Source organism: Capra hircus, chromosome 19 (assembly GCF_001704415.2).
Source record: "Capra hircus breed San Clemente chromosome 19, ASM170441v1, whole genome shotgun sequence".
NCBI lineage: Eukaryota > Metazoa > Chordata > Mammalia > Artiodactyla > Bovidae > Capra > Capra hircus.
In genome coordinates, this window is record NC_030826.1 from 22,395,352 (window position 1) to 22,531,395 (window position 136,044).

At 53.1% G+C, this 136,044-nt stretch overlaps 4 protein-coding genes and 1 long non-coding RNA gene across 11 annotated transcripts; 1 reads left to right on the forward strand and 4 right to left on the reverse strand.

Annotated features, from left to right (window-relative positions):
• Positions 1,582-25,471, reverse strand: MYO1C (myosin IC). Of its 4 annotated transcripts, none has more exons than XM_018064385.1 (32): positions 25,273-25,471; positions 17,392-17,547; positions 17,154-17,269; positions 16,327-16,525; positions 16,166-16,246; positions 14,173-14,352; positions 13,983-14,081; positions 13,650-13,763; positions 13,498-13,569; positions 13,000-13,119; positions 12,834-12,916; positions 12,516-12,621; positions 12,319-12,399; positions 11,994-12,085; positions 10,224-10,318; positions 10,096-10,142; positions 9,899-9,979; positions 7,963-8,068; positions 7,755-7,872; positions 6,781-6,894; positions 6,629-6,705; positions 6,057-6,125; positions 5,877-5,961; positions 5,619-5,778; positions 5,267-5,350; positions 4,141-4,234; positions 3,990-4,045; positions 3,736-3,871; positions 3,585-3,655; positions 3,398-3,495; positions 3,225-3,324; positions 1,582-2,845 (listed from the first exon to the last, which is right to left on the reverse strand). In XM_018064385.1, exons 1-32 carry the CDS (start codon positions 25,345-25,347, stop codon positions 2,819-2,821), a joined length of 3,192 nt encoding a protein of 1,063 aa, XP_017919874.1. In that variant the 5' UTR covers positions 25,348-25,471; the 3' UTR covers positions 1,582-2,818. The 4 variants fall into 4 exon arrangements, with proteins under 4 accessions (XP_017919874.1, XP_017919877.1, XP_017919876.1 ...); XM_018064388.1 differs by lacking the exon at positions 25,273-25,471 and adding an exon at positions 24,310-24,437; XM_018064387.1 differs by lacking the exon at positions 25,273-25,471 and adding an exon at positions 24,225-24,244.
• INPP5K (inositol polyphosphate-5-phosphatase K) lies at positions 27,764-47,008 on the reverse strand. Of its 2 annotated transcripts, XM_005693310.3 has the most exons (12): positions 46,847-47,006; positions 44,653-44,760; positions 44,221-44,329; positions 40,832-40,948; positions 40,314-40,489; positions 39,601-39,712; positions 38,848-38,957; positions 31,091-31,274; positions 30,097-30,234; positions 29,777-29,860; positions 29,504-29,608; positions 27,764-29,077 (listed from the first exon to the last, which is right to left on the reverse strand). In XM_005693310.3, the coding sequence occupies exons 1-12, from the start codon at positions 46,891-46,893 to the stop codon at positions 29,018-29,020; spliced, it is 1,350 nt and encodes a 449-aa protein (XP_005693367.1). In that variant the 5' UTR covers positions 46,894-47,006; the 3' UTR covers positions 27,764-29,017. The 2 variants fall into 2 exon arrangements, with proteins under 2 accessions (XP_005693367.1, XP_017919878.1); XM_018064389.1 differs by lacking the exon at positions 29,777-29,860 and having other exon boundaries at positions 46,847-47,008.
• On the forward strand, positions 47,279-48,252 carry LOC108638262. The gene is made up of 2 exons (XR_001919687.1): positions 47,279-47,466; positions 47,723-48,252. It is a non-coding gene; the product is annotated as an uncharacterized LOC108638262 (long non-coding RNA).
• Positions 48,147-83,792, reverse strand: PITPNA (phosphatidylinositol transfer protein alpha). The gene is made up of 12 exons (XM_018064390.1): positions 83,530-83,792; positions 79,635-79,665; positions 75,029-75,174; positions 71,667-71,758; positions 66,944-66,951; positions 65,793-65,867; positions 64,048-64,131; positions 62,787-62,864; positions 62,518-62,628; positions 61,378-61,500; positions 51,654-51,722; positions 48,147-50,731 (listed from the first exon to the last, which is right to left on the reverse strand). The coding sequence occupies exons 1-11, from the start codon at positions 83,547-83,549 to the stop codon at positions 51,678-51,680; spliced, it is 813 nt and encodes a 270-aa protein (XP_017919879.1). The 5' UTR covers positions 83,550-83,792; the 3' UTR covers positions 48,147-50,731; positions 51,654-51,677.
• Positions 95,836-135,347, reverse strand: SLC43A2 (solute carrier family 43 member 2). 3 transcript variants are annotated; one of them, XM_018064391.1, is made up of 15 exons: positions 135,289-135,347; positions 134,197-134,414; positions 125,783-125,990; positions 123,968-124,023; positions 122,775-122,851; positions 109,690-109,782; positions 107,972-108,105; positions 107,686-107,888; positions 107,168-107,314; positions 105,035-105,046; positions 104,256-104,394; positions 102,480-102,612; positions 99,394-99,467; positions 98,068-98,191; positions 95,836-97,407 (listed from the first exon to the last, which is right to left on the reverse strand). In XM_018064391.1, exons 2-15 carry the CDS (start codon positions 134,354-134,356, stop codon positions 97,246-97,248), a joined length of 1,722 nt encoding a protein of 573 aa, XP_017919880.1. In that variant the 5' UTR covers positions 134,357-134,414; positions 135,289-135,347; the 3' UTR covers positions 95,836-97,245. The 3 variants fall into 3 exon arrangements, with proteins under 3 accessions (XP_017919880.1, XP_017919881.1, XP_017919882.1); XM_018064392.1 differs by lacking the exon at positions 105,035-105,046; XM_018064393.1 differs by lacking the exon at positions 134,197-134,414 and having other exon boundaries at positions 135,289-135,307.

The following is a 136,044-nucleotide window of genomic DNA, read 5'->3' on the forward strand; positions in this document are numbered from 1 at the left end:
AAAAGCTTCTGCACAACAAAGGAAATTATAAGCAAGGTGAAAAGACAGCCTTCAGAATGGGAGAAAATAATAGCAAATGAAGCAACTGACAAACAGCTAATCTCAAAAATATGCAAACAACTCCTGCAGCTTAATTCCAGAAAAATAAACGACCCAATCAAAAAATGGGCCAAAGGACTAAAGAGACATTTCTCCAAAGAAGACATACAGATGGCTAACAAACACATGAAAAGATGCTCAACATCACTCATTATCAGAGAAATGCAAATCAAAACCACAATGAGGTACCATTTCATGCTAGTCAGAATGGCTGCGATCCAAAAGTCTACAAGCAATAAATGCTGGAGAGGGTGTGGAGAAAAGGGAACCCTCTTACACTGTTGGTGGGAATGCAAACTAGTACAGCCACTATGGAGAACAGTGTGGAGATTCCTTAAAAAACTGGAAATAGAACTGCCTTATGACCCAGCAATCCCACTGCTGGGCATACACACCAAGGAAACCAGAATTGAAAGAGACACTTGTACCCCAATGTTCATCGCAGCACTGTTTATAATAGCCAGGACATGGAAACAACCTAGATGTCCATCAGCAGATGAATGGATAAGAAAGCTGTGGTATATATACACAATGGAGTATTACTCAGCCATTAAAAAGAATACATTTGAATCAGTTCTAATGAGGTGGATGAAACTGGACCCTATTATACAGAGTGAAGTAAGCCAGAAAGAAAAACACCAATACAGTATACTAACACATATATATGGAATTTAGAAAGATGGTAATGATAACCCTGTATGTGAGATAGCAAAAGAGACACAGATGTATAGAACAGGCTTTTGGACCCTGTGGGAGAGGGAAAGGGTGGGATGATTTGGGAGAATGGCATTGAAACATGTATAATATCATATATGAAATGAATCGCCAGTTCGATGCATGATACTGGATGCTTGGGGCTGGTTCACTGGGACAACCCAGAGGAATGGTATGGGGAGGGAGGAGGGAGGCGGGTTCAGGATGGGGAACACATGTATACCTGTGGCAGATTCATGTTGATGTATGGCAAAACCAATACAATATTGTAATTAACCTCCAATTAAAATAAAATTTAAAAAAATGGATAACCAAGAAAGAATAAGAAAAACAAAAACAAAGATAAATAAATAAAATGGATAACCAACAAGGACCTACTCAGTGTATAGAACTCTGGAACTCTGCTCAGTGTTACATGGCAGCCTGGATGGGAGGAAGGTTTGGGGGAGAGTGGACACATGTATATATATATGGCTGAGACCCTTTGCTATTCACCTGAAACTACCGTAACATTGTTAATTGGCTATTCCCCAATACAAAATAAAAAGTTTTTGGGGAAAAAAAAAAAGAGTAATATAAGACCCTTGGTTGCCTTCTAGGGGGTCATCTCCCTTTTATTTATTATTTTTGGCCACATCAAGTGGCCTGTGGGATCTTAGTTCCCTGACCAGGGATTGAACCCATGCCCCTTGCAGTGGAAGGGAAGTCCTTACCACTGGACCATCAGGGAAGTCCTTCCCTTTACTAACATTCACAAGGAGACCAACATTGGCAAACACATATTGCTTTATTTAGTGTTTCTCTGGACTGCAGAAGTGTCAGCAGTGGACTGAGACCCGCAGAAGGGCAGAGGCAGCTGGGCAGCCCCCAGGCCCTCTGGGGAGTTGGGGGTGGGGGTGGGGGAGAAGCAGCAGAAAGGTGATGCCCCTGCAGCTCCTCCCAAGGCCAGCCCCTTCCCCAAGCTCCCAGGATAGGGACGGGGGTCAGGAGCCAGTGAAGGCCCTGCGTCCTTAACCTGGGGCCAGAGTATATGGGTAGGGTGTTTGTCATCCTAAGGCATGGACTCAGGTGGGCACGCTCCTCCCACCTGGTGGCCCCCAAGGCTGATTGCTGGTCAGGAAGCCACATGCATCCTTAAGACATGAGCCTGTTTCACGGGGCCCCCAGTCCCTGGGAGACGCAGTGAGGTGTGCTGAGGACAGTCTGGTTTTGCCCCAACCTGCTGGATCACCTTGGGCAAGTCCCTTCCCCTCTCTGGGCCTCTATCTCTTGCTCCGTCACACCAGAAGACTCGACTAGGTGATCTCCCAGTAGTCTAAATCCTCTGCTCTGAGAGTCCCCCCTTTACTCCAGGATGTCCTCAGGCTGGGCTGATATTAGAAGGGCATTTTTAAGGCTGGACGGAGAGGCAGGCAAGGGTGGTTTTAGCCCCCAGGGGGATATCGGAGTGGGCTACAGGTGGACAGGCAGACAGACAGACAAGGTGCCAAGGGAACGGGGAGGAGAGGGGGACCTGGGCAGGGAAGAGGGCATCAGGGCCCAGATCGCCCACCCTCTCGGCGACATTCCCTGCCCTGCTGAGTCAGGGAAAACACATCCAGTGTGTCTTGGCGGTGGTGGGGGTCGGGGTTGGGGGGCTGGGGGGAACCGGTGGGAAGATGGCTTTTTTAAAAAATAGTTTCCTATAAAGCATCAAAAAAATCTCAGAGAAAAATCTCAGCAAAAGTTCCCTTCTCTCAAATATTTGGCATTGGCAGTGGGGCTGGCGTGGCTGCCTCTGGCCCCGGCTCTTCCTATTGCTGTGGCCCGGCCTGGCCCACTCCTGGGGCAGCTTCCTGCGCCCCTGCTGCCCCCTCGAGCGAGGGCCGAGCACGAGGCGGGAGTTTGTCGGTGGGCTTCGAGGTGTCCCTGGGTCCCTGTCTGGAAGCTCGAGTCTTTGGTAGCTGGAAGGGAGGAGGGGATGAGCGAAGCACTGGGGGGCGGGAGGGTCCAGCGGGCGCCTTCATCACCGCGAGTTCAGCCGCGGAGCCACCTGCGGGCACCAGGGGGGAAGCCCAGCGGTGAGCAGGGAGCAGAGGTGCTCCGGGCACTGGTCTTCGTGAGTTAGATACCTGGTAGCATAGGCTGGGGCGGGGAGGGGGCAGGTCCGGAGGCCTCGGTGCTGGAGACTCAGCCCTTAGATCCTACTGCCCCGACGAGAGTGGGCCTCTATTCCCAAGCAGCATATCCCCTGCCTCCTCCCCATGCTGCCCTCTTTAGGACCCTCTGCACTGGTCTCTGGCGCTCAGTGGGCAATGGGATGAAGGGTGCCCTCTGGATCGAGACCCACAGGGAGGTGCCCAGGCTCTGTCCAGGACGGCCGAGGGAGGAAGGCCTGGCCCCCAGAGGCTCTGCCCCGGCCCCACACTCACCACAGCCAGGTGCCCGTTCTTGGCCTTGGTGATGAGCAGCTCTGAGCCGGGTGTGAAGTCAATGATGCCATCCCTGCCGGGCCCCCCTGCGAACGTGATGCTGCAGAGAAGCGGGTGTGTGAGGCCTGCCCCCTGTGCATGCACGGCCCACTCAGCGGCCCTCCCTGCCTCACCTGCCCTGGTTGATGTTGATGTTGTTTACTCGGTCAGCGCTGAGGGCCGTCTTGGTCAGGGTCTCGATCACGTGGTCACTCTGTAGCACCACGTCCCCCTGGGGGCCCACACAGGGACAGGGGTCAGGCCCTGCCCAGCGCTTAGAGGACCCGTGCCCTCCCTGCCTCCCCAGGCCCCGAGGGGCACCTTCTGCTTATTGTCCTCACGCTGCACGTGGAGCACAAAGAGGCTGTCACTCAGGCTGCTGACAGAGATTCCTGGGGGGAAAGGGCAGAGGTCAGGGATCAAGGGGCAGAGCAGGGCCCCCTCTCTGGACCCAACCTGGACTTGGGCTCACCGGTCAGGTTGGTGTACTCTATCCTCTGCTTGACCTTGGCGTCCTCCACGATGACCACGGCACTGGGCGTCAGCAGCAGCTGCCGGGAGCGTGGCTTGTAGCCCTTGCGGTCGTACTTCACGACGGGCACGGCGTACTGGGGACAGAGGGTGGGTGAGGGACCTCCTCACCCCCTGCCCAGGCCCCGACCCCCAGCCACGCAGCCCTCGGGCAGCTGAACTGTGTGGGACTGAGGGCTGCCAGCAGGGTCTCACCTGGATGGGCTCCGAGCCCAGGGCCTGCAGCACTCTGGGGTTGATCTCATCTGCGCCTGCAGTCCAGATGGGGGAGCGAAGGGGGTGTGAGCGGAGAGAGGGGACCAGGCTGCTGATGGAGGGTTTGTGCACTGGAGGGGTGGGGGCTCACCGAGCCGTGTGCTGATGAAGAGTCTGGGGACACTCTGGGGGTAATTGTCCTTCTTGCCCTTGAAGATCTCACTCGCAACGGCCTTTTGCTGCAGCTGAGGAGACACAGCAAAGAGGGCAGGGGATGTCAGAGAGGTGGGGCCGTCACAGCAGAGCAGGAGCCTGCTGAGACAGGGGCTGAGACCACCTCCCTCACCCTCTCTCTGGCCCTCAAAGCAGGAGGCTAAGCCCTGCCACCAACACTCCCCTTCAGCCCCTTCTCTTACCCCCATGCCCAGCAACCGAGGCAGAGGCCTCTCCAGAAGGGTCATGACAGTGCTGTCAGGGTCCAGGCCCCACTTCGGGAGTTATTCCATCATCAAAGGCCCTGGAGCCCCTGAGATTCCACTCTGGCCTGAGATCTTAAGTTGGCTGACACTAATGCTCAGAACTACTGTGGGGCTTCCCTGGCGGTCCTGTGATTAAGAATCCGCCTTACAATGCAGGGGACATCAGTTTAACCCCTGATCTGAGAAGGTCCTACATGTCTTGGAGCAACTAAGCCTGTGGTGCGCCACAACTATTGAGTCTGTGCTCTAGAGCCCGGGAACCACAGCTCCTGAAGCCCTAGAGCCTCTGCTCTGCAGCAAGAGAAGCCGTCGCAACAAGAAACCTGTGGACCACAACTGGAGAGCAGCCCCCACTCAGTGCAATTAGAAAAAATCCTGAGCATGGCAATGATGGCCCAGCATAGCCAAAAATACATGAAATTATGCCAAAAAAACACCAACTACTGCAGGTTAACTCTGCTGGGTGGGTCCTTCATCATCATCCGATACCAAGTTGGCAAATACAAGGCCCATCAGTCACCAATGTCTCTCTGGAACTATTCTAACAGACCGATGCTGCAGCCTTTTTGACACAGGACTCTGGGCAGCCTCGACCAGTCCAGTGCAGATGCTCTAGAAGATAAACTCTATTTGCCTTGCAAAATCTACTCCAGTCTCCGCTTCACACAGGAGGCCAGACAAGGGCCTGGATCAATTCAAGGTTGCATGCTAAGTCAGGGCAAAGGTCCTCCAGGCCAGCTCTCTTCCAGTACCAGCCCCCCACCCCGCCCCCCCAGTACCTGCCTCCCAGCCCCATACCTGCTGCTTCCATTCGGGGCTGATGCTCCGGCAGTATTTCCACACCATGTTCTTCCGGCACAGCTCCCGCAGCAGCTCTGAGGCCTGTGGGCGAGAGGGAGGTCAGGGCAGCCTGGCTCCCTTCCCTCTGCAGACAACAGGCATGTGCCCATCATCGGGTCTTGGCCTAAGTGACACCCCCCTCAACCTGGACCACCCTTCCATTCCTGAATTGTTTCTCTGCAAAGAACTTGTTCTCCGTGGCCCAGCTCCAAGTCCCTTCCCTTCGCATGGATCCTCGGGTCACATGGTTATTAGGTCCCTCCGCTAGGTGAGTTGGTGGTCCCCCAGTCAGCAGGGAGAGCCCACGGACCTCACGCAGGGCAGGTGGGGGCGTGGGCCAAGAAGTGTCCAGAATATTCCGGGGCAGCTGCCGCCGAAGGTTGAGCAGAAAAGAGGTGCGCACGTGGTCAACGAAGAAGGCATTCTCGGGGCAACGGGGCGCATGGCGCAGGATGAAGCCCTGGATGAGCCTGGGGGCGGGGGTTCAACATGGGTGGAGGTGAGAAGCCTGGTGGCGGATCGGCCCCACACCCTGCCCTGCAGCCCCTGCGTGGCGCCCAGTGCCCACCGCCGGATGGTCTGCGCCGCCCACTTCCTCCTGGCCGCCTTCCTCCGGCCCAGCGTTCCGCGCCACCATGACTGGATGCAGGTCGCTGTGGAGACCACAAACGGCTGACCTCCTCTCTTCCCATGGTGGCCCACCCTAGCCCCAGCCCCCACCGTCCTGAAGAACTCTGGGCACCCGAACCTGATCGCTTCACCCGGAGGAACTTCTGCCGGCAGTGAAAGCCCCTCCAGGTGGCCTGGATCTTCGTGGCTGTGGTTGAGAAAGAAAGTCACTTGGCCAGAGCACAAGGGACCGAGCTGGGGGCCCGGCCCTGTTAAGAGCTCACTGAGTAAGGGGAATGGCTGAACCAGCTTCGAGAGCAAGGATAAATAAGTGAAGGAGAGTACCGGAAAGGGCAAGGGCTGGTCTAGTGGTTAAAACTTTGCCTTGCAATGCAGGGAACATGGGTTCAATCCTTAGTTGGGGAACTAAGATCCCACAGACCGTGAGGCAACTAAGCTTGAGCTGTGCAACCAGAGAAGCCTGTGCGTTGCAACAAAGACCCAGAATAGCCAAAAGAAAAAAAAGAGCGAGCAAGAGAGGGAGTAAAGCAATGCGGGAACATGCTGAGTGTGTGTCCGGGAGCAGACGAGGCGGGCAGCCCGATGTGGGCGTGGCAGACGCCGTGGAGAAGAAGCCCGAATACATTGTGATTTCTTTCCCACTTCCCAGAACGACCCCACTGGACAGGAGGGGTGGGGCCCCTCGCTCACCCAGGCTCTGCCGTCGGATCTCCAAGGCGTCCTCTGTGGCAAACAGGGTCTTGGGGAAGCGGATGAAGATCTTGGTCCTGGGAGGGCAGCAGTGATCATCCCCTGGTTGCCACCCCCGTACCCCTCAAACCCCAGGCATGGGTGCCACTCACCTGCCCATCTTGTACTCTTCCGGCTTGTAGCCCAGGTGCCTGGCCAGCACAGTCACCCCATCCTGGGGCCGTCCTGTCCACGTGGGCCATGTCTCTGGGCACAGTGACTTGTACCTGGCGACAGGAGGAGCAGAAATGCATCCAGCGCCCCCGCTCCCACCAGCCCTCTTCTCTGGGAGCCCAGATCAGCTTTCCTGATCCCACCAACTCTCAGATCACAGAAAGTCGGGGAGGTAGCTCTGTTACTACTCCTACTTTAAAGATGAGAAAACTGAGGTTTCTCATCGGAGATCCAACCAGTCAATCCTAAAGAAAATCAATCCTGAATATTCATTGGAAGGACTGATGCTGACGCTGAAACTCCAATCCTTTGGCCACCTGATGTGAAGAACTGACTTGTTGGAAAAGACCCTGATGCTGGGAAAAGATTGAAGGCAGGAGGAGAAGGGGCCAATAGAGGATGAGATGGTTGGATGGCATCACCGACTTGATGGACAGGAATTTGAGTAAGCTCCGGGAGTTGGTGATGGACAGGGGAGCCTGGTGTGCTGCAGTCCGTGGGGTTGCAAAGAATTGGACTGAGAGACTGAACTGAACTGAACATCTGCCTAAGGTCACGGGCCTAGAAAGACATGCCTGGTGACTCCTCAGACCCCTGACTTGGGATAACCACGAAGTTGCTTTCTGAGCTGACTGCAAACTCTGTCCCCTTCACAGGCTTTTACTGTCTCCACTGGTGATAGGTATGTGAATGCATGCCTCATTGGACCCCTGACCAGCTGCTCTGTGAGGCCAGGGCCTGGGTGTGCGGAGGGCTGGTCTTTGCCCTCTCAAGCTTAACATTAGGCCTGCACCATGGAGGGACCCCTGGCGTGGCTCCCACCACAGCTGAGGGCTGTCCTCCGGCCCAGGATCTCGGAGGCTCCCACCCTCCCACCCCTTCCCCCTGGCGCCAAGCCAGGCCCCGCCCCCACCTCTGCAGGAAAGCCTCGTATTTGCGGCGGTAGGCAAAGCCGGCTCTGCGCACGCGCAGGTTCTCCATCAGCCCTAGGTACTTCACCTGGTGCCGGATCAGCACCTCATCAAAGCGGCCTGGGGGCAGAGATCACCGGCTGGTCAGCGGGCTTTGACCGGCCTCTGCAGGGGAGGCCCAGCCCCCACCGGCCTACGGGGTGAACCTACCGGGCTGCTTGGAGTCATTGGGCTTGATGCAGCGGACATAGGCAGGCTCTTTTGACTTCAAGATCTCTACCAGCTCCAGGAGGCTCATCTTGAATTGGGTGGCCACCTGGTCAGCCAAGATGAACAACAGGAAGGTTGGTGGTAGCTGGGCTGAGGCCACGGACCCCTGCAAATGCCCTTCCCTGCGCAGAACCCCACAGACACCCCTTCCTGGGGCAAAACACCACCAGTTCCCACAGCTACCCCTGCCCTTCGTAGACCTTTTTTTTTTTTAATTAACAATTCTTTATTGCAGCATCTGCAAAGGTCAGATTTCTGAAGCTGATGAAGATGGTGCAGCATTTCCAAGTGAAATGTTACAAGTTTTCTGTCTGTGGGGTAGGGGATAGCAGGAAGGGTCTTCGGGAAATAACCCTTCAGCTGAGAATGAAAGGACAAGTAGGAGACAGCCAGAGGAAGAGAGGCAGGAACGGCATTCGGGCAGAGCAAGAGAGTGAGCGAAGGCTTGGTGTACACAGGGAACTACAAGCTGCAAGGATCTAGGCGGGGAGTGAAAAAGAGCATCAGAGTGGCAGGATCATGGTAGGACTCGGGAACCACATTAGGGAGACTGAACTTTATCCTGAGGGAAAGAGGGAGCCAAAGAGGAATCTGGAGGGAGAGAGGGACAGGAACAGATCTGCCTTTTGGAGTATCTCTATAGCACATGGGGGAGGGTGGTTGGTAAGAACAGGTGGGAAGACAGAAGACCAGGGAGGAGGCTGACTGGCTCAGAGGACTAGAACTGGAATAAGGGTTATGGGGAGGGGGTGAAAGGAAGGGGTTTTCAGGCAGCAAAAACTGGCAAGATCCAGCAGTTGTTAGTATGAGGGCAATGGGGGAGGCTAAGGAATCAAGGATGCGGCCCAGGCTTCTGTCTTTCAGGACCGGGTGGAGAGTGGTCCCTGCCTTGAGTTAGGGAAATAGGAGATGCATGCCTGGGACACTGGACAGTCAGGGTGCATCACAGACTAGTGGGGTAGCTGCGGGTCCCTGGGAGGGGTCAATGGAATCTCTGGTTTGCTGGAGAGGCCGGGACAGGAGTGGGTGTGTCCTCACGAGGGTGGGGCTGAGAACCATCAGGGAAGGGGTGGGGTTGGGGAACTGAGGACAGGGTCCCAGGGAGTCAGACTCTGGGCAACACTGCCGCCATGGCCTCCCTGCCAGCATGTCTTGGCCTGCAGCTCCCTGGCTTCCACCTCTCCCTGACCTTGCTCGTCCCGGGACTGCCCTAGCCTCCGCCTGCCAAGCCTGGCAGCCACACCTCTGGGCACAGCTCACTGGATGGAGCATTCCCCTCGTCTGGTACCACTGGCCAGATCTGCCTTCCCCCCGTTGCTCTCCTTGAAAATGGCACTTTGTGGTCCACTTCCTGGTCTTTTTTGGACTGCGTTCCTGTGTGGGGCTCTGCAGGGCCCTCCCATACATCTGACAAGCATCTATACTCATTCCCAAGTTACCTCAGATGCTTCCTCCTCCAGGAAGCTTTCCCTGACTCCCCTCCCCTCTTCCACTTCCACAGGCAATTTGCTGCTCTCTATTGTAAGTTTCCATAGCACCCATGCACATTTCTAGGACAGCATGTGTTCATTTTTATATCCTAAGCGCCCAGTAATGTCCACTACAAGTATCTTCTGCAGGGGAGTGAACGCATGCAAGCGCCCACAAGGACACAGGTGTGCATACGCGCATCCACACTTAGAGACTTTACATGGCCAGACACCCATCAAAGTGGCACAGATGCACCCAGGGGCAGCCTCCCAGACACACACACGTGCACCCAGGCGCCAGCAAACACATGGACTCATACACACACTGCCAGCTCCCAGCTCAAGCGGGCACTGGGCCCGCTCACGTGTGCACGCACACAACCCCTGGGGTCCCCCCGCCTTCACACCGTCTCTGGCCGCTTCTTGTCGCTGAGCTCACTCCGGTCGAAGCACTGGCTCAGGATGGGATTTTCTGAGCTGCACATGGTCTGTGAGGGCAGGGCAGGGGTCATGGAGGAAGCACATGGACAGACCGGTCAGTTTTCTGGGGCAGAGATCATTCAGAGCCCAGACCCCCAGCCCTCTCCCTGGAGGTCCTCCTCACCTCCTTCAGGTTCCGGAAGAGAAGGTCATTGTTTTTATCCAGAAACCCTGATGGGAGAGAGCAGCCGTGAGAGGAGGCAGAGCCCCTCTCCCAGTCCACCCGGGGGGACACAGCCCCAGGGTCCTCACCAGTCACGTTGTAGGTCACCTCCCCAGCATAGTGCAGGAGGCGGAACTCCCCGCGGTCCAGAGATTTCCTGGTCCGCTGGTCAGCCAGCTTGTGCCTGGGGCGACAGGGAGAGGAAGCTGCCAAGGGCTGGCCTGAGCCAGTCCCCTGTCTGCTGAAGAGACTTCAAGAGAGGAACCAGGCATCCAGTAGGAAACCAGCAGGGCGGGGCCTCCTCCCACACAGAGGCCACCAGAGGCTCAGAGAGGTAGATGGCCTTGTCCGGGGTCACATAGTGCCAGGACCGGGACCTCAGCCTCCATGCTGCCAGGGCTCGCAGGATGGAGGGCTATTTGGTGTTACCTTTGGCTGTTGCGTGGCTCTGCTCAGAGTGCTGAGTGCTGCCCGCTACATTTTAAGAATGGAATCAGCCCCCAGGAGACTGCTGCTGCTGCTAAGTCGCTTCAGTCATGTCTGACTCTGTGTGACCCCAATAGATGGCAGCCCACCAGGCTCCCCCGTCCCTGGGATTCTCCAGGCAAGAACACTGGAGTGGGTTGCCATTTCCTTCTCCAATGCATGAAAGTGAAAAGTGAAAGTGAAGTCGCTCAGTCGTGTCCGACTCTTCGCGACCCCATGGACTGCAGCCTACCAGGCTCCTCCGTCCATGGGATTTTCCAGGCAAGAGCCCTGGAGTCGGGTGCCATTGCCTTCTTGCCTTAAGCATGTTTATACCCTTTAGCCCATTTTTCTACTTTCCAAGCAACTAACCAGAGAGACCAGGCAGAGATTTAAGGCCCAGGGACAGATATTCTGTTTTGAAGCCCAGAGGCTGGACAGGGCCCCAAGAGGCCGGGTGAGAGCAGTGGTGTGTCTGTGTGTTAGAGCCGCCAGAGGAAGTGTTCTGAGGAAAGTTTTCTGTTTGATGATACAGGAAGATACTCAGGATATAACATTATCCTGAGTCCTATATACAATAAGCTCTCAACCACAAAAAAGAAAAAAAATGTATAGAAAAAAGCAGGAAGAAAACGTCTCAAATTATTAACAGTGGTGACCTCTGGGTGACAGGCTTACAAGTGGCTTTTGCACACCTTCCAACTTTTCTCTGAGGAGGGATGTTCTTTTTACAAACAGGAAAAAAAGGTGTTTTTCTTTTTTTTTTTTTTCAGGCAAGGCTTTACTGCAACCCCTGTTGCAGCCCATGGGGAATGAGAACAAACAGGTTCCTCGCTTGCTTGCCCCAGAAAAAAATTGCTCAGTAATTCCCTGGTGGTACAGTGGTTAGGACTCTGCTTTCACCGCTGGGAGTCAGGTTCGATTCCTTGTCAGGGAACTAATCTGTGGCCCTGGGCCTGAAGCCCAGCTCTGGACTTGATGTGAGATAACCTCCGGCAAAGGGCTGCACTTCTGAGAGTCTCAGTAAAACCTCCTCCACGGGTTGCTTCTAGTTAGAGGAGGTGATATGATCAAAATATGCAAGGCAAAGCTGGGACAGAGGAGCTTGTTTCTTTTCTCCTGTCATCCCGTTTTAGGGGATTCCTTAAATAAAAAGGAATTTCCAAGTAAAGAGGCTAAAAAAATACACCTTAGCAAGTTTCATTCTCGAGCGGCTTAAGGAGGAAGAGGCATTCCTTGCTTATTACTCAGGAGGCGCCAGGAGCCTCAGCTCTGTGTGCCTGGCCACCACTGGCACCTCCCCTGGCCACCTCCTTGTGGCTGGCACTTTATGGGTGAGGGGGTTCCCAGGCTTCGACAGGCTCTGGCCCAGGACAGCCCCCAGCCCCACTCACGTCAGGAAGTGTGGATGGTGCTTGACTGTGTCCTCCAGCTTCTCCAGGAAGGTCAGGTCCGTGGCCTCCCCGGGACGCAGACACTCCTCGTCCTGGGTGGGTGGTGGCAGAGGGTGAGGGGTGTGTTTTGGGGAGGAACCAGAGAGCACAGGGACTCAGGGGCCCCGGCGGGAGGCGTAGACACTCCCTCACCCTCCACACAGCCCTGTTCTGTCCCTCATCAGGCTCCGAGGACTCTGGCCCTCTGCGGACAGGCCGGCTGGGAGAGTGAGGGGAAAGGGGTGACGTCATCCCGCCCCAGCCCCCAGAGGAGCAGATGGCTCACCAATATGGAGATGATGCCCTTGAACTTCTCCTCCACCAGGTCACAGATAATCTTGTTGTTGAAATACTGGACCGGCTCCCACTGAGGGGCACAAGGGGAGAAAGGCATCACCGTGGGGTCGTGGCACCTCCCCTGGGGACACCCAGGCCTGGACCTTGACTGCACGTGGGGCCACTCGCGGGTGGGCCTGCACTCACCGCGATGCCCTCAGCTTCATACTCCTCCTGCTCCGACTTGAGGGTGAGCTCGATGAAGAGCTGCTGCAGCTTTTCATTGCAGTAATTTATGCAGAACTGCTCAAAGCTGTGAGGGAGACAGAGGCATCCTCAGTAATTTAGTCGAGGGGTGGGGGGCGGGGCAGAACAAGGCCCCAGCGCTAGCCGAGGGAAAAAACACAGAGCGGGACCCAAGCGGCTGGAAAGTCACTGGCAGGAATGAAGGAGGCCGGGGGAGAGGTGAGGGACTAGGGCAGGGGAGACGATGAGAGAGACAGGCAAAGTCAGGGGGTCACTGACCTGTTGTGCTGGAACACTTCAAAGCCGTAAATGTCCAGCAGCCCAAGGACCGTGGTGCTCCGCCAGCTGGGGCTCTCGGCATCCTAGGGCCAGCCGACCAAGAGTGAGGGTCCTCCCTGAACCACCCTCCCTGCCACTTGGGGAGCAGCAGGGGCCAAGCTCTCACCTTGGAGGCCAGCGACCTGTTGATCTTCGCAACCAGCCAGGTAAAGGTGCGACTGTACACGGCCTTGGCAAGGGCGTCCCGTGCATACGCAGCCTGTTCCAGGTTCAGCGGGCTCAGGAGCTGTAGGTGGAGGGTGAGATGGGAGATGAATGCAGTCCCTTCCCACCCCTGGCCCCTTTGACTCAGGAAACTGATCACTCTGCCCTCCTGCCCCCAGTGAGCCTGGTGCTGGCCGGGGGGCGGCCTCCAGGGGAGGACACAGGGGCCCCACCAGAGGGAAACCGGTAGAGAAACAAGAGGTCTCATTCCTGGAGGTGAGTCTTCCTTCCAGCCTCACCCTCTTCCTGCGTGACCTTGGCCAGCTCCCTGTGCCTCTCTGAGCCACCTGCCTTATAAGCTTCCAATACTGCTAAGAGGACCAGCTGAGCAGACCAGGGCAATGGGGGGTGATGGGAGTGGGGGCTGCCTTGGAACATCCCCCCCACGCCCTGGCCTCACCTCTTCACCCTTGGCGATGATCTTCCTGTGGGTCAGGGCTTCCCGCAACGTTGAGCCTTCCACACCAAGGAGCTGCCAAGGGGGTGGGTCTGGTGAGGGTGCAGTTCCCCCGCCCCAGCTGCCCCGCCCTCGCCTTCTGCTCGCCTCCTCACCCTGGTCAGGTACTTGAGCTGGTTCTCAGTGGTGACCTGAGCGTTGCTCTCCTCATTGGCGGCAAAGTGGGTGTTGCCCAGATGCAGGACGCTGGCCACGATGCTTAGCAGGTCCTGGGTTGGGGTGAGGGCACAGGGAGGGGCAGGCGGGGGTTATGGGAGGGTCTGAGAGCCCCAGGAGGGCACATGTGGATGGTCAGCAGGAGCTGGGAACGGTATGGGGCAAGGCGTGTGAGAGGAGACTGCGGCTAGAGTAGAAGCAGGCTGTAAAGGTAGCCTGGGATTTTCACGCGGTGACAGGAGGAAAGGGTGGGCCCCCGACAGAGGTCTCACCTCCACCTCGTCCTCAGTGAAGTCGATGACAGTCAGGGCCTTCCTGACCACCTTCCAATCACTCTTGTCGTTGATGGAGGAGACTTTGGCGCACTGGCCCTGTGGCACGGGCAGAGCGGGCTTACAGCTCTGGCTGGGTGGGCTCCCTGGGTGGCACTGGGTCCCGCCCGCCCACCCCCTCTCTGCTCACCTTCACCAGGTACAGGTAGCTCTGCGGGTTCCGTTCCAGGCCCAGCCTGCGCAGCGTCTCCTCCTCACCCCCCTCCAGCAGCTGGTAGAAGATGTGGAAGTTCCTCTCCCCGTGATTTTGGTGCACCACCCGGGACTTCTCCAGGAGGTAACTGAGGATGTGGCCGCCCACGGGGGCGCCCTGTGGGCCGGGCAGGATGCAGTGACTGCTCAGGGGGACTGGGGACACAGCCCATCTTCCCCATCTCCCCCTGCCCTCTACAATATGAATTTCAGCTCTGGCTGCATGGGCTCAGGCACGTCGCCCCTCCTGGCCTCCATTTCTTCCTCTATGAAATGAGGATGCTAAGCCCTTTCTTGTGCTTCCCAGGTGGCACAAGTGGTAAAGAACCCTCCTGGCAAGAGATGTGGGTTTGATCCCTGGGTCAGGAAGATCCCCTGGAGAAGGGCATGGCTACTTGCTCCAGTATTCTTGACTGGAGAATTCTATGGACAGAGAAGCCTGGCGGGCTACAGTCCATGGGGTTGCAAAGAGTCAGACATGACTGAAGCCCTCAGCACACATGCATGCATGCCCTTTCTACCTGGTGGCTCACACCTGGAGGCCCCATAAGCATCTCAAACTCAACAGGTCTGAAACTCAAGTCCTGGCCTCAGCTCCCTCTTCCCACTCTGCTCACCCTTCTAGGTGTTCAGACCAAGAAGTCTGCGGTCCTCCTGGGAGCCTCCTTGTCTTTCACACCTCACGTCCAGTCAGATAGCCAATCCTGCTGCCCTAACCTTCAGAATATCCAGAATCCAGCCACGGCCACCAGACTGGGCCCAGCCACCGTCATCTGTCACCCAGATCTAATAATCATCAGTTTCCTAACTCGTTCTCTTGCTCGGCCTCAGTCTCTACCATTTATTCTCAACAAAGCAGCCAGAGCGATCACTTTAAGAGGAAATTGAGGTCATAATACACTTCTCTTTCAAACTTTTGGGACTTCCCTGGCGCTTCAGTGTACTTCCACTGCAGGGGGACACAGGTTCAATACCTCGTTGGGAGACTAAGATCCCATATGCCGTGAGGCCTGGCCAAAAAATTTAAAAAATATATATACGGTTCAAACTTTCAGGAATTTTTCTGGTGGTCCAGTGGTTAAGGCTCTGCCCTTCCACTGCACGGGACATGGGTTCAATCCCTGGTTGAGGAACTAAAATCCTCCAGGCTGTAAGGGCATGACCACACAAACAAACCAAAAAAAAATCCCCCCAAATGTTCTTGCCTCACTTCCACTCAAGAGTTTTAAAAAAATTCTTACAAAGACCCAAAAGGACCCACACCATTGAGCCTCCTCTTCTGTTCCTTGGCCCCTTGCTCTCTTCTCCAGCCATTCTGGCCTCCTTGCTGTCTGTGAACACATCCAGCATCTCGTTCATCCGCACCTCTGCACTGGTGGGGCCCTCTGCCTGGACCCTCTCGGGTATGTGCACAACTCATTCCTCTGTCTCCATCAAGGCTTTACCAAAAGCCACCTTCTCTATGCCCACTGTATCTGCATTATTTCAAACAGCCAATGCCCCTTCCCCTTGCCTCATTTTCTTTTTTGCTGTAACATGTGTTGGCTAATTTACATTTTTCTGTGGACTATCTCCCTGCTAGTCGCTCAGTCATGTCTGCTGTTTGTGACCCCCATGGACTACAGCCTGCCAGGCTTTGTCCATTGGATTCTCCAGGCGAGAATACTGGAGTGGGTTGCCATTCCCTTCTCCAGGGCATCTTCCCAACCCAGGGATTGAAGCCGGGTCTCCTGCATTGCAGGCAGATTCTTTATCTCCCTGGAGGCAGGATTTCTGTTTGGTTTGTTTCACTTCTGTGTCACTAGCACTTGCAACAGTGCCTGGCACACAGAAGGTGCTCAATAAATGTTTGCTGGTGCCAAAGACCCAGGCCAGTGGGTGCCCACTACATGGGAATCCCATTCTCTCTGCCCTGCCCCACCCATGGGTACCTTGAAGTCAAACTGCACGTCCATGTACTTCCCAAACCTGCTGGAGTTATCGTTCCGGAGGGTCTTCGCATTGCCAAAGGCCTAGGAAAGGGCCGGGGTGTGAGGGGTGCCTGGTGGCCTCTCCCTGCCCCTCCCACCCCCAGGGGCTGCTGTCCCCTCACCTCCAGCACCGGGTTGCTCTGCAGCAGCCGGTCCCGCACAGCACCACCCCGCTCAGGGGCTGGGCAGGTCTCGGCATAGAACTGCAGCAGCCGCTTGGTGGCCTCAGTCTTGCCTGCTCCGCTTTCCCCAGAGATCATCACTGCCTGGTCCCGGCGCTCCGTGCGTAGTGCCCGATAGACAGTGTCGGCCACCGCGAACCTGGGGCAGAGGCCCGTCAGGAGCTTAGGGGGCAGGGGGGCTGAGTGGCTGCAGGGGCTGGGAATCCCACAGGAAGGACTGGGGGTATACCCTTGAGGACAGGTGACCCCTCCAGGATGTGGGTCAAGGGAGATCCTTCACAGTTGAGAATGAGAGTCATATTCTGATGGAAAATTAAGGGGATCACTCATGGGTGAGGAGATTGGAAGTTATTCAGGAGAAGATTGAGGTCACTCATGGGTAGGGCTGGGAAGTCCTTCAGAGGTGCAGATCAGAGGGTCACTAAGGTGGGAGGGCCATGTCCAGGGAGTGTTGGGAGAATAAGTCACAGGTGTGGGAATTCCCTGGTGGTTCAGTGGTTAAGGCTCCACACTTCCATTGCAAGGGGCACGGGTTCAATTCCCAGTCAGGGAACTAAAATCCCGCAAGCCACACAGCAGAGCCAAAAAAATAGTCCTGGGTGTGAGTTGGGGTGGACGATAGGAGGATCCTGATGGGATAGAGAGATTCACCTTGGGTGAGGACTGAGGGTATTCCTCAGAGATGTGAACTGTGATTCATCCCAAGTGGGAAGTTGGGTGGCATCATCTCAGGTGGTGATGCTGGGGGGCGGGGGGGTGTCACTCACAGGTGAGGGGGAACCTCGTAGAAGCTGACGCCTCGGTAACGCTCCATGTGCTGCCGGCTGTAGATCTGCAGGTCTCGGTAGGGGTTGACGGAAACCAGCACGGGGCCAATGTAGGTCTGGGGATCGGAGCAGGAGGCTCAGAAGTTTCTCCCAGAGGCCCTGGTGCCTCTCCCCCAAGTCCCTGCAGCCCTGCATCTGTGGTCCCCGCACCCCCTCCGCCTTCCCACTCGGGCCTCACATAGATCAGGTTCTCCCGGAAGCGCCGTCGCAGGTTCTCGATGAAGGCGGCCTCGCTGGTGAAGTTCTCCAGCAGCACGAAGTCCTGTACCCCCACCCGGTCACGGGCGGTCAGAGCGCTCTCCATGGTGACCCGCACCCCGTCACTGCCCAGGGCCTGCAGGGATGGGCCACGGGAGAGAGACAGAGGCGGCAGGGTAAGGGAAGGCCTCTTCTCCCCTTCGCCACAGCCTGGAGGACTGAGGGGGCAACCAGGACACGCGGACACAGGGCACACCTGGGAAACGGGTGTACCAGGCTGGGTAGAGAGGGCCCGGATGGCAGAAAGGTGGCACATGGGACACTGAGGACACGGGTCCCAGAAGCAAGACCATCTGGGGCACATGGGGCCTGAACACAGGGGCCCCAGAGGACATGGGGCCAAGGCCACTGAATCCAGGGAGAGGCTGGCTTTATGTAGAGAAAGTTAGGGGTTGGGGGCGGTGATGTCATGAAAATAAAAGAAAGAATGCTCTGTTGACCTTGGACAAAACCCCTCCTCTCTCTGGAAGGCGTCCCAAGGAGGAGGAGTTGAGGTAGACCAGGTGACCTCAAGTCCCCTAGCTCTAGGCCTTGTGTGACAGGTGCTTTGTAGGACAGACTGCTTGGAGTGAATTCTACAATCACGGTGGGGTTGTCTCTCCCTGTCTAACTCACCAAAATCTCCAGGGGGAGAGGGTCTAGGGAGAGGGTCTAGCAAGAAGCTGCCCCAGGAGAGAGATTCCCCTGGGGCAGGGGCAGGGGTAACCTCACATCCCAGCTGGGCTCACCACTCACCCCAGAAGGGGCCCCTCCCTCCCAGAGCGGAACCACACCCTCCCCGCCAGCTGCCAGGCTCCCCAGACACCCTCCTCCACTGGGAGTCGTGAGAAGTCTCAAGGGAGCAGGGGTTTTACCAGGGAAAACCCAGCTGGCAGCTGGAGCCCATCAGAGGGTAGGAAGAAGCACAGGCTCAACAAGACCCTCACCCCTCACCACACTCTTCAAAAGGGTCTGAGAGCTCTAGGAAATTGACACCAAGAGTGTCAAGGGTCAGGGAAGAAAGAGCAAGCTGGCCGCAGGAGTAGGGATCCCCAGAGAGGCCACCAGGTCTCCTCCAACCGCAGACCGCCCAGGACTCGGGCGAGGGGCACCCCTTTGGGTCTGGCCGTGGCCCTGCCTCTTCTAGGCCTGCCCCTCAGCGCCCTCCCCCTCACCCCTCTAATTCTGTCCCGAAGCTGCTGCCAAATCTGACCCAAGCCCCCGCCCCCTTGCCCTCTGGGTGGCGGGTCTGGGCGCTCTCAGCCTTCCCAGGGAGTTATTGGCCCGGCCCGGGTCCGAGCGCCTCGCGGCCCTCCCAGCCTCGGCCTCCACTCTCCTGCAACTTTCCGGGACGTTTTTCCACCCGAAATTCCTGGGCCGCGCCCGCTTCCTGGCGGGGCCGAGGCGGCGCCACGAGGCCGGCAGGGATGCCTGGGACCCCCCGCGCCCGGCCCTGCCCCGCACCCCTCGCTCACCGACGCCCGGTAGCGCATCCTGCCCGGTCGGCCCGGCGCCCGTCTCTGCGGCCCGCGGCTCGGCGGCGGCGGCGGCGTCACGAGGGAGGGGCCGGCCCGCCCCCCGTTCCGCCTCCGCTAGGCTCGGAGGCGTGGGACTCCCCGGGCGCCCCCGCCTCGCTCGGGGCTCGGACTCCGGGGTCCCTCTCCAGTGGGCAGGGGTGGGGCAGGCGCTCAGTAGGGGGGCCGGGGGGAAATCTCGCGGCGTGGGTGGGGACAGGGCGGGGGCGGGGCTCCCGGCTGGGCAGGGGCTCCGCCTGAGTCAGGTTTTCCAGGAGGGACGTCGTCGGTTCTCCCAGGGGTGGGGCCCGGAACCCGCGCTGCTGCCGCGTCTACACCGACCCGGAACTCACTTCCGGGCTCGTGTCTACACTGCGCACTAGGCCAGGCTGGGGACTCAACTCACTAGGCAGAGAGGCCCGTGGGTCCCGGAGGAAGCAGGATTTCCCTCCCCCCCTCACCCCAACCTCGAGTCCCGGGAAAGTTAAAAATAGAACGAAATGTCCAAATACGGCCGTCGTGCCCAGGCAGGCGGAGCCTCGGTGCGGGGACACTGTCCATCCCCCACGCCGTACAGTCTGGAGGGTGGGTCCCACGTCTTTAAGTCCCAAGAAAATCTCTTGGGTTCACAGAACACGCGCCCCAGGGAGGGAGACGGCCACAGGGCGCCTGTGCCCAGCGTCGTTAGTGCAGGGCCTCCATGGAGGGCTCCGCTCTCCATCTGGGAAATCCACGGCCCGATTTCCAGCATTCGGAGCAATACCCTTCCCCTACCCCCGACACTCTGACTAGGGCCACCCCCTGCACCCCCTCCCCTGCCCATGCCCAGAGGCTCCTCACCTCTCTTCTTTTTCTGTTTGGTGGGGTGACTCCCTCTCTGGTCTCTCTGGATCCTTCCATATTTTCTGCCCCGGACACCCTCCAGCTACCCAAACCAGACTCCAGCAGCCCCATCCTCGCTGAGCTCTAGGTTCGAAGTGGGCAGCAGCCTGCGGGACAACCCTAGCTCGGATCCCAGCGCAGGCGGGGGTGCAATGGCTGTGCTTAGTCACTTAGTCGTGTCTGATTCTTTGCGACCCCACGGACTGTAACCCTCCAGGCTCCTCTGTCCACGGGGATTCTCCAGACAAAACTACTGGAGTGGGTTGCCATGCCTGCCTCCAGGGAATCTTCCTAACCCAGCGATCCAACCCACGTGTCTCGCACTGCAGACAGATTCTTTACTGTCTGAGCCACCAGGGAAGCCCGGTGTGATGGCTAGTGCTTCCTGAAGGCTGGGCTACTTCTCACAAGCGGTATGACTGCCAGCAGATCATTTCACTTCTGAGAACCTCTCCTAGAGCCTTGAAATGAGACTAACCTCTGTCTCAAAGGGCTGTTGAAAAGTCTAAGATAAGGCATCCAGGCACCTCCCAGACCCTCAGTAAATATCACTTCCCTCTCTGGCCAGACACTCTGCACAGGCTTGGAGCGGACCTTCAATGCAATGCTAAGTCCGCTTCAGTAACGTCTGACTCTGCGACCCTTACGGACTGTGTAGCCCACCAGGCTCCTTTGTCCATGAGATTCTCCAGCCAAGAATACTGGAGTGGGTTGTTGTGCCCTCCTCCAGGGGATCTTCCCCACCCAGGGATCAAACCCGCATCTCTAATGTCTCCTGCATTGGCAGGTGGGTCCTCTACCACTAGTGTCACCTGGGAAGCCAGTGGGAACAGACACACAGAGCCAGGTCCTGGGTCAGACAGGTCACACTTGTTATCTAGCAGGGAAAGCCCCTGAGGCGTGTCCCTCCGCCAATTAGAAAGAGCTCTCCAACTTTACCTCCACTGCACCTGACAGATAAGGAACCAGAGGTTTAATAATGCAGATGCTGACTTTGTCCGAGGGGGCAGAAGGCAGGGTTAGGACCCAAAGCCCTAGCCTACCCGACACTCTTGGACTTAGACTCCCCCGGGAGGGAGTGAGGTGGCGGCAGGTGCGGGCTGCAGCCTCTTGGGGAAGGCTCATTATTTTGAAAACAACAGCCCGGCCAGAGCCCGCGGAACCCCGCAGCGGGGGGCGCCAGCTGGGAGATGGGGCCCTCTGGAGGGACTGAGGGGACTCGAGCGCCACCGCGCGCAGCTGGGAGATGGGTGGGAACGGAAGGGCTGGGCTGGGTCTTAAATGCCACCAGCTTCGGGCTTTTGGCGAGAGGAGGCCCGCTCCACGAGGCCCCCAGGTTGAAAATGCAGAAAGGTGAAAGAGCGCAGAGAGGACAGCCTCCCGCTCAGCCGGAGTGGGGAGGTACTTGGGGGACGGGAGGAAGGGGGTCAAGCCGGTGCCCACCGGCAGCACGGCTCCGGGGGCCATGCAAGCACCAGGTTGGCGAGGTTGGCCATGGCCCGCGGGCCCGAGGGGAGGGGCTGGCAAGGGGGCGTGGCCTCGTCGGCGCGGCTAGCGGCTGGAATGAGGGGAATCCGCGCACCGAAGGGTTTGGCCGGCCACCCCCGCCCGAGCCGCTCCGCCGCATTCCCGGGATGCCCGCCGACGCCCCCACAGCCGCCACTTGGTGGCGGAAGGAGGGGGCGGCTAAGCAGGCCAGGCGAGACCGCAGCCCCTGGCCAGCGCCACCGGCCATCCGGCCCCGCTAGGCGGAAGCGCCTGCCCCGGGGGGAGAGGAGTTAGAAAGGCGGGGATGGGGTGGGGGTGGTGGTGGGTGGACCGAGGGTGTGAGAGACATTAGGGCTGCAGCGCCAGGCGCTTCCTGCGTTCGGATCGCTGTCCTCTGGTACTACCTTCAATGCCCTCGAACTGAGCCTTTGAGGTTTGGATTATTACCTCCATTCTACAGACGGGGATACTGAGGCTCAGCAGACGAGCGTCGTGTTCAAGATCCCAGGACTAGTGAAAGAACGGGTGGCATTGGAACTGGAAAGTCTGCCACTGTCTACTCCTGCAGGGCTGCCTGAGGGGGAGACACCTGCTTAGCCCTGGCAGGTTTCCCAGCTTCTCTGTCAGGTTAACCTGCTGCCTGCCAGGTGTGACCTTCCTTAGTGAACCTGTGACTGCAGTGCCTAGTATCCACCTTTGGCTGTGTTGTGTGAGTATTGGCGTGTAGGCCTTGGGAATAGCAGCTAGGGAGTGGGCCATGATCTTTGAGTCCCCAGCATGGCCCTGAACCTAGGGGCTGGCTGCAGGCTAGGATGCAGCCATGCCTCACCCCTGAGTGACCCAGGACTTATTTTCCGAGCCTGCCTCTAGGTTTCTTTCCATCTGGAGAGCGGTTTCCCCTAAAAGCAGGGATGGGCAGGCCCAGCAGACGTGGGTTACCTAGTTACCTAGTATGGGCCAGGTGCCTCCAAGCCTGTCCTCTGGGAGGGTAGTGAGCATCTTCAGGGGTTCCTTCAGGCCAGGGCTATGGAGGTTTGGAGAGGGTGTTCTGAGGACCCTCATATTGCCGCTAGAAACTGATTTCCATTGGGGGTAGCCTCCCGGCCTGTTGGGGCAGCAGAAAGAACCATAGCCTATCTTAGAAAGAAAGTGAAAGTGAAGTCGCTCAGTCGTGTCCGACTCTTTGCGACCCTATGGACTATAGCCTACCAGGCTTCTCCATCCATGGGATTCTCCAGGCAAGAGTACTGGAGTGGGTTACCATTTCCTTCTCCAGGGGATCTTCCTGACCCAGGGATCAAACCCTGGTCTCCCGCATTGGAGGCAGACGCTTTAACCTCTTTGCCACCAGGGAAGCCCATAGCCTATCTTACCCCCAGCCAATGCTGGGCACAGAATAGGTGCTCAACTTTTCTCTTCTTTAAATCAAACATATGTTAGGTCTGGGCCCAGGCTGCCCCACCTAGGACTGTTCCAGAGACAAGGGAACTGTTGTAAGGGGGAATGAAAAGGAAGGACGAGGACTTAGGGGTTCTACCTGATATCTCAGTGGACCCCAGTCAAAGGTTTACACTCTGGCTTCAGAACCATGGGCCTTTTGCCTGCCAGATGCCTCTACCTGGGGGTCCAGTGGAAGTAAACAAAGCACTTTGCCCCCTAACCTGTCCTCCTGGCTCAATATCCAGTCTGTTGAGAGGAGACAGGCACCTCCAGCTAGTTGTCACTGCCGGGCATCAAAAGCCCTGCCCGCCTCCCTCCACTCCTCACACGGAGGAGTCACCACTCGCCAACACACCCCCCCCCCAACTTTGTTCCCCCATCACTGCTCTGCCCCTGGACGAGGCAAGGAGCCTCCAAACTGGCATCCCTGCCTTCCTCCAATTCATTTTCCTGTAGCCTCCTGTGGTATTTACAAATGCAAACGCGATAAATTAACGTCTCATGTTAAGAGAGTGAAGGTTCCCTATGCCAAGCACACCCACTGCTTCTTGCCAGGCCCCTGTTTGTGGACTTCAGCCGCCCTCTCTGTCCTCAGTTTACCACTGCTCCTGAGTTCCTGTGTGGCCACAGGGGTACCCTCTCCAGTGCCTTCTCTCCCCACGATTCCCTCACCACCCCACACAGCCAAGAGGCGCTCTGCGGGCGCCCCTGCCACCGACCGCCTGGCTCTAAGCTTCTCGCCTTTGCACCTGCAGCTTCTTTGGCCCTTGCACCCAACCCCCTCCCCACCTGACTGACTCTTAGTCATCCTTGAAGACTCGGCTCAGGTAGCAATTCCTCCAGAACCCCTTCCTGACTCCCCGAAACACACAGCCCCCTCCTTGTCGCATTCCGTTCTAATCGAAGGTTTCCTAGTCCGTCGCTCCCAGGAGATTGCCCCCGCTCCAGGCAGGCACACAGCGGGGTCTCAAAAACTCGCGGACGCCCGCGTGAATGAATGAGTCACAGAGCCCGGGAGTGTGAGCAGAAGGCCGGGGCGTGCCGGGCGTTGGATAGGCCGTGAGCCAGCCACTCATTCTTTCATTCATCTCGGAGCCCCCCAGCCGCCGCACACACGCAGGGGCTACTCGCGCGCCAGGGCCCGGAGGCGGGGAACGGGAAGGGGCGGGGCCCGGACGGCTTCTCCGGAACCCAGAGGCAGAGCAGGCTGCCCGAGGGCCCCAAAGGGCGCGCGGGGTGCCTGAGTCCCGCGGCCCCAGGCGCTCCTCACCGCCCTCACGTTACCCGCAAAGAATCGAAGTCTCCAGTAGGCCGAGTTCCGGCGCCACCGGGTCCTGGGACCCCCGCAGCGGCCGTGCCGAGCCCACCCCCAGCCCCCGCGATTCCTGGGCCGGCGACCCTCGCCTTCCGCATGGTAGCTCCGGGACTGGGTCGCCGCCCGGCCGCTTACCCTCTTCTCCATCCTGCCTGCGAGCGGAGCACCCAGCTCCCCCGGGCCACGCGGCTGCGGCCCGCCTCGCGCCCTGTGTACCCACCTTCTCGGCTTCTCGGGTGCGCGGGCGGGGGCCAGGCTAGGCGGCGTGGCCGGCTCCGGAGTCGGCGGCCCTGGCACGCTCTCCCCGCCCAGGGCCCGCCCGGGGCCGAGCCGCTGCCTGTCGTCATCCCAGGCAGGGCCCAGGCCCCGGCGCGCGCGCGCACCTTACGGCCCCGCCCCGGCCGGCCTTGGCCGGGCTCCGGCCCCGGCCCGCGTCCGTGTCCGCTGGGGGCTTGATGCAGCACACTCCGCAGCCCGTTCCCCGGGACGAGGCGCGTCACAGTCACACACACACACATGCATGCACGCACCGTCCTCTGCCGACGACCTGGCCCACTTGCTGCAGTGCTGGGGTGGCGGGGTGTCTCATACGTTTCTCCTTCCTCACCCTAGGGCGCCTTTGCAAACCGGACTCTCCCCTGCTTACCAGGCGAAATCAGTTCTTCCCCATTTGCGCCTGCCTGACTCCCTTCACCCTCCTTCCCCACCCTCACTACCGCTCTGAGCTGGCCGGTGTCAGTTTTTCAAGCCAGACGGGAAAGCCGGGCTGTATTAACTGAGCCTATACTATATGCACCTGGAACTTTACAGGCACTGTTCCTTAGATCTCGGAGCGGTCCTGTCATCTCCGTGTTGTTAACCCAGTTCATAGCCCGGCCCACTGAGGATCAGGGAGCTGGAGGAGAAGGGAGTCAAACCCAGATCCCCACTTTGAAACACTCGGCCTCTGGTGGGCTTAAACCCATCCCCCTTCCTTCCATTTACCCCTTCTTGTCCCTTCTTGTCCGGTCCCTTCACATCCTACCAAGGACCCGAACGCTTCCCCACTGCTCACCTCTTCCCCAAGGAGTTTGCTTGAGAGAGGCTTCTGGGCACTGGGGAGACACTCCCGCCTTCCTCCCAGCCCAGACCATCCCAACTTACTAGTTTGCAGTGCCTGTGGGTAGGTATCAGCTCCACTTACTAGCTTGCAGGGCCTGTGGGGGTGGACCACGCGGATGATCTCCCCGGTGGGTATCAGCTCCACTTGCAGTGCCATCCCGCCTGTAGATAGCCAGCGCGCCGAGCCCCAGGATCTCTGAGCAAAAGCCCGCCTGCCTGCCCGCCTGCCCGCTGGCTCTGGCTGTGCCCGGAACCAGGAATCTGGTCTCACGCTGGGATGGCCACTTGGTTCAGCTTCAACTCCAGCCCCAGGGGATGGGTCTGGTCCAGTGCCTCAGGACACAGCTGGAGCAGCCCAGGTCTGATTGGGAGGCCTCTTGGCCCAGCGGGGTTGGGGCAGGAAGAGGAGGGGCTGAGGGATGGAGGAAATGCCTGTTGTCCCAGGTAACCAGAGGAGCTGATGCAGCCACCCCTGGGGGACCCTGGGCTCCAGGTCAAAGGGTAGGAGGCTGTTCCCCCCAGCAGCTCCATGACTGGGCCTATCCTGATGCCCTCTCACCGATGTCAGCTGGAGAGCACAGTGACCACTCCCCAAATCAGAATGTACATCCTTCCCTGAGCCAAGAGGGGCCATCATTAGGCACTGAGCCTTCTGCATGTCCCTCCAGCTTGCCTGCCTCCCGGAGCAGGAGGTGAGCCACGGGGGGTTGAGCGGCCAGATCTGCTGGGGACTGGCCATGGTGGGCAGAGGGAGTTGGCTGGAGAGGCAGGAGGGCACCGTGAGGAGGCCCCTATCCTACCCTCCTCTGGAGCCTCAAATGCTTGAGACGTTGGTCCCTGGGTTGCTTGGCCGGCCGTGGGGAACCTTAGTCTTGTTTGCTCCCTACTTTTCCATAGCACCCTCAGTGTTCCCCACCCCCAAATGTTCCTGTTTTTCTATCTTTATTGTTGCTAAATCACAGCTGACACTTTCCTGGCCTGGGACTGAGGCCTCGGGTCTCTGGCCGTTCCTTATAGGAAGGGCGAAGTGGATGGGCAAAAGCGACCTTTCCAGAGGAAGATGCTGGCAGGGGAGGGGTGGAGTCCCGTGGGCCTGCACTGGCCTTGACAGCCCCTCTCGGGCGGGCACCTTCCCCCAGGCACCCTTCCTTGCCTCCCCTCAGCTTCCCCCGCCCAGGAAAGGCCAGCAGAGCTTCCTTCCTTCCTCCGGGAAGCACATCTATCCAGGGCAGGATCATCCCGGCGGCCACACAATGGCCCTTATCAGCCGTGGAGCCAGGCGCAGAGGCCCAGCGCACACGAAGTCTCACATATTTCCTGTTTCCACTCGGCGGGTCAGGGCTGGGCCCAGAGCGGCCATATCCTGACTGGGGCCGAGGAGGGAGAGCACCCCCCCTTCCCCTTCCCGCCTCTCAATCACTGCTGGACTCAGCCCTCCTGGCCACAGGAGGCAGGGGTAAGAGTGTGTGAAGACAGAAGGGCAAAGGGGAGAGGTGGGCACGCACAGGACACGCATGACCCAGAAACAGGAGGAGAAACACGGGGATCCCTGGAGTCAGGAGCCCTGGCGTCCCCGCTAAGGGCTGCATCGATCAGTCTGAAGAGCTGGGTAGGATGTTTTGCAATTGTTCTCTCGCAGTAATCTTGCGAATTGGAATGCTATTTGCTATTTTATAGAAGCTGGGACTCCTGGAGTAGGGCAGAGGGAACCCTACTCGTAGAGTAGGGGGGAACAGGGTAAAGAGGGGACTCTCATTCGAGCCCAGCTCTTGGCCCCATTCCTGTGTTTCTGCATCACACCACAGTGCAGGGGATCATGCCATCTCCCTGGGCTCTCGCTCCCCCCAGCTACAGAGGAAGGGTGGCAGCATCCATGGTGGCTGTGCATGTGAGAAGGAAAGACATAGGGGAGCTCCAGGGTTGGGCTCCTCAGGTGTGTGTGTGTGTCGTGGGCAGAGAGGGAAGTTATGGTGGGGACCTCGGGGTAGAAGGATCTGGGGAGAGGTGAGGCAGAGAGAAGAGATGGTGACATTTTCGGAGAGCTTACCTGCACCACAACTACTGAGCCCGGAGTGCGGCAGCTACTGAAGCCCGCACGCGCCAGAGCCTGTGCTCCACCATGAGGCAAGGCACCGCAAGAAGCCCGCACGCAACGAAGAAGAGTCGCCCCTCTCTGCAGCTAGAGAAAGCCCAAGCAGCAACGAAGACCCAGCCAGCCAAAAACAAATACACAGATAAAATGATTAAAAAGAAAAATACTAAGGTATGAAGGAGTGCCAGGTGAGAGGGATTAACTGGCGAGAGCAGAGTGAACACCTTTTCTGAGTTCAGCCCCAAGAAGCCCACTCTACCTACTTAGCAGGAGTAAGCCAAGTGCCCAACAGAAAAGGACGCACAGCCCCCGGGGACCCAGGACCCAGAGGGCCACCATCTCAGAACCTCATTCTCCCATTCCCACACAGGCAACCTCTGTCACCCTCGTCAGACAGACAGGCCCTCATCCTGGAGTCAAGCAAGAGCCCGTGAACGTGGGCACGTTCCCACCACTATCACAAAGAAGTCACACACAGGTATAAAAGCCACTGTTTCTAATTAACCCCCAATGCAACAGCCACAGAACATGGCCAGCCATGGCCCATTAGAGGCCAGAGGGACAGTTCCAGATGGCTCCCAGGGTGGAGTCAGGATACAGAGCAACTGGTGTCCCTCAGTCTCAGGTCCTAGGATGGGCCTGATGGTCACAGAGCAGGCTCCCTGAGGTGTCTTCTCCTGGAAGAAGGTGACCACTTCAGCCACTGTTGACTCAAGGGAGATGGTGGGCGTGGGGCCAGGCCGCATCCACACAGCGCCTGGAGAATGCTCTCTGAAGACCCCCAGGCCAAAGTCTCCAGAACGTCTTGATTCCGGCTCCGCCTGCCCCCACTTCTAGGTCCCAGGGCAGAGAGAGAGGGCAGATCTCTGGCCAGTGACAGCAAGCGAGGATAGGGGCAGATGAGATGGACTGGACATGGACCGCCCTGAGAAAGTTGTGGCCAAGCTTCTCTACCAACTGCCAGCCCTTCTCAGGAGGGCACGTTGCGGGCATGGAGCCCGACCCATGAGCAGAAGCAAACTCGGGTGCAATCCTCTGCTCAGACCCTGGAACTTTCTGGGCTGGATTCCTTGAGCTGGGGGTGAAGGTGGGGGTATGTGTGCGCTGTTGGTAGGACACACCTCAGCCTGTCCGCAACAACAGGAGAGCCTGGGTGCAGTGCTCCTCCATCCTGCCTACTTGGCCACTGGCTTCTGCTGAAAGCAGGGATCTCAGACCCTCTGCCCACCCTTCAAGGGGATAGACAACAGATGTCAAGACTCCTGGGACCCAGTGCTCTGTGTGCCAACCAGTCTCTGCAGCCTGTACGAATGGGAGCATCTCCCCCGCCCAGGCAGCCTAAGGCCCAGGGCGGCGTGACAAGAATGCAGGCCTGTGCCAGATGGGGCATGTGCCTGGCAGGCCTGCCCGGGCGGGGCTGGAAGTGCGTGGGGAAAATTCAGAAGTGAGATGCGGGAGGGAGGGTCCTTCCCGCATCCAGGGGCCTGTCTCTAGATCTTCACTGTTGACAAACTAGCTGGTTTCACTCACACCTCAGCAACAAAAACCTATATTTAAGGGGCCCATTCCAGAGATCTAGACTGAAGAGAGCAGAGGAGGGTGGCCAGGGTCCCCCTCGGAGGTGGAGGATGCCGCTGCCTCCTCTGGGGTCTGGGCTGGGCCCCCGGCTCCTGGCAGTGCTGGGCAGAGCTGGCTGCCAGCTCCGGCCTCCGCCCTGGATTCACTCTAGCCCGGCTCAGATCTGTGGCTGGGCTTCATCCAGTGGGTCCTCCTCCAGGAAGGAGAAAGGCTGGATCTGCAGGGATAAAACAGGTGGTAAGTGGAAGGAGCAAGGGCAGGTTTTTGCTCCATGCCTTCCGTCTCCCCCACCCCCCCATGGATGCAGCTCCACGGTGGCGGGGGTTGCGGGGCTCCTCGGCCCATGGCCTCAGGGAACCAGCAACGGGCTCAAGTCTCCTGGGCTAGCCTTCCTTTTGTGTTGTTGCTGTTTAGTCACTCAGCTATGTCCAATTCTTTTGCGACCCCATGGACTGTAGCCTGCCGGGTTCCTCTGTCCATGGGATTTCCCAGGCAAGAATACTGGTATGGGTTGCCATTTCCTACTCCAGGGGATCTTCCCAACCCAGGGGTCGAACCCAGGTCTCCTGCATTGCAGGCGGATTCCTTGGTGCTGAGCCAGCAGGGAAGCCCACCCTTCCTCTTACCCACCAGTATCTGTTACCTTGAAGGGTTTGCTTATCCCCACCACAGATTGTAGGTTGTTGCTATAGTAAAAAAGGAGAAACTGATCCTCAGTCTCAGGGATGTCGCTGATGTCGATGTACACCTGGAAAGGAGGACGGACAGATGCAGGTCAGCTCTATGGCCTCAGGCCCCATCCAGCTCTCAGCGACTATGTATCCAGCTCTCTGCTCCTTCCAGAGGACAGAGGAGAGTCAGGCAAGCCCCTCTGCTGGCGAGGTGGAACACCTGTCTCAGGTAAAGGGGAAGGTACCTGGTTCAGCCTGTCACTGAAGGAGACCTGGTTGTCCTTGACCCAGACATAGGAGACATAGTCATTAATGTGGCGCAGCCCCACCTGTAGGAGGGGGGGATCAGGCGGGTGGTCAGTGGTTTGGAAGGACACTGGACCCATGTCAAGTCCTAAGGAAAGGATGGTCTCATTTCTAAGGCTGGCCATCATAGCATTATCTGCCTCCTCCCCTTCATGGCCAGCCCCTCCATAGGCAAGGACCCCGGGTGGTCTCTATGCCCAGCTCCCATGAGCCCTCAGAATGGATAAACCAGGGGGGTGTGGCCGATGGGCCCCGTCACCTTGTACAGGCCAATCCAGTCCCAGGGGCTGCTGAGGAAGTCTGTGGCCAGGCAGTAGCTGATCAGCAGGTCGCTCTCCATGGTGCACGGGCCCTCAGGCAGCAGGGTGATCAGCGGGGCAGACACCAATGGCTTCAGCTACACACAGGGGTCAGAGGGGGTTGAAGTCCCACAGCTGCGTCCCCTTCCCTGGGATGAGAGTCCTGACTGTGCCCTTCCAACAGGTCAGGGTCACCACGGGGGTAGGAGGGCAGCCAGCAGGGTGGGGTTAGCTCTTGCTAGGCTGCCCAGAGGGTATCAGACCTTGGCTGGCCTGCCGGAAAGAAGGGCCAAAGGCTGGTGGGGGATGGCTGGCCCCGCCAGGGAGGATGGGCCTGGGGCCGGGTGGGTGGGTAAACTGGCAGAGAGCGAAGTACTGGGGGAGGAGTGTGGGGGTGGGGGAGACTGCGGGAGCTGCTGACAGGATGAAGAAAGCAGCCAGGGAGTCGCTCTCAGGATTCCACGGCTTCTGACCCAGAGGCCCAAATTCAATTTGGGGGCCTCTGGTGAGAAGAGCCGGAGGCACGTGGAGGGACACAACGATATAAAGACACACAAGATGAGGGCAGCCGGCAGCTCAAAGCGGGCCGCAGCACCTCGGTCATTAGACGGCAAGATACAGGAGGAGGGGGCTCCCTCTGCAACCTGAGCCAGACAGGTTTAGCCCTACCTCACATGGTAGGTAAGAAGTATAATGGAACTCAGGAGTCCCAAGGGACAGTACCAGGAGGCAAGGGAAACCTTACTGACAAAGGGTTTGAACACGTTTTTGACAGACAGAACCAGCAACGGCTCCTAAGAACAGGGGTACACCTGACCTGGGAGGAAAGGCAATCGTGTCCTCCTAAAGGTCTCCCTGGGGGCCCTGCTGAGCTCTGAACCAGGGCAGGCGGGTCTGAGGTGTGGCCCGGCACAGCTGTGGCTCTGCCAACTGCCAGGCAGCCTGGAGATCTACCTCCAAGTCAAAGGTGCAGGTGACGGGCTTATGGTCACTGATGGTGTACACCATGTGGCTGATGTAGCTCCTCAGGAACAGGGCGAAGGGGGCTGAGAGCGCGGGGGTATGGAAGTCGGTCTGGGACTGCCGCTTCAGCCTCCAAAGGATGCGATCGGTCCAAGCAGGCTTGCGCTTTTTCTCACTGGGGGTGGAGGGAGAGAAAGAAGGAGAGAGAAGGGTCAGCAGGCCAGCAGGAAGGTACCCCCCCAAGCTCCCTCGGAGCCCCTAATGCCAGGGCCTGTTGGCCGCCATGAGATGCCCCAGGACAGAGCTGGAGCCCAGCCTGGCAGCGGGCAGGAGCGTGCCCTGTGGAACCAACAACAGTACATTGGTCTGTGTCAGACTCAGCCAAGGACTCTCGGTCTCGTCTACATTTTTATGAATTGAATGGTGACTCAGAAACACTCTGTCTAAAACCTTTCTTACTTCTTGAACAAAAGCAGCAGAAGATCAGAGAGGCTGAGGTTTGGAATGTAGGGTTAGAGCCGAGCTGGAACTTGGCTCCCTCCCCTTCCCTGCAACTACAGATTGACCATGGGAAAGGCAAGGGGAGTATTTAGGGAATCTCCCCACACGCCTTCGACCAGAACCATTTATCCCCTCTTCACAGGTGGAGAAAATGGGTCTTAGAGGGGTTGGGACTTTCCCAAAATTGCCCAGCCGTGGCGTGGTGAAGCCAGGACTCCGGGCCAGCCAGCATGACCACAGGGCACATGCCCGTCGTTGCCAGGCTAAACCCTCTTAGGCCTCGGCTCCTCATCAGTAGAATGGAGATAACAGTAGTTACATCTCAGGGTTACTGAGATGGTTAAATGAGATAAAACACAAAAAACAGATAGCACTGTGCTTCACACAATGCAAGCTGCCCACAGACACTGGCTCTCATGAGGCTTTGTTCTCAAGAGTCAACTGAAGACCTGCCACTCCCTTTCTGCACTCCCAGCTTCCCCGATGGGCATGAGAGACACCATACAGCCTGGTCAGATGATTCACTGCTTTAAAACTTTTAAGGACGGACTTCCCTGGTGGTCCAGGGGCTAAGACCCTGCGCTCACAATTCCAGGGCCTGGGTTCCATCCCTGGTCAGGGAACTAGATTCCACATGCCGCAACTAAGACCCGGTGCAGTCAAATAAATAAATGTATATTTTTTAAAACAACAAATCCAGCAAAAACCTTTTAAGGAGTCTTCACTGCCTCCAGAATAAAGTTCAGGTCTCCAAATGTGGCGTTCAAGGAGCCCAGGATTCTGACGCCCCTTATTCTACCTTATCAGCCACCTCCGCCCCAGCTCCACCTCGCCCTGGTGACCCTCTCGAGCCTCTGGGCCTCTATTCTTGCAGCTTTGCTGCCTGGCACTCCCTTCACTGCAGCGAGAGGCCCAGTTCCAGGGCTGTCATTGTCATAAAGCTGCCCCGACCTCTCTGTTTCCAAAGCACGTGACGAGAGCACGACTGCTGTTACACTCTATTGTAGCTTGCTGTTCCCCACTCAGCCTGTCAAGTCAGTGTGAGCTCAGAAGGCAAGGAAGGGCTCTTGGTGTCTCCTGTGTGCCCTCGGCATTAGCACAGAGCCTGGTATGCAGCAAGCACTCAACAATACAGTAATTAGTTCCTCACTTGGGTCCAGCTCTTTGTGGCAGCGTGGACTGTAGCCTGTCAGGTTCCTCTGTCCATAGACTACCTCCAGGCAAGAATACTGGAGTGGTTTGCCATTCCCTTCTCCAGGGGATCTTCCCAATCTAGGGATCAAACCCATCAACAAGTGCTCATGAAAAAAAAAAGTGCTTGTGAAATACAAATAACTGAAAAAAAACCCCAAGCTCACTCTCCTTCCTCAAAAATGCCCAATTTTAACATGGATTTCACATGCTTATAGCTTGAAAGGCTATTTTTGTCTTCTGCTTTATTCACTTACTAACAACATTCCTGCCACACTTTCATCACTTCAATTGCAACTTGGCTCTCTAGCAATAGCAGCAGAATGGTGGTGCCCTGGTGGTGAACTTTGGCTCTAAAATCGGAGACCAGTTGGTGAAAAGTTCTGTTAATGAAGAGTTCTGGGTTGGTGAATTTGGGGAGTGGTGTGCTTGGAGAGGGTGTTGAAGCTCTGTGTCCTTTCCCACACCTTGTCCGACACATCTCTTCCATCTGCCTATTTCTGAGTTGCATACTCTTAAAATAAATCAGTGATCTAGTTTTAAAAACAAAACAAAACAACAAAGTTCTGCCCTTGGCAAGTGACATCATCACTCCAAACCTCAGTTTCTTCAACTCTAAGATGGGGTGATAACAGTACTTACTTCAAAAACCTTATCGAGGGAGCGTTCCAGAAGTGGTAACTGGCTACGTCACTTCCGCTCTGTGCTCCTGGTGTGTTTTGACCTTTCACGCTTCTGAAGAGTGTGGGATGTCGGAATGTGGTAGTTCCATCCCAGAAACTACAGACACGATCTCCAATCCAACCTTGGACAATCAGTGCCTAGCAATTCTTGAGACTTAGTAGTGAACCGCATGAATGCACCACTCTCCCTTTCAAAGCATCCTCCTGTCCCCACTTCCCTATTATGGTCAGCAGCCCATACGTGCAGTCCCGTCAGAATCCTCCCCAAGTCCTGACCACAGCCCCACCCTCCTTCCCCCGCAGGACCTCCGCCTGCCTCCCTTTCCTCCTTTTCCATGGCCTGGCCCACACTCATCACTGGGCACCTGTGCTGCTCATTCTTTTGAAGACCTTTGCTGTTGCTGTTCAGTCGCTAAGTCGTGTCCCACTCTTTTTCAATCCCCACAGACTGCAGCCCACCAGGCTCCTTCTGTCCAAGGGGATTTCCCCAGCAAGACTACTGCAGTGGATTGCCATTTCCTCCTCCAGGGGCTCTTCCCAATCCAAGGATTAAATCCACGTCTCCTGCGTTGCAGGTGGATTCTTTACCACTGGGCCACCAGGGAAGCCCTCAATCACCTTTACTGAGCCCTTATTATAAGACAGGAGACTGGGGAGGATCTGATAAATGGCATTGACAAACTTGTTGAGGAGCTCGTTTAACAAACAAAAGACAAAGGAACAAATAAGCAGAATAAATATGTACAAACTAAATATATTCCCCCAGGTCTCCATTCCCGGTGACAGCTAAACGCAGGGTCCCTCCGTGCATCACGTGGCTGCGGCAGGCATCTCAGACTGTTCTCATCTTCCTAACCCTGGGAGGGCGCCACAGGCCACATCTCCCTTCCTCTCCAGGACACCGACGCTGAGGGAGCCACCATGTGCAGGGGGAGCTGGGTGCCGGCCCACGGTGCTAACCAGGGAGTCAGCTCTCCTCCACTGCACCCGTCTCCTCCCAGTCTGTCCCTCAGTGGCCGATTCCGTGTGTAACCAGAGTGGGGCCTCACGAATGCTTTTTTTGGCTGAATGGTCATGACTGAGAACAAGAACTGCTTTTCGGGTTTTTTTTTTAAATAATTTTTATTTATTCATGGCTGTGCTGTCTTGGTTGCCACACGGCCTTTTCTCTAGTTGTGGAGAGCAGGGGCTACTCTCTAGTTGTGGTGTGAGCTTCTCATTGTGGTGGCTTTTCTTGCTGTGGAGCGTGGACTCTAGGGGGCGAGGGCTTTGGTAGTTGTGGCGCATGGGCTCAGCGGTCGTGGCTCGCGCGCTTTAGAGCACAGGCTCAATAGCTGAAATACACAGGCTTAATTGCTCTGTGGCATGAGGGATCTTCCTGCATCAGGGTTCAAACCCATGTCTCCTGCATTGGCAAGTGGATTCTTTACTAGTGAGCCACCAGGGAAGCCCCCAAGAACTGTTTCTGGAGACGACAGGCACACCCCGGGTTACTGTGCTTTTCATACATTAACACTTAGGCTGAGATTGTGATTTTTTACAAATCGAACGTTTGTGGCAAACCTGCATTGAGCAAGACTACTTGGAACCATTTTTCAAATAGCATTTGCTCCCTTTATGTCTGAGTCACATTTTGGTGGTTCTTATAATAGTTCCAGCTCTCCTACGGTTATAATTGTTGTGATCTGTGACCTTTGAGGCTACTATCACATAAAGAGAGGACTTGCCAAAGGCTCCGAGACTGGTTAGCATTTTTTACTAGTGAAGTATTTTAAAACTAAGGTATGTACATTCTTTTGGATATGTTATTGTACATTGAATAGACTACAGAACAGAGTAAACCTAACCTTTCTGTGCACCAGGAAACCAAAAAGTCTGAGTGACTCTACTGTGATATTTGCTTTACTGTGGTGGTCTGGAACCAATTCCACAGTATCTCCCAGGCATGCCTTTGATATGTCTTTACTTTCTAAAAATTAAGACCAAGTAGCTCTGTAAGATTCTCCAGGCTTAAGAGCCTAGAAAACTTGAGCCAATTTACTGGCCCCAAAGGAGCAATGTGTTCCATTTTTGGGTCTGGAAGCATTTTCCTCTCGGCTCCCTATAGATGGTTTCTGAGTGTCCCACTGAACTCTGGACTTGAGTCTTGCCTAGACTGATCACAACATCCTCTGCTCACTGCCGAGCGGGGAGGTGGCCTAGGTTCCTGTCGACTGTAACAAAACCCTACTGCAATCCCTGACTTTAATAGGATTTCCTGCCCTCAGCCCTTTCACCCTCCCCTGTGACAGAGCCGACCTCGTTTCTCATTACATCTTGGCTCGGGTACGCTGCCGAGGCTGGGCGAAGCTGCGAACCATGCCCGGCACACAGCTCAGTCCTTCTGTACAGCGGGGCAGCCCCACTCAAAGTGCCTCTCATCAGCGCTGCTGCTGACTGATGAGAATGCGTCCTTCTTTCTGTGAAACCTGCTGCCTCTCTGACAGTTCTCATTGACTCCTCCTGGCTTCAGCTGGCCGCCTCCTTACCATTCACTTCGCTCTCTTTTATGACTTCCACACAGAGTTCTGGAACCTTCTACTGGCCAACTCCTGGACTCGAGAGTGTTTATTTGGCTCTCTCGCTCTGGGTGGGTCCCTCTACTAGACTGGCTGCTCCTTAAATATCTTATCTTTTCCTTTTGTCCTCTCAGGCTCTCAGTTCAAACACATGCCAGGCACGCTGTGCTATATAACCAGGGACGGTCGTAAATCGGATCCAGCCTCTGTGCTCGGGGCATTCATAGCACAGCAAAAAAGGCACGCCATGTTTTAAAAGACACACGAACGCACTATGTGCAGGCTTGCAGGCAGCATAACAGTAGGAGAGCTCTTAGCGAAACTGGCAGGGGCCAAGGGAGATTTCCCAGCAGAGATGATGCCTCCACCAGGTTTTCGAGGATGAATAACAGACTGATCACACAGGAACGTTTCTGTTCCCTATGTGGGGTCCCTGCCAACCACAGGCACTACAGCTGGGGATGTTTCAGTCGTGATGTCCCCCTGTAATGCCGTTGTTCCTGTCCAGACATTCCTTCATTTCCTGGGCTCCAGGCAAGGGGAAGCATGAGTCTGGATTCACACAGACCTCACTTCAAATTTTTGCATCACTTACTCTGTTACTACCTTACTTAGACCTTCTGAGATACAGTTTCCTTATTTGTAAGAAGTCAGTATCAACACTGTCTACCCAACGAAGATACAGTAGGAATCAAGTGTAGAGATGTGGGCAAAGCCCTCTGCCCAAAGCCTGGCCCGTGGTCAGCACTCAGCAATGTCAGTCACAGTGTGGATTGTATCTATCACATAGAAATAGCACCTGCCTTCTCCTTGGCAAGCGTTTTGCTATCCTAGCCCTGACCTCCTTTCTGCTGCTAGCTGGCAAGTCTGGCTGTGCGGACTTCCCTGGTGGCCCAATGGTTAGGACTCCACGCTTCCAATGCAGGGGGTGTGGGTTGGATCCCTGGTTGGGAAACTAAGACCCTACATGTTGTGTGGCACAGCCAAAAAATAAATACACATTAAAAATAAATACAATTCATCAAAAAAAAAAAAAAAAAAGACTGGCTGTGAACTTGGAGGCACTGCAGGCTAGAGGAAAGCCTCATGGGCAACACAGTCTGGAGAGGTCTAGCCCCGGCTCCACTACCACGAGCACAGCCACCTGGGGAAGATCGTGAACGTCTCTGAGCCTCTCTACACCGCCTGCGTGACTTCCAGTCTCCTGCGGCTTCCCTCCCGAACCCGGGGTTATGAGCAGAGTGATGCCTGGCCACGTGGCCTGTCAGCAGCTCTCTTCCTGCAGGCAAGTGTCAACTGGTACAGGATCCCGGCTTGTCCCACAGAGGCCTGACAATTTCCACGAAGATCCTCATTTCCAATGGGTGGCTGGGGAGACGGGCAGTCGCTGACCTGGGCCTGTAGGCCAGTGGGACCCTGCCCTCTTCCCTACTTTCTGGCTTGTGCTGCGGCCCAGGCTGGCCCTCGGTTCCAGTGTCTGTGGCCTCTTCTTGTGTGCACTACCCGTGGCTGTGACCCCACTCTGTCTTGCTCCACACGCCTCAAATGGCTCACGCTCTCCCCATCGCTTGGCGGGGACATTGTGGCTCTGCCATATGGCTTCCGGCCCTGGGCCAGCAGGGCCCCTCTCATCCTGGCCTGGCTGTGGACAGATCTACTTACCGCCTAAATCCCAGAGGACTGGGCTGCCCTGGGGGCACCTCCTATCTCCCTCAGAAGACAATTCTGCTAGGGGAATACAAAGAGCCCCATAACATGTAGGGGGTTATTATTCTTCAAAGAGATGAGGGTCACTGCCCTAAATCGGGTCAGGGGCTTTGGGTCCGAGCTACTTTTGCCCCACTGCCTAAGTCTAAGGTTTTAGTGGTTACCTATCCCTTTCTCAGTTCTTTAGAAAGGCTTTCAGTAAAACTCCTACCTGAAGACCTGAATCTAAAAACAACAACAGCAGTTATCATGGTGCCTACCGGGTGCCAGGCACTAGGCTAACATGCCGGGTCGTATTTATTTCTTTTTAAATATTCATTTACTTGGCTGCCCTGGGTCTTAGTTGCAGCATGTGGGATCTAACCAGGGATCGAAACTGGGCCCCCTGCTTTGGGAGCCAGGAGTCTTAGCTACTGGACCACCATGGAAGTCCTTTGGTGGTCTCAATGAATCCCAGTCCCATGAAATAGGTACTGTTATCATCCCCATTTTATAGATGGAAAAATTGAGGCTTAAATACCATGACCAAGGTCATGCTGCCGATAAAGCACAAACTGTGCTTCTAATTTCTAACCAGGCGCCCTGTCTCTGCATTGTTCCCCATTAACTGCCCCACTGACAACTCCTACTTCATCTCCCTTCACTAGTACCCAACCCACTCACAGCCAGGGCAGGACTACTCAACACCAGTGGCTGGCTGAGCCAAGCTTTCTGTCCCCGCCATCATCCGGGCAGGACCAGAAACGCTGTGGGGGCAGAAGGGCAGGAGTCTGAAGGATGCTGAAGTATAGTCCCTCCCCGATCTCCCCTGCCCTGCCGTCAGCAATCAGCTGTCTTCCCTCCCCTTTGGCTCTACCTGCCCCGGCCCCAGCCCCTATTCTGGCCAGCACCAGCTCCCCCTCCTGCTCCCTCCTGGGACAGCTCCCACAGGCAGCCTCTCATCAGGGGTGCGGAGGCACCACTCCTGAGAGGTGATGGCTGGATCTAGTCCTGCTCCCCTGACACTTCTAACTGAAGGTGACTCCCATGATCACAAGGGCCAGCATGGTCTGACTTTCCAGGCCCCGATCTGTGACAGGCACATCCTCTCCCGGTGGGGCCCTCTCACCTGGTGTCATAGTTGTTGGAGTTCTTATCAAACTTGTAGGTGGGTGGGAAGAGCAGGGAGCCTTCCTGGAATTCCCGCAGCAGTGGGTCGTGTCTCTTGGCGATGCTGAGCTGGAGGAAAAGGGATCAGCACTTGCCGTCACAGTGGGGCAAGATTCAAACCTGGCGGTGCCCTCCCAGTCAGACTGCTCCTCACTGCCCCAGCCCTGTACCCTACCCCCAGGACAGCAGCTGAATGCAAACGCAAACATCGCCCCCTCACTCTCACCCCGTGGTCCCAGGGGAGGGAACCGCCTGGCACTTTCCATTCCTTGAACCACAGGGACCAGGCTCTGAATTCTATTTCCCTAGGGGCTACCAGCAGAAGTGTTATCAGAGGGGAGGCTGGAGTAGGCAGGATGTCCCAATGGGTGGTATCTCACCCTCCAGGAGGCAAGACAGGTTGGGAGTGGGAGAGACCACAGGGACATTCAGGACTGGTGCAGGGCAGGCCAAAGCCCTTCTCGCTCCCTGACCTCACACACACCTGGTGCTGGAGCGCCTCCAGGTGGAGACCAGGCTGGCCAGACAAGCCTGGCTGCCCCGCTCCCAGCAACCAAGGCCTATTAGACTCTGCCCTGCCTGGGGTCAGGGACTTTTGAAAGCTTGGGAAAGGAGAACGGCGCTAGGGAACCTCCCCACACCTCCTGCTGACCTCCCTGCCCTTGGGCTCAGAACTCTCCTCTCTTGGGCTCAGATCTGCACTCTCAGATACCTGATCCTTCTCCCACAGGTCACTGTAGCGCTGATTTTTTATGGATTCTCGAACAAAGTGCAACCCGAAGTCCTCGATCCGAAAGTTCATGTCTCCAAACCAGAGAATGAGGCTTCAGAAAGAAAGGAAGGCAGGTGGCCTGAGGGTCTGTGATGGGGTCAGAGCAGGCAGGAGGCCACAGGGGCTCTGACCGCTCACTGCAAGGCTCGAGCAGGAGGCTTGAGCGGCGGATCAAAAGCCAGAGGCTGAGGGAGGATCAGGTGAAGACAAGGGTGGGCTCCAAAGGGCCTGTTCTCCTGGCCCCACTGGCCATTCAAGCCAAAGGGACCAGCCCTGAGGGGCAAGTGGCAAATATGGAGCAGGCTCTAGCCCTCCCTCCCTGTCCCCCAGCTGGGTACCCGGCACCAGGTACCCCACAAGGCACACCTGAGAACCAGCCCTTCCCGGGGACCTAGGAACCACAAGGTTCTTGACCTGGGGGAAGCATCCAGAGTTTCTAGGCAGGACAGAGGGGCCAGGCAAAGGGAAGGGGTCCCAGACCCCAGGCAGGCAGAGCTGGAGAGGAGAGTAGACAGGGCATCAGGAAAGAGGCTGCGAGAGGGCGGGAGATGGGGGCAGACTGACTCTGGCGGGGAAGCAGTGACCGGGCAGATCAGGCTTGCCGGGGCTGGCCTGGGGAGAGGGTCGGGCACGGTTCACAGCAGCACACTCACTCATGGTCCAGGATGTTGGGGGTATCTTGTGCCTCAAAATTCTGCATCTCCAGGATCCGGTCAAAGTGCTCCAGCCGCTGGTCATTGTTGGCCATGTGGGGGGGCAGGTGGCAGTTGATGATGCTGACATAGTAGCCGTAAAGCTTCAGAAAGATGTTGACACCCCCTTTGTTCCCCTGGTAGGTGGGCAGGAAGTGGGGGGACACACCTCTGTTTTCCCATCCAGGGCCTGAGGGCAGATGGTCTCAGTTCCTGCGGGATCTCCCAGGGTCAGCAGACACTCACCTCCGCACAGCCCAGCTCACCTACCTGCCGTCCCAGGGACACTAGGCCCCCCAGAGGAGGGAAGGCAGCTATGCGGGGCACTGGCCTGGACAGAGTGCCAAGATTCATTTCACCCCCTCTTTTCAATTCATTCATTCCCTTTTTCAGTTGCCCAGCTCTAATGCCGCCAGCCCTCCCCCATCCAGTGAGAGAAGGCCCCCAGCTCTTGACTCAGAAAACAGCTCAGTCCTTACCCAGTACCCGAAGAGGCCGGTAGGGGTGGATTTAGTAGACAGGACCTGGATAAAGGGCAAATGCTGGTACTTGGCAAAGATCAGTAAAAGGAGCCCTTGCATGCGGACACTGGAGACCTGCGGGCAGAAGGGTGACAGTCATTCATGTCCCTCCAGGGCCTGTGCTGGGCGCCCTTGAGAGCCCTGCCTGAGCCACACGGATGTCCTGCCCTAGGGGTCTAGGGCATCTCAGGGCTGATGGAGTCTCAGCTGCCAAATGAGGCAATCTGGGGGCTCCACAGGGGGTGGAGACATCCCACCATCAGCAGGGCACTGACTCTTCCGCCCCAGCCCACGTATGGCCAGGTGCCCTTCTCCCTAGTGTCCTCCTCAGCTCCCACGGGTACCATGCATGGAGGGGCTCAAAGAACTTCAGAGATGCTTTATGGGACAATGGCTAAGGGCCAGATCTAGGTTCAGAAACCAGCTTGGGCTGTTAGTATTTGATGCAGGACAAGTCTATTTTCTCATCGATAAAGCAGGAATCTATCTTAAAGATACTGGATTAACTGGTAGCTCTTGATATTAATTTTTACTTTAAGGATTCTTGAAAGTAAATGCAGAGAAGGGACATGAGCATGAGAGAGCGGGAAATACTCTGTATCTTGATTTGATGGGTGGCAGCATGGCTACATATATGTATAAAAATCCACCAGACTCTACATTTTATTTCTCCATACATTATAGCTTAGGGAAAAACAATTAAGAAAACGCTACTGAAAAATAATACACATTATGGGCAGCTGGTGTCTGTGAATACCACGCAGAGGGGATAAGAGTGAGCACAGAGGACACGTGTTCGCAGGTTGGGGGAAAACAGCTAATTCTGGCCAACTTTTGAAAGAAAGGTCCCTGTTCTGCAGAAGGACTGAGGCACAAGGAAACTAAGGAATCAGCAGGACCACTCTGAATAGCAACGTCAAAGGCCCAGGACTGCCAGAATGCCTGCGCTCAGCTGCCGTGGAGGTGGAGTGGGAATGGGCCTGTGACCCTCTCACAGCTTCAGGCTGTCTACACCCACCACCCGAGTAGCTATTTCCGGAGCATGAGGTGCAGAGGCCAAGGAGGAAATCCCCGGGTGGGGAGCATGTACTGGGGCCTTCCAGGAATTATGAAACTTGATGCCACAGGCCAGGAGCTCTGGGATGGTGGAGGAGTCAAGGGAGGGGCAACCCTGAACCCAAGACCAAGGGAGGGAGGCGTGAGCACCCAGAGCTGGACACAGGTTGCTACAAATGTGTCCCCAACTTCACTTTACACCCCTGTCTTGGTCTCTTCCCTTCGCAAGCAAATAGGACAATGGGAGTGGGGAAGGGCTGGCTCCTGGGGGTGGGGGGCACCGACTCCCAGGGAACTGAAAAAGATTTGGGAAGAGTTTCAAGATTAATCTGATCCCACAGAGCAGGTCTGGGCCACTGAGCCTGGCCCCACAGGCTAGAGCCCACTCTGAAAGAGCAGGGAAGTGGGGGTGGGGGAGGGAGGATGGAGGTGGGGGTGGGGCAGGAAAACTTCAGATTGGGAGAAAGGGTGGGGCTATGGGGAAAGGCTGGAGACTTGTAGGGGAAGTTCTAGTTGGAGGAAATGAAGGAGGAGGAGCTAAGGAAGGGACTAGAAGGAGGGAGGCTGGGAGCCTAGAGCCAGCAAAGGGGATCAGCCCCAGGCTTCTCAACCTGTGGCCAGCAACTTCCGGCCTCAGGAACAGGCTGCAGGCAGGGCTCGCCCTTCACCTCTACTCTCTCCTCTCAGCCATGCAAAGGAGGGGCATCTGCTGTGGGTGCCTGCCAGGCCCTCAGGCTGGTCTCCCAACCTCGGGAGGCCCATGGAGAGAGTGAGCTGTGTCCCTGCCACGGGATGAGCTAATTTCCTTGGCTCAAGTCCATCCCACCGATCCCTTGCCAGTGAGCTGAGGTACAAGGAGGCCTCCAGTCTTGGGAAGGGAGTGGGTGGTGAGAGACAAGTGATTTTGCCCTCTGAGAGGGGCCAGCTCCAAGTCTGCAGGAAGAGGCCCAAGTTCAATCTGGAGGGAGCCAAGGGCTTGGGGACTGGCATCTTTTAGCCTCAGCAGCAGGATCACATCTGATGTGACCTCCTCCTGGCTCTGCCCTCTTCCAGAGGACTCACAGCTCTTGCCTCAGCACCTCTGGGCAGATTAGGGTAATGGTGTGAATTCTGAAGCAATCCAGTCACCCAGGGAAAGGAAAAAAGGAATTCTGGTATTTCTGAGAAGCAATGCTTTTTGGAGGTATTTTTAGTGGAACTATGTTTCATCTCTCAGCTGTGCAGGGCAGACAAGTAAGATCCAGCAATCTAGAGCATTCCTGCAGATTCTCCTATGGTCTAAAGATTTCCCAAAGAATACTGGCTCTATAGACTGAGAACCCTTCTCCTCCACACGTGTCTCTTCTAACCTCTGGGTCTCTGAGGATTTGAGGTGCATGTCTGTTAAGATCAGAGGACAACCTCTGATACCAGCAGGAGTCACAGGATACCTGTCAGCCTTAGAGATCACCAGTACAATAATAAAGTACAGCAGTTAAGGACACAGGTTATGAAGTTTGAAAGATCTGGATCCAAATCTGTCATGATCTCTGAGTCTTGGTTTTATCCATATAACACCTATATTTCAGAATAATATATATAAAGAGTTTGTTTATAATGCTGATGCTTTCAAATTGTGGTTCTGGAAAAGACTCTTGAGAGTCCCTTGGACAGCAAGGAGATCAAACCAGTCAATCCTAAAGGAAACCAACCCTGAATATTTATTGAAAGGACTGATACTGAAGCTGAAGCATCAGTACTTTGGCCACCTGATGCCAAGAGCTGACTCACTGGAAAAGACCCTGATGTTGGGAAAGATTGAAGGCGGGAACAGAATGGGGCAACAGAAGATGAGATGGTTTAATGGTATCACTGACTCAATGGACACAGGGTTGCAAAGAGTTAAACATGACTGAGTGACTGAACAAAACACCACCACCAATAAGCACACCATAGATAGTGGCAATTATTATTGCACTCTGAGATTTCAGGCTGGGTCTCTGAGTAGAGATTGGAGGCTGGGGGTGGGGCAGGCAATCAGGTGTTACTAAGCCCTGCTGCACCTCCCCAAGGAATTCTCCCAACCTGAAAAATATTGAGGTGTTAAACTAGCCCCTGGGGTCCCAGCTCAGCTCCAGCTACTTCAGAAAGACACAAGGCAGGCAGGAGCCCCAGGGAACCAGGTGCAACTGGGGTTTGGGTCTTTAAATAAAAGGGTAATAGCATGAAAGCTGGACTGTGAGACAAAGGACTAGGGATTAGTAATAAGAGGTGATACACATTTCCCAATTGCCCATGAACTTGCAAGTTACCTTGACGAAGCTCAGAGGGGAAAGCACGTCCATGAAGTAACTGCTCCATGGGTCTTCAAAGGCAGTGTCGGAAAGGAGGCTCATGATCCCACAGTTCAGTTCCTGCAAACTGCCCGTCCCAGATCAGAGGTCTGCCCCCTGGTCTGGAGGGCCCTGCCTCTGCTCCGACATCCAGCACTGCCCTCAGCCGACTGTCTAGCCCTGGGTTCTCCCTCCCCTGTGGCTGTCGCTCGCCAGCCCCTTGCCACTGCTGACCCAGGACAACAGATGTGGCCTGGCTCTGATGCAGGCTGAAAGCTCTTGGCCTTCACACTCCAGGGCAAGGGCGAACAGGTTATAGTGGTTCCCCGTGGGGACAATTTGGGACTGGCCAGGCTTACCTGACCCTGATTTCAGACACAGGGATGCGTGACGGGTCCTGTGGACACCTACCCAATGACATATATGTCCAGGTTCAGGTTCAGGTTGTTCAGCTGAAGCAGATCACTGAGGTCTGGAGGGGGTGCGGCAGAGGCCACATTCCACGTCACGACATGTATGCTGAGAAGGGAAGCCATGGAGGAAGGAGAGTGAGACCTCGTCCAGGTAATAGACAGGGGGCTGCGCCTGCTAAGGGCTGGACCATAATCTGTTGTAGTCAGAATGGGAAACGTGTGTTTTTCTCATCCACTGGAGGGAACAGGGGCACTGAACTACAAGCCCTTCATCTTCAAGCCTTCTGCCCCTGAAGCAGGAAATGACCACCATTGATCGGCTGCTCCGTGCAGGTATACAGCTGCCACGGCTGGCGGCACCGGTGCTGCTGACACCAGGAGAGCTGCCAACGAGCAGGGCCGAAGGTTTTGGAATCAGGCAAGGGAAGGGGTGTGAATGGGGTGGACAGTGAGGACTTTATTAATTCCAATAGCCCTTCATCTGTGGCTTGGTCAGAAACTTCCCACCCCCAACTCTTCAATCCATGGGGTCCCAGGACCACCAGAAAGATTCTGGAGGTTCAGTTTTCACCTTGTGAGAGGCCTGAGCACAGCAAGACAGCGAATTTCAAAAATAACAGATAATGGCACCACTTTTCCTTCCTCCCTCCTCCCTGGAGCACAACCAATTCTGCCAAGCATTTCAGAGAGGCTAACAAGATTCTACAGAGAAGGCAATGGCACTCTACTTCAGTACTCTTGTCTGGAAAATCCCATGGACAGAGGAGTCTGGAAGGCTGCAGTCCATGGGGTCGCTGAGGGTCGGACACAACTGAGCGACGTCACTTTCACTTTTCACTTTCAAGCATTGGAGAAGGCAATGGCAACCCACTCCAGTGTTCTTGCCTGGAGAATCCCAGGGACGGGGAGAGCCTGGTGGGCTGCCGTCTATGGGGTCACACAGAGTCGGACACGACTGAAGCGACTCAGCAGCAGCAGCAGCAGCAACAAGATTCTAAATAACAGGTTTCCCAACATATTTCTCAAGAGTCTACCCGATTTGGGGAAAAACCATCAGTTGGATAACATCCAACTCAGCTTCATATAAACCCCAGGGAAAGAACAGATCTAATCAGCAGCTCTCGATAGCATATGGCTTCCTCAGAGGCTCAGGGAAAAGAGAGACTTGAAAATCTCTTCATTTGAACAGTTACAGCAGTGCTCCTGGGAAGCCCCCAGCCAAGTACACAGCAGGCAGGGGCTAAAACCCCACAGAGACCAAGAAGAACCAGCAAGCTCCAGGTAATCCTAGGCACACCATTAGGAGGAGGATCTGTAACAGCAGAAGATTTAGAATGGGGGCGAGAAGAAAAGGGCAGGATTTCCCCAAAACATCTTTTCTCCACCAGATCCGCGTTCTTAGAGGTTCAAGTTCTAAAAAGCACAACCGGAAGAAATTCTTGGCCAGCTTAAAGCAACTTCCTACCCCTCCCTTTGAATATCAACAAAACAATAGGAAAACCACCTTCCCAGGCACTCAGCCAGAGGTTCTGCGCTGCGTTTGTTTACGATCTCCCCCTGCTGTCCAATGGAGGATTAAAAGGTAGCTCTTTTACTCCAAGGCTCCTTGTTTTCCCAAGGACCTCCAGAGCGGGGATTTTTTGTTTCCACTGTTAGGTCCCACGATTAGCAGCAAATCCTTGCATCGTGACTGGCACTAAGTTGGTGATTAGCGTTGTTAAAGAGCAAGCATGAGACCAAGCTATTATCACTTCACTAAAGGATCTTATCTAAATCTGATTGTGGACTTCAGGAGGTCATAACCGGATCAGGCAGATCCCATGATGTATGTGCTGATCTAAAGAACAAGGTTTCTACTCTAGACCTAAGGAGAGAATGCTTTGTTATAGCTTTAACTTCAAACAGTCTAACACTGCTGCCTCCTCCAGAATCTAACTGGGACACCTGCTAGGGGCGCCGAAGTGGGAAAGAGCTTGGAGGCCTGAGTTTGGAGGAGGTGCAGGGTTTGAGCCCAACATAGCCCTCTTAGATACTGGCCTGGGAGAATGTGAGAGGCCTCTGAACTAGAAGCAACCTATTGGTCTGGCCCCTTCTCTTCCAGTCCGGTTCTGGCCCAGACCCGCAGCACGGATTGGGTCGGAGGTAGCGATCCCGCCCCGGGCAGCCGGCCTGCCCGCAGCCGCCTTCCTCACCTGAGCGTTCTGCATCTCGGCTCGGTCCGTGGGCTCATGGCCTCCATCGTCCCCACGCAGTGGCCCGGCCGGCTTGAACCTCGTAGGTCCTGGCCCGATCGGCTCTCTGGGAAGCAGGTGCCGGTCCGCTCACACTCTCGATTGTTTTTCTTCCGGACTCCGACCCTCCGTCTCGGCTTCCGTAAGAGGCGGGGCCGGGGCGCACGGAGGACTCTGGGTGGCGGGTCCGCAGGAAGAGGCAGGACTCTCCAAGGAGCGCGAAACGGGGAAAGGCGGAGGGAAAGGGGCCTAGGGGACCGAGGACGTAAGAGAGGCGTGTCCCCCTATCAGCAGAACCCGACGCAACACTGCCCGGCCCGCGGGGCGCGGCGGCCCAGACTCCGCCCCCGAGGCTCCCAGGCTGCCCCGCGCGAGGCTGGCCTGGAGGGACTGTCTTCCGGCGGAAGTCGACGCCACGCCCTCCCCGGCGCGTCTGTTTTCACAAGCGCCGAGTGGGGTGTCTGTGTTCTAGGGCACTGATTTCTACAGGTTCCCAGCGCCAGGAGGGGCAGAGGGCGATCCGGATGGGACGCAGCCAGCCACTGTACGGCCTGTAATCCACTCTTACCCCCCAGCTACAGGTAACCTCCCTCCTCTAGGCCACTGAGCGCCTCCAATTCTCCACTTCCAACGTTCAGGTGTTTTCCTCTTTCCAAACCCGGACAGACTGTTACACCTCGGACATTTAAGGGCTTCTGGACTCAGAAAATAAGCCGTTGGTGAACGAAAAATAAGTCACTACCTCTATCTACGCCCAAACATGAAGATTATTTACTGTGCCAAAGATGATTTCCTTCAAATCACTGATGCGTTAAGTCTTTTTGGGGTGCGGGGCAGGACCGCGCATGGGATTGCTTTGAAGATCTGATGAGAACCATGACTCTCCCAAGAGAAATGCACGACAATTTTACAAACAAGCTTCGTAAGGTTCAGACCCAGAAGCCAGGGTAAGAATTCCCTTAAATAAATGTTTTGCTTGGTAGGAAGGATGAAGGGAGATGTGGAGTAGGGGAGACAAATGCAAGAAGCAAATACTACCAGTAGAACATGACCCAGATACTTTCAGGTATGTGATGTTTTTCTAAGTAAAATGATGAGCGATTGTCTTAGTTTACAGAAATCCACGTGCCACAATTTCTAGAGGTATCTTGGATCTTTCTAATCCTTCCCTGGTAAAATGGGGGATGTCAGCAAGAGTTTGAGGATATCTAAGTTGTAAAATGGACATGAGAACATCACCAATAAGCTGGACTCCAGACAGCTCTGTCTAGGATTTTATTAGACTGCTTTTTTTCCCCCAATATACCTGTATTGGAAGATTGAGACAAAAAGGCACAAACTCACATTAAATAAACAAGGTAATCTAATCAGGTCTACAAAGTGTATTTTGTAAAAGAAGTAGCACTAGGAACCAACCAAAATAAGTCAGGGAGTCCCAGCAGGGACTGTAAGAGAATTGGGGAAGATATACACGTGCCCACAATACTGACCCTGTCCCCTACGCCTCTCTGTGAGAAGGCCAGAGCCCAGCACCCCTCCTCCCCCCAGAGGCACCGCTGCTTCCAACTGGGCCTGCGGCCCTGGAAATCCAGTGGAAGCAGCTGGTCTGAAGGGGCATGGCATATCCTCAAAGACTACCCTTGGAGCTAAGCCTTGCAACTGAAGCCCCTCTGAGTACTAGTCAGTTTGGGCAGGGTAAGAAGGGAAGGGAGGTACTTAAAAGGTATCATTGTCCAGCAGCGACACTCTCCACGGGGACAGAATAGACCAGGCTCATCCCTCCTTACGCTGACGTGGACTGGAGCCCCAGATCCAGCTGACCTCTGAAAATTCTAGTTCGGCTCACATGGATGCTGAGCTGGGGCAACTGGTGGAGGCGGGTGGAGCTAGAGAAAAGGCCCACAGAGAGCAAGCCCCGCTGCTCCCCAAGTTGGAGTGATATGTATGAATCTCAGAAAAGAACTGAAGGAAGGAGACCAACATCTGCTGACCCTCAAACCACGTAAACAATAGTCTGTTTACATTATCACTGCTTGTTTCTCCCAGGCTAACGCTCATCTGGACTTCACTTAGTTGATGAATGAAGGGAAAGCTTTAAGCACAAATAGAATTACACCCATTACAGAACTTGTAGGAAAACATTTACATTTTTCTCCAGTAGGAATGCCACTTCAACTTTCCCTGTCAAATACGACCAGCAGTTGGGCTGCTAATAAACCAACTGAATTGCCCCAGACCCATTACTATAGACCCCACAAGGTGTGGAGACTAAAAGGAAGGTGTGTTGGGGTATCTCGTGGTCCCAGAGGGGACTCAGTGAAGGCAGGAGCTAACCACGCTGAACCTGTCCCCCCAACCCCTTGCCCCAGGGGGCCACAGGGAAGCAGCCATCAGGAAGTCCCAGGCGTGACACTCCCTTATTGCACTTAGAAATCAGTAAGGCAAAACAAACTGACAGAAACCTAAGGACAGATCATCCCATTCTGCTTCTCGCTCCCCCAACAGAGATTTGGTCTCTCATTAGCTTGAGTCACTGCACATTTGGCCAACAAACTTCACGAGGCTTGGGAGATGTCAAGTGACACCACGGCTATCTCAGATTCTCCCACCTGGAAGGCGTACTCCAGCGCTGCCAAGTCACAGGCAACTAGGAAACCCTCAGCCGCCTCTGCTCCTCCGCAGGCCTAGACTTTCACACCAGCCAACTTTGGTAGAATTCGCCGCTGCGATCACTCCTGGCTCTCAATTGTCCAGGGCAGAACTCTGGGTGGGGGCAGGGCAAGCTGAGCTCTTGATCCCCAAATTCCTTTCTGGCCACTAGAGAGGAGGGGGGAACGTGTTCTGGGAAAAAGCTTTCTGCATGCTTGTTTTGTGCAGCATGAAAAGATCAAGACCCCTTGTGTCCTGATCAGCCTCAGACAGAGGACAGGAATCTAAGAAAGCACAGAGAGGAAGGAGTTATTGCTGAGTGGCAGCACCAGCCCAAAAGGGAAGAAGAGTGAACACAGAGCTCCTGGGGATGGGGGCAGGGGCTGGGCACACTATTAGGTATACAGGGGCAGACTCAATTCTAAGGGCCACACTGGACAGTCCCCTCCAGGTAGAGTTGACCCAGGCATATTACAGGCTCTGCAGAGATTCAGACAGAGTGGGCAACAGGAGGGCCAAGGAGCCATAGGTATTTCTAAGACGAGTGACCAGAGATGCGATGCCTGGGGCAGGGGTTATCTGTTGTTTAATTTTCAAAACAGACTGGCTGGGCCTTGGGTACTTCCATGGTGCCTAGAGCACTCTTAACAGTGGGTTCCTGGGAGCAGAGATCAGAGTTACAAAGCCACACTGATGTTCTGTGGAACTGGGGGGGAAACAAATCTATTTCTGCCTCATCCCCTCTCCCTCTCCCCCTGTGAGCACTCAAAATTGCAAAGACCTGCCCAGGAAGCCAAACATTTCAGTTTATCCCAAGGTTGAAAACAAAGTAAATCATTTAAATCACCACATCACAAAAGGTAGCTATTTTCAAAGACTAAAAATGTCACTTGGAAATAAAGGGGGGGTGGGGAGGGCACACAGAAATGGGTCAAGAACACAATGGTTGGAGAGGGAGGCGCTGTAAATACAGCCGCCTACAACGCCACACATCTCAGAGGGGCAGGTTCCCGCTCACACGGGCTGCATAATACCAGACGGTCTATTTGTTCACAACAGTAAAGGGCATCTAGAATTAGCTACGGTAAGGGGTCAGAGTTGCCTGAAGAATGGGCACAGAAGGCTGCGTCCGGAGATGGCCTGTCACTCGGGAGCCTGGAGCTGCTGGGCCTTCCTGTTGACCACTGTCTTGCAAAACTGGAAGAGAAAGAAAACAGAAACACTAAACCATGGACGGGGAATTACAAAAGGAGGAAGGACTCCAGCGGAGGGCGGGGGGTGAGGCCAACACCCATCCTGTCCTATACTTTCATCTCCCGGAAGTTCTCCTCAAGCGTGTGGGACAGGAAACGCAGAGGTTTGCAGCACAGCGGCTGAGTCCCGCCCCTACCCCTGTGCTAGGCAGCCAGGTTTTATTGGATAACATTATTTTTTCTCAGAGCCAGATGGGGAGCAGGGCCAGCCAGGCCTTTCGTTCTGTGCCTAAGCCCCTCTGAGCTGCTGGAGTAAGAGCAAGTCTGGAGGCTCTGGGAGCTGACAGAAGGAAGGATCTTGGGAAGGGGTAACCACGTGCAACAGGGACATCCCAACCTGGTCCTATGGCCTGGGCAGAAATACTCTCCCAGTACCTGAAAGGTGCTGTTTCCGATGGGGACAGTCTGGGATCAGAGGGTAAAGAGAGGAAGGAAATGAAGCACCAGACCCAATGAGGACCACTAGGAAAAGCTGTCTGGCCAGCGAATTTTCCAAGGGCGGGGCAGGGAACGGCTCTGGTCCAGGGGGTAAAGGAGCAACCAGAAGACCAGCTTCCACTTGAAATGGCTCCCCTCACGGGAGGAAGAGTAATTAGGTGCAGATAAGCTTTGATTCTCATCCATCCGCTGCCCCCTCCCCAGCCCCACGTCCCACCACCCTGCCTGTCTCTAGTGGATTTGTATCCAGTCGCATGGATCCCTGAAATGTCTTGAAAGCCATCATCTCCTTCAGTGGAAGCCCGAGAGCTCTCCAGCACCACAACCATCATTACGACTAGAGGGCAGGATGAGCAAAGAGGCGAAGACCCAGACTGATGACTGATTTTGGCGTCTGTGATGCGCTCAGTGAGAAACTTGGTACATACGGTGCAGGAGGGGGAGGAGTGGCTTTAGTCATCTGCCGTCATGCCTTTCACTGGGTCCTTTTGTCTCATCTGCAACAGAAGAAAACAGGAGAAATGGGAGGTGTCTGCTGCTGCTGGAACTCCACCACAGGCACAAATTCCTCCTTCTCCTCAAGCCTGCCAGCGGATAGTAGAGCATGTATTTTGCGCACAAAGCAAATCGGAAGAATTGAATTCTGCGTACACAGGGCCAATGCCACACAGTTTACAGCTCTGTCACTGGTCCCACCACCCATGATTTCTAGTTCTCTCCCCTGCGTCTCAGTGTTGGGGTTTAGTTCTTAGGCTCCTCTCTTTCACTCATTCAACAAATATTTATGAAGCATCTTTTTTTTGGCAAGGCACAGATCCCAGCCTGAAGATTCAGCCATGAACCAAAACAGACCAAGTTTCTTCTCAGGGAGCTTACATTCTGGGACAAAGTAAGGGGAGGACAGAGAAACTAATCCACGTCAGATGGGGCTACAGGTTGCTGGGGTGGAGAATGGCTCTGGGGAGGTGCTGTTTTATGAGATGCCTGGGGAAGGCCTCTCTGATAAGTGACGTCAGAGACCTGAAGGAAGTGAGGCAGGAAATCCTGTGGGTACTGGGGCGGCGGCAGGGAACATTTCAGGCAGAGGGAACCGCAATTCCCTTTCCCGGGCTCTGCTTAGAGGCTTCGCCTGGGACTTGCACGTTTCCAGGGCGGGTGTGTGTGTGTGTGTGCACGCGCGCGCGCAGGTTCCATCCCTGGTTGGGGAGAACCCCACATGCTGTGTGACATGGCAAAAAAAAAAAAAGCGGCTCTAGCCAGTCTGCCCAGTCAGCCAAGTGGGCAGAGGGATGGAGAGTGCAGGCAGCAGATCTCAGCTTGGCAGAAGTGCGAGGCTGCTGCAGAACAGGACAGGGTCTTCTCTGGGAGCACTGAGTGGTCCCTGTCCCCAGCACCTTTCAACAGCACTGGACACAACTTCTTGCTGGGAACACCGTGCGGGCGATTGCTATCAAATCCTTTCCAACTTGAAAACAGGTTCTAATTGCAGGATGTCTATAATATGTCTATTATAACTTCCCATCAGACATGTCTTCACTGTCCATGAATTTTCTGCACCAGGTTCAATCTTTACTCATTCAACAACTTTTGAGCCCCTCAGAGCATAAGCGCTGGAATCAGACTGCCTGGATCGCATTCTGGCTTCATCACTAAATTGTGACCTTGAACAAGTTACTTCACTGCTCTCTAAGCCTCAATTTCTGTAATAATAAAAACAGAGATAATAACAGACACTACATATGTCATGGGGTTGTAGTGAAGGTTAAGATATTCAGGGAGAGTACTTAGCACAGAGGAGTGCTTGGAACACTGTACCTGTTATCAGCCCTGTTATGTCTTTGTTCTGAATAGCATGGCAAACATGCCATGTGTGTGCGTAACACTCAAGAAGCTGCACGTTTAAGCTATAGCCTCCTCAATTGTGCTTTATTCACTAGACTTTCAGCCACATTATTCAGAGACTCTATCTCATCAGTAGTAGCTCTCCACTGGGAAACATCTTTGAATATACTTCCCGCCACAGTTCAAACCCATGACCACTGTTTACCGCGCCCACCCCCCCCCCCCAACTATTATAGATCATTGAGCCCACATGGAACCTGAACATGAGAAAAACATCCTCCTGGTCCTCCCCAGAGGTTCCGATAGTCACTCCCTACTGATAATGATTACTGTGATTATATCTAAGCTCGTAGCTCGGTCTTTCAGGCTAGAGTTTTCTCAAAATCTTTTTCTTTCCTTGGCTGTGCTGAGCCGCTTGTGAGATCTTAGTTCCTTCACCAGGGACTGAACCCGAAGCCACAGCAGTGACAATTCCTAGCTCCCTCTTGGAATGCCTCTTCCCTGTAGATTTTGCTCAAAAGTCACTTTCCTGAATGGTAGCTTTAAATTTGTATTGCTCCTATAACTTCAGTTATCCATAGTAATTAATATATTACTTTATAAGAGCTTAACAAACTCGATTCTTCTTGAGTCAAATTTTTTAAAAGACAGAAAGTTACCCTTGTGGTGTGAGGTTGGAATTGGAAGTATTTGTGTGAACATAATAGATCAGAGAGATTTAAAATCCCTCCTCCTACGAGGTCTGGGGTCAGCAGCACCCCAAGAGTGATGACCACACCCAGGTGAACAAAGGTAACTTCACCAGGACTGGACAAGAAGGACAGTCTGTGATCCTTTGGTCTGAAATACAGACGCTGGATCTAATCATGCAGAAGCACTGGGCTAACCCCAACTGAAACACCGTCTACAAGATGACTAGCCTATCACCTCCATGAATGTCAAGGTCATGGAACTCCTAGAAAACAGAGGCAGCGCCAGACTGAGACTAGAGGATGCTCTGGTGGATGCTGTCTTATCCTTTCCTTCGTATTCCTGTCATTTTCATTAAGTTTGAAACTCGTTCAGAAAACAACAAGAAAGAAACTCCTTCAAAATAATTACAAACCCCCCACCCCACCCCCCAAACCAAAACTGGGAATGTCCCTGGTGGTGCAGTGACTAGGACTCCATGCAGGGGACCTGGGTTCGATCCTTGGTCAGGAAGCTATATCCCACATGCCACAACTAAAGATCTGGAGTGCCCACAACTTAAGACCCAGCACAGTCAGCCAAATAAATTAATGTGAAAGAAGACAGAAATGGGCTCATTACATATCTGCTCACTAATGACCATTCATGTACATTTTCAATAATCAAAGAGACTAAGGTTTAGTATCATGGGAGCAAAGCTCTTTGGGTCTCAAGCAGATACCTATAGACCCTGAGAGCTCACTGCCTGACTTGAATTTACTAACGCAAAGCCAGGTCCTGTTCTCCTATTTCTTGAAATAAAATGCAACTTCCTATCAGGAAACACGATAGCTTCCTTTACTCTCAAAGACAAGGTCCCCCCACAGAGGGTGCACCGAAATAAAAATGCATTATTTCATTCTTATAATGAAATGTTCTACGAATGCCTATTTCCTGTTTCCTGGGGCCTAAAATGAGAGATTTTATCTAACGTTTGTAGTGTTCCTCGGATCAAGCCGTTACCGGCTATCTATGTACATACAGTTGAGGAACGTGAAAACAGAAGCTCCAGTCCTGGAGGGTTTCTTTTTAGCAGTGCTTTGCTCTAGGGAAAGAGGCCAGGGGTCGGAAGAAAGGGACTTTTATTCATCTACTTATTTTTATTTATTTATTTGGTCTTTTTTTTTTTTTTTTTCCATCTTTTGAAAATTGCTTTTCCTATAAGCATGAAATACACCTTTGACTTAAAGGAACTTGTAAAAGTATCAGTGTCAATTTCCTGGGTGTGATATCATACTATCATTTTGCAAGACGTAGTCACTGGAAGAAACAGATCTCCTCTCTCTATTATTTCTTACCACTGCATGTGAATCTCACAATCATCTCAAAATAAAAAGTTCAGTAAATTAAGCTAGAAGGAAATCTAAAAAGGAGGGGATATATGTACAGATAGCCGATTCACTCTGCTTACAGCAGAAACGAACACAACACTGTGAAGCAATTATACTCCAACAGAAATTAAGTGAAGACTTAAGCCAGTAAAAAAAAATCACTTATGACACTGAACAGTAACCACAAACCTGTTCTGAAAGCACACAAATACAAGGCAAATGTGGAAGTGTTCTTAGAACTTCTTTAGAAACCTCCTCTATAAACAGGTTCGGCCTTTTGGGGAAGAAATCTGGCAATAAGTAACAAGAATTTTAAATCCTCTAATTCTACTTGTAGGAATTTATTCTAAGTAAATAATCCTAATTATCCAAACAATGGAGTGCATAGAAATTTCTCATCATGGCATTATTTATAAACAATGAAAACCTGCAAACAACATGAGGGAAAATCCAGCACGGGCAAGCGAGTACAGAGAGAGACGTAGCTACTGTGAGAAACGTGTATGTGAAGGAACTTTTTTCCTGGTTTGAATGCTGTTATAATGTTTAGAGAAAGGTGAGAGGACCACCCAGGCTCGTACAGTACCATCAGACCTAAGTAAAAGTGTGTAAGAATTCTTAAAATGTTTACAGTGGTTGTTTTTAAATAGAGTACAAGTGATTTTTTTCTATTTTTTTAGTTTCCTGAAAACTGTTTAATGCTTATATATTATCTTAATATCAAAAAATTTAAATATTTATTAAAAAAAATAAAGCTGCTCCCCTATTTCAAGATGCTGGTCAATGTTCCAGGTGGTCTGCTCTGGGGTCAATCGCTGCTGGGCAGGGCGGAGGGAATTAAGACTCCAAGGACCGCATCAGCCTCAAGACAGGGATCCCTCGGCCTCAGAAGAACTAGCTCTGCCCTCTGCAGGCACTACGGGAATCTCAGATACAATCTTCCACAGCCCAGCACGTGAACGAGGCACTGAGTGTTTTAATCTGAAGACCCTTGTCTATCACAATCCCAAATGGGGAACTCTGGGATGTATTATCGTGCACTTCACTGCACAGGGATGTTTAGGTAATTGAAAGGTAACTGCTCCAGTGTTTAAGACTAAAAATCTAGAAGTAATGGTGACTCATCAGTCAAAAAGCCAGAGGATGGAGCAAGGGCCCTCTTCATCCATACTAAAGGGATGAGAAAGAGACAGGCACATTCAGACTCAAGCAAATGGAAAGGGAGATTGTCTACAGAGATGCTCAGAGACAAGCCTGCCAGGTGAGCCCACAGAGCAAAGAGTGCCACGAAGCCTCTGAGCTCCATCCCAAAGTACAGAGTCCAGAAAGAATGGACAACAGAGGGATCAGAGGAGCCAAAAGAGTTAGAGAGGAAGACCCACAGGGGAAGACGACAAAAATGCTGCGGGATCTTCAATCACGTGTTCTTTGCTGTTCTTCAGCAAATGTTCTAGAGAGTCCTGTAAACAGGGAAATGAAGTTTTTTGTTTTTTGTTTTTTGTTTTTTTTACAATTTTTAAGATGAATCCTCTTCTCCCCATCTCATTATCTCGAGTTAATGACCAAGGCCCAGGAGGTACCTGTTCTCTGAACTAGAAGGTATCCTTAACTTCTCTGCAAAGAACACCCGTGGCACAGATAGTCGAGAGGATGTCGTGACAGTGTGTGTCAGATGTCGGCTTACCACACGTGACAGGCACGTGGGAAGACCTCATAAATGTCAGCTTCTATTAATAATAAAGTATGTTACTGTGTGGGAATTCCCTGGCAGTCCAGTGGTTAGGACTTGGTACTCTCATTGCCACGGCCCTGGGTTCAATCCCTGGACAGGGAACTAAGATCCCGTAAGCCACAAAAAAGCAACTTATTGCAAATCAACTATATACTTCAATTAAAAAATATGGACAGATAGATATGTTTATGACTGCCATGTTCATAAGACAGGGGGTTCCCCATTACAGGAGGTGCTCAAGCACAAGCTAATGGGAAAGGGCAGAGAAGACTCAAGCACTGGCCACATAATTAGACTAAATGACCTTTAAGGTACTTTCTTCCACTTTTGAGATTATGAGTTTCTTAAGAGCAGGAGAGGAAGGAGGGGGACGGACAGCCACTGCTCCCCCACAGGCACTCATTTCCTGACATTTTTGTTTTTAGGGCAAAGGACTAATCTCTTGATCCCTTGCTTCTCAAATCCTTGAGCCTCATCCAAGAATGGCGGGTTCACCTCCCAGAGGACAAGAGTTATGGCAGGGGTGACTGTGGCCTTATAGTGACCTCTTGTAACTCACAAAACAACCCACCCACACCAGACTGCTATGCCTTGGTTTAAAGAATAACAGTCATAATTTCTATCACAAACTTGCAGTTAATCATGGCAGGCTGGATGCAGTACAAGCATTTACTGCTATTTCTCCCTCAAAGAGTAGCACGATGACAGTAAAGGAATTTAAATAAAAGAAAGAAAAAAAGATGGAAAGATGGAAAACTACAAAGACAACAAGAACAGAGGAGACAACAGCAGGTAAGAGGTGGAAACAGCATTCTGGAAGACGAAAGGAGGACGGAGGAGCGGTGACTGCAGAGCAGCAGGAGCTGCAGGTGAGGAGGGCAGCCCACAGGGAGCGGACCCACTACTGCCGCAGGTTCTCCAGAAGCTTGGGAACCGGCAGCACCAGGTGCCTCTACATGGAGGGGGTGCAGCTGGGTGAGAAATGGGGGACATTTTTGCAAGTGGAAATAAAGAAGAGTTTGGCTCTGGCGTGCCCTGATGTTCCCTCCCCTGGTTCTCAGTCTGCCCCCAGGACCTTTCCCTAGATCAGCTCCCAGAAGGCTGGCCTTGACCAGCCCCATGAAAAAAAAGGCTGGCGTGTCCTCTTGAAGCAAAATGAGTAGCCCAAGAAAAACAGACTCAGGAGCCGGAAGTGGGAAGCCCCAGTGGAACCATCTGACTACCCTTCAGTAAGCCCAGCCACTGATTCAGAACGTGGGTGAACTCCGAGAGATGGTGAGGGACAGGGAGGCCTGGCATGCTGAAGTCCTTGGGGTCGCAAAGAGCTGCACACAATGGAGCGACTGAACAGCAATAACAACTGATGCAGAGGGCTGCATCCACTTTTTGGAGCTTCACTCTTCACTGTGAATGGATAGCCCAGGACCCCCAGTCATCAGAGGGAAGCCCCTAAGAGGAAACACAAAGTCCAACGGGAAGAGGAGCTCAGTGGAAACGATGTTCAGGGGGAAGAGAGACCTCAAAACCAAATGCAAGAACCAAACCCCATACTTCAGAAAAGGAAAGTGATGCCAAGACCAGAACAAGCAGTGCTTAAGAATGTCTTCAATTCAACAGAGGAGACAAAGTTGACTTCAGAAAACCTCTCCTAGAAAGCACACAAATAAGGAGACAAAACATAAGAAAATTAGAAGGTTGATTCATGATGCTCAACTTCTAACAACAACAACAAAAAATTCCAGAAAGAGAACAAAGAGGACAGAGGGGAGAAAATGATGAAACAGGGGACACAGAAACATTTTCCAGAACTGAAGAGATCTTCAGATTAAAGTGTCTACCAAGTGGGAGCAAAATGAATGAGAATGAACCAACCTCAACTACTGACATTGTGGCAACCAGCCCAACCAGCCCAACCACCCACCCCGGTGAGACTCAAAGACACAACTTAATGATACAGACACAAAACTAAGCTAACAACAAGGGACGTGTTTACTAACCTCCTAAGAAAACCAGAAAATTATCCACGGAAGAAATGAAAATCAGAGATGACAGGGTTCATATGTATATATGTATATGTATGGCTGAGTCCCTTCACTGTTCACCTGAAGGGATCACAGTATGTATTAACTGGCTGTACCCCAATACTAGAGAAGGAAATGGCAACTCACTCCAGTATTTCTGCCTGGAAAATTCCATAGACAGAAGAGGCTGGCAGGATACAGTCTATGCAGTCGCAGAGTTGGACATGACTGAGCTAATGTATGTATACCCCAACACAGGAAGTTCAAAAATAAAAGGATTGCAAGGGGCTACTTCCAGAGGCGCAACCTTGGGGATGGGGCAGAAGAAGCCAGTGTCTTCCTCCTAAGTGTGGGATACTACCTGAGTGTCAAACCAATAAAAATGCTTGTGGGGTGATGGTACTGACTGCGGCGACCGTTTCACAAATGTCTGTTTATCTGCAAACTCCTTGAGATGGGCACATTAAACAGGTGCAGCCCTCTGTATGTCAGTCAGACCTCAGTAAAGTGGCTTTTTTTAAAAATGGAAAGAGGAAAAAAAAACTCTGAAAGTAAAACTTTGATAAAAATATTTTTAGAAAGAAGAAAAATAAGAAAGGAAAGCGACATGTGAGCCAGAAGTACAGTCAGCACAAAGGTCCCATGCAGTTGCGAACAGGGTCAGAACACGTCTCCCCCAGCGGTTTTGCTTTCTTTTCCACCACCAACTATTAAAAAAATTCCAGTTCCAAGGCGGGATTTCTGCATCTGCAGTTATCTTGGACAATACAGATCATCCAAACTTTTGGCACAATTATCCACAGAATGGAGAAACAAAGACGAGGGCTGGGGACTGAAAAAGAACTCTGTGAGGACGAGTGCCTGTGAGCTGTGGACCTAAGGGAGGCAGCTCAGCAGATTCCCCTGGACAGCCTGCCCAGCACCAGGAATTCAAATCCGACCCCAAGAGTTTTATACTCTTTATACCCCAAGAGTTTTTAAACATTGGCTGTTGGCCAACGTCTCCATGACCCTGGGGTATGCTGGCCGGCTTGGCAGCAATAGGCAACTGGCACTCAGACTAAAACCTCAGCGGCTCTGTCCCTGCTCCTCCATTTGGTAACCTGTTTCTTTTTTTTTCGGTCAGGACTCAGGTGACCACAAGATTCAAGGCTTCTCTCTTGCACTGTTAGAATCGCCAGAGCTCTGGACATTAAAACCTACCGCTTCCTGAAGATCTTTAGCAGAAGCAGGACTTGTGTCCAAAATCCTGCCACTTCCCTGGAACTGCAGCTGAATGAATAACTTAAACATCTGCCTTCAACAGGAACTCACTCAGCAAACCGCTGCAACCAGTGAGTCAGCCCGGAAGTGTCATCCTGGAGGGTAAAATCCATTCCCCACGGGGCTCCCCCTCTAAGGAAGAGCTCGTGGGCCCACTTTCCATCAAGACCAGCACAGTGAGTGGGAGCACCAGTGTAATGGGGGTAGCTTGGACCTGGGTCTGCGTCTCACCTGAGGGCCCGCTGGAGAGCCAGGCACGGCTGTGCAAAGGTCTGTCTGCCAGACACCAGGCTCCGTGCCAACCCTCCCAGGGCAAGGAGGGAGAGATGGATGGCAGTTCCTATGAAACAGAGCTTCCTGCCTTATTTTTAGCCCCGAGAGGCAGGAGGGAGACCCCAATGGCATTTAGAGGGAGGAGAAGCGGCCGAGTAACTGAGTGCTACGGCTCCTCCTCCCTTGACTGTGTCACCCTGGGCCCGGCCTTGAACTCTCAGTGCCTCTACCTCCTCACCTGAGTGTGGGTAACAGCGGCACCCCCTCACAGGGGTTGTGAGAACCACAGGAGATGGGCCGAGACCTGGAGAAGCCCTCCGAATGATGCCTCACACTGGTGGGTGCCTGAGTGCTATTTACTAACAGTCTCCTCAAAGGGAGTCTTGCAGGCAAGCAGCCCCAAATTCCTCAAAGGAGCAAGAGGGGTGCTAGGTCTTCAGGCTCCCATGGAGCAGCAGGTAGCTCTCCTTCTGGGAACCATGCCAAGCCAGAAAAAAAAAAAAAAGGTGGGGGCAAAGGCTCCAAACTCTAAAATAGCTCCAACACCGTTAAAAAGGGGTTGTGGTGTGCATTCCACCGCTGTCCTCTGTGGGCTCCGTGCGTGCTATTCGTGACCAGCCCAGCCTGCCTCCGCCTCCCGGGGCCACCTCCGCCTCTGCAGCCCAGCACGGCTCCCCCACGCGGCTCTGGAGGGCCGTTGCGGCAACTGTGTTACTCACTTGGCGCTCAGCACAGCCCGCCATATCTGTCTCTCTGGATATGCCAAGACCTCGACTAGACTGCAAGTTCAAGAGCACAGGCTGCTTTCTTCCTTGTAGTTCCCATATCGCCTGGCATTAGACCTTACCCACAGTGGACGCTGACATGCTCCTAGAACCACAGGACGGTGCCCTCAGTGAGCTGCCCAGCACGACAGTCTCCTAGCGGACAGCCCCGGAGTCTCCTCGGGCCTCCCACGTACCTCATCCAGCTGTCTCTTCGTCTCGTCTTCCATCCTTCGAATGTCATCCATCGTCAGGTCGACCCACTTGTCCAGCCAACAGAACAGCTGCCGGTGGAAGTTTGTAAACAGACGCCTCTCTTGCTATAAAAAGGAGGGACCCAAGTTAGAACCAGAAGGTGTGGGCCGCTGTGGCAGCCCTCTTGCCCACACCCTCCATGCCAGCACCCACACTGTACTGGGAATGTTGGGGGAGGAGTTGTAGGTACTCCACTGGCTGATCTGGATCGGTCCTCCAATCCCTCAGATCAGTGACCCTTGCCTCCACATTTCTGATGGGTATGGCCTCAAGTCAAGCCCCCGGGGAGAGGGTGGTGCCTAGCTTGCCCCAAGACAAGGCAAGCGCCTTGTCAGGCCAAGACAGGCAATCCATGAGCCAAGATCCCCAAATGACTGTGCCAAGTTTCCTCCTTGTCTCCGGAGCCTGAAGATCAGGTTAAAACTGACCAGCAGCAGGAGGATTCCCTGGCAGTCCAGTGGTTAGGACTCTGTGCTTCAACTGCCAAGGGCTTGGGTTCGATCCCTGGTCAGGGAACTAAGATCACGCGTGCTGCGTGGCATGGCCAAAAATAAGTAAATAAAACTGGCCAGCAGCTATGAAATGTTGCTCAATTTTACCAGACTCTCACACAGCAGAGAGAAGGATATAGAAACTTCTTAGGTGCCACTGGGGCAAGTTACTCAGTTTTCCTGGGTCTCCCATTTACACATGTTATTACTTTTGTCTGATACTCTCTTGCTAAAAAAAAAAGGGGGAAAAAAAAAAGCCTTAGATTTGTCTAGTTCAGTAATTCAGGGTACTGGAGAATTTGGTCCATAGTACTTTTTGCCTTTTGATGTCAAGCAAAGATCCTGAGTTTTATTTGCCATTTAATCATAACAAGCCCCCTCCTATTTCCTTCTTTTGCATGTGGTTCCCCTGGATGAACAGCGTTAATCTTTAAGAGTCTGGTGCAAGGGGAAGTGGGGGTCTGGGAAATCAGACCTAAACATCCTGATGCTGGCCAACCTAGGATACAAGCCACATGGGTTGTATGATCTTCTCTTGGGCAAAACACCCCCCACCAACACACTGGAAGGCCTCCCACCCTGGCCACTTACCTTATGTATAAAGTTTTCCACTTTGTTCTGCAGGCCCCACCACTTGAACTTGACAGTAACCAGTTTGTATGCACACATGTATGGGCAGTCTTTCTGATTTACAAGTTCTTGCTGTATTAGAAACACACCCACAGGCAGACAGGTAACTAAGACAGCTGACCTCTGGCTCTCCCTTGCGCCCCCCGCCCTCTCCCAGTTCCCCACCTCCAGGAGGGAGGCCCAACCACACTGGCCCTAGCACCCCCTGGTGGTAAGAGTGTGAACTGCACCTTCCAATTGGGGCCCAAGGGTCCTCGGCCTGTTTTGATAGATTTAAATTTTGCTGGGTCCTCTTCTGCCTTGTAATCCTGTTAAGAAGTTGGGGGAGGGGGTGGGTCGAGAAGAGAGAAAGAGATCAGATTTTCCACCACAGTACAGTTCATACCATTCTTGATGCTTCTGGCACAAAGAAAACATGGGAAAGTCTATAAACAAGATATAGAACTGTTTACATTTGCCTCTGAGGAGAGCTCTCTGTGATTTTGTCTGCCAGGGCTTGTTTTCAGTTTTACCAGACTGTGTGAGCAGGCCTGGATTTTCACTGTTTAAGATGGGGATTTGAAACCTGGAGTGAACATCCAGAGCACCAGGGAAGGTGTTTTCAAAACACAGTTGACCCTTGAGCAACGCAGGGTAATTTCAAAAAACAGGTAATTCTAAAACAGCAGCTGGAGCTGAGAGCAACCAGCCAGTTGTTTCTGAAATCTTCCAGTCCCACCTCTCTCTGGCTTGTTCTGTTTTTGTTTTTAAACTGCCTTGTTTTAATAAAATCATTATTGGAAATGTTTAATGTATTGACTTTATCCTCTTGTGTACTACTGTCTATCTCCCTTCACTGATTTAAATTGCAGTCAATGCTGTGTGTTAATTAACAGTAATACAAGTTTACTCTTGGGCTGTTTCTCTGCATTAACTAATGTGGGCAAGGGAAAAACCAAACTCCTTATAGTATCTACTTATCAAAAATAACAAAGATATCCAATCACATGCATACACATACAGTGGTAAAGCATCTTCCAAAGTGAAGGAGATTATTTATTAAACCTTCCCTACCTCTGCTTCTCTCCACTCGCATGAAACAACCAGAATCGACAAAATACTCAAAGGGCCATACTCTGGGCTAGTGTTTCTGTCTGAGAAACATCTGGGGATGTTCAGTGTGAGGTATACAGATGCACTTAGGATCTATTCACGTTGCTATATATGTTATACTTCAATGAAAAGTTTTTGTTTTTTTGTTTTTAAATCCACTCATCTTTTGAGGATAGGAGTGGGGATATTAGGCCAAGAAGCACAAGACTGTGTATCTGGGCCACTATTTGCCTGGTGGTATCCCCAAGTCAAGATAAGGTGATTCTTAACACTCATTTAGAAAATAAAATTCTCAAGAGAGAACTTCCCTTTGACTCAAGCTGGTACGATTCCTTGGTTTCTCTGACATAAGTGACTTCTGCATCTCAGAGGCCACCCATACAGCTGAATAGTCCCTACCTTGCTAAGCACTTGGCTTCGATCTGCAATGTCTATGTACACGACTTCCACATGTTTCCACGCCTCAGGCTCCAATTTATGAACCTGCAGGAACAAGGGTGACCACTCATTATGCACAGTTTAATAGCTACCACAGCCTTTACCCAGAATGGACATCTAACAGCAGCTGTTCCCATAGCCATAGTCATGAGATTCCTACCAGTACATACAAAACTATCCAAAGGAGTGGGAGGGTGAACGAATTTTAAGTGGACATACATTTGAGAACTAATGCTCTGATTTTTCAAGCTAAATATGACTGCAGCAGCCCAAGACACTCTCCAGGCTCCCCTAGCACCTTCTTTATTTCCCTATGTTCCCCTTTTATAAAGACTGCATATTCCTCTTGTGAGGATGCTGCCTGCTTAGCCATATACTGCTTATTTTGATGCTCTTAAAAATTATTAATAACTAACTTGGAACTTCCCTGTGGGCCAGTGGTTAAGACTTTGCCTTGCAATCCAGGGAGCTAGTATCCCTCATACCTTATGGCCAAAAAACCAGAACATAAAAAACAACAGAAGCAATACTGTAACAAATTCAAGGAAGACTTCAAAAATGGTCCACATTAAAAAGAAAGTAAAATATCTTAAAAAAAGATAAAAATTAACTAACTCAAAGAGGTGGCATGAGATACCAAATTCTGATACAAGTTCAAAGGGTACAAAAGGATATGATAAAAAGTAACTCTTTCTCTTGCATGTCTCTCAGTCAGCTCCCAGGCACCACCACTGTAGAGATTTTCTTTTAATACAGAAGGTAGCACATATTTTACATCCTTTTTTTCCCCCACTGAACAATATCTCTTGAAGACTGTTCCCTATGGGCTCTTTTTAACGGCTGCATAATAAACGGCTACATGGTTGCACAATGTTTAACAGGATCCCACTGGTGGGCTCTTATGTTGTTTTTAACCCTTGGCTACACCAAGAATGGCTCAGTTGTAAAGAATCCCCCTGACAATGCAGGAGATTTCGGTTTGATCCCTGGGCTGGGAAGAGTCCCTGGAGGACGAAATGGCAACCCACTCCAATATTCTTGCCTGGGATATCCCACGAACAGAGGAGCCTGGCAGGCTACAGTCTGTGGAGTCACAAAAGAGTTGGACATGATGTAGTGACTAAACACCAAGAATGCAGCGATGAATCTCCCTGTATATTGTTATTTCACATATATGAAAACATAACTATAGTATAAATTCCTAGGTGTGGAATTGCTGGAGTAAGGGACAGGTATATTTTAAATCTGAGGAGTTACTGGCAAATTGTGCTCTACAGAGGCTGTAATTTTGATAGGCTTTTTATCAGGGATGTGGGGGGGCACTGCACAACGTGGCTTGTGGGATCTTAGTTCCCTGACCAAGGATTGAACTCAGGCCCAGGCAGTGAAAGTGCCGAGTCCTAACCACTTGGTGGTCAGGGGATTCGCTTATTTTGATGTTATAAAACTACAGCTCTTCTGTACCAGGAGTTGCATTTTAGACCAATCCCAGCACTAGCAGAAGGTCCTTGAAAGCATCTTGGAGATCATATTTCTCAGAGTAGAGACAGAGCAATCCCATGCTGGTAGGACAGATCTAGGCACAGGCTGCGAGCTTCCTGGCCAAGAAAAAGGAGACCACGGTGAAGACCCTTTGGCAGGGATAGAGTCTCAGCACCCTGTCCTGAGGCCTGGAGCCCTCGGGGGGCTTGGGAAGTGCTACTTACGTTCTCCAGGGTCCCAAGATCGGGCTTGTGCCAGGTTTCAATTTTAATCAGAAAGTCTTCTTTCATGTACTCGTTCTGTGGGAGGTGGAGAGGACACCTGCAGCCACTTGGCTCACAGCTGCAGAGCAGCCACCCCTCGCCACCCGCTCAGGGCAGGCAGGGACCCCAGCCTCTGCCTTGTCCTGACAGCTCACTGTACCAGGAGCCCGCAGTACGCCAGGCGCACGGCACCTCACTCAGTCCTCACCCCAGCCTGTGAGGACCCTCACCTCACATCCGAGCAAAGTGAGGTTCCGAGCGGACTTCCCAAGGCCACAGAGATAACCACAGACCTGGGCCTCAAACTCAGTTCTGTCTGACTTCAAAGTGCATGTGCTTAACCCACGTATCTCTGCCATGCAGCTCATGCGCAGGGTGTGCAGGCTGGCTGGCAGCGTGGGGAGAGCACGGGAAGACTTCCTGGCTGTCCAAGCGTGCTGCCCCCCTCCCTCCGCCACCAGCCAGCCTTCTGCTGAGCCCTGAAGTTCTCAGCCGTTTAAGCCTTCATACCTAATCACCATCTTCTTCCCTTAGTGCTTTTTAAAACCTGGAACTACTTAAAGGAAGAACATGTTAACCCCCTACCTCCTCAGTGGGAATCGGGCTCCCCGACACTTCCTGTGTTTCCCTAGACGAGGATGCTACAGGGAGGACAGGAGGGGGCACTGACAGAGGGGCTGGGCAAGGAGAAGAAACCAGGCTGATGCTACAGTTCTGCCTAGCGCCAGTGCTCACTGGGTCAACAGATGCCCAAATGGGAACGCCCTGATCGGGTCAGCGGCACTGGAGTTTCCTGTAAAGCCTTGAGGCCAGGCCCGGGGCAAGCAGGGGAGAGCCATGCGTCACTCTGTACGTGGGAGACCTGGGGCTGGGACTCCACGGTCCTGACTACTGCAGCACCTACAAAGCCACCTGCCAAAGCAGCTTCAAGCAGGAGGGGACGGTGCCAGTTAACAAGCTCCTCATCAGGACCGAAAGGATGAAGCCTCAAAAGCCCCAAACGTCACCCAGGACAAAGACAGGAATATCCAGGAGGCCCCAGGGCAGCTCCATTTTTCTTTCTCCTTTCCTTATAAATCATCTACAGTCCCAATGCCCCTGAAAATACTTACTGTGATAACTGCTCCACAGCAAAGACATGGAAAGAAGAGAGAAAAAGATTAATGAAGATGAATAAAATATCCACCCCTCACCCTGGGACCATGGAAGCAAAAACTTTTCCACTCCCTGGGGCTTATGCCACGGTCACCCTCCAAATCCCAGCAAGTGCATTTGGGACCTCAAATGCACCAACCTCCGAGTTTTACTCATACACAAGTCCCCGAAGGCTAAATATGGGATTTCACTAAAGAGATGCCACTATTGGCTCCTCGGGACCATTCCCGGCTGGGCAAGGACAAGGAGCAGCCCTGATGAGCTAAAGCACTGAGATCCACGGCTCTGCTGTCAGACCATTCCCTGCTGTCCCCCTCCTCCCGCCCGCCCCCTGCTTCCAGGGGTACAGGGCAGGGCCCTGTAGGCCAGGCACTGTCTATCTGCCCTCTGCATCCTTCCTGTCACGGTAACCAAACCTCTCACCTGCCACACTCCTGCTCATTGTAATGAGACCCCCTCGGAAAGCACCATTCAATTATTTATCAGAGAAAATGACGGCAGCTCTAATGTCACTGGGGAACGGACTTGCTCTCCTCCTGACCGCAGCTCAGATCATTCTGTACTCTCTGAATTTAGGAGTTGGTGCAATTTCGGACAGATGCCACCACTGCCCCCTCTGACGGCACACGGGGCTAATAGTCAAGCTCCCTGACTCCAAAACTGAAACTAAGGTTACCTCTGAGACTGAAATGAGGACAAGTTGAAATATAAGGGATAAGATCCACCTCCTATGGAAACAACCCAAGAATAACCGACAAGGACCAGGTGTATAGCACAGGGAATGTTACTCAATATTCTGTAATAACACGCGGGAAAAGAATCAGAACAAGAAACAGTATCTGTAGATGTACAACAGAATCATTATGCTGTACATATACCTGAAACTAACACAGCACTGTAAACCAGCTACACTCCAGTAAAATCAATAAGGGGAAAACTGTTTAAAAAGGAAGGAGAGAAAGAAAAAGAAACAACCCAAGAGACGATCTCAGTAACCTCCCTGAATCCAACGGAAGTTACTTGGAAGAAAGCAACAGATCAAGATGATAACTAAACGGCTTATTGAAATAACTGCCCTGTTATTCGTTTTAAAAAAAGGAAATGATGGGTGTAATATCCATCAAGGGTTAGTCCAAAGAGGCCAGCTTGGCAGCAGTTCTCTGGCGCCGTACGAGGCCTGTCTAGCAGCCCCACCCTGAATGTCAGGTTGGCCTGGTCTGATGACACACATCACCAGGGTTCTCCAACAAACCACCCGATTCTGAGTCTATGCTCCCTGAGCAGCCTTCTCCTCGTCTGGCCTCTGCCGGGATGGAATGTGCTGATCAACAGACATGAGGGTCTGATCACTTAAGCAAGTGGATGGTGTTCTCCACTACACGCTGGAATTTGGTTTCCCAAGTAGATGAGCCCACAAGGAAAGAAAGTCCTACTTGGCAAACAGGAATATCTGGTTTCATTAGCCATTCTGTATTTCAGTGTAACTTAATATTTTGGCATTTTGGGGAGGGCAGGGGTGGGGGATGTCTTTGGATATCAGCTCTTTCTAGGATCCTGAGAAGCAGATCCACTCAGTTCTGACAAATTGTGAATGTACAAGGGTGATGACCCCCCTTAATGGCCTTTCATGCTAACGTGGGTGAACAGACAATCCTCCCTAATCTTTTCCATCCTCCCTGCTTCCAAACACCTCTGCACTCAGACAGTTCTCTTTTCTTCAAACTCCAACCCTAGGTAGTCTGGAAGAGCCTCAGGAAACCCTCTGCAGTTGGAAAACAGGGCTCTCCAATGAGACTAGTAAGGTCCTTCCCGTGCTTCCAAGGCAAGGGGCACAGGTTCAACCCTAAGACAGGGAACTAAGATCCCACATGCTCTGTGGTGTAGCAAAAAACAAAACAAAGCAGAAATTCTCCCAAAACTATGGCTTTATTGAGACTGTATTCAGACAGGGTTAAGGCTGGAGGGAGAGGCAGGAGGAGAAACATTCATTTCCCTCTCCCTACTTTCCTTCCTTTTCTCACGGAGCGCTTCATGAATCTGCGTGTCACTTGCACAGGGGTCATGCTAAACTCAGAATCATTCCGGTTTCAGTTGCTGTGCTGCTGAAAGCAAGTGTCTCTTCCTGCTATCATTCACAGGCCCCGGCCCATCTTACCCTCTCCTCACGTCCCAACTCATGAGCATCGGGGGATAAGACATAGAGAGAAATAAGGGTAAGAGGACAGAAAGAGCTGAGAACAAGCAGAATATTGCAAATCCATCTTCCTTCTACTCAGAACAAGGTCAGAACCTTCCAAAAGGCATGTGGAATCTCGCTCCATGCTCCGTTACCCCTCTCACTTCAAACTCTGATCTGCTTAGGCCAGCCTAAGAGTTCTGAACTAATAATCTTTCTCCCACCAGTCCCCAGCAGGAACTGGACACAGCCTTCCTTGTTCAGAGCTCTTTTTAAAAGACCCATGTCTAACTGAACAGATCTAAGATTCAAGCCACTCACAGTGCATGATGGTGGGTTCTGAATGTAAAGTCAGCACCCACTGAAGAAGCCAACCTCCCCTCCCTCACTCCCTGCCTCTCCTCTCCATGGGGTATTTAGAAATTGGTTTTCTTCTTTTGGCCACGGATCAGAACAAGATGCTAATGAACATAAGGCGTCTAGAAAAATGCGCCTGTCAGCCGTAGCTCACTCTCCCCAGAACTACAGAGGACAGCAGCGGCTCAGCGGGCACAAGCTGTGAACCCAGAACCCCGCCCCAGGCACACAGCAGTCCACACTGCCCACTTGCCTCCTTTATGCCAAGCTGGCCAAGGTTCTTATGACGCATGCTCAGTGCAACTCTCTGAGACATCAGGAAAATTCACCCTTGGCCCCAGGCCAGACGCACGCAGCCATGGTGCACACTGTGTGTCTTTTAAAAAAGTGTGCGTGTGCCTCTTTTCCAAGAATTGAACAGCTTCCTGTCTGATGCTTAGGGAACATCGATGTTTGCGTTTTCAGCTATAGCAATAAAACTCTAAGCATTACACATGCCAGGCCCCACCAATGACTGAGCATCTCCTGATACAAGGTTCTTGAATGAACAATGACCAGAGAGCAATGACCCTGTCTCTAGACAGCAGTCATTCCCTCAACAGGATGAGGACCACACACATTTTCCTCATCAGATACAATCTAGGGAGTGCTGGGTCCCCACAAACGAGACAGATAAGTGTCATAGTACACGTAAGCAGGGGCTGGCAGGAGGACCCCACAGCCAGACTGTCTTCACCAACAAATGCAGACTGGCTGAAGGGAAATCCTCGTAACTCACAGTCAAGTTCCAGGGACCTCAAGGGAACCCCCACCTAGGATATGCATCAGTAACAGCATGGGCTATCCAAGAGGTCTACTTCAAAACAACCCTTATGACTTAGGAATTCTGAAAAGGGAATCCCAGAATGTCTAGAAAACCCAGAGACGAGACTAGTGAAGATTAAGAGGAGCCTTCCGCTCCCACTCCCACCTTCAACTATAGCACATGCTGGTCGAGGGGAAGGTGCTGACTCATGGCTCTTAACAGCGATCTCCCGCTCGCTGGGCCTCCTCTCCTCAAATCTGGTGTGCGGATGGCAGGTGTTACATAACATACTTGGGGGATAGCTGTTTCTGAATCCTTTGTCATCACACATTGGGCTAATTTTAACACTTCTCCAATAATATCAGGGTTTTCCTTGCTACGTTTTCTGGTGTACAAGCCTGTTCCTTCCCCCAGGCAAGAAGGTAACCCTAACAGGCTCTTTTCTATGACTGCCCCTCTCTTTTTTTTAAAAAAAAATCTTTTGGCCACACGGCACGCAGGATCTTACTTCCTACGATCAGGGATTGAGCCCATGACCCTCACAGTGGAAGCACGCAGTGTTAACCGCCGGACCACCAGGGATGTCCTGGACGGCCTCTCTCAAGAGCCCCTGAACCTCACTGCTGCTTTCAAGCCAAACATGAATATATACCATTAAGACTGGAAATTTCAGCCATCTAACAATAAGGGAGGGGTGTAAAGAGACCCTAACATGTTCACACAATGGAATTCTGTGTAACCATTAACCAATTTTTAAAAATAGACTATAGGTAGTGACAGAAAATAGGTTTTCCATCTACTGAGTAAAAACGGGCAAGTTGATAATTAGTAAAATTTGACCCAAAATTTGTCTGGAAAACATGTCTGGAGGCTTTACACACACACACACACACACACACACACACACACACACACACACACACACGTATATAAAAGCATTTTAAAAAACGATAGGAAACTAAGACACTAAAATGCTAACAGTGCCTAGGAAATGGAAGGACACGGGTGATTACTTTCTTCTGTTTTTATGTCTTCTCCGAAACCCACCCAGAGGACATTACTTTTGCAATGAGTAAAAACAATCAAAATCATCATACCATCCCCAAATAGGAGGGACTAGTTCCGTGCCACCTTGGGCTGAGGCTACTTGGTGGTTCCCACCCAGCTGGCTGCCAAATCGCGCTAGACAACACTGCCACTCACCACCAGCCTGTAGAGAGACCCCAAGCTCATCCTTCCACTGGCTTAGTCTGGAAAATGAAGACGGGAGACAAAACCCCAATTCACTGCCACCCAAGGCCTACTTGACCACACCCTGCATCCACGGCAGGTCTGCACTCACCGGTTCTGCAGTAAGGGTAGGCATTCCACGCTTTCTCATGTATATTCAGGGCTCCCTCTGGGGCCAGCATTCGAACAAACGTGGGCACTTTGCTGTAGTGAGAACAGGGTTACGAAGAGAAACGGGGGAGAGAGTTAAAGACGGTGGGCTTCTGTGGCACACCCTCCAGGCCACAGTTCCAGTCTCTTCACTGGGGAGTTGACACTCAAGTTCTCACGAGACCAGCAGGTTACTCCGGTTGCATGCGAAGAGCCAGTGGTCAGAGCCCGACACCCCAGCTCTGCCGGCTACCAACATGCACCTGCAACCTGCCCCATGGCCTGCCAGGAACAGCACGGCGGAGGCGGCCCCGGGCTACCTGCCGTGGCTCAGTCCCCACGCTGTCGTTACACACCCTTCCAGAGCTCCCTGGGCCCAGGGCACGACACTACACCCTGCAAGGATGACATGCCTCTGAGACTGGACCAGAATGACTGGCTGACTGACTTGGAATAGGGGATCCAAGATGATCTGATATGCTGGGGTTATTTCTAGATGGCCAGGAGGGCCCCATGGCCACCTGCCTTTCAGGACAAAATAATTTCTTCTATTCAATTCTTATCTCACGTTACAGAACAGCAGGTATATAAAGTATGAGCACTTTTTATTTTTATTTTTTTTTAAGGTAGTATATTCCTCTGCCTTAGTGTTATTAGTTTTTTTAAATAGTTATTTATTCGGCTGCATCAAGTCTTAGTTGTGGCACGTGGGATCTAGTTTCCTGACCAGGGACTGAACCTGGGCCACCTGCATTGGGAGTGTGGAGTCTTAGTCACTGGTCCACCAGGGAAATCCTCTACTTTAGTTTTTAACTGGTCATCTATGTAGTTTAGCAGGTGCCAATGACCTCATCAGCTTTGGTGCCTAAGGCCTAAGAAAAATGAGCTACCCTCAGGAGAGAGCAAACTTCGAACACAAGTGAGTGGCCCCCTGAGACCCACTCACTCACAGCCATACTCATTCAGGCGTCTGTGTGTGCCAGTAACCGGCTACACGCACAAATCACACAGCCGGGGCCGCTGTCCTCAGGGAGCTTCCGTTCCAGTGCGGAGTGGAACTAATCAGGCAGAGCACTGCGAGAACACATGAATGGGGAGGCTCCCCAGGGAGAGGAAGGTTTACGTGAGAACACAGAGTCGCGAGTGGGTAGGGCTGAGCTAGACAAGAGCACGGGGGTGGGATGGGAAAAGCTGGGGGGAAGAGAGAGAAGTTCAGAGTAACTGGCATAAGGCATGCGGTGCGGAACACAGGAGAACGAGCAGAGGCTGAGTCACAGAAGATCTTGCATCTGCCCCACAGAGGACGGACTTTGTCCCGGGGCAAAGGGCCATCTATAGCTTTAAAGCTGGGGAGCAACAGATCTGGACAGAATCCTAGGAGCTGTGAGGAGAAGTGGCAAGTGACCAGGCAAGGGATTGGAAGGAAAGAGAAACACTGGGCATAACCGAGGACATGGACCCAAAAGGACTCGATGTGATATGATGAAGAAGAGCGTGTGGTGAACCCGTGGTTTTTGACTGGGAAAACTAACAGCTGACAGGAGGGCTTTGGTCCTCATGAGGAGAGGCGGCCACGGCGTACAGCACTGTTGGTTTGGTTTTAGTTTTCTTTTACAGCAGTTGGGTGTCTTGGGGTTAACAGCAGTGGTAGGGAGGGAATTCCCTGGCGGTGAAGTGGTTAGGATGTGGGCTTTCATTGTTGTGGACCCGGGTTCAATCCCTGGTTGGGGGACTAACTCTCCACAAGCTGCATGGCTTAGCCAATAAAAAGACTAGTGGTAGGCAGGTTCAAAGCTTCTACCCTCTCCATAAGGAAGAGGGAGAGACAGGGCCTACCCTCTACATGTAGACCTTCTTTGACTGAGTCTTGAGGAACTAACCGGCCTCCGCTACCAGCCTCACTATCTCTTTTCAAAGTTCTCATTAAAAAATGTTGGGCTGGCCAAAAAGTTCGTTGGGTTTTTCTGCAGCATCTTATGGAAAAACGCAAATGAACTTTTTGGCCAACCCAATACAAATGCACTACAAGGAAGGTTTGTCCTGAGCCTGTCTCTCATTAATGGCTCAGAAAGAATGGGTTGGCAGTCAGCTCAAAGGTCAAAGGGGAGGCGTAGAGGGAAAAGAGCACAATGGAGAGGAAATGGGATCTGGTGAGATTTTTTCCCCCACTTCAGCTCTCCACGCTCTGGCACTCACAGAACCGTGGACCACCCCCCAGGCTGGCGCTTCTACATCCCTAGAGCAGACTTCAATTAGCAATTTTACCAAATGAAAATGGAACTGCTTTGTTCAGTTGAATTGACTAGAGATTGAGGTTCAGGTCTATGTTGCACAGCAATGCAAACATACTTAATGCCACTTAACTTAAAAATGGTAAAAACAGTGAATTTTGTGTTGTGTACATCTTCCCACAACTGTAAAAAGAAATTGAAGGCTTATTTTTCCCAGCAGTGGGTTGTTTCTAAAACAAGCTTGATTCAACATCCACTTGAGCTGGTCCAAGTTTACTATGACTTTCAATGTTCTTTTGGGCCAGTTTACAGTTTACTGAAAAATTACTGTCTTGGTTAGGGATTCAGCAATTATGTGATTTGCAACGGATTCTGGTACCCAAATCAATTTGTGCAATACTTTTAAATACTTAACAGCTTTAAGGTAAAGAGAGGTACCAAAATTTCTCCAGGACCCAATTTCATAACATCAGAATTTAAAATACTATCTGAAGCCACAATTCTACTTTTAGGCACAATTTATTATACACACTAAACTTATAAAAAGGATCTGTGCAGAAGGAGTTTTAGTGGAGGACTGCCTGTGAACATGTGGAAATAACAGTAAATGTATTTCAAGACTGGCAAAACCACTGCCAGCAGGTCTGTTCATAGACTGCATGTGCTTTAAAAGAGGCCAAATATGCTGACAGTGAAATAGCTATAAGAAAGAAGAGATCCCATCTCTATCAGATAACATAACAATAAAGGAAATGAACACCCACTTACACACACACACACACACACACACACACACACACACACACACACTCTCACTCTCTCTCTCTCTCTCTCTCTCTCTCTCTTTGTACTCACAGACAATGAAAGGGCCCACAAGAAGATAAGCACTATCCCTTCTGGGGACCAGGAGCCTGGTGGGGCCAGTAATACTTTAAAAACAAACAGCCCTTAAAAGAGCAAAGAAGAACCACCTCTACCCACTGTCACAGGTGAAGCAACTTGAGTAACCGGCCAACACTAGGAACACCCACAATGAGCCACCGTCTGCACTCGGACAGCAGGCCCCACCCTGGCTCTGCTGCAGGGCACCTACCTCTGTAAGTGGTAGATCTTGTGCGTGTACTGGCCTTTCTCGCCATCCTTCTCATAGGGCTCGTTCACCAGGACCTCCACGCCTTCACCACCACCCGTTTCATTTTTGCTGGCCTCAGCCACAGAATACAGCTGCCCTACTTGATACTGAAGGAACAGAGAGGGGAGTTACTGCCAACGCAGAATCTTCTTGAGGGCTGCACAGTCCTGTTGCCGGGAGCTGTCTGGGAGATGGCTCTGGGATCCCTGAATCCTGAAGCTCATCCCACAGTTCCTAACGTGGCCTGGCCCAAATCCCCCCCAGAGCCACTGACAACACAGCTCTGTGGCCCTTCTTTAGCCGTCAGAGGTATCTAATTTCGTCCTTCCCTTTTTCACATCCTCCTTCAAGGTTTAAGGAGGTAGGTGAATATACTTCATTTCACACCAGTATCCAGAAAACAGATTATAGAATCCAAGGTAGTTTTTGCTCTGTCCCTGACTCTGGTCCCAGATCCCCAAACAAGATCGGGCTGGTTGCTAGAAGTCTCTTTATCCCATCCCCCTTAACAGACGTGACTGTCTGTAAACAAATGCACCCAATGCTCCGTGAAATCCACAACCCCCGCTGTCACACGGGCTCATCTTTTTGCTTCTGCTCCAGCATTGGGCCCCTCCTCCCCTGCCAACACCTCAGGGAGAGGTCTTGCAGACAACCAAATCTCCTGATGCTTTCCTGATTCCTGGTGGGGCCGAAGCAAGTGCCCTGCTTCTCGTATTCCATAGCACAGATTCCTATCCCATGGTGCTGGCCAGATGCACCCTCTAGGCTGGCACATATTAGGTGGCCAAAGCCTAGTTTTCCTTTATTTGGGTCACATGCCACCCTATCAAGTCACCAGTCAAGACTGCTGGCCTCCTCCGATCCCCTCAGGACAATACGGTATGAGGGCCAATGACCTGGGCAGTGCCCAGGCCTGGCCCTTCTGTTTAGAGGAGAAAACAAGGTGAGAAGAGAATAGACAGCAGCTGCTAAAGCAGGAAGTTACACCAGACCAAAGGATGCCTCTTCCCTGTCATGGCCAATGCCACGAGCCACAGCAGTTTAGGGAGTATGAGGAAAAGAGAAAAAGGTTCTTGATTACAGCTAGGGGGAGACGTGGGGATCAAGGTTTCCCTCACCCCTCCACACTCCCTCCCCAAGCTCCTGGTCTTTCTCTCCTTGAGATTAAAGCAGAAAAGCTGTGTCTCTGGGCAGCCGCCGCGGGAGCTACTGCCTGCAGCAGCGAGGAGCAGTGCGGCTTCCCCCGCTCCGCCTCAGCCTTGGAAGGCCGCTCTAGCCGGCAGCCTCCCGAGCTCCGCAGGGACGTTTCTGGGCAAAACCTGCAAGGTGAAGCAGCACTCCAGGACACACTGTTCACCGCGAGGCTGGAAGAACCCACCTTCCAAAGCAAAGACATAGTACAGGTGCCAAGGAAAGACCCAAGTTAACCGGCAAGGCTCAGTAGATCCCGTGAAGAGGCATGTCTTGGTGAGAGCCAGTCACCTTGACCTTGCTACTCCAGAGTTACACCAGGGCTGCCTCAGTGCCCCTGGGAACCCCAAGCTGTCCCGGTGCCTTCTCTAGTCCAACTCCTAACAAAGGCATCCATAAAAACCCCTAGCAAGTGGGTCAGGGTTTGGCTGAGCCAGGGGATCCTAAGCAGTAGCAGTGAGTCTGTTTCAGAGTCATGAGAACATCTAACCACTGACTCAGCAATCCTGAAGGGCAGGCCGGGGAAAGGGCCCGGTGGAGGGGGTTGCCGGCCGGTGGTGTTGCCTGGGGAGGGGCCCGCACATTGACTAATCCCCTTCGTTTGGTTCCTCTTCAGCTGCAGGAATCAGAGGGCAGGCTCTAAGAGGATCAGTGTGCTGGGCTGGCATCTTTCCCTTTTAATCTCTCTTGATATTCTGATCCTTTAATCCCAATGAGACATGTGAAGGCAGTTTTGTTAATCCAAAGGGGTGAGCAAGACTGGCCTCCACAAGCCGTCAGCGAGGGACACTTTTCATGTCAGAGGGTTCCCTGTGGCACCGGGGCTCCGCACCCTGCAAAAATGGAAAGCAGCCAGACTCTGATGGGATAGAGGTGGGGGCTCGGGGTCAGGACATTAAATCAGATAAAGAGCCTTGGAGAGACCAGCACTGCAGCCTCCTCTGGCCCAGAACAGTGCTCCCTGCCCTGGAGAGCTGCTCCTTTGCTCCCAAGAACTAAGGAAAACAGAGGCCCCACCACGCTGGCAATCTGGAAGTGGGAGCCCAGGAAGATGCGGTGGGTGGGCCTGAAACATGTCATGAAAAACAGCGCAGCTGTTGGTCCCACCCCCACGGCCCTGCCAAGCCAGGTACCAAAGGGGCCTGGTGCCATGCATCTCTGGAAAGGAGAAGTAAAACAGCCCTATCCACAGGAGGGGGAAAAGGTGGGCTGGACTGAGTAAGAAACCGCTGGCGGACACTGCGCGTTAAAGGGCCAGGGCTCTCTGGCTCTGCTGTGGAACATCTAGAAACCCTGCCCAGTTAGGCCAAAGGCTCTGGCCAGCCACAGCCAATTTCACCCCAAACATTGACTCAAGCCGTCAGGATGGTCATGAAGACAGGGTCTTCTCTCTTCTCTTCCCCTTCCCAACTGATAAAGCTCCAAGGGCCTCCAACTGGGAAGTAAATCCAACTGCCACGTGACACTGGGCTGTTTCCAGTCAGGACGGGTTATCGATAAAGACTCTGAGAAGGCTGGTCATTACTTATTTCTTCTAGGGCTTCCCCACCCAAGATTTTCTGATCTTCTGGAGCTAAGGTTCAGCCAGCCAAAGAACAGCTCCTGCTTCTCCCGACACAGGCCAAGCACCGCTTCCTCATTGGTGGTTTCTGGCTGGGAACGAGTTGACCATCATCAGGCTCACAGATGAATCCTAACCTGTGCTTACTTCCCAAGCTTCTGCTTTCAGGCTTGGTTCACCCCACCTCACCACTTCCTCAAGCTCCAAAAAAACAAAACAAACAAGCCATCGCAGACTGAAAACCAGCAACTGCAGACATTCTCAAGGTGTCTTCCCTTTTCCCGCCCTTCGTGGCCCCACCATGAGCAATCGGCCCAGAGCTGCCCCGGACAGTGCCGGACCTCCTGCATCTGCTGCCTCACTCAGACACTTCCACTTGTCATTAAAGTCGAGAAACTCCCTGGAAGAAAAGATCCGTTTCACCCCTGAATGCCACTCTGAGGTGCTCCTGAATTCCCAGGGGACATTTGCCTCACAGGGATAATAGGACCTTGCTGTACAGCAGAGACGGAGTCACCAGACCCGTCTGAAAAGCAGAGTTTCAGGGCAAGTGACATGGTGGGCCTTCTTGCCTGGTTTCCTGGTTTGGAAAATCATCACTTGCTATTTTTCATAAAGAGAACATGGATCCCAGAAGAGATAGGTTAGCAGGGACTGCCCCCCACCCCCAAAGCCAACAGCTATCAGCCCAGGCACGTGATTCCCAGGCCCCCAGTACATCTCAGGGATCACAGCATACACCCAGCCATACCCTCGCCCAGCCTCTCAAGTCTCATTTCTCTTATCTTCTTCTCCCGGAACTGCCCTGTCGTGTCCGAGGTCCACCCCTGAGCCCTGCCCCAGGTCTCTACAGCTCTCAGTGGAGATGCAGCCCACCCCGGGGGGCCGATGCCTGCCCACCCTCCCTCTCATCTCAAGTGTGCCACAGGCTCTCTTGGCCCGGTCTCATCTTGCAGAGGATCATGTCATATGTGGAACCAGGTGGAAGTGCTCACGGGAGCTGACACTGCAGCAAAGAGTGGCTGCGGGCAGCACCGTGGCTGAGCAGCTTCACCCTAAGTTCAGCTCAGCTGGAAGCTGGGGGCTCTGGCAGTTCCGAAGGGATCAGAGAACAAGGCTGAGCTGGGAGAGGAGCGCGAAGGAACTTCAGAGGAAGGGCGGGACAAGGGAGGCTCCGGGGCAGTGTTCTGCTGTTCCGGAGGCCGACTGTGAGTCAGCTCGGCCTATGAACCTTCGTGAGGTCAATCCTGCCAGATCGCCATTCACGGGGATGTCGGGCCCAAGAACCATAAAAGGACAGAGGCCAAGCCAAGCCCATTTGTCATTCTCTGCCCTCCGTAAAAGGAGGGTTCTGGCCTTGGCCTTCCTAGCAGTCACCTAAGTGTGGCGAGGAAGGACCTCGGAGATTTCAGCCCTGCTGGTCTGCTGCACAACCAGAGAGGGCTAGGCACGCCTCCCTGTCAAGTCACGGAGGTCTCAGAAATGCACGTCCTTAATCTCCTCAGTAACATGTCCCCAGACGGGCAGAGTTCCAGCAGGTGGGGGGTGGGGGCTGGTTTTGTGTCTATCCACAGTTATCTTGCCTGCCAACAGCTCGAGGCAGGTCACACACAGCTGGTCAGATACATTAAGTGCCTTCCTGCAACTGAATATCGCACCAGGAAAATTCACACTGAGTACCGACTATCTCCATGCTAGGACAAACACGAAAACCATGCGGAGATACTAGCGTGGGCTGCCTGGAGCCCAGCTGAGCTGAGGGTCACAAGCAAGCGCCTCCAACTCTGGGTAGAAAGAGGAAAAAGGACTTACCTCCTCTACAGACACAGGTAGGATGACTCGACTGCAAGAGAAGGGAAACAGAGGGTCAGCCTGGGGCTCTGAAAGCACCGTCCCGGAACAGCACTGAGTGTGCTGCTGCCTGTGACGCTGCACTCCCTCTTAGGACCCCAGCAGAGAACGGCCTCCTGAGTGCTTCAGGCAGGACCCTTGGTCCCTTCTGGCACCCCATTCAGAGCCCTGCGATTCAGCGCACACCCATCCCCTCACCAGGTACTTCCTAGGCCCCTGGCTCATGTCTGGAGCTTTCTCCTCCCTCTCCCCGACAAATACCTTCCCCAACAAGACTTGCTGATGAGTCTCCCTCTCTCTGTTAACACAGGAGTGTAACACAAGAGGACCCATCCCTGTATACTCCGAAGCCAAGACGGGGATTCAGGCCCAAACAAGCAGGCCCCGGAGACTGACATCTCTGGGGACCCCACCTCCCAACAGCAGCCCTCAACATGAAAAGTCAGGCAGGGGCCAAGTTCCTTGGAGCATTAATCACCCTAAGAGCACGTGCCAACCATCTCAGGGCCAGCTATTACATGCCACTACCACAAAGCCACCAAGAGACGACACCTAACTCATGATCTGACCTCCAGAAGCTGTCCAAAGGCACCCAACCCATCACTTTCTTTTCCTTCTTCTCCATTTCCATGGCGACCGATTTTGCTGGGGGAACCGCCAGTCAGTCACCTGATGGAGAAGCCATGACCAGCAAAGCCCCAGACCGGTCAGAACTCCACACACACAGAGAAGTGAGAGGGCCAGGGCCCTGCTCAGGGTGGCTTGCATTTGTAACGCAGGGCAGTGGCCAGCCCCCAGCTCAGAGCCCTGGGGTCTGAGAGTTGAGACAAAAATGCTTGGCTGTATTCCTACCAATCAAGCCAGCTCCCAAGCTCAGACTCTCCATTTCCAGACCCTAGCTGGGAGCCCCTGGAGCCTCCTGCATCTTGCGTGCTCCACTCTCCTTCCTGGGCCAATCGGGACTCTTGCTCCAGGCTGGTAAATAGCCCGCTCACTATTCTCTAGTCCCGCAAAGGTCCTCAGACAGCAAGAGGCACCCGGAGGGGTCTGAGAAAAACATCTCAGTCAAGGCAAGGCACGGAGCAGGAAAGTAGCAGGAAAAATAACATGGGTTCCAAGTCTTTCCTGCTGGCTAACTCTCCTCCTCTAGGATGACTCAAATAATGTAAACCCTACAGGTTTTTGGAAGCTGCCCCTAATGCTCTCCTCCCATCAGGGAGAGCTGACAGCGCAGAGAAATATTTCCAACGTGGAGGCCACAATTTCTGCACCCTCAGAAGAAACTTCCTAGAAAACAATACACCTTTTATCTTCAAGAACAATGGTAAAAAAAAAAAAAAAATCACATCCAAGAATTTGCAGAAATCAAATCAAGGAGAATTCTGCGAGAGGAAGTGTTGGGCAACCTTCAGACCCTGGGTGGGCACTGAATCTCCACCCGAAAGAGACTTGCATCAGTCAGTTCCTGACAGGATGCTCTAACACTGTGACAGGACAGCAGCACACCCAGATGCTTCTCCCTGGCTCCCTGGGAGCAAAACCACTTTAGCAGCAATAGGGTGCAACTGCAAAGGATGGGGCCACTGAGGCTGTGCAGGGCTGGGACTGGAGCCTCGCTCATTTCAGTGTGACCTTCACTCGGAGTCTCTCTAGAGCTGCAGCGCTGCAGCCATAGCCAAGCGTCTCTGATGCCCCCCTCTGGGCACCCTCCATCCAGGGATGCGCGCGCACACACACACACACACACACACATGCCCGAACACACTCAGGGCACAAGTTGAGCAGGAAGGAAATGCAGATGCCAAGCGGGCTCTGCATCCCTGGCACCTTGGACCTTTCCCTGGCGGGCTTCAAGGGGAGGAGAACAAAGACTGGGAGGGGAGGCTCTCTCTTCAAAACTCGCTCAGATCTCTTCTGAAGGTCCCTTCCCTTCCCTGCCTGACCATTTGCACAAAAACTACAGGTTTCTACAGATGCTAGGATTCGACTGGGAATAGACAAAAGAATCAGGACAGTGCAAAAAGTCTGTCATCTGGACAGTAAAGATTAAAATTCAAAGTGCACCCGACCCTCCTCTTGCTGGCTTCCCAAGCAAGATTCTTCCTCCTCACCACACAAAACTGCGCTCTGGCTGAATCAGCATCAGATTAGATGTCAAGTAACAGAGTGGAGGGACTTCGAAATAAAGCTCTTCAGATGAGGTGTCAAGCTGCGATGACACCTGGGTCTCTTCCCTTTGCTATCCAAAACTCCACACTATGTCCTAAACATCCTAAACACCTCCAAGGAGCAGGCCAGCTAGAACGGGGCAAAGTCCTTTCACTGACAAAATGGAAACAGCTCTCAGCACACCTGCCTGGCTACCAAGTGAGGTCCACCAGTTGCTCTCTACCCCGACATCTCCCTCTTCCGGACACCTCCCACTTCCTGACTTCCTGGGCTTCTGGCTCAATGCTATCCACTTGTCCTCCCCTCCGGGAAGTATGGTTTCCCTGAAAGTTCTACACGTGTACATCCAATCTCCCCTCTTCCCCCATCCCCCTGTCCCCAGTCTCTCCTCTTGGAAGAAGGGAAAAAGACAAGTCATAAGATGTTTACTTGGAACCATGAGCTTCTGGAACAGATCACCTCATATTTGAAAGATGTAGCAATCCAGACACCCCGACCTGTCATCCAGTCCCCTGGATTTCACAAGCAAGCCCATCTCCCTGCAACTCCTACCAGAAGGCACTCATGCCCCCCACCCTACCCACCCTCACTACTCAGAAACTCCCTCACTCTTCACTGGTTTTCCTCAGTCAATGGCTTGATGACAAACACCAATTCGTCACAGCAATTTCCCCATCTCTTTGTACCAAGACTAAGAATCCTCCAGAGACAGGCTGGCCCTGCCCGCACCCCCGCTCCCCAATTCTAACAACATGTACATTTACTCACAATCATACTTTTTCCAAACTGTCTTCCTCCCTAACACCCTGGCCCTCTCCATCATCATAATCCTCTCACTTTAGCCCCTGCCCAATGTTTTCTGAATTCCTCACCCTAGTGTCCCTAAGTCCCAAGCAGTCATCCTTTTCCCTCAAATATGAAGACACATGTCACACGGCCAGTCCCCTGCTATCTCCTCATACCCTTCCCCTGTCACTCAGCCTGGCCGGGACTCCCTAGTCCATTTCCTGTGTCTGCTTAACACAGTCCTTGCCCTGATGCCTAAGGCAACACTCCTCACACCCCAGGTGGCCCTCCACACTCCACCCATCATCTCAACTCCATTCCAGAAGCTGTCTTACCTGATCTCCCAGTGCCCCTTGGCAGTATTCCGGCCCAAACCCCCCTCCCCAACCCCGGCCCTGTCTGCCCTTGTCTAACTGTTCCTGGGCCACTCGGACAAGTCCTCCCTCTCCGGGGGGTCCTCTCTGCCACTCCTGCAGCTCTGGCTGGGCCCTTCCTCCCTCAGCCTCCACTCCAGGACCACCCCACGTCTCATCCAGCGCTCTCGCTTCCTCCTCATGCCCTGTCCTGCTCTCACTGTCCCCTTGACCTCATCCCAGGCCTGCCTGGCCCTCTTTGTCCCCTCAGCCTCTCCTCAGGCCTACTCGGTCCTCGCTGCCCCTTGGGCCCCACCTCAGGTGCTGTATCCCTCCCCCTCTACCCCCGTTCGGCCCACCTCCGGCCCTGTCCGGCCCTGGCTGTCCCCTCAGCTCCTGCTGGGCCGCCCAATAAACCATCCAGCGCTCTCCATGCCGTCGGGCCCCGTCCGGCCGCAGCATCCCCTCCGCCAGGCCATCAACCTCCCTGGTCGTCATCCTCGACTCTCCCTCCCTCCTCGCTTCCGCACGGCCGGCTGGACACTCACTACTCCTTGAGCAGCACCATGTCGCTTCGCGACTCGGCGGCTGCCTGCTGCCCGTCCAGCCGCCCGCCCGCTTCCTGACGGCCGCTCTCCCCGTGGCCCGGCCCGGCCCGGCTGCCTGTGCGCCTTCGTCGTGCTCTGCTCTGTCCCCGCCGCTCTTGCTGCGGTCGCCGCGCCGGCTCCTGCCGCCCCGGCCTCGCCGCCTCCCGCGCCGCTGCCGACGCCGCCCGGAGCTCCGGTTCCGCAGCGCCGCGCGGGGGCGGGGCGTCTCTGCGGCAACCAGAGCGTCACGCGCCGCGCTGCGCGCTGACCTCAGCGCGGAGGCGGAGCCTTCTCGGGCCCGCCCCCTCCCGTCCTTAAGTGGGCCGCCGAGGCAGTTTGCGCGTCCCGGGTGGGTCCGCGCGTAAGCAAGACCCGAGCAGTAGGCGGCGCCGACACCCAGGTGTCCCGCAGGGTCCTAGGGTGACTGTTCATCTGCAGGCGGAACAGATGCCACTGTGCGGTTGGGCCTGACCTGTGGTGTGGTTTGAGATCTAGGAAAGGTTGTATTACAAAATGTTAATAATGGCCAAGTTTATGTGCACGTAAGAGCTTGACTCCTCACGACAGCTGTATATCAGAAATGTATTATTACTGCCTCCATTGACAGGTGAAGGGGCGGCAGAGGTCAAGAGACTAGCTCAAGAGAAAAAGAAGAGAAAGAGAGAGACACTTGCTTAAGTCCAAAGCTAGCATGTGATGGAGCCGAGGTTTTTACCCTGCAGTCAGTAGTCTGATATCTTTTATCCAAAAAGTTATTTGCTGAGGGTCTTCTGTGCATCAAAATCTGTGCTTTTGTTGAGTAAGCAAGTGAAATGAAAGTGTTCGTTTCATTTCAGTAGTGTCCGACTCTGCAGTCCTATGACTGTAGCCCACCAGGCTCCTCTGTCCATGGTATTCTCCAGTCAAGAATACTGGAGAGTGGGTTGCCATTTCATTTTCCAGGGGATCTTCCCCTCCCAGGGATTAAACCCAGATCTCCTGCATTGCAGGGCAAATTCTTTACCATCTGAACCAATAGGGAAGCTTGAGTGAGCAAGGCAGATATCATCTTGCCCTTAGGGAACTCAAGATCACCTGGGGGTGGTAGGTAGGTGGATAGAGGGGCAGCCAGGCAGTTAGGATGAAAAGGACTGTGAGAGGTGAAATACAGGTTTGGTGGGGTCCACTAGAGAGGTGTAGTCAGCAAAGGCATTCTAGAGAAAGAAGAGGAAGAAGTTCTAAGCTGAACTCTGCGGGGGCTGAGATGGGAAGAGGGATGGGGCAGAGGTGATGCAATGGCTGGGGGCCAGAGGGCCAGCATGAGGGCTGAGGAGCTATAGTGTGGTGGGGCAGGCAGAGTATGCAGTTCCTGGGGGTGCTAAGGTGTTTGGAGTCCATCCTCAGGGCATGGGCAGGCATCTATGGGCTTTAACCAGGTCTGTAAGCAGGTCTGGCGTTTGACAGCTGGGAGAAAAGGGCACTCGGGGAACCGGAGATGACACAAGGAGAACCTGCGTGAGGAGTCCTCTGCAAAAGTCCAGGTAGAGCTGGACTAAGACAATGATGGTGAAGGGGGATGAAAGAAAGACAGAGATGGATTCAGAATCCACTCAGGAGGTAAAAGCAGCAATACTCTGTCGACTAATTAGCTAGGAGGGTGACAGGGAAAAAGGAGGGATGAAAACTTCTTGGGTTTCTGGCCTGGGAATCTGGGTGGATGGCATTGCCTTCAGGAAAAGAGAACAAAGGCAGATTTGCAGATGGGAAGACAATGGCTGAAACGGAGCAGGACCCTATGGGGCCCTCCGAGGAACAGATCCTTTTCTGTGTCTCCCGTTCACTGTTTGTAAGAGACAGGTGTTACGCAGCCTTGCACACCTTTCCTCGAGTTCCAAAGGGCAGATTCAAACAGTTGCTAATCCAAGAAGGGAGGGAATGCAGAAACAAAGGTGAAGCAGTAAAACAATATCTTTGAGTTCTTCTGCTGGAACTAAGGCCCCCACCCAGGTGGAGGATGGTAACTCCAGGCTGAGCACAAGATCCCTGGAATACCAACCTGTTAGCTCATCACCAATCAATTAGAAGAAAATTATTTAATAATTGCCACATGCTGGCTCTCTGCAGGAAGCAAGTAACCTGGAGCTTGCAGTCTAGTTGAGAAGACGACATCTACTCATTCACTCCGTAAAATATTGATTGAACTCTTTGCCCTCTCCTGGGCCTTTTTCTAGGCACTCAGGACACAGGAGTGACCAAGAAAAACAAAATCCTTTTGAAACAGGAGGGAAGGGGGCAGGACACAAGCTTTAAAAGAATGACATAGTGCATGATGAAAACTGGTTAGAACCAACCAGGTCCAAGATGGCAGAAGATTGGACTTCTGGTGGACCTTGAACCTCCTTGTATGCTCATTATAATACATTACGCACTCAGTCATGTTTGACTGTTTGCAACCCCATATAGACTGTAGCTCGCCAGACTCCTCTGTCCATGGGATTCTCCAGGCAAGAATACTGGAATGGGTTGCCATTCCCTTCTCCAGGGTATCTTCCCAACCCAGGAATTGAACCCGGGCCTTCCGCTTTGTGGGCACCAGGGAACCTGTCTGAGCCACCAGGGAAGCCCTTTGTAATTAATGGCGCACCCACCAGTACATAGACAGCTCCAAGGCTGACCATCAAAGACCAAAAAGTGGGCAGTTGCCCAATTCCCGGAAATCTCCCCCAAACAGTTGGAATAATCCTCCTCCTCATTAGCCTATTAAATTACCCAGCCCATAAAAACTACCAGGTGATACTTCAGGAGCTCTCACCTTCTGAGATGACCCACTCTCTCTTTGTGGAGTGTGTTTCTCTCGAAACACATCACTTCTCTTTCATTCTCAGTTGTGTTTGGTCTCCATTACTGTGTGCAGGCTTTTCTCTGGTTGTGGCCGGTGGGGGCTGTGCTTCCTTGCAGCGCGTGGGCTTCACATTGTGGTGGCTCTTGCTGTAGCAGAGTACAGGCTCCAGGCTCCAGGGCTTCAGTGGTGGCAGCACAGGGGCTCAGCAGTTGTGGTGCATGGGCTGCTGCGCCACGGCACGTGGAATCTTCCTGGGCCAGGAATTGAGCCCGTGATCCCTACAATGGCAGGTGGATTCTTGACCACCGTGCCACTAGGGAAATCCAATAAATCCACTTCTTACCTATCATTTTGTCTCTCACTGAATTCTTTCTGCGTCAAGACATCAAGAACCTGAGCTTCATTAAGTCCTCAAACCAGGTGTTGTTGTTTAGTCGTGTCCAACTCTTTTGTGACCCCATGGACTGTACTCCACCAGGCTCCTCTGTCCATGGGATTTTCCAGGCAAAAATACTGGAGTGGGTTGCTAATTCCTTCTTCAAGGGACCTTCCCAACCCATGAGTCGAACCCACGTCTCCTGCACTGCAGGCAGATTCTTTACCCCTGAGCCACCAGGGAAGCCTGAGACCTATGTGATCTCAATTAAAAGACTGTGGGTTTAAGCCCCAGTCTCAGTTCTTACCGAGTTTGAGTCTCAGCATGTGGGCTCAGGTCCCAGATATGAGTTGTACAGTTTCACTTGCCTTGTTAGATGGGGTAAGACAGAATATAAACAAATGCAGAAACAACTTCCAGTAGAGCTCTCACCTTCTGTTACGAAGATGCTGAACAAGGTGACTGTGGGAAGTGAAGGTGGCATTAGATGTGTGGTCAGGGAAGACTCTTAGAAGAAGCCATGTTTTGGGACTTCCCTGACAGTCCAGTGGTTAGGACTGAGTGCTTTCACTGCTGGGGTTCACGCTCAATCCCTGGTTGGGGAACTAAGATCCCGTAAGCCACGCTCTGCCACAAAAGAAAAAAAAAAAATTTAGAAAGAAGAGATCATGTTTAGACAGAAACCTGAATCAGAGTTGAGGTGAGGGAGTCTGGAGGGCCCTGCAGGGCAGTGAGGGAAATATAAAGCAACGCGACCATTAAATTACCCTAGAAACACCTTTCACGTGGAGGAACTCACAGAGAGGAGGCCTCGCACTTGCCGAAAACTGCACTGAGTGATGGAGGTAGCTGGCCATGAAGGTGAGACGCAAAGAACAGTGCTGGAAAGGGTCCGAGGAGAGGCCTCCTCGGCTGGAGAGGTGAAGGGAGTGTCGGGGACAAGGTGGCGATGGATATTTGGCTAGAAGAGGGGAGTGTCATCTTTGTAGGGAAAGGAACACGTGCAAAGCGGCAAGGGTGCACAGAATCTGGGGAGCGGGAGGCCAGGGTAGAGCCTTCAGTCGGAGCGTAAGTGGTTCATTTGATAGACACACGCACAGCCAGGGCAGAACGTGGGGACCTGAGAGACAAGTTAGAGAACAGACCTTAAGGAATCCGCATTCCTCATCACTCAGGATCAACTTGGAGAAGGAAATGGCAACCCACTCCAGCATTCTTGCCTAGAGAATCCTGTGGACGGAGGAGCCTGGTGGGCTGGTGTCCACAGGGTTGCACAGGGTTGGACACGACTGAAGCGACTTAGCATGCATGCATGCATGCATTGGAGAAGGAAATGGCAACCCACTTCAGTATTCTTGCCTGGAGAAACTCAGGGACAGAAGAGCCTGGTGGACTGCTGTCTATGGGGTCGCATAGAGTCGGACACGACTGAAGCGACTTAGCAGCAGCAGCAGCAACAGAATCCACTGCTGGCCAGATTTTTAGCACACCTGCTTCATTTCTTTTCTGAAACATCATGTCATCTCTGCCCTCCATATTCCCATGTGCATTCTAGAAATAGGGATATTTTCTTCTGAATCCACAATGCCATGATCATACTGAACAAAACCGGTCATTTCTTGATATCATCTCTTACCCAATTCATATTCAAACGTCCCTAATCATCTAAAAAATATTATTTTAGAGTTTATTTTAAATATATTTGGTATCTGAACAATGTCTGCCTTTTTTTCCCCTCCACATTTTATTTTCAGGTGTTCTGTTTCTTATATCTCTTCGTCTAGCAAGCTTTACTTCAGGCGTACATAACAGTTAGGCCTTGGAATTTCCCTGGTGGTCCAGTGGCTAAGACTCTGCACTCCCAACACCTGGTCAGAGAACTAGATCCCATATGCTATAACTAAAAGAAAAGATCCCACATACCCACGTGGTGCAACTAAGACCTAGTGTAGCCAAATGAAAAAAAAAAAGAGAGAGAGAAACCGTACATGCAGGGCCCACAGCACTCTCCAGGGTGCCTCACTGTGAGCCAACGATCCCACTGTGGAAATGAACCCCTGGTGCCTGATGCCCTGGAGTTCCAATCCTACCACTTCCTACCTGTGTGACCTTGTGCAAGTTGCTTAACCTCCCTGGGCCTCAGCTCCTTCATGTGTAACATGGAGACAATGGTAGTGGCCGCCTTGTGGACTTGCTGGATATCGGTAGATGAGGCAATGTGCATAAAGCAATTTCATGCAGGGCGTGGCACATTTCTGTATGACCATTCTGGAGGAAGAGGGGCCTGTGAGGAAGGACCCCTCAAGGCTACGTGTATATGCTCCCGGCTGAGCCGGCAAGAAGAACGTGAATCTCTGGTATCACAGCAATCTTTCTGTCTCACGTATCTCTCTGTATCGCTCTTCCTCTATCTGTACCCATCTTTTCTCCACCTCTCTAGCTGCCCCTCTCTCCTTCTGTCTCTCCTCTCCATCTCTGTTGACCTCTCTTTATCTCACATCTAGAAGTTTCTCTGCATCTGTCTCTCCCTTTCTCTTTTTGTTCTCTCTGTGCCCCTCTGTCTCTCTCTTTCTGTTCCTCTGTAACTCTCCGTCGGTGCACTCTGTCTCTTTAATCTCTCTTGCTGTCTCCTCTCTGTGTTTCTCTTTGCCTCTTCCTGTCTCACGTCCCTGCTCGGCTCCCTCTGTCTGTCTCTCTTCATCCCCGCCATCTCGGTCTTTGTTCCTGAGCTCTGCGTAGTGATCAGCTCTCTCGGACGCCCCCCCACCGCCACCCCCCACACCCGCCCCCACACCGTCTCCTTTGCATTGTTGGTGTCTGCTCACAGTCCTGGCCCCCCGTGTGGATGCTCCTGGCTGGCTGGCCCTTCTTGCCGCCTCGGTCGCAGCCACACCTGTAACCCATCTCTGGGTATCTCGGGGAGGCTGTGTTTCACTGTTTCCATCCTCAGCTCGGTCCCTTCCTGCTTGCTGAAAGCATACTCTTCTCCCAGCCTTGGTCTCAGCCAGTTTCAGCCTCCTTTTGGTTTATTTCTCTCTCGCTCACTCTTTTTTTTTTAAACAATTTTATTCATTTGTTTATTTTTGGCTGTGCATGGGCTTTTCTCTAGTCGTGGTGAGCGGGGGCTACTCTCTAGTTGCGGTGTGCAGGCTTCTCATTGTCGTGGCTTCTCTCGTAGAGCGCAGGCTGTAGGGTGCACGGGCTTCAGTAGTTGCATATGGGCTCAGTAGTTGTGTTTCCCCAGCTCTAGAGCGCAGACTCAATAGCATGTGGGTTCTTCCCAGATCAGGGGTTGAACCCTGGTCTCCTGCATTGGCAGCCAGATTCTTTACCACTGAGCCACCAGGGAAGCCCTCTCTCTCTTTTTTAAACTTCATCCTCCAGTATTTATTGAGCATCTGTTCCATGCCCGGCACCATTCAAGACTCTAGAGGTTATCGTGGCAAAGCAGCATCCATGCTAGCTCTCAGGGGGCATTTGTGATATTGGGGAGACAGACAGATAGGAGAGCAGACAAAGCATGGCCCTGCCTTGGCCTTGCCCCCCTGAGCAGAGGAGTGCATAGGCCAGGCTGGGCCTGTGAGTTTGGCTGGCTGTGCCCTGCGCTGGGCCTGATGATTCCTTGTCCCTAAACGGGGCCTGAGGGTCACTCTAGAAGCTGCACTAGAGGGTTTAACCACTTGCTCACTGGACAGCATTCATGATGCCCCAGGCTAAGGGAGACACAGGTAGAAAGAGAAAGTCCCAGCCCACGTGGGGCACAGTCCAGACAAACAGTATCAGTGGGAGGGAGGGAACAGGGGCGCCCTGGACTTGACCTTCTCCCTCCCTCCCCGCCTCCAGCAGAGTTTGGCCTGCACACAGTGAAAAGCCATTTGAGCAGCCGTGATCTTTAAAATAAGTTTCTTTGAGCCAACATCTAAAAATGGGGATGTTTTATATAAAACTCAGAATTCCCAGCTTCCCTTGTAAAAATCAGGAGATCGGGCAACAGTGGGCTCGTTCCCACAGGGCCTTGAAGGGTTAGAGCTGTGTCAAGGCTGGCTGTGGCCTCCAGGTCCCTGTGGCGCCCCCCAAGTCCTCTTGTGTCCCTGGCAGAGAGGTCACTGTCCAGCAGCCCTTACGTCATCTTGCTGGGGTTCTACTTATACTGGAAAACTAGTTCTCCACTGTGTCTGCATCAAGAGCGGGAAAACGGTCACAGCGCAGGGATGTGGCGGAGCGTGGCTTTTGAGCTTGCAATCCTGCTGAGTAGAAGCCCTCATGAACCTCCATTTACCATCTCTGCCCTGTGTGCCATGCAGGGGTCCTACCCCATCCCCAGCTGGCTCCCGAGGCCACCTACCTCCTTGCCTGGGGCCTCAATGCCCTCCACCCTAAAAGGTTGGGAACCAAGCTTCAGACAACCAGGCTGTCCTCTCTCCCTTCCCTGGCAGTGAGGGTCTCCCTGGGGCTTCTCTGAGGAAGCCCAGTGGCTCTTCTTTCCTGCTGCCTCTGCCCAGGGGCAAGCTTCATGGGAAACCCATAGGAGGAGCAGGTGTGCCCAGGACTGCTGACTCAGGACAAAAGCCAAGGGTCAAGGATGAGCACCTGCCTTAGAACTGGAATTCCCAGCTGCCTTGGGCTCCCCCCACCACCCAGAGGTCCCCTCCTCGGTCCCTCCCCCAGCTCTGGGGTCAGGGAGCACATTTCAGACAGGTGATGGCCAAGAGACAAGTGGCAAGTGAAGGTGTGACTCAGAGAGAAAGAGACACAGGGGCCAAGGAGGAAGCAGTTCTTAGCCACTCTCGGCAGACATTTATTGAGTGCTTACTGTGTGCCAGGAAGTAAGCCGGGTGCTAGAAACAGCAAAGGGCCAGGAAGAGTCAGGGTCAGCTGCTGAGCTGTCAGTGACAACACATTGACCCCGGTTGACACGGGAACAGATTAACCCTTCAGGCACCACTCTGAGGGCCTGGGCTGGGTCCTTGGACAGAGCCTGGGCCTTTCCACCCACCAAGAGAGATTCAGCGAGGCGTGACCCTCTCTCTTTGTCCAAGGAGAGGTAAGCTCCCACACCCTCCTCTAAACACATTCACACCCGATGTGCCTGGAATTATACCCCAGACTTCAACACGCACAGGCACACACACGCACACGGAGGCACACTGAGCGGTTTTCCAAGGAGGTGGCGTGACGGTGTTGTCCACAAGCTGTGCTGAGTCACCCACCTCAACATAAAGCTGTCAAGAGTGCCTGAACATCTCCCATTTAGAGATTACCTTGAGAAACTTTTTGGCCAAGTCTCTCACCAAAACGTGAAAGACGTCAAAGTGAACAGGGGGACAACTTCTTAAGGCTTTTGCTGAGAGAGGGTAGTCCTGAGAGGGGGAGGGATCAGAAGAAATGGACTTCACTTCCTTTACCTGGCCACAAGTCCCAGGCAGAGCTGCCTGAGGTCTGACCTGTTACATGGGCAGCGGAGGGTGGGTGCGGATGATCCTTATCCCCTGTGCTGTCTGCCCCGCTCCAGGGTCATAAAATTAATGCTGTCACTGGTTAAGCGCCTACTGAGTGCCAGGTACAATAACATACAACTGCTTGACGTCCACGTCCACTGAGTCTCCCAGGGCGGGGGTAACACTTCCATTTTACAGATGAGAGACTGAGGCTCAAGACTTGTCCATGGTCACAAGATAAATAGGCATGGTGGGGCCTCTAACCTCTGCCCTTCCCTCATCGCCTCCTCAGCACAGGTAGATAGAGTCTCACTCTGGGAAGGGTTGAGCAGCCGGAGGCCCTAGCTCGGTCTTGGATCTGCTTGGGAGGCTGAGAGGGGCTGACTCCAGGGCTGGAAGCACTGCCTGCAGAGGCCAAGGGCACAGATGGGAGAGGCCTGCCCGGCGGCGGGCCACCCGCGTGGAGGACGCTGCGCCTCCTCCCTGATGTGCACCCTCACCCCAGGGTTTGGGGCGAGGCAGGGCCTGGTGGGGGGACAGGCTCCCAGAGCTGGCCTGCTCACCCTGACCCCATTCCCATCCCAGGCGGGCCCCACAGCCTGTGGAAAACCCACCTCCTCACTTTCAGGGTCCTGGGCTCGTAATCCTAACCCCACAGTTAAGACGCCTTCCTGCCCCAGAACTCACGAGAATCCATTGTATTACCCCTCAGAGGGAGGGAAGCTGTGGATTAAACAGCCCCAGAAGCCTGACTCTGTTAAGAAGACTTCTCAGATCTCAGAGACGGGAGCCTCTTGCTATAGCAGGCCCACAGCCTGACCCCTCTGGATCACCTGGCCTTGGTGCATCTCTGTTTTAATTCACACAGATGGACATGCAAATGCCTTCGCCGCCCGCACCCCTGAGGACTTTCTTGGTGGTCCAGTGGTTCCAGTGCACAGGGTGTGGGTTCAGTTCCTGGTAGGGGAACTAGGGTCCCACGTGCTGCGTGGGGGGCCAAGAGATAAAACAGAAACAGCTCCTTTGCAGAAGGAAATGGCAACCCACTCCGGTATTCTTGCCTGGGAAATCCCAGGGACGGAGGAGCCTGGTGGGCTACCGTCCATGGGGTCGCATAGAGTCGGACACGACTGAGCGACTAAACAACAACATGGATTTGTCAGTTTCTATTGTGTGAGCACTGTAAGAAGCTGAAAAATAAAAGCATTATCGTGATATAAGAAAAAACAAAGCTCCACTGGCCTGACTGAACGTTCACACAGTTGTCTGGGACAGTGCTGCACGTGTACTCCCAACACTGGCCACCTCCCCACCTTCAGCGTGCTTGGGGCCTAGGGCCGTGGGAGGCCCTCATGCTTCACAGCCCAGGGCCAGAACAAGGAAGGCTGGAGTTCTTTTCACCAGGCTGACACTGAGTACAAGAGGGAATAGGAGATGGAGCAAAACAGAAAGGAACCCACAACCACAACCCCACCTGTGGGCTTTACAAGGGTGGGAACCTTCTGACGACAGGCCCAGGCAGCGAGAGCCGCAGGAAGAGGCCCGGAGGCTTTGGAGGAAGCCAGCCACGACTGAAGCGACTTAGCAGCAGCAGCAGCCACAAAGTCCAGGGAGACAGAGAGGAGGGGGCTCCTGGGAACACTCCTGAGGCTGGCGTGACCCTGCTTCTTGCTCCAGTTGAACACCTTGGACCGGGCACCACTGCCTGCTCCTTCCTTCCCACCAGGAACCTGGAGAACCAGGGGGATGATGGAGGGCCCAGGCCAGTGATGACCACTGCCTTTGACCAGCCCACGGTCCCTTCCCCATCCCAGGGCACTCCTCTCATGGCTGGGGGTGACCAGGGGCTTCCTCCCCCAAGTTACCATCAGCCTCTAGGGCCAAGATGACTCTACTACGACGTACAGCTCACCCCACTCTCTGAGGAAGCTCTTGGCTCCAAGAGAAGGAGACGTTGCCTGTGTCTGTTTCCCTTCCTCAGGCTGTTTCGTCTTGATCTTAAGGCCTGGAGGCCCTCAGGCTGCCGTCCGAATGAACTATCCTGATCTAGAGGGCCGTGGCTGCTCCTGTGATTAGGATCATATGCGAGTCCTTGGCTTTAACCATGAGCAAGTTACTCCACCTGTGCAGGCCTCAGTTTTCCCAGCTGTAAAATAGGGAAGGGAGTATATCAACTCTTGGCTTCTTAGCATGCCTCAGTGATGGTAATGGGAAAATATGTAACCCATCAATCCTGCAGTCAGAGTAAAACGACTGGCAAGGGAGTGGGGGGTGGGTGTGTGGCACATGTGGCACCCAAACTGCCTGGTACCCTGCTCTCATTTTCGCATCCCTAAGCCCCATACACTGTTGGCTCTGGACTATTTTCCACCCTGAACTCTGGTTTCTCAATGCCTGCTCCTTTCCACAGTGATAGAGAGAGGCGAAGCTCCCACTTCGGCTGCGCTGGGGGCTGCTGGGCACAACACAGGCTGTGTCCGTATAGCCTCAATACACTTCCCAGTGGGAAGGGCCCTTGCTAATCAGCACTGCCCCAAACTGCACTCCATTGTCAGTGGGTTTCAAATGTTGGGGGGGGGGTGGGGTGGGGTGTGCGGCTGCACCAGAATCACCTGGTGGAGCTTAGCAAAGAATAGACTTTAGTTTCCCTCTAGGTCAGAGGCAAGACCCATGGGCTATGTTATTAACAACCACTCTGAAAGCTCCTGCTGCAGGTCATAACTGGGCCACACCTGGTGGGGGGTGGCTGGGATTGTTAAAACCATTCCCCCGCTGCCCACCACACCCCTCTGGAGAGCACAGCCCACCAGCACTGAGCTAACTTGACCTTGTCCAGCATTTCCCAAATCTGATTACAAAACTTTTTAAAAATTATGTATTTGGCTGCACTGGGTTCTTAGTTGTGACATGTGGGATCTAGTTCCCGGAGCAGGGATTGAACCCAGGTCCCCTGCATTGGGAGTACAGAGTCTTAGCCAATGGACCACCAGGGAAGTCCCAAAACTTTAAAAATTAAAATAACCTTAACATCTCCCAGAACTAGCATTTTTAGGAATGCTTTGGGAGAAATGTTCATCTCACGCTCTCTCCTTTGGAAAAAAAAAATTGTTTAAAACAAATACCTGCTCTTGCGTATTTGAGTGGATGAGGCTTAGGGAGATGAGTTTCAGGGGCTCAGCTGTGACCAGAAGCTCAGGTCTGGGCCTGGGTCTGCCCTTTCCCGTCACCATCCATTCCTCCCGCCACATCCTGCCCCTGCTGCCTTTGAGGCTGTGGCTTGTCTGGGGTCACCCTGCGTCCTGAACCCAGGAGGAACCCTCGGTGTGGCTGACTGGTGACAGGAAGCCTGAGCAGGGATGAAAGGGGGTCAGGATTAGCCTGTCTGGCTGGGATAAGCAGCAGAGGAGGGTATGACCACACTTCTAAGGTGTCTGCACAGGCCTGATGTGTTAGGGCTGGGGCAGGGGCGGAAGGTCTTTTCCTGCCCCACTGCCCCTCCCAAGACGGCAATCACACCCAGAGAGAGACGGTACCCAGAGTCAGCAGCTGGGGACAACTGGGGCTTGTCAGTGGCAGAAAACTTTATCCTGCCTTTTCTTCTCAAGCTCAAAACAGGCACATGGAGTCATGAATTGATATGCTAGAAGGGGGCATCCCTTACCAGTAGGGAAATGGATTTATTGCTTTATAAAAAGAAGTCTGATAAAACTTAAAACAAATAACCTAAAAATCCACCCACCCCTCTCAGAACTCCCAGGAAGCCTCAGATACATTTCTGAGTGCAATCAAGGTGAGTGGGTTGGTAAGCCAGGCCCGCCTGGCAAAGGAAAGGTGGCCTTGCCCGCGTAAACAGCTCCAGGGCCCCTGGGAGAGTCTGCCAGCAGGGGGCGCTGTGGCCCCGCAGCCTGAAACAAGCTTGGCCCTGAACGGGGCTGGCGCCGGGGCGCTGGGCTTACTGGGGCCTGGCCAGCTGGGGGCAGCTCTGGGAGGACAAGTGTAGACACCCAGAGCCCACAACCTGCCACCACCCCCACACACAACTCTCATACACAGCACATGCACACACAGCCCACACATCCACACCCCCTAGGCCTCTCACAAATTCACCTCCCCACCCAGGCCTGGACCTCCAGGACTGTCAGCTGCAGCCTCACTTCCACCCCCCACAAAAACAGCTGTGTGTGTGTGTGTGTGTGTGATGCCCTATTGGTGCCCCCTTAATTCCCTTCTGGTCACAGCCTGGACAAAGGGTGGCAGTGGAGACATGCCCCCACTCAAGTCCTGAGGGGAGAGGGAAAGGACCGCTGCCCAGCCTTGTCCATGGTTCTCACGTGACTATCCAGCCCTCCAGACCCTTCCCAGGCTAACCTGGGGGTGGGCGGGGGACGGGGGGCGGGGGGGCACTTCCCCACAGGCCTCGAACAGGAGGACAGGCCATGGACAGGCCACAGGGGGCTGGAATCACAAAGGAGTTAGCACCAACAACAGGAAGCGGGTCCTTCCTTCCTCAGGCAGCTCAGACTGGCTGGGGGAGGAGTGAGGGGCCAGGCCGGGGGTGGGGGGGCTGTGCAGACAGTGCAAGCCTTTGTCCTCAGGCAGGCGTGGTCGGTGGACATGCAGCTGAGGGGCGGGAGGCGGGCAGTGGATGGCAGACCCCTCTGCTTTGGCTAGAGGCAGAATCTGGACACACTTTGGGGGAGAGGGTCTGCCAGCCCAGGGGGTCCTCCTGGCTCCTCCTGCAGGCACCACAGAGCCCTGAGGCTCAAGGGCCCCTCAAGGGTGGCGGAGTGAAGTCCAGAGCCTCCCTGCCTCCAGCAGGAGGAGAAGCGTCTGTCCAGGCCCTCTCCCATCCGTCTGTCCACCACAGAGCTCCGAGGCAGGACCAGGGCCCTGGGAGGGAGCGTGGACTCCAGCACAGTGGAGGACAGGATCCTGGGGTTGGGGGTGGGTGGGAGTGCGTGGAGGTCCTCTGGGGTGGGGACGAGGACACCTCAAGTCACTGAAGCGAGAGGGCGGGAGGCCGTGATCCGAGACGGCAGGCGCTACACAAAAGCCTCCCGGTTGGACGAGCCGTTGAGCTTGAGGAAAAGCTTGTCGTCCTCTCTCTTCCGTTCCAGCTGCCTCTCCAGCTGGCGCCGGTAGCAGATGAGGTAGAGGGGGAGGCAGAAGCCCAGCATGCTCAGGACCAGCAGGCCCACGTTCACCTGGGGAGGCAGGGACGAGAGCGGCCGTCACAAGGGGCAGGGACCACAGCACGTGTGGGCTGCCGTCCTTGTGCAGCCAGACCCTTCCGACTGAGGCGAAGGTCACAGGAAAAATAGAGGAGGAGTTTCAGGAGGTCCGAGGGCCTGTCATCCCACGTTCTGGCATCAGGATTCCCCAGTGGTCCACGGGCCACACTAACGTGCTGATCTGAAGGTCCAGGGGCGTGGTGGGATTGGGACAAGCTCCCAGCACCTGGATATGAATCCCAGCCTCTGGCAGGAGGGGCAGGGACAGCAACTCGGTTCCATTTACCCCGAAATCAGGTCCAGAAAGGACACTCTTGGGAATTCCCTAGCAGGTCCAGTGGTTAAGACTCTGAGCTTCCAATGCAGGAAGTGTGGCTTTGTATCCTTGGTTGGGAACTAAGATTCCATATGCCACACAGCATAGCCAATATAAATTTTTTTTAAGAAATGGATAAAAAGGATACTCTTCCCCTCTTGCTCCCCAGCCTATTCACAAGGGATCCCTGAACTGACCCTAACCAAAGTTCCAAACTGCCTGTCCTGGGGTTCTGGAACACGCTGTGATGCCTCCCAGCTCCCACTCAGCAGAGCAGAGTAGATGTCCATAACCCGGCGCCCCCCGACCCTTCTTACCCACAGAGGGTCTCCCTGGAGGGGACCCATCATAGCCAGAAACAGGGGCTGCTGCAGGAGAGCGAAGAGGGCGCTGATCAGGGACTGCAGGCCTGTGAGGCTGCCAAACTGTGTGGAGGGGTACCTGTCAGGACAGGAGAGAGCCTGTCACCGCGGGGGCCACTGTCCAGCTTCCCAGATGCTCCTTGGCCTCAGCCTGGCCCCAGCTGCCGGTGCCCCCAGGCTGCAACTTGCGGTGTCAGAAGAGATGCGGGAACAGCTTCAGAGGACAGTCTAGTGCCCATCTTCGGACTGCTTCGTGCAGAGCAGTTCCACACAGAGAATTTCCCTTTTGGACCAGCATGAAGGCCCTGGGGCCCACGGGTGTCTGGCTGAGCCGAGTGGACAACATGATTCAGCAGGAGTCTGTGGTTCGGGAACTAGGCCCAGGGAGCAGGTGGGAGGCTGGGCCGGGCTTGGCTGCACCTTCATCCAGAGGAGCGTTGTATAATCACGGAAACAGCATCATAGCCCTCGGCTGACTCCCTCAGACTCTGCCAGGGTGGCCTCAACTTCCTCTAGGCCTTGGGGCGGGGAGGGTGGCGTAGGCAGGGGTGGAGCATGCAGACCTGGGATGACCCGCATGGGATGCTCTTGGGAGCGGGGAGAGAGTGCTGGCATAGTCTCAGGACATTAGGCATCGTGGCTTAGCAAGGAATGGCTGCAGGAATGAGCCTGTCTTTAGTCAGAGAGAGACAGAGGATGGTGTTTGAGCTAAGCCCCAGCCTGAGGAAGAGGAACACTATGGTTCCTTAGGTGTGTGTGGCCTCTTGGAAAAGGAGGCAGGTTTCATTTTAGCCAAGGCCTGAGAAAACTAGGGCAGACCAGCCCTCTGAGGCCCTGGGTGGGCTCTGTCAGGTACATTCGGGGCTCAATCACTTATGTCGCTGCTGACACTGAAGGCCATGTGAAGGTCACCATTCAGGGGCACGCAGCCAGAACTCACCCCTGTGCTTCCCGTGAGCAGCCAGTGGCAGCCCCAGGACTCAGCTGAGCGGCAGCCCCTGAGGCTGTAACGATACGGAGCTGCACCCTGGCCGGGGGAACTGGCTTCGTGTTAAATGCCAAGGCTTGTGGGCACCCAACTGTCTGCCCACTGACCCGCTCCCATCGAGTACGGCCTTCTCCTGACACACCCCACAGAAACCCTAATATCTAAGGCAAGAGGAGGAACCTCAGGTGGACAAGATGGTCCCCTTCAAGCCCTCAGCCCCACCTGGAACCTCCCTCAGGTCATCCATCCCCTCACCCTCAGCCACCAGGCCACCTGCAGCCCCCAGGACTTACACGGCGGCGTATAAGCCCCCGACGGCCGAGTGGATGAATCCTCGCACGATTGTGTGCAGGATGAAGGAGAGGATCTGAGGTGGGAAGAGCAGAGTGTGAGCAGGAGGCATGGAGGGTCTCCCTTTGTCCCCCTGCCCCAGAGCTCCCAGGGTCCTGAGTGGTGGGAGCATTGGCACCCTGGAATCGGCCTGGCCAGCTCGCCACGGGCAGCTCCTGAATGCCAAAAATCCTGAGCCAATTGTTCAACACAGTCATTACTAACAATTCCATTGCATTAAAGGTACAATTTAATGACAACTGACCCTTGGACAATGTGGGGGATTAGGGATGCTGACCCTCTATGCAGCCACAAATCCACATTAAACTTATAGTCTGCCCTCTGTATCCATGGTTTCATATCCTCGGATTCAACCACCCATGGACCATGCAGTACGTATTTACTATTGAAAACAGTCCAGGTATGAGTGGAACTGCACAGTCCAAACTTGTGTTGTTCAAGGGTCAACTGCACACTGAAAACAAAGTTTGTGAATACTCAAAGCCCATCACATCTTAATTACTTTATTTTGTTGTACTATTACCTCTAGTCTGAAGGTTTTTTAAGTCTACTGTAGGTATTGGGTTGGTTAGGGTTTTCCCCTGAACATCTTAAGGAAAAACTCTAACAAGCTTTTTGGCCAGGTGGCACAGTGGTAAAGAATCCACCTGCCAATGCAGGAGATCCAAGAGACGTGAGTTTGATCCCTGGATTGGGTAGATCCCCTAGAAGACAAAATGGCAACCCACTCCAGTATTCTTGCCTGGGAGATTCCATGGACAGAAGAGCCTGGAGGGCTGTAGTCCATGGGGTCGCAAAAGAGTAGGATACGACCTAGCAACCGAGCACACATAATATATATATGACGGTGTGTTATCGTGTGTCTTTCCAACTCCACAGTGACGATGGACAATGTATTGTTTGAGACTAGCCATGATGAACGCACTTACACCATGGAAATTGCCAAACACGACAAACCAAGGCTCCCACTACCCCACTCCCATCTAAAGTCTGCTATTAAGTGTATGTATGGACACGGCACTAGGTAGGAGGTCACCGATCATCACTCCCGCCTTTTCAGACCCGAGGGCCATGCCCTGGTCTCCCAGCCTGGTCCTCCAGGCCCTACAGGCAGATGGCTGTCCCCCTCTCCTCTCACTCTGCTTTCCTAAGGAAAGGCCACCGTTGGCAGGCTGAGCAGGCCCTTGTTAACGATTCCTGAGAGCCACGAGCTGTCTGCTTCGCTGCCGGGACCCTTTGTTTGTTCTCTGCACACAGCCCTGTCATCAGGCGCAGCAGCCAAGCCCTATTTCCGGGAATGTGGGCGGCGGAGGCAGCGGGACTGCTCTCTGCGGCGCTGTGAGAAGGCTGTGCCCGAAAGCACACGCATCCCTTACAGGCTCCCACTTTCCACCCCAAATGCCGTGCTGCCTCTTCACAACTTGTCTTTCAGTAAGAACTGGTTAAAACAAAAAGCAGATTGCGGTCCTCACTGACCACTGCCCCGTGACTGGACAAGGTGGTCAGGGCAAGGGTCTGCCGGTCTTGCAGAGAGGGCCACCACCGTCAGGAGGCTGGGAATGCAGCAGGGATGTGCCAGCACTCCCATCTGGAACCGGCATCAGTCTCCGGGGGTTTACGCCAGCTGCGTGCAGAGTTAGCACAAAGACACGACAGTACCCATGGGTGGTGCGCACCTGGTGTTCCCTGTATTTCTGCATGTGGCCACTTGTAGAAAGGAAGGGACTCTTGCTTTCCTCCTGGACTTGGTCCAAGATACCACCTGGACTCAGGTCACACCCATCTGGGAGCAATGCTGCCACTTGTATCCCTTCCTTCAAAGTTCAACTTGAGGACTGGAACTAGAACCCTTCTGTGGACCTAAGGGTGGAGCCAGGCAGGTAACGCAATCTGCCTTTCTTGAGCTCTCTGCCAAAAGTCAGGTTCCAAAAGCACTGGAAATCTTGTGTAAAGGAATTAAACTTTTGAACCGGGATACCAAGAGCTCATCATCAGAGGCTTTCTCCTGGGGCTGTCCTGAATCAGAAGAGCAAATGCTCCCACCAATGCCACAGACTGGCCAGACCTCTTAGGATGTCAGATCACAGCCGTTTAAGCAAAGGCAAAACAATTAGCTACACAAATACACCAGGTGACTCCAGAAATGGTAAGATGATGGTATTCATGGTGTGTAAGATGCCCCAAGACCAAGAAGAATGATACACTTTCCCAGGGAAGGGTCTACTGTGAAAGGAAATCTCAGTTCCATTTACAGCTTGCTCTTAGAACTGTGGTGCTGGAAAAGATTCTGGAGAGTCCCTTCGACTGCAAAGAGATCAAACCAGTCAATCCTAAAGGAAATCAACCCCGAATATTCATTGGAAGGACTGATGCTGAAGCTGAAGCTCCAATACCTTGGCCACCTGATGCCAAGAGCCAACTCATTTGAAAAGACCCTGACGCTGAGAAAGATTGAGGACAGGAGAAGGGGGCGACAGAGGATGAGATGGTTGGATGGCATTACCAACTCAATGGACATGAGTTTAAGCAAACTCTGGGAGATAGTGAAAGACAGGGAAGCCTGGTGTGCTACAATCCATGGGGTCACAGAGAGTCGGACATTACTTAGCAACTGAACAACAACTCAGCATTGCACATAGAGCCTAGCAGATAGAAAGGAAAGGAAAGGAAAGTGAAGTCACTCAGTCGTGTCCAACTCTTTGCGACCCCATGGACTGTAGCCTACCAAGCTCCTCTGTCCATGGGATTTTCCAGGCAATAGTACTGGAGTGGATTGCCATTTCCTTCTCCAGCAGATCTTCCAGACCCAGGGATGGAACCCAGGTCTCCTGCATTGTAGACAGACGCTTTACCTTCTGATCCACCAGGGAAGTCAGCAGATAGAAGGCCCTTGGTAAACCAGGGTGGGCTGGTTGATTGGTTTTTCTGGTTGGATTAAATGAATGAAAGGTCACTGTTCTCTTTGCTAATGGCTCCCCCGTGAGACATCAGACCCTCTCTCACGCATCATCCCATCCCCCACACCCACCTGGAGAGGCAGGTTGGGAATGAGGCAGGTCACCCCGAAACCCACGAGCAGCAGGTTGGTGAAGGCGAAGGCCCGCATGGCGTTGGTGATCTTTTGGATCTGCCGGTCCCGCTTCTTCTTCTTCTTCTCACCTCTGTAGGGGCACAGGGCATGGAACACAGGAGCTGGGGTGGGGTGGGGTGGGGTGGGGGGCCCCTGGGTGGGGTGGGGGGCGGGGGCCCCTGGAGAATAGACTCTCCCAGGAAGTCAGGCCCAGGGTGTCACAGCTTGTGGACAATGCAAGACTTAGATACCACCACCAAGCGCGTGCTAGCTGGGGACTGTGGGGGCTAGACCATCACGAGGGACACTCTCCACAGCTACCCTCTGAACTGAGCACGGAGTGTGAACCTTAGTGGAGAGGCTGGACATGAGAAGATGGGCGTCAGTACCCTGCATTGGAAGGACTGATGCTGAAGCTGAAACTCCAATACTTTGGCCACCTGAAGCGAAGAGCTGACTCATTTGAAAAGACCCTGATACCGGGAAAGATTGAAGGCAGGAGGAGAAGGGGATGACAGAGGATGAGATGGTTGGATGGCATCACTGACTTGATGGACCTGAGTTTAGGTAAACTCTGGGAGTTGGTGATGGACAGAGAGGCCTGGCGTGCTGCAATTCATGGGGTCGCAAAGAGTCGGACACAACTGAGTGACTGAACTGAACTGAACCCTGCATTATTTCAGTGAAGACTGAGGTCAGATCCCCAGTGACAGGGAGGGAGGGAGGAGAAGGCACCCAGGTCAGGATGCGGCAGAGCCTCCTTCACTGTTGGCTCCAGCTTCACCCAAATCCTGCAGGGAGCTGATGCTAAGCCAGAGAATAAGCCAAATAAGGGAGCAAGTGGGTTTCCCCTTGAAGGGCAGGGAGGAGTGAAGAAATGAGCATGTGGCAGATGGAACTGGAATGGGCATCAACCGCTTTCTGGCTGTAGGACCTGACCTAGATAACAGAGCATCTCTGTAATTATCTCCCTGTGAATTCACTACGACTGATTCGAGTCTCACCACCCACACAGATACCCCATGGACAATTGCACGACATCCAAGGGCTCAGAGATATGCAGGGAGGCCCAGGCCCACCACTTTCTCCCTGTGTGACCTCAGGCGAGCCACTCCAACGCCTAGTTTCAGTTCCCTCATCTGTAAAACGGGTATAACTCATCAAGGTGTTGTGAGGCTTCCCTGAGAGATTGTGCATTAAGTGCTTGGCATGGGGCCCGATACAATCAAGAGTAGCTTATTATATTAAGGTGGAGTCAGAGAAGACAGCATTTAACTCATCCTCTGATCTTACAGCCCAACCCTTCTATAAAGAAAGGGCTCCGGTTCCTCGTTTAATTCTCACAGTCATGAACAAATCTATTAACACGTCGTAAGGTTATACCTGTTTACGACTCACACCCAGTGAAGCAGGCCTTGCAGGCAAACAGGACCCTCTAAGGCTCTCTGCCCTTGTGGTAATTGTGCTGAGGATCTGAATGTGGTCCTAAAGCCAGGTGTTTGGTAGTTACTGATCTGGTTTCTCTCCTCTCTTCTAGCTTGGCGCTTCCCAAACTGTTATGTACAAAAGGCTGTTTCAGATAGAAGCGACAGACCAGTATGAAGAGTAGCTTTGAGCACGGCCCCTTCTCACCTCTCCTGCGGACTTTACAACCCAATGTCCCACCCACCCTAGAGCTGCCTAACACCCGCCTGCTCTCTCTGGGGACACAAGGCACGGGTTCGGCCTACGCACTGGTTGGCGTCTTTCTCCTCGGGCTCCTCGGAGGCGTCCTCACACTCCTTCAGCCTCCAATCCATGATGTAGCCAATGACGGGGGCGGTGAGCAGGCAGAGCAGCTGGAGAACCCCGAAGATGGAGGTGTAGAGGCTCACTGAGGGGACAGAAGGGCCGGGTCATGGAGTGGGGTCAGGGGGCTGCCTGCTGAGGCCTGGGGAGGGGGCTGGGCAGAGTCTATAACTCCATAAGCCCTGCTGGTTTCTTTAACCCAGAATGCCCCCCACCCCACCCGTGGCGCCGTGAGTCATGATGGGAGACAACCTCTGAAATCAAAGTCTGAGCAAGGGGCAGGACACCCTATTCTTTCCTCCGAATCCCTCGCCTATTTCCAAGAAACAGCTACCGAAGTCCAGTATGTCACGGTGACCTTCCCCAGAAGCTCCAGGAGGTCTCTGTGACTCTAGGAACCACAAGATTACCGAGGCCCAGGACAGAGCGAGGTTTCGTGTGCGAACAGCCTCGTGTGTCAGTGTCCTGCCCCTCGAAACACACTGAGAAGGCACCAAAGGGCTCCGGCCTTGAGAGAGCCTGAAAATCACGATGAGACTTCTCATCAGAAGCTGAAGGCTGGCTGCGCCAACCCCACCCGCAGCTCTGGCTGGGGGGGACGTGCGGAGTGCAGGGGGCCGTCTGGAGTTCAAGGACAGGTGCTTCTCAGTCGGGCAGGCTCTGGCCAGGAGTGGGCGTCCTGTGTTCCCTGACGACCCCCTCCCCCCCGGTCCCCACGGGCTTACCGGTAGCCATCACTGCACCGAGAAAGCAAAAGTGACAAAGCAGAGAGGAGCGGGGTTAGCAGCAGCAATGTCAAAGGCTGTTACAGAGAGAGGGCTGCGGGGGCGGCACGCTCTGGGCCCAGCACCCACACCACTTCCCACGGAGCCCTGACTCTCAGAGTGCCCCACACGGGTGTCTGCTGGTGGTTTCCTGCCTGCTGGGGCCTCGGTCATGTGTGGCTGGGGCCTCATCACAGATGGGCTGTGAATCAGGCCTGTGGCACTCGTGGGGGGACCACGATGGGGAAGTGGCGGGGGTGTAGAAGACCCAGCAGAACGAGGGCCGAGAATCCACCCCACACCCAGCCTGAGTGTCTGACCAGCCAGTGCTGCAGCCCCCTGATCCTGACGTCCAGATGTCCGTGTGTGTGTATGTGTGTGTGTGAGCTCTCAGGCGCAAGTGCTCAGAGGAGCAGGATGGGGAAAACCAATGCCCTGTCAGCTGCGGACCGAATTTCCTGGCCCAACTTCCTCTACTTCTTGAAACTGACTTTTGAAAGAGGGAAACAGAAGGGGGAAAAAAAAATGCCTCTTGGGCAGCTAAAGATTTCTCAGAGAAAGCAAAAGAGAAGGCCATGACTCAGCAGGAGCAGGGAGATTTGCCGTCCAAGGGCCAGTAAGGGGCTTTTCTCTGTACTCATCAGGGTCTCTGCCTGTCTGGGCCTCAGGGTTTGTAATAAAGGGCCTTTAGACAGGCTAGATCAGCTCTCCCCAAAGTACGGTGGACAGATTTTAATGAATGTTACATAATAAAAGGGTTCCTGCGGTTGAAATTCAGGGGATTATCATTGAACGAAATGAAGCTAAACAGGTTATTTTTTTTTCCCCCATATTCGTGTTTGCTATGAATTTCTGCAAGGGCACATAATGGGGTTTTTCCATGTTGCTTCATGTCCGAACACCCATTTTCAGAATAGACCCTGCATTGTCTGTGTCCCTTAGTCTCCTTCCCTTTTTGCTATAGCTGAGTTTCTTATCCTCTTTAAAAACAGACAGGACTTCCCTGGTGGTTCAGTGGTAATGAACCCATCTGCCAACACAGGGCAAAAGTGTTTGAACCCTGGCCAGGGAAGATTCCACATGCCACAGGGCAATGAAATCCATGTGCCACAACCACTGAGTCTGCGCTCTAGAGGCCATGCCCCACAGCAAGAGAGACCACCACAGTGAGAAGCTCCTGCATTGCAGGGAAGAGCAGCCACCGCTTGCCACAACTAGAGAAAATCCTCGTACAGCGGCGAAGACCTAGTGCAGCCAAAAAATAAATTTAAAAAGAAAAACAACAACAACAACTAAAACCCTCACATGGCCTGGCATATCTTCCCGTGGAGAAAAACAATTAAACCAACTCCAAAAGTTGCACACCAATGAGACTGCCAATAAAAAGGATTTACCCAATGTGTTTGTCCTGATTTCGCATGACTAAAGCTGACTCAGCTCAGGCCCTGAGGAAGTACGGACTTTCTTTGCAGAATCAAAACCTCTAATCAGCTTGTGTGTTCTTTTGGAAAAGTGGGCAGGTGGGTTATCAGTTCTGTTTACCAGAAGTAACAAGCCTGGACTGGATTACATAAGAGGAAGGCTCCACCTGGCCTCGCTTCCCAATTCAGGGCACAGTTCCCAGGAGACCCCGTGTGCAGCCACAGCGGCCCGGCCCCCACCCCAGCCTCTCCACGCGCTACCCCTGCGGTTTCCCAGAGGATTCTTGGCGTTGGGTTTGACAGATTGTCTTTCAACAAGCTCTCAGGTGGAGTACCGTGTTCTGTGCAGTGTCTCCTCTTATAAACACACACGTCAACCGTCCCCCTCAGGCAACGAAAAACACACCCCACACCCCAAACACACATAGTTATTTCAGTCCTCTCCTCCCTCCTAAACCGGGAAACTCTGGCGGGGACGTGAAAGAACAGTCGGGCCCGGCTGTGGTGAAACTGCTCTGACGCACCATCAGGCCCTTGGATTCTGCCATCTCACTGCCCCGCTGGCCTAGCCTAGCCCCACAGCCTCTGGCTGGCCAGATGGTGGACTTGACCTTGGGCGGGCGGAAGTGAGCACCGCGCGTAGGCTGTGCCCCAGGGCTCGGGAGCCACCTACCTACGGCCTGGTCTCCGCTGACCAGGAACTGGAGGATGCTGTTCATGGCACCCATGTAGAAGATGAGGCGCAGCTGTGTGACGCACATGGTGACCAGGCTGAGCAGCAGGATGGGGCTGAACACGCTGTGCATGAACGAGGGGGCCGCTGCGGGGAGAACCGGGGGCTCAGGGAGAACCAGTGGCACCCCCGGGGCCCACGGCCCACCTACCATCCAGGGCACACCGCGCACCAGATGAGGCCAGCGGCTGGGTGCAGGAGTCGGGTCACCCAGCTGTACAAAACAAGCTGGGTGAATCCCTCACCCTCTCTGAGCTTAGTCTATAAGGCAGGGTAGGTGGTGCCGCCTGCCCTTGTGGGATGACATGGGGATGAAGGGAGGCGGTACCTACAGAGCCCTCAGGGGGTGCTGGACCCCATCGGGGTCCCCATCTGGACTGGACGCCCCCTCCTTGTCACTGGGCTGTTGACGGCTCAGGGCAGGCTTGGGAGGCGAGGGGCCACGTGCGGGTGGGTACCTGTGGCATCAGGCTGGCACTTGACCTCCAGGTCGACGGTGGACAGGCACAGCTTGTGGCCCTCCTGCAGGGCTGCCTGCTCCTTGGTGCTCCGCATGGAGCTGCCCACGCTAAGGCGGCGCCCCACTGTGGTCACCTGCTTGTAGAACTGCTTCCCTGTGATCTTGTGGTCAAAGCCCAGCCAGCTGAACTTGATCTTCACCCTGGAGCCCACGGGAGAGTGTCTGTCACGCTGCCCACGCCCCTGGCCGGCGTGGGAGTGGGGGCAGACCGCAGGTCCACTTACGTGTAGTCCATGTCCTCTGGCCCCGGGAAGGGTTCCAGGGGCCAATTAAAGAAGCAGTTGAGGAAAACCAGCCCGGAGCAGCCAGCCCAGACCACGAGGATGACAATGAAGGAGGCACCGAAGTCATAGACGACCTGAGAGGCACAAGGGGGCAGGGGTCGGAGTCAGGTGGGGCAGAGTTAGCAAAGAAAAGCCCGAGTGGGCAGGGGGCAGCCGGCAGTCCTGGCCTCCCTGTGCTGAGCCTTGAGGCAGGGACGTGGCCCCTCAGGCTGGATGTTCAGTCACCAGGCACCTGCATTTCAATCATCTCTACTCGCCCTGGACCAAACGCCTGCAGCTTGGACCAAACGTCACCTCCTCGTAGAGGCCTTCCCCAACTGCCCATCACTGTCACAGCACCGGCTCACAGTGAACAGCCCTGGCTGAGATTTTTTGACTTATGATTCATTTCTTCATCCATTATTAGTCCAGCTCCCTGAAGATAGGAATCGCTAGACTTGTCCGCTGATATTTCTCTGGCACCTTGAAGCATATACATCAGTTCAGTTCAGTCGCTTAGTTGTGTCCGACTCTTTGCAACCCCATGAATCGCAGCACGCCAGGCCTCCCTGTCCATCACCATCTCCCAGAGTTCACTCAGACTCACGTCCATCAAGTCAGTGATGCCATCTGCCATCCAGCCACATGGTAGGTGCCAAAAATATACTCAAGGAATGAACAGTTGAATGGCTCACTTTGCTCTTCTGTGAAATGGGTGTGACACGGGCACGTACCTTCTTGGTGCTGAGGTGCAATTCAGCAGGTGTGACCCCAGTAGAGGGCACCGTACAGGGTCTGTTAGGTGGGAAGCCTGCCAGACTGTTATTGCAATTTTTGCCATTTATTTCCAGCCCAAGGGTCCCCAGGGCAGTGGCAGACAGCTGTCCAGCTCCCCAGGGAGGGGACCAGCAGTCAGACATTGAGATGAGGAGGAGGAAGAACCTGAGGGCTCCTCCACACTCCAGGAACTTGAGGATCCCTAACATCCAGAGACGGTGGCCCCTGCCTCTCCGGACACCTCGATTCCCCGGGTGGCCGGCCCATGTCTATGACTCCTCCTCCTGCTCTGCGGCCTCTTCCCCTCGGACCTCAGGAAAGGGGATTTATTGGAGCTGGGGCCACCGCAGAGAAAAGCTGGTTCTGAAGCCCTTTCAGGAACAACAGGATTTAGAGCAGGAACCAAGACTGATGAGCAGTGAGATGCTTGCTTCATCCTGACCCCGTGTGACTTCCACAGGCTCAGAATCCTGCCTGGGAGGGAAACAGCTGAACCAACTTGGCTGTGAGCAGCGCTCTGGCAGTGGGGAGCAACAGCCCAATGACAACAGACCTGGGGGCAGGGTGGAGAGGGGACTGGAGCTGGATTCAGGATGGGGGACACTCTCTCACCCCCTTTCTTTCCCCCTAGCCCTGAAATGCAAAGGCAGCCTGCAGCCACACCTTGCAGAGATATGCTTGACTTTACCATCCCTACCCTAACGCCTCCACCCGCACCCCACCCCACCCCACCCCTGGCCCAGCAGGTCTCTTTTCTTACTCCCAGAGGTGCCCAGGTGCATCCTCCCAGGTGCGGGTGGGGGGAAGGGCAGGCACCAGCACCCACAGTGACTTCCCCCTTTGGGGAGGGCAGAAGGAGTCTCGGGAGAGGCCTCTGCTCAGACACCAGCACACACCCTCACCTTGACTCCTGGGAAGGTGACCGCCGAGGAGGCATAGGATCCAATCATCAGGGCAATAAATGTGGACCGAAGGTCACCAAACATGTTGGGCAGCTGAAAGACAAGAAGCAAGGGAAGCTTCTGCTGAAAGAGGGACAGACAGGGAGGGTGAAGGAGGAAGGGAAGAGAGCATGATGGCATCCTTGGGCACCTCGTCTTCTCTGCTCTCCTCCCTGTATAATTCACAAGGCATCAGTCCAGGGATAATCACTGCTAATTGCAAGTTTTTTCTTCCCGGACTGAGGGTGATGGAGGAAGAAGGGTAGAGTAATGCAGAATTCAGACTCTGCACGTGCAGACAGGACTTCCTGGCTGGCAAGCGACCCCCATCTCTGCTCTGGCACAGGCCAGGGCCTTTGGGCTCTGCAGGGTTACAAGGAGATGCCAGTGAGTAAGGCAACCCTCAAAGGGAGCAAGTCTGTTAAAAATAAGAATCTATTTGAGGATGCAAGCATAATTTTATAAATAAAAATATCAGTATTCCAGAAAGACCAGATGTCAGCAAAAGCTGCTTTTGATTTTGAGAAGAGTAGGTCTCTGGAAGGTGCCAATCAGAATTCTACAGTCTCTGGGGTGGATGAGGCGACTGGCCTGGGAGTCCTGCTTCTCAATTTCTAGGTTCAAGGAGGGCTTTCTCTTCCCACATAGAAAGATCAATGACAAGAAAAGCTCAGGCTTTCTTTGCCATGAGGCCACTCTTCCCATCTCACAGGAGCTTGTTCTGGGCCCATTTGACATGACTGCGAAGCTAAAACCCTCAGTGGATTCCATACAAATTTAGGCATGGTAAACTATGACAATGAGGTCATGGATTCAGACAGGCATGGGGAGAAGCGCATGCTCCCCTAACTGCAGCCTTCTGTGCTCTCGCTAACCTCAGGGGGAGCTCACACCACTGGCTCTGAAGGTTCTCCATCCACAGCCACATAGTCCCTGGCATTGAGACTCACTCTCTGGATCTGCCAACCTGTTTTATTGAACTCAGGCTGCTTATATGGACCCAAACTACGTCCCCCTCTGCCAAGATGTCTGGAATCATTTTGGGGTTTTATCAAACATGGACCACATGATGGCTGCCTGCAAGTTAATCCGTTTGCTGAACACAAGCAGTGTGAATGTATTTACCTACCTGCCCCTCATCATTTCTGCCTGTTTTGACCACAATTAAAAATGAAAAAGGGACATCATCCAAGTGAAAAATGTTTGCGCTTCAAAGGACACCATCAAGAAAATGAAAAGATGATAAGACAAAGGGAGAAAATTTTTATGAATCATGTATTGGATAGGGCACTCCTATCTGCAATATATAAATAACTCTGACAACTCAGTAATAAAAAAAAATTCATTTTTAAAATGGGCAAACAGACATTTCTGAATAGATGTTTCTCCAAAGAAGATATACAAATAGCCAATAACCATTATGAAAAGATACTTAGTATCATTAATCATAGGGAAGTGCAAATCAATTCACAATGAGATGCTGCTTCATACCCCCTGTGCATGCTAAGTGACTATAATAATTTTTTAAAAAAGAAAACAGAACACAACAAATGTTGGTGCTGATATAGAGTAATTGGAACCCTCCTACACTACCGGTGAGAATGCAAAATGGTGCAGTCACTTTGCAAAACCATCTGGGAGCTCCTCATTTAAACACAGAGCTACCATATGACCCAGACATTTCACTCCTAATGTATATACACATTACTTCACTCCTAGGTATATACACAAGAGAAATAAAAACATATGCTCACACAAAAATATGTACGTACACAAATGTTTACAGCAGCATTCTTTATAATATACAAAAAGTGCGAACAACCTTCATGCCCATCAATGGATGACTAGATAAGCAGACTGTGGAAGATGCACACAAAGGAATATTACACAGCCACAGAAAGGGATGAAGAACTCATACATGCTACAACAGGAGTCAACTCTGCAAAACTATGCTGAGGGAAAGACACCAGTCACAAAAGACCATGTAACTGTATGATCCCATTCATGTGAAATGTCTGGAACAGGCAAATCCCTGCAGACAGAGACTAGATGGAGAGGTTGCCTAGGGCTGGGGTAGAAGAAGCTGGGAGGGACAGGGAGGAAATGCTAATGGTCCAGAATTGTGATTGGGGTGATATGATTAATTCTGGTGATGACTGTGTAACTCTATAAATACACTAAAATCCATTAAATTATATAGTTTAGGTGAATTGTATGGTGTGTGGATTATGTCTCAGTGTCATTGTTAAAGGAAAAAACATGAATAAGAGACTTGAGATGTTTTGGGATCCCAGGATTAAAAAGGAGCATGAATAAATCCATAGTGTGCGGCCAACAAAGCCATCTTGTGGCATGAGGCTAGGTTGCCTCTCCAGCTTTGCCACACACAGAGTTCTTCTTCCAGCCCCCTCTGCCCACTCAGGCTTCTCAGAGAGGGTTGGAGGGAGACAAGGAGCATGTGGAAACTTCCCCAGCAGGAGAGAGAGGAAAGGTGACATGCTCATAGCCACCCAAGCACACTTAGGTGAGCATGAAAGATGCCCAATTTCACTCTTTGCACACCTGCCTCCCAGGTATGCTGTGGTTCAGAGGACACCCCTCCGATCCTGGGCTCACGTATTTGGGCTGCGCCTCACTGGCTATTCCACCAAGGCAGCTTCAGGCATCTCCAGGCCCATATCTGCCCCAGGGAGAATCCAAAGATTAGCTTTGCTTGTATGGAAGAAGGAAACTGTTCCAGCCTGGAATGCATGTGAAGAAAGAAGGGATCAAAGATGGCTTAGAGGGATTTCCCTATCAGTACAGTGGTTAAGACTCTGTGCTTTCAATGCAGGGGAAAGTGAAAGTGAAGTTGCTCAGTCGTGTCCGACTCTTTGAGACCCCATGGGCTGTAGCCTACCAGGCTCCTCTGTCCACGGGATTTTCCAGGCAATAGTCCTGGAGTGGATTGCCATTTCCTTCTCCAGGGGATCTTCCCAACCCAGGGATCGAACCCGGGTCTCCCGCACTGTAGACAGCCGCTTTACCATCTGAGCCACCAGGGAAGTACTCAATGCAGGGGGCATGGGTTCAATCCCTGATTGGGAAATTAAGATCCCACATGCAGGGCAGTACGGCCAAAGAAACAAAGCACAAAACAACAGCAACAACATAAAAGAGCGCTTAGAACCCAATCAGAAAAGCAGACGGAGGACAAAAGCCACTCAGCACAGCCAAGGCAGGAAACACTTCTGTCGTGGTAGTCACCCTTGGGTGCAAAGAGTGTTCCCAACTTTTTGACAGGGCAAGGCGATACTTCTGAAAAGCAGACAGTTTGCTTACCAGCCCTTTCTCTTCTACCCTAACCCAAGCTAGAGGCCAACAAAACCATAGAGCCTGGGGCTAGTGGGCAACTCTGACCTCATTTCCTGGAGTCTGCTCCCCAGACTACATCTGGGACAGGCAAGAATAGGAAGCTGGGAGAGGGTTCTGACTTTCCATCTGACCCTGGATGAGATCCTTGCCGTCATGCCTGGACAAGGGCAGTAGCCTCCCAGCTGCCCTCCTGGCTTCTCTGCCTCTCCCTGATGGGAACATTCTTTACAACACCCTGAAAATCCTCCCCCTCCTTAACATGTTCTTTTGGTAAGCACTGGTATACATTCCCAGGGCCTCCCAGCTGCCCTCCTGGCTTCTCTGCCTCTCCCTGACTGGAACATTCTTTACAGCACCCTGAAAATCCTCCCCCTCCTTAATATGCTCTTTTGGTAAGCATCTGGTATACATTTCCAGGGTGTACAGAGCCTCAGGGCAAACCACACTATACAGCCTCCTCAGGAATGTGTACATCTTATACTTTACCTTACAGTTATTTTTTGCTGATTAGGAAAGCAATATATGTTCATTGTAAAATATCTAGAACAAAGTACACATGAAAAATGAAATAAAAATTCCCCTTGAGGGAAAAAGAATTCCCCTGATACAGCCATATTATCATTTTGATGTAATTGCCTTCAATCATTTTCCTATAAATACCTATAATTTTTAACCAAACTGGAATCAGATACTGCATATTATTTTTGAAACTTTTTATTTTTTTATTTTGTATATTATAAATACCTAATTTATTCTTGTATTCATCTTTAACATAATTTGTAACAACTGTCTGGTATTTCCTTTTCTGAATGGTCTATAATTTATGCAACCATTTCTCTGATATTCTCAGATCCTTTTCAATTTTTATCATAAATAACATTTTGTAATGAACATGCTTGAAGATAAACATATACGCAAATAGCTATTATTTCCCTAAGGTAAATTCCCAAAAGTAGAATCATTTGGCAAAAGGGAATCCATGTTTTTAAGTTTTTTTGTGATACTCTGTGACAAACTACCTTCCAGAAAACTTACACCAATTGGAACTGAAAAAACTTACATTTACTGATTGCTAATGACTTTGAACATTTTTTTCTACAGTTTTTAAAATCAGTCAGTTACATTCCTCATTTGTCCTTTCTTCCTAAGAGGATGTTAATTCGTTCATATTAATTTGGTATAGGCTCTTTATACATTAAAGACCTTCACAGGTTGTTCCTATACTGTTAGGTACGTTTTCCCAGTTTGTCCTTTAATGTCATAATTGATGGTAGGGTTTTCCTGGCCAATCTAATAGTTTAAATGGGTAGTCAAGTATTTCAGCTTTTAGTGACTACCTAACATTCGTGTCAGGGTTTCCCTGGTGGCTCAGTGGTAAAGAATCCGCCTGCCAATGCAGGAGACAGGTTTGATACCTGAGTCGGGAAGATCCCCTGGAGAAGGCAATGGCAAACCCCACTTCAGTACTCTTGCTTGGGAAGTCCCATGAGCAGAGCAGCCTGGCAGGCTGCAGTCCACGGGGTTGCAAAAGAATTGGACATGACTTAGAGACTAAACAACAACATGTGTGTCAGATGAAATTTCTCTGAAAACAGTTATCAAGGATGACCTTGACGAGTGAAAGCTAAAGCATAAACATCCTGGCAGTGGTCAGTGTGTGGTCACAAAACAGCAAACACAGGTGAAGAGAAGTTTACCCTGGGGGCACTAATTATTTTTCAAATGTTAACACTAATTGTGTTTTATCCTTTAAGCCACTTCCTTCCCTTCCTCCCAAAGCTGTCATGCCTGCTAGAGGAAATTTCCCCCATTTACTTTGCCCAGGAGCAGCTTGATCAGAGGATTCTTCCTTATTATTAAGTTATAATATATGACAGCGTACATGGTTATGTTAATATATTGAATAATATAGTAGCATTGTTATTATAACAGAAACTATTATTATCCTAAAAACCCTCATAACATCCTTACCAAGAAAGTGTCACTCATTACCCTCACTTAATGGTTCCAAGACTTTAGGATTAGAAAAGTCAAGGGGACTTCCCTGGTGGTCCAGCAGTTTAAGAGTCTGCCTGCCAACGCAGGGTACACAGGTTCGATCTCTGATTCAGGCAGATCCCACGTGCCGTAGGGCAACTAAGCCTGTGTGTGCCCCAACGACTGAGCCTGTCCTAGAGACCATGCTCCGCAACAAAAGAAGCCACTGCAAGCATGGGCCCCGCCCGCCGCAACTAGACAAAGCCTGCACACAGCAACGAAGGCCCAGCGCCACCAAAAATATAAAAGTTCTTTAAAAAAAACAGTCAAGGGATCCTTAAGCTGGTAAGGGTCAAAACTAGAACTCAAAGCAGGTCAAGTTGATGTGCACAGCCACTGGGCTACTCTGTCTCCTGGAAAACACACATGGGGCCCCTGAAGGGTCCACACTCGATTTGGAGGATCAAGACAATTATCCTTACCTCTCATGCCTCTCTCTGTTCCTTATTACGCATTCTGTTTGCTCTCCCCACTAGAGATTTCTTACATCCTTTCCAAAGCTCCTTTTAGACCTACCTGCCTCCTCCCTCCCCGAACTCCCCAGGCGACCTCCCCACAGTCCAGGGCAGCACTGTCAGGGGGACCTGCCCTTGGCTGCGGACTCTCCTTTCATCTTGTCTGGGTCTCCTCCCCCCCTGGTCTCCACCTCCCCCTCCTCCCTCCCTCCTTCTGCCTCTGCCCGACCTCAGCTGCACATAATGGCCACTCAGAAGCCCTGGTGATGGAGTGAGTGATGGCTGAGGACTGAGCAGAGTGCCTAGTGCCGGCTGGAAGGCCGGGCGGAGGGGGAAGAACCACGACTCCTGCCAAGTAGGAAGCTGCAGCCGAGCTGCAAAGACAGATGCTAGGAAAACACTCAGCAGGGCGGTTTCCTGACCCTGGCTTCCCAACTGCTCTCTCAGGTTGGGTGTGGGGGAAGTGCGCCGGCCCCCTCCCTGGCTCTGGGGGGCTTCCCACCACCACCGCCATTAATGCTGTTGCTGCCCTGGGGTAGGAGGGGGCCTGGAGTGGGCTCAGTCAGGCAGAACCCGTCCTCCAAGCCGGCCTCGGAATGCCATCCCCGCGCGAGCCAGTGGTGACTCATTCGCTCAGCCCCTGGGCTGCACTGTAAACAGGCCCCGGCTCTGTGACCTTCCCAGAGGGGAAAACAGCAGCTGCAGACGGCCCCTCCCCTGGAGTGCTGGCCTCCCAGCCGGCTACTGGCTGAGAATCGCCAGAAGCCCAGGCTCCAGCACAGTGAGGATGGGCAGCCCTCCTCAGAGGACCTTCTTTAAGATGTCTCTCTTCCCAGGAGCCCCCAAGACAGGCCTGGGGCTTGCTGGCAGGCAGGGACAGAAGAAGCACCTGGCACCCTCTTTCCAAATCAGTGATCTCCGGAGCCCACCAGCTAGGGGGGCTCACCCTGGCTTTTGAGGAGATGCCATGGGCCATCCAGGGTCAGGGTGGGGGGCTGGCAATTGGGCCCTCAGGCCCCTTTCAAAGGTGACCCTTGTCCTCAAGTGGCTGCTGCACACACCCAAGAGCCCTGTGCAACCTGAACAGGCCAGGATCCAGGTACCAGTCTGGACAAGTGGACTCAGCATAGCTGGGCTCTTTTCTAACCCTTCACGACCGGCAGCTCCAAGCACACGCTGCCAGGTAAAGGTCCTTGTGGTCACCTTTCCGCTTCACTGCTGAAGGGGTGGGGAGGAGGGGCCCCACTTCCCCAGCCAATTCGTTCACTTTCCCAGCCAGGTCCAGCCCTTCCGAGGCCCCCACTACATGTTCAGTCCACCCCTGAATGAGTCACGTGCTAGGGCAACTTCACGGAGTGGATACCCTCTGATGAGTGGATTTTTCCCAGGCCAGTGGTGATGGGCTGATGGCTTTGGGCTCTCAGAGCACACAACCAGAAACCCAGAGGCAGAGCTGGCTGGGGGCAGCAGGTGAATCCTGCTTACCTGGCACATGGGGCACGTGGGATGCCATGGGGACCCTCTCCTGGGCATAGAAACAGGTCACCCGAGCAGGAATGCTAAACTCCACACACACCCCTGGAGGGGACCATCTGTTTCACTGCTGTATCCCGAATCCTCTCCCTCCCCTCCTCCCAGGTGTTCGAAGACGGACATTTACTCTGTTCTCTTCAAACTCAGATCCCAACTCCCGTGGGATCATTTCTTCCTCAGGCTCCACGTAAGACTCCCATGAGTCAGACAGGGAAAGCCCACAGAGAAATTTTTTCATTAAGGAGCCTGGCAGCACTTTGCAACCACTTTTCTGGGAGGGTTTCAGCTCAGAACTCCCTGTCCCACCCACGCTGACAGGGGTCAGAGTAATGAAGTGGAAAAGACATGTTCACAATGTTGGCGGCATCCACTTCCATCTCTAAGCAACCCCGGCCCCAGATCGCTGGGTGGTGGCCCCCAGACGCCACCTCAGCCGCCGGCCGCTGTTTTCCTCCAGCCGCTGGAGCGAGTTAAAGACTTGAACAAACGCGAGGCAGTGAGCAAACAGACCTGAGTGTGCTGTCCAGATGCCCAAGAGGAGGCTGAGGCTTGGCACCCTGGGGTAGGTCCTGACCCCTGGTGACCTGCACCCTCCTCCTCTGAGGGTGTCACATTGCCCAGGACCCTCTGAGGCAGGGACCTAGGAAAGCCAGCCCACCTGGCAGGAGGTCCAGCATCTGCTCATGGGGGCAGGATCACCCATGGGTACACACACCTCTCTGGCTCTGGAAAGGGGTCTACAGGCCGGTGGGGAAAAGGTATTCTGTGAAGTTAGGGCCCCTTCGCTAGCACCTATGGGGATAGCAGTTCACAGTCCCTGGGCATCCTTATTTATACCACAACCCCTTGAGACTCAGAAAGTCCCCCAATTAAGGTTTCCCTGGCAACACAACCCCCCTCCCCCCAGATTCCTAGGTTGTCACTGAGTCCCAAAGCTGTTGATTTAGGAAGCTCCTAAAGGTGACCCTGAAGACTCCTTTGTCCCCCAAATGAGAGCACGGCTGGGAGATCCAAACAGAGTGCCATTGTGCTGCTGGTCTGGCACCTCCGGGAGCCGATCCTAACGGTTCTGCTTTTTAAAAGGTTTGGGCTGTGCCAGGACTAGATTCAGCTCTGCTCAGCAGAAGCCCCCATGGCCCAAGAACATGGCCCAAGAGCCGCAGCCTGCCCTCACTGACCTGCTTCTCAGTCCCCTTTCGAGGCCTGATCTAGAAAGGCTCCTTATCTGAAGCCTTGCGGGACAGAGGACTGCCCAAGGAGGTCCCTCGGGCCAGGGCACAGAGGAGGAAGCCAACGGCATGGAAACTGCTTGAGGAGGAGGGTCACATAACTAGAAGGGAGAGGGTCAGCTGGGGCTGGGGGTCGGGGTGGGGGTGAGCCCCTGCCTCTGACAGGGAATCATGATTGAGCAGCTTCTTGTGCTTCTAGACCTAAGGTTATCAGACTTTTTCTGCCAAGGGCCAGAGAAATTCTAGGCTTTGCAGGCCATGTGGTCTCCATGCAGCGAGACTCTCACTGTCATTCACTCCGCTCTCATTAGCACAAAAGAATCAAGTAGGAGCGGTTCTGTGCCGATAAAACTGTGTTCACTGCAACCTGCAGTGGTCTGGATGTGGCCTGGAGGCAGCCGTCTGCTGACCTCTGCTCTAGACCCAAGAATGGGAGCCTTAGAGGGACAAGCCACCAGGCTATCTTAAAACAGACGCCTGCTAACGAAATGCTCCAGGTGATGATCAGACGGTTTTCTTGTCTGGTCACCGTCTGGCTTGAGCAGCCTTTACCTCCCTGTGGGAGAGCAAGGAGTTAAGAGAAACACTCCTGCTACAGTGCGTTCAGCTTCGCACAGACCTACTAGGAGCTGAGGAAAGCAACAGACCCCAAAAAACGCACCTGCCCAGGCACACAATGTGCAATTTGCTTTTGGAGAATTTCAAAGGAATGCCCAGCCTTCCGGAAGCTTATTCATGGACCACATAGGGACCTAAAAAACTTAGGGTAAGACCACTGTTCACTCAGATAGAGAACTATTTTTTGTGTGTGTATGAAAGAGGGCTTACAAAACACAATTAAAAAAAAAAGAGAGAGAGAGAGAAACAACCCGCAGAAAAATAGACAAAAGACACAAAGAAGCAATCCCAGAAGAAATACAAATTATCATCAAAAAGAGGTGGAAAGATACTCCATCTCACTAACAATTAAAGAAATTTTAAATTGTAACATATTATTTTTCACCAGATTGGACTGGCTAATGTTTACAAGAATCTGGACAGGGTGTTGGAAGGGGTGTGGAAGAAAACTTCTCAGATATGGTGGAAGGCCAGCATCTGTGTATACCCTTTTGGGAAGACCATTTGACAGTCTACATTAAAATTTAAAACATGCTGATCCTGGGGCCTGGCAATCCTACTTCCAGGAATTTATTTTATAGAAACACATGTACAGAGATGTTCACTTAGGCAGAATCATAAATCAGAAAAATTGGAAACTAACCCAAAAGTCCATTAGCAGGAAACTGGTTAAATAAATCATGGCAATCTATATTAGAGAATCACATGCAACTGTCTAATAATGAGGTCAATCTCTAGAGTTTAAAATAATAAGGTAGATTTCTAAGGACTGGCAGGAAAACACATAAGAGATACATTGTCAAGTGAAAAAGGCAAGTTGTAACAGAGTTTCTTTTGAAAAGAACTTTAGTATACTTAGATTCCTTTTTTAATATAAAGAGCTACATTCTAAACTGATAAAGTTAGACTTCCAAGATTTTACAGTTCACATTGTCCATGTCTCAAATAGTTGACTTTTTAAAATCAAACCATTTTGTTTACAATCATTAAGAAGAAAAGAAAACGAAAAGAATCCTTATGACCCTCCTAGCCACCCCGAAAGGATTTGTGGACCACAACTATGATCTCATTTTGAAGACTTCCCTAAAGGGGATTCATGGTGAGGGGGTCTTTAATCTGCGTTAGGCTTATAACAATAGACCGTCTTTCTGTATTTCAGATCATATACTCAAGTTCAAGGACCATCTCTTTCTTTTATCCTGAAATTCAGAACTGCCATGACATAGACACAGTGTGGCTCAAATAATGGGGGTGATGGCAGATTTTCATTTTTCATTTTGATGGAAGAGTTGGTCATGTTTATGCTGTCAAGGAACAAACAGAACTGGGCTCCCACTTCACAGCAGACACAGCTGAACGGAATCAGTGCGTTTGACAGTTCTAACATATTTTGTACAGCTTCAACATGTGTCTTACCCCAGGAATTTGAGAGGGAGGGAGATACACCCATTCAAAAAAAAGCTATCTGGTTGGGACTTCCCTAGTGGTCCAATGGCTAACACTCCTTGCTCCCAAAGCAGGGGGCCTGGGTTTGATTCCTGGTCAGGGAACGACATCCCATATTCTGCAACAAAGACCTGGTGCAGCCAAAGAAATAAACCATCTACCTGATTAAAAAAATTAATAAAAATGCACAAAAGAGTACAAAGTCAGTCTCCTTCACACTACCAGGGCAAGGCAACCAGAGACCCTGGGTATTTGAGTCCCCCACTCTGGAGCACACCATGTGTGCGGTCCTGGGCAGTGCCTCTCTCAGCCTAACACAGACTCCACTGACTGCTCCATTTCCATGGATGCAGGCCCTGGTAGCTCACCCTTCCCGCCAGGATAAAGTTAATAAATTGAGAAAGCACAGGAAGGCTGAGAAGAGGAATCGGGCCCAACCGGGCCTCTGGCTCACAGCCTGCAGGCCAGGGGTCACAGGAATGTCAGCACCTCTTCAAGTTCCTTGGGAGAAGAGCAGCAAGGCTCCAGGGCTCCCTGAGAGCTAAACGAGGGCCCTTCAGCAGCCTGATGCCTGACTCATTAGTGGAAAGAGAAAGCAGAGGCCAGCGCACTGCAAACAAACAGGGCTGGGAGGCACTGAGTCACTCAAAACCTTCTCAAGGGGCAACTAAGGCAGGCGAGACTTTCCTGTTGGACAGAGATATCCCTTGGGAAGCCTCACTTCTCTCTTCTTTCCCAATGGCCAGCTCTTTCCCAATGGCCTGCCTGGCCAGGTGAACTGGCAGATAACTGCCTTCTTCCTTCTGGGGAAAGATTCTTTTGGCTTTTTTTTTTTTGGACTTTGTTTCAACCTAGATCTTCATGCAGTCTCATTCACTTCCAAAAGAAGCCCATTCTACGGTGTTCTGGGGCTCCCATAAGAGAGCGCTCAGCATCCCAAGAAAGGATCTCCCTCCCTTGGGAGACGGGCTCCCTGCGCCCTGGCATTTAGAAAACCAAGCAGGGCTTCGCTGGAGGCTCAGGAGTAAAGAATCTGCCTGCCAATGCAGGAGACACAGGTCCGACCCCTGACCCGGGAAGATTCCCACATGTGACTGAGCCTGTGTGCCACAACTATTGAGCCTGTGCTTAGAGCCCCGGGGGCCACAACTAGAGTCCATGTGCCACAGTTACTGAAGCCTCTGCAACAGGAGAAACCGCTGCAATGAGAACCCCAAGCACCGCAGCTAGAGTAGCCCCAGCTCGCCGCAACTACAGAAAAGTCCGAGTGGCAGTGAAGACAGCACAGCCAAAAATAAAAAACTAAATAAAAATTATTTTAAAAAAGAAAGAAAGGAAACCCAGCAGAAGGGCAGGCTCTGTGATTCTCCAGTTTTTCATTCAGTTCTGTACAAAGCAACAGTTAGGGGCAGGGTGATTCCAAGAGAGGTCTGTTTTTAGGTTTCACTGTTAGCCAGAGCTGCCATAGAAAATAAGAGAAAAGAGAGTAGGTGGCAGGTTATTTTTCTTCCACACAGCTACTAAGCTGGCTTCCTTGGCGCCTGAGTCAAGGTCAGGAGGCAGGAGACAGGCTGCTCTGAGACTGACTCTGCTGCAGGACTTCCCCAGCTTGGGAGCCGCAAATAGGCTTTGCTGCCACAACTTCACCAACAACAACCCTTACTGCTTCAGACACTCCAGCAGATGCAGGTGAATGGAAGGCAAGCAAATTAGAGTTAATAAAAGCTGCCTCAGATTTGCAAAAAGATGACTGAACTAGAAAGTGAAAGTGTTAGTTGCTCAGTCATGTCCATCTCTTTGTGACCCTGTGGACTGCAGCCCACCAGGTTCCTCTGTCCTTGGGGATTCTCCAGGCAAGAACACTGGAGTGCATTGCCATGCTCTTCTCCAGGGAATCTTCTCAACCCTAGGATCGAAACCAGGTCTCCTGCGTTGCAGGCAGATTCTTTACCATCTGAGCCATAAAGGGATGTCTATAGCTGCTAAGTCACTTCAGTCGTGTCCAACTCTGTGCGACCCCATAAACCGCAGCCCATCAGGCTCCTCTGTCCCTGGGATTCTCCAGGCAAGAATACCGGAGTGGGTTGCCATTTCCTTCTCCAATGCATGAAAGTGAAGTCACTCAGTCGTGCCTGACTTAGCAACCCCATGGACTGCAGCCTACCAGGCTCCTCCATCCAGGCAAGAGTACTGGAGTGGGGTGCCATTGCCTTCTCTGACGTCGATAGAGATCTTCTCAAAAAAAACTAGTGCTGGGCCTTTTCTGACAGTGCAGTGGCTGAGACTCCATCCCTGGTCAGGAAACTAGATCCCACGTGCCACAACTAAGACCCAGCAGAGCCAAATAAATAGATATATTTTTAATGGTACTTACTGTTAATGAGGTAAAAGTCATGCACATCCCACCAAAGCCATTCAGAGCCAGGGCGATGAAGATGAGCACAGAGAGGGCTGGAAGGAAGCAGAAGGCTGGTAAGATGGGAACCACGACTGAGCTTCAGGGAGGCTGGGGCCTGATCCACTGCTGACGAGGAGCTTGCTTTGAGCAATTGCTGCTAGTGATGACAGGTCATCAGGCATTAGTGCCGGACACCTGGGGAGCTGGCCCAGCCTCTGCCTCATCCTCCTCTTCCCTATTTTATGGAGTTTGGGCTTTTGCAAAAGGTGTATCCTTGCCCCCCTTTCTTCACTAACCTTACCCACAAGTGGTGGTTTAGTTGCTAAGTCGTGTCTGACTCTTGTGACCCCATAGACTGTAGCCTGCCAGGCTCCTCTGTCCATGGGATTTCCCAGGCGAGAATACTGGAGTTGGTTGCCATTTCCTTCTCTAGGAGATCTTCCCGACCCAGAAATCAAACCCAGGTCTCCTGCATTGCAGGAAGATTCTTCACCAACTGAGCTACAAGGGAAGCCCTTTACCCACAAGGGAGAGGTCTAAAAAAGCTGTTCGCTGAAATAAAAAATACAGGTACCCCTCAATTAGGAGAGGCGCCTGGATAGAGTCTAGTGAAACACGGGAGTCCCTCGGTGGTTAAGACTCTGCACTCCCAGTGCAGGAGGTGCGAGCTCTCTTCCTGGTCAGGAAACTAAGATCCTACATGTCGTGCAGTGGAGCCAAAAAAACCCCAAGATTTTGGTGAAAGTCAAGCCCTATTTTGGTGTTTGTCCCAAAAGTCCTTGAAGCATCAGCTCCACCTGAGCAGAGTTAGGGACCAGGTGGCTTCTGAGCCATCCTAAAGTGCAGGCCTGGGCTGCTCCGAGCAGTTCAACTCATGACTTCTGCACATACTCCTGCAGCTGGCCTGGTTCTCAAGCTGGCATCAGTGAGTCCATCGGGGACTGGCCTGGCTCAGCAATGAGATGAGCTTCTCTCAGACATTTGTCTGGGGCCATTTGCTTATCCAGCCACCATCTGAATTAAGTCAGTGGGTAAAGGTCTAACAAGTGTCCTAACTCTAGTAGTGAGCACAGGCCTGGCCCAGCTTCCTAGAGCAGGTGGGCCTTCAAGCACCTCTGGGTGCTGTCTCCCCAAGCCCTGACAAAAGGGTAGAGGAAAAGCATACTCACAGTTTGGGTTACTTGCTCCATACGCAATCAGCAAGCAGGAGACAGCAAAGCAGGCACTAAAAAGAAAGAGAAATAGTACAGTATTGGTTATCATCATTATTGTTAATATTGTTTATATGGAGGTATTTGCTACATGTCAAGATGCTTTCAGAAAATTTACATACATTCTTTTGTTCAACAGTTCTAAGGAGCATAATTGGCTCTATTTTATGTATGAGAAAAATAAGACTCAAAATAACAAAAATAAAACAACAAGGTCCTACTGTATAGGACATGGAATTATATTCAATACACTGGGACAAACCATAATGGAAAATTATACAGAAAAGAATGCACACATATAAACAGATGACTGAATCACTTTGCTGTATAGTAGAAATTAATAAACACTGTAAATCAACTACATTTCAATAAAATAGATTAAAAAAAACACACACAAACACAGGTATTCAAATACCTAAAAATACATAAACAACAAACCCAACATAGAGACAAAAATGAAATTCTCCAGTGTCCTAGCTAGCAGGTGGCTAAGCTGGAATTCAAGCCCCAAAGCCAGACTCGGTAAACACCCCACTGCACTGCCCGCTCCATTCCCGACTGGACAGAGCCAAGGCTGTGAAGCAAGAAAGGACACAACCCATCCCCGAGGCTCCTGTGTCCGCTCAGGCTGGGGACAGAAAGAATCCCACGGGGCAAGGGGTGATCAGTGGCAGCTTTCAAACCCCCTCTACTTGGCTCTGAGCTGGGGACCAAGCCTTAGTAAGCTCCAAAGAATGAATGACACTGATCTCCCTGGCTGATTCCCTTCAGGGCCATGGGCCTTGCCCATGGCCAACCACTGCCCTGCACAATGCTCATTCCCAGTGGGACTGGCTTGGGGAGGACCCTAGCCAGACAGGGCCAGCTGCTTGGCAGACTCACCCTGAGACTGGCAGACTGGAGTTTTATAGCCTAGGAACACACTCTAGGAGGCACATAAGATGACCCACTAAGGTGCCTGGGGTAGGGAAATACTGTTTTACAATTTTAGAAATTTTATAATTTTCCATTTTGTAATTTAAAATCTCAGCCATTTTATCTCTTTTGTATATGTATCATAAGGCACATAAAATACTATATGAGATGGTGGATGTTCCCTAAGCTCTCTGTGGGATTCATTTCATGACGTATGTAAATATGACCATTATGCTATACCTCAGTCTTACACAGGGCTGTACATCAATTAATATCTCAATAAAAATGGAAGAAAAGAATAAAGCACATTAAACATTAAGAATGACATATGTAGAGGCCTGTGTGCTTAGTCGTCCAGTCGTGTCCAACTCTTTGCGACCCCATGGACTGCCAGGCCCCTCCACCCGTGGGATTCTCCAGGCAAGATTACTGGAGTGGGTTGTATTCCCTTCTCCAAGGGATCTTCCTGACTCCTGGATCAAAGCCTGGTCTCTCGTACTGCAGGTGGATTCTTTACCATCTGAGCCACCAGAGAAGCCCGAAAAATGTGTAGATTATTGACAATTCCATGTGCTTATATTAGAGGTACGTGTTCAAAACCTTTTTTTCTCACAGAGATGGAAGATGAAAAAGACTGGAAATCATAATGACAAGCAGGTCCTCCCAGGCAGGCCTGAGCCCTGTGACTTTTCTATGCAGATCGGAATAACACAAGATCACAGCAGACCCATCCCAGGTGGGCATTCAGGGAGAGCCACAGTGCCCCTGACAGCAGATACCAGGATCCCCTACAGTGGGGAATCGTGGCCCAGAGTCCCCTCTGCCCACCCTGCCCACCTGCCTCCCCCCAGAACTGACCTGCCCAGCAGCCTGAGCTTCCTCGGGCCATACTTGTCCATGACGATGCCCAGGGGCAGGGTGATGGCACTGAGCAGGAAGGAGCCCACGGTGAAGGCCAAGTTTAGCATCTCATCCTGGGCCTTGCAGCTGAGCCAGCCATTCATCCGGCTCACCTCCTCATGCTCCAGCTCTGCCGTGGCCCCCACTGTGACGTTGGTGACATTCTCTGTGTGTAGAGGGAGGGGAACCTGATCACAGGGTCAGGGCAGGGATCTCCGAAGACCAGAAGGGCAGTTGCCCATCCAGAGTCAGCCCACTGAGAAGGCCAGGGCTAGCTCTGGGCCCCTTCAGAGCTCTGAATATCCCCAGCAGGCTGGGATGTCCATGTGGCCAAAGCTCCCTGGAGTGATAATACAGAGATTCGTAACTTTTCTGTTTTTGGAGAGGGGAGTCACCTTCCCTTTGAAGAATCCAATAAAGAAAGTGCCACGTTTGCTCCTTAGAAAAGTCTTGCCCACAGTCTCAGGGGCTTCTTGCATCTTTGCAGCACCCACAAGCCCCAGGTTGGGATTCCCATTTATTTATTCAGCTGCACCAGGTCTTAGTAGCAGCATGTGGCTCTATTTCCCTGATCAAGGATCAAACCTGGGCCCCCTGCATCAAGAGCTCAGACTCTTAGCCACTGGACCACCAGGGAAGTCCCAGGATTCCAACTCTAGAGTAAGCGACACCTAGAAGAGCAGGCTTTGGGACCCAGCCTGGGCTGTGGGTCCCCCATCTGGCTAGAACTTAGCTGCAGCTCTGTCCATGGAAGCAGTCTGTGGCCAGCATACAGGAGGGCGACCCTAGACCACTTGGAAAGGACAAGCTGCTGGGCTCAGCTGCTGTGAGTCAATCGAGGGGAAGGGTGAGTGGGCTTCCTTTAATGCCTAATACATCAGATTTCTCAAACACATATTCCCTGTGCTAAATTCTCTCTCATGTTCTCACAGCATCAACTACTACATATACTGAGTCACGGAACCCCTTGGGAAGGGTTTTTTGTTTAAAAAAAGAGTGCCAAATAACTTGCTTTCACTTGTTGAAGGGCACCTGTCTTCTTTTTCTCACTGGGGTCACGATGTCACCGTCTCTGGTGGCCACACCTATGCCATAATCCTAGTCCTTAATGATCCTCTCCAAAGTCCACCCAGCCCCAAGACAGCAAAAAGAGGGAAGGGAAAAGTGCTGTGGCAGCGAGGGGCGGGAGGGTGGAGGACGGGCTGGCACGCAGTGGGGAAGGCGCTCTGTTCCTCTCGGGACTGCTAGTTAAGAGATGCTGACTAATCCTGCAGGGAGAGGAGCAGCCTCTGATTAGACGCGAGGAGGTCACGCTGGGAGACTCAAGGAAATACCTCTCAGCAGATAAGTGCTGTCTCCTGCACGCGGCCCTCTGGCGCCAGGGCCGTAAAGCTGAGGTCGGCAAGGCCTGCCTGGGCCTCTCTTGGGGGGGTGAGCCAAGGTCACAGAAGAAGATGCACGTTGGGTGAATCACGTTCTGTGCCAACCTCTGACCAACAGGTCCTGGTGGGGGGCACATGGAGGGTGGGGGTGTTGGGATCTGGGTTCCAATTCTGGTTTCTCTACTTGCTATTTTATCACCTGGGAGAAGTGACTGCCTCTCTATCTCAGTTTCTTTATCTGTGAAATGGGCATAAGGTAATAAATATATCTATCTCTCTAGAATTTGGGGTAAAAGGGAAAATCCAGATATTTTAGAGCTCACAAAGGCATAGGAAGTGCTCATAACCAATAGCTAAAAGTTATTACTATTATTAGAACCTTACTAGGTGGTGCCAGTGGTAAAGAACCCACCTGCCAACGCATGAGACATAAGAGACACAGGTTCAATCCTGGATTGGGAAGATCCCTAGGAGGAGGGCATGGCAACCCGCCCTGGTGTTCTTGCCTGGAGAATTCCATGGACAGAGGAGCCTGGCGGGCTACAGTCCATGGGGTCGCAGAGAGTCAGACACGACTGAAGCAACTTAGTATGCATGTGTTATTATTATTGTTACTACTACTACTCTGATGGGAGACTTGGAACGGGGATAATGATGCAACTGGCAGGTAGCAGAGCCGGATGCTGTAACTGGAAGCAGAGTTCCGTAACTGATCATTAATCCATAGCATGAATTCATACCTGGCCTCCCACTGGGCTAGGACAGCGACTGTGTTCCAGTCACCCGTGTCCCCAGCACCTTGGTCCTGGCGCACAGTCGCTGTTTACTGAATGAATGTAACAGTGGCGTCAGATCACCTTGACCAAAAGGACCCAGAAAGAAGAAATGAAACAGGACGCATGGCACCAACTTGAAGCCAGAGGGGACTGAAGGAGATCACAGCCACAGTGTCACCCCCTGAAGCCACAGAGGCAAAACCTAACAAGCCAGATTTCCGTTCCCCTCATCTCTGCCACCCTCTGCCACCTTATCCCGGCTTCCCAGAAGATGTCCGCACCACACTGGCAGCCAAAACGCATGACAAGCAGGGTCAGCTGAGCCCAGGAGGTTCCAGCTCAGGGCCAGCGGCCCGGAGCTGCCTGTTCACGGCGGGGCCCACTCCTGGAAGAGCAGAGCTGCTTCACAGGTCGGCACTGGTTTCGGGTGTCAGCTCTGCTAGCAGCAACAGGACCTGAATGTGAAGCAGGAGGGACCAGGCAAAGCAACGGTCACCTCCGGGCTGGAGTGCAGGTGTGAGCAAACCAGCGCAGGTGCAACAGAGTGGATGGAGTAGGGAGGGACAGCTGCGGGTCCCGGGTCGCTGGTTCGTGAGACCTAACTGTGGCCGTGCAGGGTCTGGGGCGCAACAGAGAACACAAAATCACTTAGGGCTGGCAGTGCTGCGGGGTCGACTGCTCCAAGCAGGGAGCCGCGACTGAATGGGGAGGGAGGGAGGCACTGTCTCTGATCAGACGCACCGGGGGCCCTGCTTCTGTCGTCCCCAGAGCTGGACCTAAAACCACGGCTGTACTTCTCAAGAGAGGGAAGATGAAATCCCAAGGCAACATGTATACTCAAGGCAGACACCCTGGTTCGCTCTTAGTTGAAGGTGGGGACAAAAAAACATGTTGAATTGTTTAGCTATCTGGTCACCTGTAACTAGACAGGAGGGGCTCCAGGAGAGAGAAGGCAGAGTGGAGGGAAGGGAATCTGTCCCTCCCATCTTTCATCCTAGGGCCGCTGCAACAGAGCAGGACCCTTACATGTTGGGCCACCAGTCTTCTCTTAAATCTCTGCCAACGGGGCCACCTGGCTGTCTGCCCTCCTATCTCTGGGCAGTGATGTCCAGAGACAGATGAGCCGGGGGTGGGGAGGCCTGAGTGGCCTCTCACCGGCCCAGGGAGCAACGTGAGAGTGCCCCTTGCCCCAGACGGAACTCAACCTTCTGTGAGCCCAAAGCTTTGTTGGCAGTAAACAGCCCACACGAATAATCACAGATGCAGCAGATGCCCAAACACAGTCACACCCAGGCTGCTTCTCTCGCTCTGCTCCCACCTGGGCCACTGTGGGCCTGAGAGACACAAAACAGATAAGCGCCCAGGAAGTGCTGAGCCTCTGGGGTGCCCCTCTGCTCCCAGCCTAGAGCTCAGCCCTCACCCAGCCCAGCCTGCTCTGGGCCTCACCTGCACCTGTTTATCACAGATGCAGCCAGAGTGGCCCAGCCTAACCCGGGAGGGTGAACCAAGAAGAAACAGGCAAGGAACTGGTGTGTCCAGAGTGTGCAGGGAACGGGCGTGAGGCTCCTTAGGAGGAGACCCGGGGCAGGGAGGAGGGAACAATGCCTGCTCTGTTTGGCCCCACTCACAGAACCCGGCACTCAAAACCCTTAGTGAAAGAGCAGGGGAGAAAAGAAGGTGCCATGACCCCACTCAGGCTCCCCTAACCACCCTGGATCAAGGAGGGGGGTCCCCCTACCCTAGGGCAACAAGCCAGAACAGCTGACCAGACAAGGCTTCTTGAGGAGCAAGGGGCACCGGGCTGGAGGCCCCTCTAAACTTGAGTAGCCCCCTGCCCCACCCACCCAATACTGGCCCCTGGACTTCCCCGCTGATGGTCACTGCCCCAGGACCTCCTGTCTCTCTCAAATCCTTAGTCTATCCGGCAACAGGAAGCAGCATCTCCGTCTGGCAGGGGATATGTAGGCAAGAGGTCAGCCTCACACACAGCAAGCCTGAGGCAGGACACAATCAGAAGACCGCGCTGGCCAGGCCAGGGTCTGGTCCCCTGGTTGTGGTCACAGACGGCCGGTGTGCGCTGGCCGCTGTGTTCCATGCTAGCGATTCCTGTGTCACTAAGCACCTCCCTTTCCACCCACTAGTTCACATCTGGCCATCTGGGGTATCCAAACAGGTACCTGGGGTCTCACAGACGGTACCTGGGGAAGCCAGACTTGAGTCTAGGCAGCTGGACCTCAAAACTCCTCCTAACCTTCAGGCTGTACTGATGCTGTACCACCTGGGTCAGAGGCAGTTCAGAGAGAAAATGCTGAGAGAATAAAAGACGCATAAGGCTGACAGTGTCAGGGATCATGCCAGGTGGCCCTTCATGTCACCTAGCGAGAACGGGAACCTCCCCCGAGATGCTCCCATGAGGTCCCCGAAAGCCAACCAAGCTGGACAGGACCTTCATGGGATGCCAAGAAGGCAGGTGGGGGCGGGCGGCTGTGGAGGAGGAAAATTAGGTCACGGGAAGGAGGAAGGTGGTTGGTGGGGAGGGCCGAGGGCATCAGCTCCTCTGTGACACATCCTGAGGCTGGAGGCCCTGCAGGCTTCTCACCCCGGGTACAGAATTTAAAAAAACAACATCCAAAATAAACCGAGGTTGCAGGGAGTGGGGAGTGAAAAAAGGCCTATTCACAGCAATAAAAGTGAAAGGACGGGTTTTCCAAAGGTACCACCAGTGACGTCTGAGACACACCACCGGTGGAAGAGACATAAAAAGGGAGGGCCGTGAAGTGGCGGGGACTGTCTCATGTCCACTTCTTCAGCCTCAGCCCAGTCTGGTGGGGACCAGGCCTGGCCCTGCCCTCTCACGGTCCCGGGGACCAGCTTCCTGCTTTGTTTCAGTGAAGGGTACAGCCCCTGGTCACCGAAACGGAGTCACTGAGAAGGTCAAGAGCACAGAGCTGGGGGCTGCCTTGGGGTCCATGGCTGGGCTGGACTGTCGCTTCCTCATGCAGAAGCTACGTCTCCCATCTCCAGAGCCGCCCCCCACCCCGCCATGATCCCACCCAGTGCCCGGCATGTGGCAAACACTCAATAATTCCTAAGAGGCTAATAGGTGCATCTGACCGTCTCTTCTGCCTCGGGAGCTTCTTCCTGGCTTGAAAAGGAGATCCAGTCTCCCCAGGGCCCTGCAGGCTCCTTCCCATCTCTCCAGTCATCGTCTGCCCTTCTGTGCTTTCCCTCCTTTCTTTCAGCACACAGCCTGCTGCAGGGGCTCACTGCCTGTCTTCTTCTGACTCACTCCTTCTGGCCCTCCACGCTTCTGCCTAAGCATCAGAGAGCCCCCCACCCAAGCTGAACCAGATCCCCATGGCTGCTCTCCCCGCCCCACCTTGGCACACTGCTCTCTGTTGGGGTCTGACCACCATGTGGGATCGGGTAGGTCTGTGTGGTGACTCTTTGATGCTGGCTGACTGCAGACCCCCTGAGGGCCTGGATTACTCTGCGCCCAGCACAGCATCTCAGAAAATGTTTCCTGAGGGTGTGGGTCAGATAAAAGAGATTAAACATCCACAGGGAGCACCAGCCCCCTTAGCTGAGAGAAAAATGAAGAAACAGGTTGGGTGGGGGGTGGGGCTGGTGACAGCAGCCATCCAGAGGCCAAAAGGACACAGGTCTGGGAAAGCCGGGGCTGGGAACCCAGCTGGTCTCCTGCCCACACCAGGGGGCTGGGGAGGCAAAGCCAAGTGCCAGCCCAGGTCCCCAGCCCCTGTCATCCACCCTGACCATCGGGTGGACAGGGATTAAAGAGCTGAGGGGAAACGGAAAACCCAGCTCTTTGTTTCTTTGTCCCACCTCGCCACGCTGGAACCCGACACTGTGTCTGTGACCGGATCCTGGCTGGAGTCCCGAGCAAGAGTTCTGAGGACCTTTCAACAGGTTCAGGCAAATTTTCCAAACCAAAGCATGGGTCCTAAAAGCCACAAAACGCTGACAAATTTGCATCTCAATCAGCTGTAGACTGGTCAGCTTTTCACAAGCCTCATTCAATAAATATAAAAAACAGCCAAACTGTTTCTCTGCAATTCAGCTGTCCCCCAAGAATGACAATATTAGGCCTAAGCAGAAATCTTGATCCTCAAATCCTCCAGGTACTCCCAGCCAGGCAAGACCCGGGGATGCCAGGCCCTGCAAGGCAACAGGCTGCTCAGACTTCCAAGAAACAAGGAGGCCAAAAAGAGATAAGCCCTGTGGAATCAGCAGGCCTGCCCGCCACGGATGCTGGGTCAGCGGGTTTGCCAGATAGTCAGAAAAACCAAAATCAGAGGCAGGAACAAAAGGCACAGGATAAGAAGTTGATGTTCAACCCACCATCCTGACCCTTCACCTTCACCTGATTTACAGGAGGGACCAGGCAAGCCTCGAAAGGGCTTAAACACCAACTCAGCACTGTTCTTGGCACAATCGCTGGGACTCCTCCCACTTCAATGAAAGAAGCAGCCAAGGCTGAGGCAGGAATGAAGTGACCAGCCCCGGCGCTGCCAAGACCATAAAATAAATTAAATCAGTGGGCAACGTGGGGGGAAAATAAACGACCCTAGAATCTGACCTTCTGACACCTCAGTAGGACACACACACAAAAAAAATTTGACCACCTCAGTCCTCCAGTCTGGATGAGATGCTAAAAGCTTCATCTGGAGATGATGGTTTTTTTTTTTTTCTGTTCTTTAACCCCTCTATGCAGCCAGAAGGAACTTGTCAGAGGCAAGTAGGAAGGGTCATGATCCACAAGAGAGGAGAGGAGGTGCCAAATGCTCCAACCTGTTCCCTTCCAGTCATTAATTTCCTAACATCTCTTGGGCAAAGCAGAAAGCTTGTTCAAGGAACAAGGTCTGAGTGACTCTCCCGTCTCCCAAGGTTTCTTGCTGATGTGGGGAAAGGTCTGCCAAGAACCCTTAGGCTATTAGGAAATATTCCTGAGTGGCTAAAGGCTAAAGGTCATAGACGATATACTCTCTGCCCTCTCTCAGGCAGTCTCAGCACCTCCTCCCTTTAACCTCTTCCCGCTGAAGCTTTCCTAGTAACTGGAATGCTCAGCAACCTCCCAGGAAGACCAGAGTAGGAAAACAAGGATTCTACACTGGCTTACATGCAGCATGAGCCGGTCCAAAGCCTTCTCTTCCCTCAAAGTTAGCAGTCTTGGGAGGAAAAAAAATGGCAAGCTGGTGGTATGATGCAGGAGGTCAGACTTGGGTTATTTCCATCCAAGGGAACTGAGGCGGGGGCTGGCTGTCAAAGGTACTGGGGAGAGACGCTACTCACTTCAACCATTAGGAAGTGACAGAGGACAGAAGAAAACATTTATTATCAAGGTTGCTGAAGAAGGGGGATACAAGTGTAGAGAGTGAGAGCCACTTGGGTCCCACCCTTAGGCTGAGTCCCACTGACCTTCAGCAATCAGAATCCTCAAACAAGGTCATCGGGTGTGACCACAGGGGTGGGGGGCGAGATTTCTTGTAGACAGGCATCCTCAGCTTTCATTCAGTTACACCAACGTGTGGCAAAGAGAGAGGACAGCCCTAGTGTCATTTCCAGAAATACCCCCTACCCCTCCCCCTCACAGGGGAAGAAGGCCACTGAGATGTTCTCACAGCCTGTGGGAGGAAATGTCCTTTGGAAAATTAGAAAGCAGCAAAAATAGAAAAGAAATTGTATCCGACAAGCCCTTTAGAGACTCAAGGCCTGACTGAAAACCATCTAGATTCTAGATGAACCTTTCACAGGGTGGAGGCCAAGCCACTTCCTCTCTCTTGCTGCACCCCAGGCACTGAGTCAGGAGTTCCTCTTTCTTACAGTCAGACAGCAACATGTTTACTGCAAGGCAAGTGATGTGCCAGGCACTGGGAGGAGAGGAGTCCAGTCATGTTCCCGGGTGGTGGAAAGAACACCCTGGACTTGGGGGTTCTGGATCTATGACAGTCTCCAGCTGTGAGGCCTCATGCAAGTCAGAAGATCTGTCTGAGCCTCAATGTCTTCAGCCAAAAAAACAGGGACGATGATCTGTACCCAGCAGAGCTGGAGGGGGGAGGAGGTTTAAACAGGCCGTCTGCTAACTAGGAGGAGTTGCGCAGTGAGGTGGTCTTGCTGGTTGGGTATACACCGCCCTCCGTCCCCTCCCAAAGCCCCCATTCCCAGAACGACCCCCCAGCCCGGGTATCCGTCTCACCTGGCTCAGTACACAGGTAGGAGTAAAAGCCCTCCGACTTGAGCATGATGAGCAGAGAGCCCCAGCCCAGGAGGACTGCCGAGAAGAGGAGGTTTTCCACCACGGCGGTGCAGGCCATCCACCAGCGGCGCCGATGGGCAGTGGCCAGGGTGGGCGCCATGGCGAGGCGAGGCGCGGCGAGGCGCGGCGACCCGGCTCCGGCTCCTCTCTGCAGCCACCTGCGCGCGGACCTCGGCGTCAGCGCCAGGCCCTATTCAGCCTGGGCGGCCAACCCGGGCCGCTGCCGCAGCGCGCGCAGCTTGTCACCCCCTCCGCAGCGCGGGAGGCAAGTGCGCGCAGCAAGGAAGCCCCAGCCCTGCCTCGGCCCTGGGCCACCCTCTCCGCCGCTGGCTCATTCGCCAGCCCGTAGCTCCGGGAGAAGCCGCCCCGGCCAGACAGGGAGACTTCAATCTCAGCTCACTCGGAGGGAAACTGAGGCATAGAAACACGAAGGGACAAACGCGTGCTCAGGGACGTGGAACTAATGCAGGCTCCCAGCAGAATTGACGCAGCTTGGGAGCTGTCAGGAGAGGCAGCCGGAGGTTCGGATACCTGGGCAGGGGCACACCTTACGCCTGCCACTCCTCAGGACCCTCACCAGAGCCCGCCCGCCCGCACGCTCTGGAGACCCTTCCCCAGACCCGGCTCCCTTAACCACAAGATCAGCGCACGGAGCTCCGGAACGGCCCGCCCGCGGCCCGCTTATTGGCCTGACGGCACAGGAACTGCCACGCCATTGGTCGCTGTCTAGGTCGCTAGGCGCTGCGGCCACGCGAGCCCCGCATGGGCGAGGCGAAGCCGGTTCAAACCGGCGGCGCGAGCCTCCCGCGCGACCCCCGTCTGGGGCCGTTTCCTCGGCAATTGGCTCGTTTCTATGGAAGCGAACCCTGCTCCTCCATCCTCTAGCTCTCTCCTGGACCTCTTCCCCGGCGGCTACTCATCCATTCAGTCTCTCCTCCCTTATGCACACATCTTCTCCCTACGCCCTTACTCCTGCGCCTTTCTCTCCCCAGCACTAAAGCTCGGGACCCGGGTCCCCAGGATCCAGCTCACCCGGCTCCTACTGGTGTGTATCGGGCCCGGCCGGCGCCTTTTCTGCCCCCCCCCCTTTTATTCCAGCCCTTTTATTCCGACCCCTAGTAGAAAACACTGCCGCACGCTGATTGGCTGAGTCGGGGCTGGAAACAGGCATTAACCAATCGGCAGCCACCCGCCCGCCCCGCGGCGAGCAGAAGCCGGTTCCGGCCGGACTGGGAGACAAACAAGAGAGCTGGGGGGGCAGGGGCTGCGTGTGGCGGTGCTGTAGGTCTGCGGCTTAAAATTGGAGTCACAGTCTGGCCGGGAAGCTCCAGGGGCATTCTCCCATCGCCTCTCCAGAGTCTTACCCGGAAACCCTGTCCCTGGATTGGGTCCTCTGCTCGCTGTTCGGAGCTCTCGGACTTCCCCCTAACTGCAAGCGGGTCTCCCTCCCGAAGCCCGCATAGCTCCCTGGCTCCGTTTTCCTCCGGCCCGCTTCGTAGTCCCCAGCTCTCACTGTTGTGCTGAGCACCACGCCTGATGCTCTGGCTCCGCGTGGGTCGTTCTGCCTCCAGCCACCTCCCCACGCGATGCTGCCATCCTGTCTTCCTTGGGCTTTGTGTCCTGAATCCTCGCTCTCTCGCCTCCAGTACCCCGTGCAAGCGCTGTCTGCACATTCCGGATCCCCGGAGCTCTGTCCAGGCGTGATGTGCTTCTTCCCTTCTTTCCTGATTCACGACCCGCACTTCTGGGTGTCATCCGTCCGGTCCCTGGAAGGTGTCCCTCGGGGAT

What these genes read in the sequence shown, in the direction of transcription:
- MYO1C (XM_018064385.1), bottom strand. Translation starts at nt 25,347, where the DNA reads ATGGCACTGCAAGTGGAGCTGATACCCACCGGGGAGATCATCCGCGTG. An exon ending in TACGAGGTTCCCCCTCACCT is followed by an intron (nt 16,526 to 17,153) that starts GTGAGTGACACC and finishes CCTCTGCCCCAG; the next exon opens with GTTCGCGGTGGCCGACACTG. An exon ending in GGTGACCTACAACGTGACTG is followed by an intron (nt 10,143 to 10,223) that starts GTGAGGACCCTG and finishes CTCTCCCATCAG; the next exon opens with GGTTTCTGGATAAAAACAAT.
- INPP5K (XM_005693310.3), bottom strand. Translation starts at nt 46,893, where the DNA reads ATGGAGGCCATGAGCCCACGGACCGAGCCGAGATGCAGAACGCTCAG. An exon ending in TCCAACAACTATGACACCAG is followed by an intron (nt 31,275 to 38,847) that starts GTGAGAGGGCCC and finishes CTCCACCCCCAG; the next exon opens with TGAGAAAAAGCGCAAGCCTG. An exon ending in TCAGTGACAGGCTGAACCAG is followed by an intron (nt 29,609 to 29,776) that starts GTACCTTCCCCT and finishes CCTCCTTTCCAG; the next exon opens with GTGTACATCGACATCAGCGA.
- SLC43A2 (XM_018064391.1), bottom strand. Translation starts at nt 134,356, where the DNA reads ATGGCGCCCACCCTGGCCACTGCCCATCGGCGCCGCTGGTGGATGGCC. An exon ending in AAGCTCAGGCTGCTGGGCAG is followed by an intron (nt 124,024 to 125,782) that starts GTCAGTTCTGGG and finishes CTTTCTTTTTAG; the next exon opens with TGCCTGCTTTGCTGTCTCCT. An exon ending in TCACCTTCCCAGGAGTCAAG is followed by an intron (nt 108,106 to 109,689) that starts GTGAGGGTGTGT and finishes TGTGCCTCTCAG; the next exon opens with GTCGTCTATGACTTCGGTGC.
- PITPNA (XM_018064390.1), bottom strand. Translation starts at nt 83,549, where the DNA reads ATGGTGCTGCTCAAGGAGTA. An exon ending in CCTTGGGCCCCAATTGGAAG is followed by an intron (nt 62,629 to 62,786) that starts GTGCAGTTCACA and finishes TTTCTAATACAG; the next exon opens with CAAGAACTTGTAAATCAGAA. An exon ending in TGGAAAACTTTATACATAAG is followed by an intron (nt 61,501 to 62,517) that starts GTAAGTGGCCAG and finishes TCCTTTTTATAG; the next exon opens with CAAGAGAGGCGTCTGTTTAC.